Source organism: Camellia sinensis, chromosome 8, assembly GCF_055761805.1.
Source record: "Camellia sinensis isolate YWXY chromosome 8, ASM5576180v1, whole genome shotgun sequence".
NCBI classification, from domain to species: domain Eukaryota; kingdom Viridiplantae; phylum Streptophyta; class Magnoliopsida; order Ericales; family Theaceae; genus Camellia; species Camellia sinensis.
In genome coordinates, this window is record NC_138968.1 from 180,862,106 (window position 1) to 180,968,637 (window position 106,532).

General features: G+C 35.6%; 5 protein-coding genes across 7 annotated transcripts; 2 read left to right on the forward strand and 3 right to left on the reverse strand.

Annotated features, from left to right (window-relative positions):
• Positions 1–12,270: 12,270 nt before the first annotated feature.
• LOC114280399 (NAC domain-containing protein JA2L) lies at positions 12,271–14,066 on the forward strand. The gene is made up of 3 exons (XM_028222759.2): positions 12,271–12,647; positions 12,745–13,013; positions 13,112–14,066. Exons 1-3 carry the CDS (start codon positions 12,467–12,469, stop codon positions 13,706–13,708), a joined length of 1,047 nt encoding a protein of 348 aa, XP_028078560.2. The 5' UTR covers positions 12,271–12,466; the 3' UTR covers positions 13,709–14,066.
• A 41,818-nt stretch (positions 14,067–55,884) lies between these two features.
• LOC114284091 (NAC transcription factor 56) lies at positions 55,885–58,666 on the forward strand. The gene is made up of 3 exons (XM_028226960.2): positions 55,885–56,457; positions 56,904–57,217; positions 57,756–58,666. Exons 1-3 carry the CDS (start codon positions 56,280–56,282, stop codon positions 58,269–58,271), a joined length of 1,008 nt encoding a protein of 335 aa, XP_028082761.2. The 5' UTR covers positions 55,885–56,279; the 3' UTR covers positions 58,272–58,666.
• A 2,870-nt stretch (positions 58,667–61,536) lies between these two features.
• LOC114284036 (uncharacterized) lies at positions 61,537–66,307 on the reverse strand. Of its 3 annotated transcripts, none has more exons than XR_014338786.1 (8): positions 65,575–66,182; positions 64,482–64,622; positions 64,271–64,384; positions 63,999–64,172; positions 63,165–63,280; positions 62,700–62,784; positions 62,411–62,594; positions 61,537–62,012 (listed from the first exon to the last, which is right to left on the reverse strand). XR_014338786.1 is itself a non-coding variant. In XM_028226913.2 (7 exons), the coding sequence occupies exons 1-7, from the start codon at positions 66,079–66,081 to the stop codon at positions 62,589–62,591; spliced, it is 1,143 nt and encodes a 380-aa protein (XP_028082714.2). In that variant the 5' UTR covers positions 66,082–66,307; the 3' UTR covers positions 62,276–62,588. The 3 variants fall into 3 exon arrangements, 1 of the variants encoding a protein (XP_028082714.2); XR_014338785.1 differs by having other exon boundaries at positions 61,537–62,175; XM_028226913.2 differs by lacking the exon at positions 61,537–62,012 and having other exon boundaries at positions 62,276–62,594; positions 65,575–66,307.
• Positions 66,308–80,942: 14,635 nt separating this feature from the next.
• On the reverse strand, positions 80,943–81,470 carry LOC145798328 (uncharacterized). Its single transcript, XM_082885848.1, has one exon. It carries the CDS (start codon positions 81,468–81,470, stop codon positions 80,943–80,945), a length of 528 nt encoding a protein of 175 aa, XP_082741974.1.
• A 323-nt stretch (positions 81,471–81,793) lies between these two features.
• On the reverse strand, positions 81,794–82,338 carry LOC114284080 (uncharacterized). Its single transcript, XM_028226952.2, has 2 exons — positions 82,128–82,338; positions 81,794–81,987 (listed from the first exon to the last, which is right to left on the reverse strand). The coding sequence occupies exons 1-2, from the start codon at positions 82,336–82,338 to the stop codon at positions 81,794–81,796; spliced, it is 405 nt and encodes a 134-aa protein (XP_028082753.2).
• Positions 82,339–106,532: the final 24,194 nt, after the last annotated feature.

A 106,532-nucleotide genomic window follows, 5' to 3' on the forward strand; every position in this document is an offset into this window, starting at 1 on the left:
CAAAAAATTAAAATATTATTATAAGTTATTATACTACTCTCTCTCTATTTTTCTATGTATCTTTTCATAAAAATTAAAAAAACTATTAAAATAATTTATCTCCAAACGAAACCTTAATTTTCAAAAAAGTAAATTCAAAATTCACACACCAAAATCCATTATTTTATACAATGGCTTTGTTTGGGAAGTTGGTTATTTTAGCCTGTGTTTGGCAAGTGGGTTTGCAGGTTTTTTTGGCTATTTTAGCCACAAAAAATAAAATAGGCTATTTTAGCCATAACAAACAAAACATCACATCCAACCCATAATCATTACATTCTTCTCTCACAAAAAAACTCAAAAAAGTCAAAAAGCCAAAAAGCCCTTTCCAAACCAAACTTTTAAGCCCAGGCTAAAATAGTCAAAAAAGCCAAAAAGCCAAAAAGGCAACCCACTTCCCAAACCAACCCTTAATACGCTATTTATTTTTTGGGTATTTTAGTAAGCTAAAATTTTTATGTTTTAAAAGATTGTTGAATTTTTTTTAAATTAGATGTGATATTTGTAAAAAAAAAAATAATAATAATAATTATAAATTTAATATAATATTTTATTTTATTAACTATTTTAATATATTTTGGGTTTGTTTGGTTTGTTTTTGGGAAAAAATTTTGGGAAAAATTCTCTACAAATAAATTTTCAAGAGTAATCAAACCAAACAAATTTTTTCAAAAAAAATCTCAAAATTTTATTTGGTTTGCTTCTTTCCAAAATCACTCTCTCTCATACACATCAAATCAATCACTTTTTTTAAAATTCTTTCCCCAAAACAAATTTTCAAAATCATTTCTGAAAAAAGATAAACTAAGCAAGTTTTCGTACTTTTTATCTCAAAAATTACTCTACAAACACAAACCAAACAAGCCCTTTAACTTTTTATAAATTTTAACTTAAAAAATCGAATTTTGAGCTTTCCCAAACAATGCCAATATGAGATTTTAAAGTCAAAAACATGGGCACTTCGTGCACGTGTTTGGTTTGGTCATGTAAATCCGTGGATCCGCAATTTATGTACACCAAGTCCGAGGATGATAGCTACTTCCACCGCCTTGGGCTCCGATATTTTGATCCGATAATGCTACGTAGTTCAAATTTTGTGACTCAAAAGTGACTTAAATGATCAAAACGACGTCGTTTTGAGTACAGAACAACATAAAAATGGCCAAAACGACGTCGTTTTGGCCATTTGAGCCACTTTTGAGTCACAAAATTTGAGTTACGAGACATTTTCCATTTTGACCCCTCTTTTTTAGATAAATTAAAATTTTAATTTTATAATTTAAATTAAATTTTATTTTAATTTAAATAATATTAACTTCAAATTTAAACTTAGAGCATCTCCAACCCATACATCTCTATTTCTCTAATATAGAGGAACAAAATAATATTTTTTATTCAAAAAGTGAGTTTAGAGGATCTTATCACTACTACAAAAATAGTTAAATATCACACTTTGACAAAAAAAATATCTCACTTTTATTGGAAGTGTGATAAAAAAAATTAGATTGATATTTTGATCACACTTAATTTGATTGAGTGTGATAATATTCATTTTTTATGTCACTTTTCAATTAAGTGTAATTATATATATATTTTTGTAATCACACGTTCTAATTAAAGTGTGATTATATATACACTACTACTTTTTAATCACACTTTTTAAATAAGTGTGATTAGATATATATTTTTTAATCACACATTCTAATTAAAGTGTGATTATTTATATATTTTTTAATCACACCTTCTAATTAAAGTGTGATTATATATACACTACTACTTTTTAATCACACTTTTTAAATAAGTGTGATTAGATATATATTTTTTAATCACACATTCTAATTAAAGTGTGATTATTTATATATTTTTTAATCACACCTTCTAATTAAAGTGTGATTATATATACACTACTACTTTTTAATCACACTTTTTAAATAAGTGTGATTATATATATATGTTTTAATCACACATTCTAATTAAAGTGTGATTATTTATATATTTTTTAATCACATCTTCTAATTAAAGTGTGATTATATATACATTACTACTTTTTAATCACACTTTTTAAATAAGTGTAATTATATATATATATATATATATATATATTTAATCACACTCCACTACAAGAAAAAGCATCTTTGGCGACTAAAAAAGCACATTTGGTCGCTGAAAGTATAGATTTTGGCGACTAAAAAAGTATTAGTAGGCAAAGTAAAGATTTTTGGCGACTAAAAAAATTTAGTAGCCAAAAATATAGGTTTTGGCGACTAAAAATCTGTTTGGTTGCCCATATATGGCTTTTATCGACTAAAAAAATTTTAGTAGCCAAAAGTAAGGCTTTTTGGCGACTAAAAAAAAATTAGTAGCCAAAAGTGAGGTATTGGGTGACTAAAAAGATGTTTGGTCTCCAAAAGTAAGGCTTTTACTGACTAAAAAAATTTTAGTAGCCAAAAAAGAGATTTTTTGGCGACTAAAAAAAATTAAGTAGCCAAAACTGAGGCATTGGGCGACTAAAAAGATGTTTAGTAGCCAAAATTGAGGCTTTTTGTCGACTAAAAAGAAGTTTAGTCGCCAAAAGTGGTAATTTTAACCCGAGAATTAAATTTTTTAACGACCAAAAAATAATTAATAGCCAAAAGTATAGAATTGACGACTAAAATTATGTTTAGTCACCAAAAGTGATCTTTTTTTTTTCTAGTAAATAATTTATTTTTACATAAATTATGTTCAATAAAAAATAATTATCTTTGTATATATACTTTTATATTAATACGGATCTATGTACTATATAAATAATATATATTGCATACATAATCATATGGTATTTTAGAGATGTAGTGGAAAGAGTGTTGAATAAGGTTTATGGTGTGAGCAGATTGATGGTTTGAATCTCCACAAGAGCAAATGAGAAGTTAGTGAGTGTAGGGTTTTTTTTTTTTCACGAATGAGCATTTGGCGACTAAAATGTTTGATCTAAATGTTATTAATCACACTTAAAATGTGTGATCTGAATATTTTTAATCACACTTAAAAGGTGTAGTCTAAATGTTAATAATCACACTTAAAAAGTGTGATCTAAATATTTTTAATTACACTTAAAAAGTGTGATCTAAATGTTATTAATCACACTTAAAAGGTGTGATTAAAAATGACCCCTTTTAATCACACTGCCAAAAATCACACTTTAATAAAACTTAAAAAATGTGGTTAAATAACATACATCACACAAAAAAAAGTGTGATCTTTATCTGTTTTTGTAATAGGGTATTATTTATGACAACTCCAATCATACATCTCTATTTCTTCAAAAATTTGAACATTTTCTCACTTTTCTTTCAAACTTTACCCAATTTTTCTCCAAGATTTAAATTATTTTATTTAATTTTTTGTTAAATATAATTAATATTGGTCTCATTTTAAAGGTATTGTTAATATCTTTTTAATGAAACTAATTTTATAAATATTGAATATACATATTAAGTTATAAAAACAAAATTAAAGATCAAAAAAGAGTGAATAGTATTTTAGAGTGATCCTCCATTTTTTCATCCCCCTCTATATTTGGAGGATCAATTCATCATCGGGAGGAGGATATGGAGGATGGGTTGGAGTTATTTTTGGGAGAGGATCCTCCATATTTGAAGATATGGAGCATGCATTAGAGATGCTCTTAGTTTTAATTTAGTTCTTTCATTCAAATTACAAACAGTTTTTTTTCTTCTAAACATAGGATTTATCACTTTTGGAATGAAGATCACATTTTCACTTAATTTTTTGCTCCTTTCTCTATTGTCCTAAATTATATTACTTTATAAAAGGAGGAGGATTTCCTCCAATTTAGAGGAGATTGTTTGGATATGTGAAATCCATCACAGATCTCATTTTGATTGTTTGGATAATTCATTTTATTAGACACTTTGTGTATTTTATTTATAAAAAAAAAATTAATCCAGTAATTGTAACTTGTTCAATTTATCGTATTTGTTACTAAAAAATATAAACGATAATTGTATTTTTAAAAAATGAATCATATATATTTTTATAATAAAAATAATAAATTAAACAAGTTATAATTATCGGATTTACTTAATTTTTTTAAGGATGAAATACTTGATAAAATAAATTATTCGAATCATCAAAACAGAATCCATGATAAGTCCCACCAACCGAAACATCCTCCCCTCTATAAAATTGCCTATATGGACATTAATAAATCACATGAGCCAACCAAATTAAAAGAAATGGTCACTTTTGTGTTGTTATTTTACGGAACAATATAAAAATGTTTGTTAATCATTGCAGCATGGCATTACTTATTAAAACGTGTAAGGGTAGTTCAGTTGGTTGAGGGCAAGGGACCAAGGACCTATGATTATGCTCCTCACTAGGTCTCAGGTTCGAATCTCACCCCCAGCTGGCTACCAGCGGGCCACTGCGTCTTTGCTCGGTCGATAAGCTCAAGGCCCCGAGATTAATCGAGGTGCGACACTCCGAAGGGATGCTGGCCCGGACACTCGGTTATCAAAAAAAAAAAATAGCATTACTTATTAATACTTAAATTTGTTTAATTTAATACTTAAATTTGTTTAATAATGTTAATGATAATGAATTCAAACCCAAATAAAAAATCATGATAAACAATACATAACTCAGATTTATGTATTTAATTTTAGTCTGTTATATTCTTTTCTTTTCTTTTTTGTAATTGAAGCAGAAAATGTGCCAACTGCCACGTAAGGCTTGGGTCAATGACGCATGCATGCATTAACCTTCTACGAATTAAAAGTGACGTCCTTGTAACCATCATTAATTTCTTTGCACTTGGCACAGTATGAATTAGCTGGCACCTACCCCTCTCAATTCTATTCCTCCTTTAAAATATTAATCTTGGGTGAATTATACAAATACTCCATATAGTTTTAGATTTATATCATTTTAATTCTTAATTTTTTAATTATGACACATTTAATTTTAAATTTTGAATCTTATTTCAAATAAGGACAATTGAAGACATCATTAGATTTTTCAAAGGTAAAATCGTTAATTTTATAAAATATAAACTAAATTGACAAAAATAAATGTCAAACAAATATTTTTAAATTTTTAAAAATTATTTCTACCTACTAAAAATAAAATTATATAAAATTGATAAATTTTTTAGACATTTATTTTTTTTTTCACAAAATTAATTTTTATTATGTGTTTGAATGATAATCATGTAAAATTAATTTTTAAAAATTAATCATGTAATTTTTATTAATTTTTATCAATTTTACATAATTTTATCATTGGTGGATAAAAATAATTTTTTAAAAATTAAAATATTTTTTTGGGATTTATTTTTGTCAAATTAATTTATATTTTATTAAATTGACGATTTTACCCTTAAAATTAAACAATGGTATCTTCAATTGTCCTTATTTGAAACAAGATTCAAAATTCAGGATCAAATGTATCACAATTGAAAAGTTATGCACCAAAGTGACACGAGTCCCAAACTATAGGGACTGTTAGTATAATTTGCCCATTAATCTTTTATTTTATTTTTTATTATCTCAAGATATTAATTTACTTTCAAAAATTAAGAACTAAAATAATATAATTTTTCTATTTTATCCTTTCTTTTAAATTCATTAATAATACAAAAAGTATAATTATGACAATTGATATTCTCAAAAAAATATACTATCAAAGTGTAATTTTAGGAAATCAATCAGTGTGTTTGGTTTGAGTTTTTTGGATTAAATTTTTTGAAAATTGAATTTTTTGATTTTCATATTTTTTTGTTTTTAGTGAATATTTTTAAAAGTTTGAACATTTTTTTTATATTTTTTTTATATGCACCTTACTTAGATATATTTAAAAAGTAAACAATTTGTGAAAAATTATTTTAAAAAATTAATAAATACATAAAAATACAAAAAAAATGTACTGAATTCTTGTATTTTTGGTATTTAGTGAATTTTTAAAAGGTTTTTTTCACAATTACTTTATTTTTTAGGTATATTTATGTTAGGTATGTCTAAAAATTAAAAAAAATTGCTTAAAATATTTAAAAAATTTAGTAAAAACAAAAAAAACCATGGATAACAAGAAAGTAGAATTTTCTAAAAAGTGTTTTTAGAAAACTCTAATCAAGCAATATTTTTAAATTACAATAATTATACTACCAAAAAAGTTAAATTTCGAAAAAAAAACTATTTAGTGTGTTTGGTTTGAATTTTTTGGATTGAGATTTTTGAAAATTGAGTTTTTTTATTTTTGTGTTTTTTGTTTTTAGTGAATATTTTTAAAATTGAAAACATTTTTTTTTTTTACTTTTTTAGTTGCACCTTACTTAAATGTATCTATAAAATAAAAAATTTGTAAAAAAATATTCTAAAAAATTAATAAATACATAAAAATATAAAAAATATACTGAATTCTAGTTTTTTTTTTCGTATTTAGTGAATTTTTAAAAGGTTTTTTCACAAATTTTTTACTCTTTAGGTATATTTATGTTAGGTATGTCTAAAAAGTAAAAAAAAAATGCTTAAAATATTAAAAAAATTCAAAAAAAACAAAAAAAAATGGAAAACAAGAAAGTAGAATTTTTTGAAAAGTATTTTTGAAAAATTGTAACCAAGCAAAGTGATTATTTTTAGATGGATAGAGTATTTTCTTTTATAGTTGTAACAAGTGTATCGTGCTCAAGAAAAAGATAAATAAAATATAAAATTTTAATATATTTTTTCGTTAAATTTATAATATTTTTTTTACTTATTTTGTTAATAACATTTTTAGAATTTTTAATATTATTTTCAAAATACATATTTTACCCAACGTAATCAAATTTATATGATTCTAATCCGGTCTAATGATAATGATAATCAAATTATTCATATTTCTGTTCTTTTATCACACCCCCACCCCCATCAACTTCTATCTCGTCATAATCTTTTCATTACTGGCGTATATTTGACCTACGTTATTACTTCCAATTCTTTTGGTGTATATCAAAATAATAATTTGATACTGATATTCGAGGACTTTTGGGTACTTGTCAAAATCTCATCCTCACAATGAAACAAAAGTCTCACTATAACCATTCCAGTATTCGACGTGGCCATTTGACTCACCAAACTTTCTAAATTCCTAATCCTATTTCACATACCCTTTTTATTCCAATTAAACCCTCTCTCTCTCTCTCTCTCTCTCTCTCAACCCACCTTTCTCTGCTTAAGCTTACAAGCTGCCACGTCCACCAAATTCTAAAAATAAAGCTAAAATATCCAAAGTCTTGGTGAGGCCATTCATACATTGACCTAGCTAAATTAAAAAAAGAAAAGAAAAGTATATACCTTATTCTTTGGAGATTAATTATTTAATAGCTTAATATATATATATATATATATATAACACATTGATTAGTGGCAGAGCCAGAAAATCATATTAGATGGAACACTTATTAATTACAATATCAAAAAAATTTATAAAAATATTTTACACAATTTTTTACGATTGATTTTGAGATATATCAAAAAAATAATATTATTTATAACTAGTGTATCATGAACAATATTAAAAAATATAGATATAAGTCTTAAAATAAATAATATAATGATAAATTATTTTTTTATACAAAATTTGATTAAAAATTCAATATAATAGTAATATCACGTCATCATTAGTATGTATTATCACCAACTAATAATAAATAAACACATAGAGAGTGAACTTTATATGTCAAATGTAACTAACAATCTAATAAATTTTATATTTTTATAATGAGATTACTTACACTTGCATGTCAATAATAACGACATCACCGTTACATTCACAAATTTTTATAAAATTTTCATAGATAATATGGTTATAATAGTCTCTTTATTTTCAATCAAAATAATCGTTATTGTTCCCATAATTTTTAAAATGTCATTGACATTTCACTCTAATAATATTTTTATAATTTTTTTATTTAAAATATTTTTTTATATATTTGTAAAAAAAAAAAAAACTCAAAATTCAGGAGGCACCTGACCTCCTGGTTCTCCCTTCCCTTCGCCACTGACATTGGTCACGTAGTGCTCCGAATTAATGAACTAACGAAAAATTTTAGATGAGATACCTTAGAAAACCAATTTAGTGTATTTTTTAATTCATTTATCAAAAACTCCAATTATGTGTGTTATGTGGTATTCTAAAATTACTTAATTATTTAAGGGTATCTGATAGGTTACATAATAGAGATAACTAGATATACTGTATTGAACCCAAAACATTGAGTTATATTAAAAAGACTTTTATCACTTGAACAACATATATATCATAATATTAATTTTTTTATTATTTATTTTTATTCTTACTTATTTGAATTACAAACGTATCGTGTGTGTCATTTGTTAATTTTATTATTAAAAGTTGTTTTGCATATAGCTTATAAATTATTTTTTGTTTATTACAAAAAAACATGCAAAAAAAATAGAAAGATAATGGGTTGGTTTGAACTGTCCTAAAAAAGTGCACTTTTTATCTTTTTACGAAAAGATGTGTAAAAAAGTAGAGAGGTGATGTGATGGAAAAAAGATAAAAAGATGGATTATATACTCTATGCAAAACCAGTAAACTCATAAAAAGTTTTTATAGTAATAAAGTGGTTCATAACCTTTTTATTTCTTTTTTCAAATAAAATGATAATATATATATATATATATATTTTTTTATTGTTAAATAGACAAACAACCTTGATAGAGATTGGATTTATATATAGGGTAGTGATAGGGAGTTCTAAGTATAAACCTTTAAATGAAACTCTATACGGTTGGTAGTACAATAAATTTTTTTAAAAAAAAAGAAAAAAAAAAAGACAAATCATAATAAAAAAAAAATAAATTAAAACTTTTTTAGAACTCTAAAATATTTTCCCTATAGATAGCTTTCTATTTTGAGAGGGCGAGGGAGAGGTTTTTTTTCTTTTTTAAAAAAAAAAAAAAAAGAGGAAAGAGAAAGAGGTTGAGGAGTGAAAGAAAGCACCAGAGAAAAATGAGAGCAAAAATAAAGTTAAAGGGTGGGAGTTGCCAACGCGTCGACATATTAGAGACGGCGTTACTGTAGCTTTTTTGTTGCTTTCCCTTTCACGATCCCATCTCTTGAATACAACTCCGCCTAACTCAAACACCACTACTTCCAGCACTCCACGTGTTACCGCACGTGTCCTATCACCCTCCCATTTTTATTATTTTTTTAATAAATAAAAAGAATTCAGAGACCCTTCAAATGTTCAGACCTTTCTCTTTGCCGACTGAGTGTTTTTCTTATGTTAAATTTTTTTTTAAAAAATATATATATTTACATACGTTTAAAAATTAAATTTATTTTTTAAATCTAATGATATACTACTCTATTAACAAAATAAAATCAACTTATTATTCTTTAATTATTAATCAAATCATCTTATTTAAACATTATTAAATATTAAAAATAAATCTACAAAGTTGGCTTATATATCTTTTTCTTTTTCTATTTTTTGTTGAAAATTTCAGATCAAGATAAAATTTAAAAAATAATTATAATTAGTAATAAATTAATATTAATCTTTTTTAAAATTATCACTGAGGGGTGCTTGGTTATCATTTTTCAAAAACACTTTTTAGAAAATTTTACTTTCTTATTTCCCTTTTTTTTTTTTTTTTACTGAATTTTTTTAATATTTTGAGCAATTTTTTTAATTTTTGGACATGCCTAAAATAAATATACCTAAAAAGTAAAAAAAATTGAAAAAAACCTTTTAAAAATTCACTAAATACCAAAAATATATATATATAAAAAAAAACAAGAATTCAGTACATTTTTTATATTTTTATGCATTTATTAATTTTTAAAAATATTTTTCACATTTTTTTTTACTTTTTAGATACATCTAAGTAAGGTGCATCTAAAAACGTAAAAAAAAATGTTTAAAATTTTAAAAATATTTACTAAAAACAAAAAAACACGAAAACAAAAAAACTCAGTTTTCAAAAAACTTAATTCAAAAAACTCAAACCAATTCAAAAAAAAATTTGGAAAAAATTCTCTGCAAACAAATTTTCAAGAGTAATCAAACCAAACAAATTTTTAAAAAAAAAATCTCAAAATTTTGTTTGGTTACTTATTTTTCAAAATCACTCTCTCTCTTATACACATCAAATCAATCGCTTTTTTTAAAACTCTCTTCCCAAAACAATTTTTCAAAATTATTTCTGAAAAAAAAATAAACTAAACAAATTTTCATATTTTTTATCTAAAAAACTACTTTACAAACACAAACCAATCACACTTTTTTTCAACTCGCGTGAAATATGCCCTGTATACAGCTCACAAATTAAACACACACTGTTAATTGTGTGTATGACGTATTAGGAAAAGTTAATGACTCCTCATGTGATTCGAGCCAAGATCCCTAGAATTTTTCTTTTAAAAAATTTTTTAAAGTGGTGTATTGTATGGTTGAGATTTAATGACAAGTCACATTAATTTTTTAACATTAAATCTCACTCATACAATACACCACTTTAAAATACTTTAGAAAAAAAAAAAAACTTTAGATGATCCTTGGTGATATGATTCATCCTGGGCAACTTGATTAGCACATATTTTATTTTTGGTGTTTTATGACTAAGTAATTTGAATTGCTTATTTTTAGTCACAGTGTAAGAGTTATAATTAAAAAAATTAATTTAATTGATTTAATTATTCTATAACTCATCATTTTATTAATTTACTTTAACAAAGAATAGATGATTTTTTATTTTAATTATATTATCATCAGAGGTGGCTCAATTATTAAGACACATGCTAATAAAAAAAATTAAATTTTTTTTATTGTGGAAAATTTCTACTTTTCATAAGATCTCATTTTAATGTTTAATTAAAGACCTTCAAAAATCTTAAGCCAGTATTGAGCTCGTTTGGGAAGTTGAGGTTTGAGATTTTTTAACTAAAATAGTCATAAAAAAAAAAAGATTGTTTAGTCTAATAAGATAAAATATGGCATCAAACCCATAATTATTACATTCATTTTCTTATAAAAAGTCAAAAAAATTAAAAAGTCATTTTCAAACGAAATTTTTTAGTCTCAAACTAAAATAATCAAAAAGTCAATTCACTTCCTAAACAAACCCATTGTTTGTCATCATATTTTTTATGACAAATTATAAAATCATGTGACTATATTTGTTAAATTAATCTGACTACTTTATTTGGTAATTTACATGGATCAATCTGAACATAAAAGATGTGCAAAGTAATGTTGATAATAACCGCCACGGACCAAATTAGACCATTCAGTCTATTTTTGGGACAAAGATTGGAAAGAAGAATATTCGTCCCATTAGTAATAACGAAATAATATATATTACCCTAAGAAAAGTGTAGATACAATTTTTGTTTAATTTGGAAAAAAAAAAGAAGTTAACTTTAATTTGAATCCATAAAATAAATAATCAAAAACAAATTTTATATTTTAATTCATTTTAGGCCGTCAAATAATGAAAATTCAAATAAACTATGTTTGAGGGATTGACTTTTTAATTAAAATATAAAAAAAAAATCAAAATAATCAATCCCATCATACTCTTTATTTTTTTGGAGAATGCACCAATAAATCTCAAATTAATAACTTATACACTGTTTAGCCCTAAAAAATTTTTTATAGACTGAAAGGTCCCATTATAATGTTTCAAACATCAGATTAATGTTTCGAACATTAGATTTCGAACATCAGATTAATGTTTCGAACATTAGATTGATGTGCAAATGGGACTAAATGGAACATAAGAAAACTTTTAGAACTAAATGATTCAACTTTTCAAAAATTAGGACTTATGAGTAAATTTTTCTATTTTTTTTATATATCTTCTTATAAAAAATTAATTAAATAATTACTTCCCAAACACCTTCTAATATTAGACTGATTGGAAAAAAATAAATAAATAAAGAGCATGCTTTTACGAATAAAAAAGGCATCATATATTTACACATTTTAAACTTTTTACAAGGAAAAAAGGCACGTGTCATATAGGAGGGTGGTGACTCACTGCAGTGTTTTTTTGTTTTTCTCATTTCGTCACGGTTCATGCACTTGTCTCAGAGCTTCGCTGGCTTTACGACCCGAGACTTTCGGATAAGGTCGGCCGCTCGATAAGATCTGTTACTCTTTATACGTGGCACTCTCCTAACGGTGATTAACCCAACTGGGTCCCACTCTCACACAGTAAGACAATGACCAACGTGCTTATCTCTCTCCTCCGCTCTGCCTATATAAACCCCCCATCGCTCTGAAGTTTAAAAAAAAAAAAAAAAGAGAGGAAATAAAATTTAGAAAATTCATTTTTCTCTCTCTCTCTCTCTCCGCCTCATTTTCTCTCTCTAAATCTCACTCTCTCTCTCTAGAAATCATCTCCAAAAAAAAATGGGAGTTGCAGAAACCGACCTGCTTTCCCAGCTGTGCTTGCCCCCGGGTTTCCGGTTTTACCCGACTGATGAAGAGCTTCTGGTTCAGTATCTTTGCAGGAAAGTTGCAGGGTACCACTTCTCTCTCCAGATCATTGCAGAGATCGACTTGTACAAATTCGATCCATGGGTTTTACCCAGTAAGTTCTCTATCCCAATATGCATATATGTAATTTCTTAAAAATATTTGGTGTTTGACTTGTTCTAATTTTGATGGGTTTTGGTGTTTGGTTACAGGCAAAGCCATTTTCGGAGAGAAAGAATGGTATTTTTTTAGTCCACGAGATAGGAAGTACCCAAACGGGTCGAGACCGAATCGGGTTGCTGGATCAGGGTATTGGAAAGCCACTGGAACTGATAAGATTATAACTAACGAGGGACGAAGAGTTGGTATCAAGAAAGCTCTGGTTTTTTACGTAGGCAAAGCTCCGAAAGGAACAAAGACCAATTGGATCATGCATGAATATAGACTCTCCGAACCTCCCAAGAAAAATGGAAGCGCAAAGGTATCAAGACCGTTCACTCACTGCAATTTCTAGATTAAAATTAAATTTCTCGATTTTGATTATGTTTTGCTGATTCATTGGTGTGTTATGTGTTTCAGTTGGATGATTGGGTTCTGTGTCGGATCTACAAAAAAAACTCGAGTGCTCAAAAACCCATTTCAGGGGTTTCAAGCAAAGAACTTAGTCACGGTTCTTCGTCTTCATCATCGTCTCAATTCGATGACATGTTAGAGTCTTTGCCGGAGATCAACGACCGGTTCTTCACTTTGCCGCGAATGAATTCTCTGAAAACCATTCAACAAGATGAGAAATTCAATATTCAGAACTTAACTTCAGGGAATTTCGACTGGGCAAGTCTCGCCGGAGCCGTCACTTCCCTGCCGGAGCTAGTTCCCGGCGGCCAATCTCAGGCTCAAACTCAAGCTCAGGGACATTTGGGCAATAACAACAATATGTATAATGACATGTATGTCCCTTCAATCCCACCCCTCTCCCGCGTGGACTCGCCATGCGAGAGGTTCGGTGCATCTGTAGAGGAAGAGGTTCAGAGCGGACTCAGAACTCAGCACCGATTTGAGAACTCGGGGTTCTTCCAGCAGCACTCGAACGGGTTCGCTCAAAGTTTCAGTAATTCGCCTGACCCGTTCGGTATTCGGTACCCGACCCAGCAAGGAGGATTTAGGCTTCGACAGTAAAATTAAAAAAATTTGGGGGCATTTGTGTAAATATACGGAATTCTTTGGGGGCACCCTCTAGGAAACTGTAAAATACACCCACTAAATTTTTCTCGAGCATTCTTCATTGAATACAATAATTATATTGTATCTGATAAGTTATTAGGTACATAGAAGAAGGGGGTGTGGAGAGAAATTTTGTGAGTGTCCATAAGAGGTAAGTAAAAGTTGGGTGTGGGATTTCAGGGTGGGCATGGAACGCCAGAGAAGGGGCAAATGTATAACTCATTTTGATCTGGCTATTGGCATGTATTCAATGTACACAATTTACAGTTTAATTTTTAAATTGGTTAGAATTTACTTCCCACTTGGACTAAAATCTGAATTTTTTGATTCTCAAATATAGTTTGTGTACATTTTAAGTTTATTTATTATTTTGATTAAGATATTAATGGGTACCTCAGATTTTATTGATTTTCTCAAAATGGTGGTTGAAAATTCAAAATTTAAGGATTCCATGACATGTATCTAAGGGAAAATGTGAAGAGAAGCACAAAGTAGCATTAAATGGTCGGTTTGACAATCGTGAATGGTTTTTAGCAGTAGCACGTTTATATCAGAAGAAATGAGTATGTGGCATGTTTTTCAAATGTTGGTTGTTGAGTTCAAACGTGCAATTGTAATGTAACGTGCAAGGTTTTTCACACTAGGTATGGCAATTGTCTAACCTATTAATGTTGTGTTTAGTCGAGAGATTTGAGAAGAGATTTGGAAAGGGAAATAGAAAAGGTAGATGAAATATGAATAAAATATATCTAAATTTCACTTAATTTTATACACATTTTTTCTTTTTCTTTCTAAATTTCTCCCTAAATCCTTCAACCAAACACACCATAAGTGACAAATGTATGGCTGTTGATGTTTATTTATTCGGAGTGAGTCGAGCAAAACTTAATTGAGTTGAATTATTAAGAATTAATTGAGTTCGTGTCAGAATCAAGTTCAAATCAAACATAAATAGTTTAATTTAAGATTAATTTGTTATACATTTGAAAATTTCAAACTTATCTTGAATCAATTTGATTATATAAACGAGTCGAGTTTTAAAAAAATAATACTTAAATTAATATGCACATTAAATTAAAAATTGATAATGTCTAGATTAGTATAGCTTCGGCATGATTTGTGGGTGAGTCTTCGGCAGATACTAGCGTGGTGAGGCAAAATATCTCCGACGCTTAAGTTATTAGACTAAACTTAGAGATAAAATAGAAAAAGAACAATAGATTTTATGTATGATCCATCTTAAACTTCATTCCTCTTGATTTGCATAGAGAGTCTTTGTCATGGTTCATTAGTGGTGATAGTCGTCACATTCACTAGGCCTTAAACCATTTAGATTGAACTATTAAAATTCTGAGTTTTAACTAAGGACCGTGATTCATCCCCCGAAAAGGGGGGAACTCGAATCCCCCGAATTTCCATTTCAAGTAAAAAAAAAAAAAAAAAAAAAAAAAAAGAAAAGAAAAGAAAAAGAAAACAGTTTCCAGAAAAGGAAATTAGGGGGATTAGGGGGAGGGGTTTTAGGGCTCTAAATCATTTTCCATTAACTAATTATGTATATATTAATAATTCTTCATTTTTAATTGATATTTTATCCGAGTAAAGAAAATCAAAGTTATCTACTGGATATGAAATCTTAACTTCTTAAATCGGCCTCCATAGGTCAAGCCAATTTTGGTCATGTGTATATCAAAAAATAAATAAAAATTACAAATAAAATATTTAAAAAATATTATATGATTAATAATTTTCATCAAATGATCATATTACTATGAGTAATTAATACTCATCACAAACCTAGGAACATACCTTTTTGTTAGGGAGTTCACAAGTGTACAATAATATCGGCCCAATTCATTAGAGAAAAATTCTGAAATTCACTAATGTCATATCAAGACCTAACATATATTATTTAGAATTCATACCCACTTAAAAACCTAAACCTATAAGTAGAGAGCACATCTAATATATATTAAAATCCATCTCTTTTTATTTTTTTTTATCTAATATGAGACTTTACCTTTACACATGCTCTAGCAATCTTCCCTTCATGTGTGAACCAAATATCAGGTCTTACCTTGCTTCCCCTTGAGTTTTATCTATTATCAACAAGTTCATTATAGATCATATGCACTGTCCCTTAATCTTGATTTATAACTCTCCAACATCAAGTCTGCTTGAGCGCACATACTCCATTGTGAGCTACTATACTCTATTGAGAGCCACATTGTCGTGGTCTAACCTTGCTAAGTGCACCAAGAATTTTATTTGCTCCATCAACAGTTATTATGGATTTTTCTTACTCCGTCAAGAGTATGTATGTAAGCCCAAGTCCACCAACATCAATGCTTTAGGAGAATCCGATCATAGATTAATACTGGCCTAATTCATTAGGGTGAAAATTTAAAGTCCACAAATATTATATCAAGGCTCAACATACATTATTTAAAACTCATACCTATTTAAAAGTTTAAGCTTATTAATAAAGAGTCCATCCAATATATATTATAACTTATCTCTTTTATTCTTTATTCAATATAAGAATCAACCTTCACACATGCTCCAATGTTCAAATACTTTTAACCACAATGAGTGACTTTCGGACCATGTTTGTACTCTTGGACCAAACAGTATTAAACATAAACAGGCGAACATAAAAGACAAGATAAATTGTTTATTCTGCCTAATATTAATTAATTATCATTATAGAAGATACAAGATGGCTATGACTTTTCTCATACATATATATATATATATATATATATATTAACACTTGTATAGGCACCTCGATTGGTAACAAATTAAACATGTAATTGTTTCATTAAAAAATGCATGTACCTTGAATTTGTATGGTTTGAATGTATCAAAACAATGTCATTTTACTCTCAATATGACGTCGTTTAAAATGACGTCGTTTTAAGACATTCGAGTCATTCGGACCGTGAAAATTTAGATTATCAAATATTATTGTTATTTGATTACCTAATTATGAAAACTTCAAAAACAAATCAAAAATAAAAATACTTGACTTTTTAAACCTCATTGATCCGCCATTTTTGAATGCTCTTTTATTTGTTTCTTTGTAATAAATTATAATAAATCTTTCGTGCAAAAAGCAAAAGCTAAATAAAAATAATAATAATTGTAAAAGCATTGCTTCCAATTAGGGGTGCTCAGCAGATATACTAATCCATCGCATTTTGGATGGATACATGATGATGAGTGGACGGTTACAAATTGATTTTTTTTCAATTCGCCTAGTCTTGGATGGATAGCAGATTTGAGATTCCTTTGGTCATAACCGAACCACCAAATCGTGAGTACCCTTAATAATTTGTAAAATTTTATGTTTTCAATTTATTTAGATATTTTGTTTGTGTTTTCAATTAAAAAAGAATTCAAATATTCTGTTAAATATATTCTGTTGAAAAAGATTTTTCAACTTGAATATATTTTTTGAATTGAAAAAAATAAATGTATTATTTATCTATATTTTATGATTTTTAAATCTAACTCTAAAAATAATAAATAAAAAAGATGATATATACTAGTTGATTTTTGTTTTAAAAAACAGATATAGATGTAATAATACAAAGGCATACAATTTCTACTACCGCTCTGTTCATTGTTTTGATGATTTTATGTGGATGAGGCATGTTGTGATTGTAATATGTAAATGAAACATGCGGTAATTTTAATATTCTAAAATTTCAAATTTTCTTTCTTTGGATGAGACATGTAGTAATTGTAATATTTTTTTAAGTCATTGACGGCAATATTTTTTTTTTTTTTTTTAGAAGAAGTGCACAAGTTGAATTATGTTAAAAATTTATAAAATTTTAAATCACCAAACTGATTTGCATTTATTCGTCAATCTGTCAATTCGCTCAATCCACATCCGCTGAATTGATAGACGAATGCAGATTAATTTTTTCCGATCTACTAATCTGACGGACAAATAACAAATTGAAAGTTCCGTGGTCGCCCACCCAACATGCAACAATAGCATTGTCATTTACAATTTTATCAAAAGTGAGTTATATATATTTTGGAACCCATTTTAGGCTTAACAAAATAATTTCATAAACAACCCCACCTCACTTGAATAATTGAGCAAGTTGGTAAAAAAAATCAGTGCTTTTATCATTTATTTATTCAAGCGAATATGAAATTCTTCTTTTGGTTTACAAGTTTTGAAACTATTGCAGCCAATAGTTAAGAAAAAATGAAAATAATTTTTGTAATCATATAAAATTTCAAAAAAATAAAATAAAATAATTCTTATTTTTCTAATAAACAGTCAAATGTTAACAAATGTTTTTGGGCATTGTTTAATTTTAAAATTTAAAAAGTGCTTTGAAAATAATTAAAATAAAAATTTTAAAATTCAATAAAAAGTAGTATTCAGTATTTGATGAAAACTGTTTTCTTTTCTTTTATCTTGGATGCTCATAAATGCTTATCAAAAAAAAAAAAAATCTTGGATGCTCATAAACACTTGTTGGTAAGATTTTAAAACTTTCATTGAGTTTTGTTAAAACTAAATGGGCCAATTGATTCATATATTAATAGAACTTAATTAAAATTTTATAAAAGTCAAAAAGTATTTAAAATTTCCTTAAAATTATTATTTTATCAATATTTTTTAGATGTGATGGATAATACAAAATAATATACATAAACTACCCACAAGAAACATAAAATAAGGCCTTGTTTGGGGTGTACTAATAAGTACACATTTTTTATCTTTTTATTTTTTTTTTATCGTATCACCTCTTTATTTTTTTGTACATCTTTTTATAAAAAATTAAAAAATACACTTATTTAGACAATCGTAAATCACTAAATTTAAGGTAATTTTAGAATAGAAACTGTGGGTCAATTTCTATATTGGGAATGATATTCGGTAGACAAAGTATTTGCTGTTCAAGATTTACATTGACCAGTTTTTAATTCTTTGAATATTAATTTTGCACGTGACAATAATAATATTAATAATTATAACATAACTACTTTGGAGGGGCTGCGTAGTCGTCTGACATTTCCCTTGGCGGCATTTTATTGCGGCGCCCACACTAGGTTTTCATTGGATACAACTTTGTCAGATTTTGTCTTTCTTTTTAACTTCTTGGGTTGTTTAACAATCTCCCATAAGCTAGGGCTAATGATACCAAACACTTTCATCATTTTTTTTTCAATTCTTTTTTGGTTTACTGCCTAAATTAATTAATTATGTAAACAAATATTATAAAATAATGTACTAATAAACATCCAAGACAAAAATGAATGCCCTATCATAAGAGATAATTTTTGAATTGTATTAATACAGAATTAGGGTGTAAATGATAATTCTCGTATTTTAAGAATAATTATGTTTATAATTTTTATAATTTATTTCTTGTAATAATTTGATCTATATAATTTTAATTGTATTAATTTTTTTTCACTTTATTGCGTTAATTTAGTTAATTTGATAATATTCTTTAAAATTTTAGCTAGAAATCAGTAATAAGATAATTTATGCAAAACATAATAGATCATTCTAAATTAGATATCAATCTTTCAATCACTTTAAAAATAAAGATTAAAGAATAGACTGTTTGATATTTTAATTTTAGTTCAATTTTTAAAAGATTGCTATCAATTACACAAAATTAATATAATACGACAAATTTAAAAGTAAAATTAATATGATTAAAATTACAAAAACCAAACCAAAACACACACACAAAAAAGTTATAATCAGCACAAGTATAATTTGACTTTCAGTCTAAAAGAGTTGTGCTTTCTTTCTGTTTGAACTTTGAAGTAGAAAATGAAAATTAATAAAAAAAAAAATCTGGTTTTTTAGTTATTGACCATTCACAAAATGGGATCTTGTTTTCACAAGTAAACCATTTGTTTCAACAAAGTCTGTTTCACATCACACGCAAGCACTGGCATCATCAAAAAGTTTGTGTTGACGGCAATACAGGCTAGCTACTACATTTGTTACAGTAAATTGAATTTTCTATTTAATTTGCAACATGTGCTTGCTTGTAAAAGAAAATTAATCCCACCATTTTCATTTGTCTACGGGCTCCATTTGACTAGTAATAAAAAATAAAAAATAAAAAAATGTTGAAAAGTGAATAAGAACGAAAGTAAAGTGAAAGAAAATAAATAAAAAGAAAAATGTATTTTCTTGTGAACATTTGATTATAATTAAAATTTTTAAAGAAATTGATAGAGAAATTTTAAATTAAAATTATAAGCAACCCCTTTCATGAAAAGATTTAAGTTTTCTTTGTATTTTTTGCAAAAAATTTAGAACTTAGTTGCAATGTTAATATGGATTGTATTAAAAAAAATTAACTTTCTTATAATCTTCACTAATTTTTCTTTTCCCCCATTTTAAACAAACAAAGCTTTAAAAAAAATGATTGGGAAAATAATTCCCATTCACATTGTACTTGTCCTTTGCTAAACAGCAAACAAAAGAGCCGCAACTTCCTCCTAAGTTTCCTATATGATTTCCACATTCCTGGTGGTTTCCTTAAAAATTCTTAATGCTGTGTTTGGTTGGGAGATTTAAGGAGTGATTTGGAAAGAAAAAGGAAAAAAGTGTGTGAAACTATGCGAAATGTAGATATATTTTTTTCACATTTCACCTACCTTTTCCATTTTCCTTTCCAAATATCCCTCCCTCAAATCCCTCCCTCAAATCCCTCAACCAAACACAGCATAAAAGTTTCTTGGAAATGCAAAATGGGTTTACCATCCTCCCTCAAACTAATTTCGTGGAAACTACATTCATTTTATTTTCCAAGCGCATTTCAATGTGTACAACGTAAAAGAATTTTTTTTCAAAACAAATTTTGAATGTGTACAAATTTTGGTGTACAAATTTTCAATGTGTAGAAATTTTGGTTCCATCCTTCCTCAAACAAATTTGTTTCATAAATTTTGGTTGCATTTTTTTATGTGTATTTCAATGTGTACACATACATATAAAATTATTTTAAATAAATGCGGTGTGACATGTATAATGCAGGAAAATAATCTTAACTTTATCATGTTATAAAAGTATAACTTAAATAAATATATATATATATATATATATTATAATTTTATATGGTGTTAAATTATAAATAACAAGGGTAAATTATAAATACACCTTCTGAGATTTGATTAAAATACGAATTGTCCCCGGTGGTTTTGGAAATTACATTTGACCCCCGAGATTTCTAATTTCATAACAAATAACTCCTTTTATTAATAAATCATCAAATCAATTAATAGTTTTTAATTATGTTAAAAATATGTTTCAATTAATAATTTAGGTAATTTTATTATTGTATAGGAGAGCAATTATGAATTTAATTTTTTTAATTAATTCTAATAAGAGAGTATTTGTAATTTTTCAAATCACAGAAAGTAACTTGTATTTTTAACAAACCTTAAAGAGTGTATTTATAATTTATCCGAATAACAAAGTCAACACTTGACAGCAAAAATAATGATTAAACTGAAGAGCGGATTATTAACTTAAAACATTAATTTTTTGTTTGACTATGACAGTCAAGATAACGAAAAGCCCGAGTTCTCAAGGGAATTTGACCACACAAGGGTACGAAACGAACCACTAGTACCATTGTTAAACTTGGGCCTACATTGAACTTGGGCTGTGAAGTTGAGGTCTATCTGCAACTTGGGCAAGAATGATCAAGCTTATTTAGCAATTGGACAACTTGGGCCCACATTGAACATCTTTATCTTTTTTAAAATCTTCTTTTATTTTATTTTATTATTATTATTATTATTTTGGAACAATGCCTACAATGAAATTTCATCTATGTTGAAATTTTTATGAACTCCTTCAACGCTTTTTTTTTTTTTTTCCTTATTAAATTTGAGTAAAAATTTGAGTTAAAAGTTTCATCTTATATAAAGCATTCCAATGTTAAATTTTTAATTTTCATCAAATAACCAGTTGACCGAGAGGATGTTCAAACAGTCGACAGGCTTGTGTAAATTTCTCTCCATTTTTGCAAACACAAGGTTGTTTGCGAGGACAACTAGCTGATCGTTCGATGTACTGTGACGCCACAATGGTTACCTACAACAATAACGGCTACCTTTTCAATTTGATGAAATGCTCAACCCTCTCTCAATTTGATGAAAGTTTTTTCCATCATTGAGAGGGTAATTTTTGGTGAAAATTGGGCCGAGCTATGAGGTGGACTTTATGGCCCAAAGTGCGAAGGACTGGGTAAAAATGGCCAAGAAGTTACTCCGACCCAAGAGAGATAAAGTTACTCCGGCCAAAAGAGATGAAGTTACTTCGGCTCAAGAATTGTAAAGCTACTTCGGTCTGGACAACTTGGAGTTAGTCCGGTCTCCGAGTTAGTCCGGTCTTGACGTATTCTGGATAGATTGGTCAGGACCTTGCTACTCAGTAGCTCGGTCCTAGCACACCATAGTTCATACAAGGGAGAACCGAGATAAGGTGTAACGAGAGACAGAACCGAACCAATGATAGTTCGGCTTATTCTGCGGCTGTGCATAGCTATGGGTACTTCGGTCAAATGGTAGTTCGGCCGTGGTAAAAACCATCCAACTTGGTTTAAGCAGTGGGGGGGTGTAAAATGATAAGCATTATCCTTTAGGAGTATGAATCCTAGGAGGACTCTGCATGGAGGAATAAGAGTCCTATTAGGATTGGGCCACTCGAAACCTATAAAAGCTCACAAGCATCACCTTGGAGGAGGTAACATAATACAACATACAATTTCTGCTTCCTGAATACATTAAGCTTTGTCTATTTGTCAAGTTTTCTGACTTAGGCATCGGAGAGGTTTCCGGCACACACCCGCCGGCTAGCTCACGTTTGTGTTTTCAGGTGACAAAGCGACGTCGTACGGAGGAGCGTGGACTTAGTCAACAGGATTATACGAGGAGAATTATTTCTTTCCCGTACAATTGGCGCCATCTGTGGGAAAAACAGACAGGACAAAACCTCTTGATTAAACTCCTCCTCTTCAGAAACAATGGCACACATTGAAGAATTGCCGCAGTCCGCCGTCGACGGGCTAACTCCAGATGGGGGTGCAAGGCGCGAAGGATTACCTTGTGTCCCTCCCATGGCGGACTTGGAGCCCCAACGACATACCTCCATGAGGGATGCTAGGGGAAGACGGACTCACAGCCCCCGTCAATCTCATTCTCAAAGTCCCGACAGGCAAAGACGGAGGATTGACCCTCAAGCTCTGGAAGATCGCGTGAAAGAGCAAGATGAATTGATAAGAAAGATGGCGGCGGACATGGAAGCCTTGAAACGCCAGATGAAGAAAAAAGAAGTGGCGACAGGAGAGGGGCGCAAAAACAAGACACCTCCTCGCCACTCAGAAAATCGTAGTAGGAATACTATACCCTCGCAAGGAGAGAGCAGAAGCCTCAGGGCAGGCGACACTCAATCCTGGTCTCCCAGAACTCGTCACTCCAGGTCGGAGAGGACGAGATCTGAAAGGTCATACACTGAACGAAGCACATATTGGCCCTCGCATTCGCACCAAACCAGATCTAGACAGATGGAATTACCCAGATCATCCGACTTACGAACCGTGCTCGAAGAGAAAGCACGATGCAAGGAGGATGCCAAGGCAAGGGATCCACATAGAGTTTCAGCCTTACAGCGGTTGGCTCCTCGGACGCATGGAAGCGTCGAGGTTGGAATGCCAATACCTCGCCCTGCCTATGAACCGACGGACAAGGCATTAGCAAGGCTGCAGACTTCACCGTTTGTTCCAGCGATCGAAAACGCGCCCCTACCATTAGGCTTCCTTCAGCCGAAATTCACTACATATGAAGGGAAGACGGATCCCTACTCACACTTAAGCCATTTTCGCTAAGTCATGGTTGTATACCGGCGAAACGAGACCTTAATGTGCATACTCTTCCCATCAAGTCTTGGCGACCTCGGCTTGACTTGGTTCGAGAAACTTCCTGAGGGCAGCATAGCCTTTTGGGCGCAATTGGCAGAAGCGTTCGTAACAAGGTTCCGAACGAACACTAAAACCCCGGTGGAGATCGACCAGCTACTCTCCATCGATATGGGTGATAAAGAGACCCTAAGATCCTACAACAGTCGCTACTGGGAGACATTCAATCAGATTGGGGACTGCCCCACTAATCTCGCCATTTCACAGTATAAAAGAGGCCTTCCAGTCGGGAACAGACTAAGGGACTCAATCACCATGACGCCACCTCTCACCATGGAAGCCCTGATAGAAAGAGTGCATCAGCACATCAGGGTAGAAGAGGATGGCGCACGTGCCAAAGCAAAATCCAGTGCGACCGCAGTACCAGAAAAGAAAACCTCAGCCAAGGTCAACACGGTAGACCGAAGTAACAGAAACGGACGTGGCAGATGAGATAACGGAGAAGACCCCGATAAAAGATGGTTGAGAATCCGCACTGCCATAACCACGGTGTTCAAGAAACCGATATATCAGATTCTAAGCGAGATAAGAGATAAGCCTTTCGTCAAGTGGCCAGCCAAACTAGGAGAAGCCCAGAAGGACTATGACGAGAGATCACGGTGCACCTTCTACAAAGAAAAAGGACACCGCACTGAGAATTACACACCATTGAGACAACACTTGGAGGAATTGGTGGCAGCAGGCCACTTGGACAAGTACATCGAAGGAGGGACGCAACCAGCCCCCCAGGATCACAATAACCCCAACGGAATGCCAATTGACGCCCCGCTTCAAGGCGTTATCAATGTAATACATGGAGTCTTTGAACCTGAGCGTGTATGCGAGCTCAGGGGATCAATCAAGAAGGTTGAGCACTTTAGAGAGGTGTTAAGTGCCCAACCTGCCATCAAGAAGGGAAAGACAGAGGCAACAAACGTCATGTCTTTTTCGGATAAGGACCTGGATCGAATATACTGTCCTCACAATGATGCTCTGGTCGTCACTCTCCGAGTCAAGGATTTTGACATCAAGCGGATTCTGATTGACCAGGGTAGTTCATGTGAGATCATGTACTACGACACATTTAAACAACTGAAGCTACAAGACAAAGACTTGGCGCCTGCAGTATCTCCCCTAATTGGATTCAACTCCATGCTAGAGTGGCCCGTCGGCAAAATAATTCTTCCAGTCAGAGCGAAAAGCGTAACAAAACAAGTGGAGTTCTGGGTATTGAAGGTCCCCTCCACTTACAAGATCATCTTGGGCAGAACGTGGCTGCACGCCATGCGTTCGGTGGCGTCATCCTACCACCAGGTAATGCGGTTCCCCAACGACAACGGTATAATTGAAGAAGTCTATGGAGATCAGATCATGTCAAAACAATGTTTCGCCACGGTAAATGGCAGCCGCGCTGCCAAAGGATACGTTCATTCGGTGGAGGAACCTGAAAGCAATGAACTATTCGCGGACGTCGGCAAAGAGGCCGATCAAAAAGCGGTGGAGGACTTGGTGGAGGTAAAAATAGATGAGAAGAACCCGGATAAGTTCTTCTTACTTGGCTCATCGTTGTCCAGCACTGAGAGATTAGAGGTCTTGGAATTCTTGACCTCTAACATCGAAGTGTTTGCCTGGACGCCCTACGACATGCCAGGCATTGATCCAAACTTCATCAGCCACCAACTCAATGTCCACCCATCCGCCAGACCAGTCATTCAGCGCACACGCAGATCGGCACTCCACCACGCCGAAATAGTGGCGGAAGAAGTAGGCAACCTACTGGAGGCAGGTGCAATTAGAGAAGTGCACTACCCAAGATGGATCTCCAACACAGTCGTAGTGCCAAAGAAAAATGGCAAATGGCGAGTCTGCGTCGACTACAAAACAGTCAACAAAGCATGCTCAAAAGACAGCTTTCCTCTACCACGGATAGATCAACTGGTGGACCTAACGGCGGGGCACAACCGACTTAGCTTTCTGGATGCATACAGAGGCTACCACCAAATCGCCATGCATGAGCCAGACCAGGAGGTCACATCTTTTACAACTCCAAGAGGACTATACTGTTACAAGGTCATGCCCTTTGGCCTGAAGAACGCAGGGGCAACATTCCAACGGATGGTCACCAAGATGTTTGAACCATTGTTAGGCAGAACAATGGAGGCATACATCGACGACATGGTGGTCAAAAGCAAGGATGAGAATGACCATCTCAAGGACTTAGGGGAGATGTTTGAAATCTTGAAAAAACACAAGTTACGCCTCAATGCTTCCAAGTGCGCATTCGGAGTAGGATCTGGAAAATTCTTGGGCTTCCTGGTGACCAACCGAGGTATAGAAGCAGACCCCTCCCAGATCAAAGCAATCCAAGATTTGGAGAGACCCAACTCTGTGAAAGAAGTACAGCATCTCACCGGCATGGCGGCTACACTCAACCGATTTATCAGCCGGTCGTCAGACAGACTACGACCATTTTTTCATGCCTTAAAGACCAAGTTTGAGTGGGATGAAGAATGCGACCAAGCTCTGGAAAGCTTGAAGGAATATATGTCTTCCCCACCACTGCTTGTTACTCCAGTACCTGGTGAAGAACTCTTCTTATACCTAGCGGTCTCTCAGCACGCAGTTAGCGCAGTGTTGGTTCGTGCAGAAGGAATCCAACACTTGCCTATCTATTATGTCAGCAAGACGCTGCTGGGAGCCGAAACAAGGTATTTGCCACTGGAAAAACTGGCATTAGCCTTGATGATGGCCTCCAGGAAATTGGCACACTACTTTCACGCCCACACCATAATCGTCCTCACAGCTTTCCTACTAAAAGCTTTGTTTGAGAGGGCGAACTTTTCTGGACGAGTTTTGAAGTGGGCAGTAGAGTTGGGACAATTCGATATCAAGTTCCAGCCCAGAACCGCAATAAAAGCCCAATCTTTGGCAGACTTCGTCGTAGAGTTTACTCTTGGAAGTCATCATATCTGCCCAGTCGACCTAACTGACACAACCGAACTAGGGACGGAAGTTGACGCCGGAATAGCGCAACTCCTAGCAGAAGGTACTCAGTCAAACTCCAAGGCAGACCAGGCTAAGGACAACAAGGAAGAAACAAACAAAGGCTCACCAACAGTACACTCAGATGACGAAGGGCAGACAGCAAGCATGGACCTCGAAGAAAACACCATTCTTGACCCCACGACATCATCTGACCCCTCCACGTGCTGGAAGTTGTTCGTTTGAGAGATGTGAAAGCTCTTTGTGGATGGAGCATCCAACCGGCATGGTGCAGGGCTTGGCATAGTCCTCATCTCCCCAGACGGCCTGGTTGTAGAGCAAGCAATCAACCTTGGCTTCCCAGCATCAAACAACGAAGCGGAATATGAAGCACTTCTCGCAAGACTCAAATCAGCATACTACATGAAGGCTACCGAACTAATGGTTTACAGCGACTCACAGCTGGTGGTAAATCAAATTTCTGGCGACTATGAAGCGAAGGATGATAGGATGGCCAAATACCAAGAGTTGGTCAGAACAGAGATCAAGAAATTTGAAGTAGTAAGGATAGAGCAAATCGGCAGGGAGGAAAACAGCAAAGCAGACGAACTAGCAGGTTTCGCCTCCATGGCAGATACCTCCATACCCCATCCACTACTGATCGACTACCTACCTAGACCAAGCATAGAAGACCCCGAAGCAGAAGAAGTGTGTTGCACAGAACTAGGCCCCTCTTGGATGGATCCCATCATCCTGTTCTTAAAAGACGGCATCCTACCAGAAGAGAAAAAAGAAGCCAACAGAATAAGAGCGAAATCACAACGATTTTGGCTCTCCCCATCCTTGGCATTATACAAGAAGTCTTTCGCAGGACCCTACCTAAAGTGTGTACATCCCAGCAAAGTAGAAGCTTTCTTGTACGAGATACACGAAGGGGTGTGCGGAAGCCATCAAGGAGGAAGATCGCTAGCTTACAGGGCCATTTCACAAGGGTACTGGTGGCCATACATGCAGGCAGACTTTGAAAAATATGTGAAGAAGTGTGAGAAATGCCAAAAATTCGCACACCAAATATATCAACCAGCCAGAGAACTCCTACCATTAACTAGCCCATGGCCTTTCGCAATGTAGGGCTTGGACATAGTAGGACCGCTTCCAACAGCATCCGGCAACAGGAAGTTCTTTATCGCAGCAACAGACTACTTCACAAAGTGGGTGGAAGCAGAAGCATTGGCGTCAATCAAAGAAAAAGATGTGAAAAAGTTCGTTTGGCAGAATATCATCACTCGGTTTGGCATACCAAAAGCCCTAATCTCAGACAATGGCACTCAGTTCGACGGCAGAATCTTCAGAAGCTTTTGTGAAGAGTACAAAATAGAGTTCTACAATTCTACACCGCCATATCCTCAAGCAAATGGCCAAGCAGAAGCATCCAATAAAGTCGTCTTGGATGGACTTAAGAAAAGATTAGAGAAGGCAAAAGGCAAGTGGGTGGACGAACTTCCTCATGTTTTATGGGCTTACTGCACCACACCTCGACGATCAACAGGAGAGACACCATTCTCTTTAGCCTACGGAATGGAAGCAATAATCCCACTGGAAGTTGGCCTCCCCACAATTCGAAGCGAAAATTTTGATCCAGACTTAAATGGAGAAGCCATAACATTGGAACTCGACCTTGCAGAAGAAATAAGAGAAAGAGCACTGGTTCACATTGCTTCATACCAACGAGAGTTAATTAGAAAATACAACAAAAAGGTGCATCCAAGACAATTCAAAATCGGCGATTGGGTACTGCGCAAAGTAATGGGAAACACCTTGGTACCTGGAGATGGCAAGTTAGGGCCAAACTGGGAAGGTCCTTACAAGGTGGTCAGATTAGCAGGCAAAGGGGCATACCACCTAGAAGACAAGGACGTCAAAGCAATCCCTAGGCCATGGAACACGGCCAATCTCAAGTTGTTTTATTTTTAGCTTTTTCTCTTTCAAACATATGTAATTTTTTCTCTTCTCAATAAAACAATCAATTCTTTTCAGCATACGTTGTTCTCTGTAAAAGTTAGCTTTAGTAAAATTAGGAATATTGCAAACCTTTTATTCTAGGTTAGCGGGAAAAAACTAACTTAGAGGTTGGCTGGAATAAACCAATTCCTGTACTCTTCAGCCGAAGTATGAGTATGGCCGAAGAGTGGTTGGCTGGAATAAACCAACACCCTTCCTAAGCCCAGGATAAGGATCCAGGCTGCAGGACGTTTGGTCGGAATAACCAAAAAATGTTCTAAGTTAGCTGGAAAAACTAACTTAGAGGTTGGCTGGAATAAACCAACACCCTTCCTAAGCCCAGGATAAGGATCCAGGCTGCAGGACGTTTGGTCGGAATAACCAAACAATGTTCTAAGTTAGCTGGAAAAAACTAACTTAGAGGTTGGCTGGAATAAACCAACGCTTAGTACTCTTCAGCCGAAGTATGAGTATGGCTGAAGAGTGGTTGGCTGGAATAAACCAACTCTTAGTACTCTTCAGCCGAAGTATGAGTATGGCTGAAGAGTGGTTGGCTGGAATAAACCAACTCTTTGTACTCCTCAGCCGAAGTATGAGTACGGCAGAAGAGTGGTTGGCTGGAATGAACCAACTCTTGGTACTCTTCAACCGAAGTATGGGTATGGCTGAAGAGTGGTTGGCTACAAAACCAACTCATCGTACTCCTCAGTCGAAGTAATTATGTCGGCTAAGGAGTGGTTGGCTGATAAGCATAGTTTAACCATTTAAAATCGGAATAGCAGTTCGAACAATAGAAGACATTACAAGTGCAAGCACACATCAAAATCGGAATAAGAGTTGAAACAAAATTTCCATTCATTAAAAAGCAAGTACAGAGGGGCATAGCCCGGTTACAAAGACAAAAGAACAAAAAAGAGAAAAAGTGCAAAATCAAGAAAAAAGATCTTCAATTTCGGCGTCAAAGGCAGCATCGGCATCAACTTGAAGACCAGTTTCTGGCGGGAGCTCGTTTTCAGGCGCAAGAGTGGTTTCGGTCGGAACCACGGTTTCACCCGGTTGTTCAATAGTTAGATCTTTCAACATGGGCTCCGACCGAACTGCTTAATCTACATTGACAACCGGAGTATCCTCAGAGACAGAGTCTTCATCAGAGTCTGAGCCTTCAAGAAACTCCTGTTGCATGGCATTAGCATACTCCATAAGGGAGTTCGGTATGAAGTAGGCTAGAGGGTTGAAAACCTCAGTCTGGGGATCATGACCGAGCTTCTCAACGGCTCCCCTCCAGCCGCACTTAAAGAATAGCTCCTTGGTAGCTTCGCACTGTTTGACATAGGCGTCCTCTGCCTTCTTGTAGCCTCGTTTTTCGGCTCCTTTGGCGCTCTCTTTCAGCTGGTTTATCTCGGTGTCTTTCTTCTTTTCAAGCTTTACCAGCTCGCGCAAGTACTTGTCCTTCAGAGCAATGGCAGCCTTCTGCTTTTCGGCTTCGGCCGAACTAACCAATCCGGTCAGTCTGCCGATCTCACCTCGTAGCTCGGCCATTTGCTTTCTGGCCTCCTCCAGCTCGGTCGCTTTTGCCTCAGCTTCTGCCACGGCTTGCCTTGTTATTTTCCTAAGCTCCAGCACTTTCCTATGAGTGATTTGGTTTTTCTGAATGGCCTGACAAAGCAAAGATTTCCCTTTAGCCGAAGTAGAAGTTGAAAAAAGAAAGTAGACAGAAAAACGGCCGCAGTTGCTTACCAGAATCATAGATTTAGTCGAAGACCGGATGGCCTTCAGTTCGGTGCTTAACTGTTTTTAGTGGTGCTCCATGTCTTTAGGGAGACACACACTCTTGGCCAGATTGAAGGCCAGCTGGTGGTCTTTCTCAGCAACAACCGAGTCTGTATCTTGGATGTCTCGGTCGTTGAAAGTAAGTTTTGGGGCCCAGCTACCGGTAGTTCAGTCTGAAGGTTCCGGTTGGGGGCTCGGTGGCAAGCTCGGTGGAAGAGCAGGTTCTTCTTCATCAACCAAAATTTGTTCGGTTTCGGCAGTCCAGGCGCGCTTGGTTCGGCGGGAAGAGGACGACTGTTGAGAAGGGAGGGCCACAACAGCAGGCTGCGATTGGCTGGGTGGCGTTACTTCGGGCCTGGTTGTCTCGGTTAAAAGAGCCCTGACTCTGTTCTTTTTTGCCATCTCTTCTTCAGCTGTCAGTGGGATCAGTCTAATCTCGGGCAAGGATGGGTCCGGTTCTGGGGCGGCTTCAAGAAAAAAGTCAGTTACTCTGGCTTTCCGGCGACCACTGTATCGGTAGGTCGGCTCGAATTGCAGCAATTTGGCCCAACTACGTTCAGGATATCGTAGTGCGGCTCGCAAAGTTGCAAGGTTTGGATAACTGTATAAAGAGTGAAAGTGGGCAAAATCTGCGAGAAAAGACAAACTGTTAGTTCGTCTGAAACATAAAAAAGCCGAAGTAAAAAAAAATGCAAGGAAGAAGACCGAAGTTAAATTACCAGGCTTTCCTTTTTTCCAATTTATAGGTCGGCCAGGAATTTGGACTTGAAAATCCTCAAAGTTCCCAGAGACCCAGAAAAAATCGTCGTCGTTTAAGTCTTTGTCCGGTGTATATTTTATTATCTTCTCTCGGCGGCGACGTATTCTAAGGTAATAAACCCATCCATCCTCTTTTGAGCCAATGGAATATTGATGGAAGATTTCGGCCAGGCCAAGGTTTAGTCCGGCTTGACGGTTCAGTTCGGCTATTCCCATAATGATGCGATAGGAGTTAGTAGATAGTTGGGTTGGGCATAGTCTGGTTTGCCTAAGGAACTCGCAAATCAATGGCTGGACTGGAAACCGTAGTCCGGTTTCTATAATGGATAAAAGGGTGAAGGGGACGAAGCCTTCATTGTCCCAGGGAATGACCTCTTTTTCGGCCAAGACCAGATGGACGTCATCAGGTATTTGGTAGTCTTTCCTGAATTCGGCTAGGCCGCCCAGAGTATTTACTAGGTATCTATACTTCCCCATCTATCGTATAATTTGCGAATAAGTTATATCGGTGCAAAAATTGTGCTCAGTAGCTCGGTTGAGCGCACGCAGGAGTGCATGGGCAACCTAAGTCTGCAAAGTAGAAAACACAAGGGTTAAGCACAGATCATTGGACCGTGCTACAAATTAAAAGCGAGGTATCTCGGCATACTGGCTTTGGAAACAGTTTTGTTACATCGGTTCATCGTCTAGGGGCAGCTTTCTGAGTTCGGTCTAAAAAACTAAGAAAGCCGGTCCAGCCCCAAAGGCCTGAATCGGTTGAACTATGAGTTTTGTTACTTCGGTTGAGCCTCGAGGGGCAGCTTTCTGAGTTTGGTTTAGAAACTAGGAAAGCTGGCTTAGCCCCAAGGGCTTAGTTCGGTTGAAGACAAGGGTTCCTAATTTAATGCAGTCAAACTTCGTTCGGTGGGCTTATCTCGGCTAGAGTTATTCAGGAGTTGATAACCTACTGAAATTACTGATTTCTGGAGTTCTAGTTCGGTTATTATCTAAAATGATCTACCTATATATAAGACAAACAGTATCCTAGTTCGGTTGCTACATGATTTTGGATTCAAGACTAGTTTTCTACAGAATAGGTCTTACATGCATGAGTTCTGCTGATATTTTTTCAAGAAAGTTCAGAAGCAGAAACAAAAATGAACAAGCATGTTTCGCAAAAACATAGAAAGCAGAAAGAAGAAAAACAAAATAGGTTTTCTGAAGCTTACCAGGAGAAGGTGAAGCTGAAGGAGGGGAGCAACAGCACCAGCAAAGAACACGAACTCAGGGAACTCAGAGGCTGGAGAAACAGAGGCACGAAGAGAGAAGAAGATAAATAGAGAAGGTGAGTGATTCAAAAGTGAAAGGGGTGTTTGGTGAAAAAGACGAAAGGCAAAAAAGCAGGAACTGTTCAAATTTTTCGCTGTACAAGGGCGGCGTGACAGCTGCCCACAGCGTATCAGAGCCTGCCACGTGTCAATGGAAAGTGAAGCGTTACAGTCACAATGATTGAAGAGACGTTTTGACCGAACAAGCGGAACCCGGAGTAAAGTAAGCTCGGCTGGAAAGGTTAACGGGTTTTTTAGCCCGGCTTGGAAGGCTTAAAAAAGTTAGCTCGGCTGGTCACCAGAATCATGCTGAACAGATGGAATTAAGGGGCAATTGAGAGGGTAATTTTTGGTGAAAATTGGGCCGAGCTATGAGGTGGACTTTATGGCCCAAAGTGCGAAGGACTGGGTAAAAAGGGCCGAGAAGTTACTCCGGCCCAAGAGAGATAAAGTTACTCCGGCCAAAAGAGATGAAGTTACTTCGGCTCAAGAATTGTAAAGCTAATTCGGTCTGGACAACTTGGAGTTAGTCCGGTCTCCGAGTTAGTCCGGTCTTGACGTATTCTGGATAGATTGGTCAGGACCTTGCTACTCGGTAGCTCGGTCCTAGCACACCATAGTTCATACAAGGGAGAACCGAGATAAGGTGTAACAAGAGACAGAACCGAACCAATGATAGTTCGGCTTATTCTGCGGCTGTGCATAGCTATGGGTACTTCGGTCAAATGGTAGATCGGCCGTGGTAAAAACCATCCCACTTGGTTTAAGCAGTGGGGGGGGTGTAAAAGGATAAGCATTATCCTTTAGGAGTATGAATCCTAGGAGGACTTTGCATGGAGGAATAAGAGTCCTACTAGGATTGAGCCACTCGAAACCTATAAAAGCTCACAAGCATCACCTTGGAGGAGGTAACATAATACAACATACAATTTCTGCTTCCTGAATACATTAAGCTTTGTCTATTTGTCAAGTTTTCTGACTTAGGCCTCGGAGAGGTTTCCGGTACACACCCGCCGGCTAGCTCACGTTTGTGTTTTCAGGTGACAAAGCGACGTCGTACGGAGGAGTGTGGACTTAGTCAACAGGATTATACGAGGAGAATTATTTCTTTCCCGTACAATTTGATATGAGTTTGAGTTTATGGTTGAAGTAACAAAATTGTACTTATTTCATCAAATTGAGAAAGGGTACGCCTACATTACATTTGATATGAATTTGAGTTTACAGTTGAAGCAACAAAACTATACTTGTGTAAATTTCTCTCCATTTTTTCAAACACAAGGTTGTCTACGAGGACAACTGACTGGTCGTCTGGTGTACTGTAACATCACAACGGCTACCTACAACAATAATGGTTACCTTCTCAATTTGATGAAATGCTCAACCCTCTCTCAATTTGATGAAAGATTTTGGTTTCCTCATTTGATATGAGTTTGAGTTTATGGTTGCAATAGCAAAACTGTACTTATTTTATCAAATTTAAATTTGATGAAAAAAAAAAAGAAAGAATAAACGTTAGAGACGCTTTTAGACATCTCCCATTATGAACTCAAACTTATATTTAATTTAAATTTGTATAAAAATCATTCAACCACCTCAACTCTTTGACACCGACTTATATCACATTAAGTTTTACACAAATTGGTACTTAAATCAAAGGAGACTCAAATGTTTACTCAAAAATTTCATCACTATTTTGTAGTTCTCAAATTTACTACTCTCTTATCAACAAAATTTTTACTCAAATTTAAGTTTGTCCATTGAAGTGCCCATATAAAATAAAACTTTAGTCAAATTTTTACTTAGATTTGAGTAAATTTTGCAGTAAGGACTTGAGATAGCCTTATGAACTAGTTTTCAAGTTTGCTTATTTTTTAGGTTTATTTTTATTTTTGTGTGATTTTTTTAAGCATTGAATTAAACTTTTTTTACTTTTTATATGTTGGTCTAGATCAGACTATCCTTAACGTTTTATTAAAAAAATAATTTTCTCTTAAACAAAAGTTTACTAAAAACAAAAACAAAGTTTAATCTTGTAGAATTTTTTTTTTATATTTTTAAAATTGACTTTTTTGTGTTTAATATATTTTATTTTTTAAATTTTGTTACAAATTTTTGCGGATATGATCTAATGGCTTAGTATGAGTATATTCAGTGATGCTTTTTAAACAAGTTGAATCAAGACAATGACCAAGTGTTTTGTCTTCACTCTCTCTCACCTCCGAAAATTGCCAAGTGATGTTATGTGCCTCCACAAAATTATTAATACTGCATTAAGTGCACCCCATTAGTGAAAAACAACTAATTGCATATTATCTTAAATTCTGTAAAAGGAGATTCCAAACTTGACCAAGAACACCACCTTGCTTGGTATTTTTTGAGCTCTAGCTACTACTATTTGTTTGATAATCACATCTCAAACAAGGTCATGTCATGACTCATATGATGTCTACTAATTATGAAAATGAATTTCACTAATTTAAGTTAAAAGCGTGAAGCTAACGTGAGCATTGATTGGCATGAGATCATTCAAATGTAATGATATAGCCAAATTAATTAATAGCCACATATTTTGTAAAAATCAGTTGGGGTTGTTTGGCATGGACAATTATTAAGTAGTCTCAGAGTATTACTATATGACATTTCTTTTGTGGTATTGTTAACAAAAGAGAAATTGTAAAACAATTAGTCGTTTATTAAGTCTTCGTTTGAGAAGTGGGTTGGTTTTTTGATTTTTTAACTTTTTGACTTTTTTGGCTATTTTAGCCTGGGCTAAAATGCTAGGTTTGGGAATGACTTTTTGACTTTTTTGACTTTTTTTGTGAGAGAAGAGTGTAATGATTATGAGTTGGATGTGATGTTTTGTTTGTTGTGGCTAAAATAGCCTATTTTGTCTTTTGTGGCTAAAATAATCCCAAACCTCCTTGCCAAAATAGCCCCAAACCTCCTTAGTAAGTTGGGTCAAATTTTTCTTTTTTGGTAAAGTTTTCTGCTGCATATTATTAACAATTTTAATTTTTATAATTGATCATGCTTGTGAGCTTAAATGCTAGGATTCTTCAAAGGTTAATTGGGTGATTCGACGAAAACACCATGTAGGTGTTGTTTGACTTGTTACAAAATGAAGGGTCCTCTTTTTATAATGTAGATTGATCAGGAACTGGTTATTGAGGTTAGAACTAAATGAAAGATTTATCTCATATTTGATGCATTCATTGCTTGATCTAGAAAAAGGTCAATTTCACAGTTATATATACCTAATACCTCTGGAGGATGGGCCTACAGTTTTTTCACTTCACAAATTTATACAATTAGCATAATAAGGTAATTAAACAGAATCGGTTTAAATACATTATTAAACTAATGCTTGTCTCTAAATAATCCAGAAGAAAAAGAATCATGCACAAAATGCCAATAAGCCATGTTTGGTACATGAATATAATCGATCGGAATGAGTTATCCTCATGTGGGTTTCAAGTAATTTTGTGATGAAATTATCCCGCATATGCACAATAAAATGCCAATCACAAACGCAAAATAATTTTATCAAATAATCTTTATCTTGCTCCTTATCAGAAAATCCAATATGATCACATGATCATATTGTTTTTGACAAAAATGCCTTGATCCCAGATGAGAGGGTAATTTTTGGGAAAATTGGGCCGAACTTCGAGTTTGGTTTTGAGGCCCAAAACGCAGTGGACTAGGTAAAAAGGCCGTACAGAATACTCCGGCCCAGAAGGGCAAAGTTATTCCGGCCTTGGGAAGACAAAGCTACTTCGGCCCAAGGAGGCAAAATTACTCCGGCTCAAGAAGAGATCGTTACTTCAGCCCAAGGAAGAGTAAAATTACTCCGGTCTGGAGGCAATTCACAGTTAGGCCGGTCTCAGAGTTAGTCCGGTCGCAGTATGTTCTGAGAAGACCGGTGTCGGAATTAGTCCGGTCGTGACTTACATTGGTTAGGTCGGTCCGAACTTGTTACCTGGAAGTTTGATCTAAGCGCATCAAGGTCGAACAGGGCAGCCGAAGTAAAGAGTTAGAGGAGAAGACCGAGCTAAGGATAGTTCGGCCTTCTGTGGCTCGGTATAGCCAAGTTTACTTTGGTCAAAAGGAAGTTCGGCCGTAAAGAAAACCATCCCACTTGGTTTGAGCAGTGGGGGAGGGTGTAAAAGGATAAGCATTATCCTTAAGAGATTGAATCCTAGGAGGACTCTGTATGGAGAAATACAAGTCCTACTAGGATTGTGCCATATGAAACTTATAAAAGCTCACAAGCATCACCTTGGAGGAAGTAATTGAACACAATCTTTCTGAGAACTTAGAGCTTTGTCTATTTGTCAAGTTTTCTGACTTAGGCATCGGAGAGGTTTCCGGCACACACCCGCCGGCTAGCTCACGTTTGTGTTTTCAGGTGACAAAGCGACGTCGTACGGAGGAGCGTGGACTTGGTCAACAGGATTATACGAGGAGAATTATTTCCTCCCCGTACAATTGGCGCCGTCTGTGGGAAGAACAGACAAGAACAAAAACCTCTTGACTAAGCTTCTCCTTTTCTCATTCAATGGCACACATTGAAGACTTGCCGCAGTCCGCCGTCGACGGACTAACTCCAGAAGGGGGCGCAAGGCGTGAGGGATTACCTGCTGTCCCTCCCATGGCGGACTTGGAGCCCCAGCAACATAATTCCAGGAGGAGCGGCAGGGGAAGGCGGAATGGCAGCCCTCGTCACTCTCAAAGTCCCGACAGGCAAAGGAGGAGGATTGATCCTCAAGCCCTGGAAGATCGCGTAAAGGAACAAGATGAACTGATTCAGAGAATGGCGGCGGACATGGAGGCCTTGAAACGCCAGATGAAGACCAAAGATGTGGCGACAGGAGAGGGGCGCAAGCACAAGACGCCCCCTCGCCACTCAGAAAGTCATAGTAGGAATACTACACCCTCTCAAGGAGAGAGCAGAAGCCTCAGGACAGGCGACACTCACTCCTTATCTTCAAGGACTCGTCACTCCAGGTCTGAGAGGACGAGATCCGAAAGATCATACACTGAAGGAAGCACGTATTGGCCTTCACATTCACACCAAACCAGATCCAGACAAACCGAGCTACCCAGGTCATCCGACTTACGAACCGTGCTAGAAGAAAAAGCACGATGCAAGGAAGATGCCAGGGCAAGGGATCCACACCGAGTTTCGGCCTTACAACGGTTGGCTCCTCGGACGCACGGAAGCGTCGAGGTTGGAATGCCAATACCGCGACCGGCCTACGAACCAACGGACAAGGCATTGGCAAGACTACAGACCTCGCCGTTTGTCCCAGCGATCGAAAACGCACCCCTACCATCAGGCTTCCTTCAGCCGAAGTTCAATACATATGAAGGGAAGACGGACCCGTATTCACACTTGAGCCACTTTCGCCAAGTCATGGCCGTATACAGGCGAAACGAGGCCTTAATGTGCATACTTTTCCCATCAAGTCTGGGCGACCTGGGCTTGACTTGGTTCGAAAAGCTCCCAGAGGGTAGCATAGCCTCCTGGGCCCAATTGGCAGAAGCGTTCGTAACAAGGTTTCGGACAAATACTAAGACACCGGTGGAGATAGACCAGTTACTCTCCATCGACATGGGTGAAAAGGAGACCCTCAGATCTTACAACAGTCGCTACTGGGAGACATTCAACCAGATTGGAGACTGCCCCACCAATCTAGCCATTGCGCAATATAAAAGAGGCCTACCAGTAGGAAACCGATTAAGGGACTCGATCACCATGACGCCACCCCTCACCATGGAGGCCCTGATGGAAAGAGTGCATCAGCACATCAGAGTAGAAGAGGATGGCGCACGTGCTAAAGCAAGATCAAGCACGACCGCAGCACCGGAAAAGAAAACCCCTGCCAAGGTCAACACGGTTGACCGAAGTAACAAGAACGGACGTGGCAGACGAGATAACGGAGAAAACCCAGACAAAAGATGGTTGAGAATCCGCACTGCCATAACAACGGTGTTCAAAAAACCAATATATCGGATTCTGAGCGAAATCAAAGACAAGCCTTTTGCCAAATGGCCAGCCAAGCTTGGGGAAGCTCAGAAGAATTACGACGACAGATCACGGTGCACCTTCCACAAAGAAAAGGGGCACCGAACTGAGAATTGCACGCCACTAAGACAGCACTTGGAAGAATTGGTGGCAGCAGGCCACTTGGATGAATACATTGAAGGAGGAGTACAACCGGCCCCCCAAGATCATAATGACCAACCCAACAGAATGCCAAACGATGCACCACCACAAGGCGTTATCAATGTGATCCATGGAGTTTTTGAACCTGAGCGCGTATGCGAGCTCAGAGGTTCAATCAAGAAGGCTGAGCACTTTAGAGAAGTGTTAAGTACCCAACCTGCCGCCAAGAAGGGGAAGACAGAGGCAACAAATGTCATGTCCTTTTCGGATAAGGACTTAGAACGAATTTACTGCCCCCACAATGATGCCCTGGTCGTCACTCTCCGAGTCAAGGATTTTGACGTCAAGCGGATTCTGATTGACCAGGGTAGTTCATGTGAGATCATGTATTACGACACATTCAAACAACTAAAGCTGCAAGACAAAGACTTGGCACCTGCAGTTTCTCCCCTGATCGGATTCAACTCCATGCCAGAGTGGCCTGTCGGCAAAATAATCCTTCCAGTCAGAGCGGGAAGTGTATCAAAACAGGTGGAGTTCTAGGTATTAAAGGTCCCCTCCACCTACAACATCATCCTGGGCAGAACATGGCTGCATGCCATGCGTTCGGTGGCGTCGTCATACCATCAGGTAATGCGGTTCCCCAATGACGCCGGTATAATTGAAGAAGTCTATGGCGATCAGATCATGTCAAAACAGTGCTTCGCCACAGCAAATGGAAGCCGAGCTGCCAAAGGATACGTTCATTCGGTGGAAGAACCAGAGAGTAATGAACTATTCGCTGACGTCGGCAAAGAAGCTGATCAGAAAGCGGTGGAAGACTTGGTGGAGGTAAAAATAGATGAGAAGAACCCGGATAAGTTCTTCTTGCTTGGCTCATCATTGTCCAGCGCTGAGAGATTAGAGGTCATGGAATTCTTGACCTCTAATATCGAAGTGTTTGCCTGGACACCGTACGACATGCCAGGCATCGATCCAAACTTCATCAGTCACCAACTCAATGTCCACCCATCCGCCAGACCAGTCATTCAACGTACACGCAGATCGGCACTCCACCACGCCGAAATAGTGGCAGAAGAGGTGGGCAACCTGCTGGAGGCAGGAGCAATAAGGGAAGTGCACTACCCAAAATGGATCTCCAACACCGTCGTAGTGCCAAAAAAGAATGGTAAATGGCGCGTCTGCGTCGACTACAAAACAGTCAACAAGGCGTGCCCGAAAGATAGCTTCCCTCTACCAAGGATAGATCAACTGGTGGACTTAACGGCAGGACATAACCGACTTAGCTTTTTGGATGCATACAGAGGCTACCACCAGATCGCCATGCACGAACCAGACCAAGAGGTCACTTCCTTCACAACACCAAGGGGGTTATATTGCTACAAGGTCATGCCCTTTGGCCTAAAGAACGCAGGGGCGGCATTCCAAAGGATGGTCACCAAGATGTTTGAACCATTGTTAGGCAGAACAATGGAGGCGTACATCGACGACATGGTGGTCAAAAGCAAGGATGAGAATGACCATCTGAAAGACTTAGGCGAGATGTTCCAGATCCTGAAGAAACACAAGCTACGCCTCAATGCGTCCAAATGCGCATTCGGAGTTGGATCTGGCAAATTCTTGGGGTTCCTGGTGACCAACCGAGGTATAGAAGCCGACCCCTCTCAGATCAAAGCGATCCAGGAGTTGGAGAGACCAAACTCAGTTAAAGAAGTGCAGCATCTTACTGGTATGGCAGCTGCACTCAACCGGTTCATAAGCAGATCGTCGGACAGGCTACGACCGTTCTTCCAAGCTTTAAAGGCCAAGTTTGAGTGGGATGAAGAATGCGACCGAGCTCTGGAAAGCTTAAAGGAATACATGTCTTCCCCACCACTACTTGTTACTCCAGTACCTGGTGAAGAACTCTTTTTGTACCTAGCAGTCTCTCAACACGCAGTCAGCGCAGTGTTGGTTCGTGCAGAAGGAATACAACACTTGCCCATCTTTTATGTCAGCAAGACATTGTTAGGAGCCGAAACAAGGTACTTACCATTGGAGAAACTAGCATTAGCATTAATGATGGCATCCAGAAAGTTGGCGCATTACTTTCACGCCCACACCATAGTCGTCCTCACAGCCTTTCCATTAAAAGCTCTGTTTGAAAGGGCAAACTTCAGTGGGCGAATTTTGAAATGGGCAGTAGAGTTGGGACAATTCGACATCAAGTTCCAACCCAAGACCGCAATAAAGGCTCAATCTTTGGCAGACTTCGTCGCAGAGTTTACTCCTGGAAGTCATCATATCTGCCCAGTCGACCTGACTGACTCAACCGAACTAGGAACGGAAGTTGACGCCGGAATAGCGCAACCCCTAGTAGAAGGTAGTCCCTCAACCGAACTAGGGACGGAAGTTGACGCCGGAATAGTGCAACCCCTAGTAGAAGATAGTCCATCAACCGAACTAGGGACGGAAGTTGACGCCGGAATAGCGCAACCCCTAGTGGAGGGTAGTCCATCAAGCACAAAGGCAGACCATACTAAGGACAACAAGGAGGAGCCAAACAAAGGCTCACCAGCAGTTCAAACAGAGGACGAAGGGCAGACAGCCAATATGGACTTTGAAGAAATCACCATCCTTGACCCCACGGCATCGTCTGACCCTTCCACCTGCTAGAAACTATTCGTTGGGGAGATGTGGAAGCTCTTTGTGGATGGAGCATCCAACCGACACGGCGCAGGGCTTGGCATAGTCCTCATCTCTCCAGACGGTCTGGTTATAGAGCAAGCAATCAACCTTGGCTTCCCAGCATCCAACAACGAAGCAGAGTATGAGGCGCTTATCGCAGGACTCAAGTCAGCACACTTCATGAAAGCAGCCGAACTAATGGTATACAGTGACTCTCTGCTGGTGGTAAACCAAATTTCGGGCGAATACGAAGCAAAGGACGACAGAATGGCCAAGTACCAAGAGTTAGTCAGAACAGAGATCAAGAAGTTTGATGTGGTAAGGATAGAACAAATTGGCAGGGAGGAAAACAGCCGAGCGGACGAGCTAGCAGGCCTGGCCTCAATGGCAGATACATCGATCCCACATCCATTACTCATCGACTTCTTACCAAGACCAAGTATAGAAGACCCCGAAGCAGAAGAAGTATATTGCACTGAATTAGGCCCTTCATGGATGGATCCCATCATCCTGTTCCTAAAAGACGGCATCCTACCAGCAGAGAAAAAAGAAGCCAACAAAATAAGGGCAAAGTCGCAGCGATTTTGGCTATCTCCATCTTTGGCATTATACAAGAAGTCATTCTCTGGGCCTTACCTCAAGTGCGTTCATCCCAGCAAAGTAGAAGCCTTCCTATTCGAAATACATGAAGGGGTATGTGGAAGTCATCAAGGGGGAAGGTCGCTCGCTTACAGGGCTATTTCACAAGGATATTGGTGGCCATATATGCAAGCAGACTCAGAGAAATATGTGAAGAAGTGTGAAAAATGCCAGAAATTCGCGCACCAAATACATCAACCAGCAAGAGAACTCCTACCCTTAACTAGCCCATGGCCTTTCGCAATGTGGGGCTTAGACATAGTAGGACCACTTCCAACGGCACCCGGGGGCAGAAAATTCTTTCTCGCAGCAACAGACTACTTCACAAAATGGGTGGAAGCAGAAGCATTGGCATCAATCAAAGAAAAAGATGTGAAGAAGTTTGTTTGGCAAAATATTATCACTCGGTTTGGCATACCAAAAGCACTGATCTCAGACAATGGAACTCAGTTCGACGGCAGAATCTTCAGAAGCTTTTGTAAAGAATACAAGATAGAGTTCTACAATTCCACACCAGCGTATCCTCAAGCAAATGGGCAGGCTGAAGCATCAAATAAAGTCGTCTTGGATGGACTAAAGAAAAGGCTAGAGAAAGCAAAAGGCAAGTGGGCGGATGAACTTCCTCATGTTTTATGGGCTTACCGCACCACACCTCGGCGATCAACTGGAGAAACACCATTTTCCTTAGCCTATGGCATGGAAGCAGTGATCCCACTAGAAGTTGGCCTCCCCACAATTCGAAGCGAAAATTTTGATCCAGACTTAAATGGAGAAGCCATAGCCTTAGAACTCAACCTTGCAGAAGAAAGAAGAGAAAGAGCGTTGGTCCACATCGCCTCATACCAACGAGAGTTAATCAGAAAATACAGCAAAAAGGTTCATCCAAGACAATTCAAAATTGGCGATTGGGTACTGCGCAAAGTAATGGGAAACACCTTGGTCCCAGGAGACGGCAAGTTAGGCCCAAATTGGGAAGGTCCTTATAAGGTGGTTGGGCTAGCCGGCAAAGGGGCATACCACCTAGAAGACAAGGATGGCAAGGCAATCCCTAGGCCATGGAATACGGCCAATCTCAAGATATTTTACTTTTAGCTTTTATCCTTCAAACATTATGTAATTTTCTCTTCCTTCAAATAAAATGAGATTCTTTTTAGCACAGATTACTCTTTGTAAAAGTTAGCTAGACTTGAGTATATTGCAAGCATTCCATTCTAAATTAGCCCGAAAAACAAACTTAGAGGTTGGCTGGATTAAACCAACACCCTTCCTAAGCCCAGGATAAGGATCCAGGCTGCAGGACATTTGGTCGGAATAACCAAATACTCGAAGTTAGCTGGAAAAACTAACTTCAATTGTTGGCTGGAATAAACCAACACTTGTTACTCTTCAGCCGAAGTAAGTGTAAGGCTGAAGAGTGGTTGGCTGGAATAAACCAACACTTGTTACTCTTCAGCCGAAGTAAGTGTAAGGCTGAAGAGTGGTTGGCTGGAATAAACCAACACTTGTTACTCTTCAGCCGAAGTAAGTGCGAGGCTGAAGAGTGGTTGGCTGGAATAAACCAACACTTGTTACTCTTCAGCCGAAGTAAGTATGAGGCTGAAGAGTGGTTGGCTGGAATAAACCAACACTTTGTACTCCTTAGCCGAAGTAAGTGCATGACTAAGGAGTGGTCGGCTGGAATAAACCAACTCTTGTTACTCTTCAGCCGAAGTAAGTGTAAGGCTGAAGAGTGGTTGGCTGGAATAAACCAACACTTGTTACTCTTCAGCCGAAGTAAGTGCAAGGCTGAAGAGTGGTTGGCTGGAATAAACCAACACTTGTTACTCTTCAGCCGAAGTAAGTGTAAGGCTGAAGAGTGGTTGGCTGGAATAAACCAACACTTTGTACTCCTTAGCCGAAGTAAGTGCATGACTAAGGAGTGGTTGGCTGGAATAAACCAACTCTTGTTACTCTTTAGCCGAAGTAAGTGTAAGGCTGAAGAGTGGTTGGCTGGAATAAACCAACTCTTGTTACTCTTCAGCCGAAGTAAGTGCAAGGCTGAAGAGTGGTTGGCTGGAATAAACCAACTCTTGTTACTCTTCAGCCGAAGTAAGTGCAAGGCTGAAGAGTGGTTGGCTGGAATAAACCAACTCTTCTTACTCTTCAGCCGAAGTAAGTGTATGGCTGAAGAGTGGTTGGCTGGAATAAACCAACTCTTGTTACTCTTCAGCCGAAGTAAGTGCAAGGCTGAAGAGTGGTTGGCTGGAATAAACCAACACCTGTAACTCTTCAGCCGAAGTAAGTGCAAGGCTGAAGAATGGTTGGCTGGAATAAACCAACACTTGTTACACTTAATACTCCTCAGCCGAAGTAATTATGTCGGCTAAGGAGTAGTTGGCTGGTAAGTATAGTTTAACCAACCAAAAACCGAAATAACACTTGGAGTGAAAGGAAGACATTACAAACGCAAGCATACACACAATAACCGGAATAAAAGAAGTAAAATTTTCATTCAAAGAGAAGTCATTACAAGGGGGCTTAGTTCGGTTACAAAGGAGAAAAAGTAAAAAAGTCAAGAGAAAAGTTCATCAATTTCAGCGTCAAAAACCGCATCGGCATCAACTTGAAGACCGGTCTCCGGAGGGAGCTCATTCACACTAGGGTGAGCCACTTCGGCTACGGTTCCACTGGGAGGATCAACAGTTAGGTCTTCAGCAGTGGGCACCGACCGAACTGGCTGGTCCACATTTTCGGCCGGAGTATCTTCATCAGAGGCATCATCAGAGTCAGAGCCTTCCAAAAACTGTTGTTGCAGAGCAGCCGCGTACTCCGCCAGGGACTTCGGTATAAAATAATCTGGAGGGTTGAAGACCTCGGTCTGTTGATCTTGACCGAGCTTCTCCACTGCCGCCCTCCAGCCGCATTTGAAGAACAGCTCCTTTGCAGCGTCACATTGTTGGGCGTAAGCATCCTCAGCCCTCTTGAAACCTTGTTTCTCAGCCTCCTTCGCCTTCTCCTTCATTTCGGCGTCTTTCTTTCTTTCAAGCTTTACCAGCTCACGCAAGTACTTGTCCTTCAGCACAATGGCAGTCTTTTGTTTTTCGGCCTCGGCCGAACTAACCATTCCGGTCAAACGACCGACCTCACCTCGGAGTTCGGCCATTTCCTTTCTGGCCGACTCTAGTTCGGCCGATTTCGCCTCTGCCTCGGCCGCCGCTTGCCTTGTCACTTTCCTCAGCTCCAGTACTCTCCTGTGGGTGATTTGGTTCTTTTGAATGGCCTGACAAAGCAAACAACTTCCCTTTAACCGAAGAAAGAGTTGAAAAGAAAGAGAAACATAAACAGAAAAGCAACCGAAGTCACTAACCAGAATCATGGACTTAGTAGCAGACCGGATGGACTTCAGCTCGGTGGTTAACTGTTTTTGGTGATGTTCCATGTCTTTGGGCAGACACACGCTCTTGGCCAGGTTGATGGCCAACAGGTGGTCTTTCTCAGCAACGACCGAGTCTGTGTCTAGAATGTCTCGGTCGTTGAAGGTTAATTTCGGTGCCCAGCAGCCGATGGTTCGGTCGGAAGACTCCGGTTGGGGGCTCGGTGGCAAGCTCGGCTGAATAGGAGTTTCTTCATCAATCAAAACCCGTTCGGGTTCGGAAGTTCGGGCACGTTTGGTTCGGCGGGAAGAGGATGGCTGTTGGGAAGGAAGGGCGACAACAGCAGGCTGCGGTTGGCTGGAAGGCGCCACTTCGGGCCTAGCTGTCTCGGTGAGAAGGGCCCTGACTCTACTCCTTTTCGCCATCTCTTCTTCTGCGGATAAAGGGACAAGTCTTATCTCGGGCAGAGTTGGGTCCGGTTCCGGTGCCTCTTCGAGAAGGAAGTCAGTCACCTTTGCTTTTCGTCGACCGCTGTAACGGTAGGTCGGTTCGAAATTTAGAAGCTTGGCCCAATCCCTTTCTTTAACCCGAAAAGCGGCTCGCAAGACTCCGAGGTTAGGATAGCTATACAGGGAATGGAGATGGGCAAAATCTGCAAAAAAGAGAGAAGTGTTAGTTCGGCTAACAGACTAAACAACCGAGATAACTTACAAAGCATAAGACCGAAGTAAAATTACCAGGCTCCCCCATTTTCCAATTTATAGGTCGGCCAGGAATTTGAGCTTGAAAATCCTCAAAGTTCCCAGAGACCCAAAAGAAATCGTCATCGTTAAGATCTTTGTCCGGAGTGTGCTTGATTATCTTCTCTCGGCGGCGGCGAATTCTAAGGTAGTAGACCCACCCAGCATTCTTTGAGCCGATAGAGTATTGATGAAAGATCTCGGCTAGACCAAGATTCAGTCCGGTTTGGTGGTTTAATGCGGCTATCCCCATGATAATACGGTACGTATTGGTGGATAGTTGGGTGGGACATAACCTAGTCTGTCTAAGAAATTCGCAGATTAGCGGTTGGACAGGAAACCGTAGTCCGGTCTCTATTATGGATTGAAGGGTAAAAGGCACAAAGCCTTCATTGTTCTAGGGGGTAGCATCTTTTTTGGCCAGCGCCAGATGGACATCATCAGGAATCTGGTAATCTTGCCTAAATTCGGCCAGGCCACCAGGGGTTTCGACTAAATATCTATACTTACCCATTTATTGTATAATTTATGAATAAATTATTTCGGTACCGAAACTAGGCTCAGTAGCTCGGTTGAGCACACGCAGGAGTGTCTGGGCAACCTAAGTCTGCAAGGTACAAAACAAAGGGGTTAAGCACAGATCGATTGGACCGCGCTACAAATTATAAGCAAGATATACAAATCCTACTTCGGCTTAGTGGGCTGGTTCTACCTCGGCTCTTCAGAATGTTTGTTAGCACGGTTTTGAGCACATTAGACCGGTTTAACGTCTATGGGCAGCTTTCTGAGTTCGGTCTAAAAAACTAAGAAAGCTGGTCTAGTCCCAAGGCCTAAAACGGTTACAGTATGAGGAAAATTACTTCGGTTGAGCTCTTAGGGGCGGCTTTCTAAGTTTGGTTTAAGAACTAAGAAAGCCGGCTTGGCCCCAAAATCTTAGCTCGGTTATAGACCGAAGTACCTAGTTCGGTATGAGCAAGCTTGTTCGGTGATCCTATCTTGGCTAGAGTGGGTCAAAAGAAACTACTGATATTCCTACAAGTTCTAGTCCGGTTATGTTCTGAATCTATTCACATACATGACACAAACAGTATCCAAGTTCGGTCGGGACGTGATTCTGGATCAAAATCGAAATTTTTTCTCTAGGGTATATGACATATACATAGAGTTCTAATGGTTTCTCCATAAAAGTACAAAAGCGAATCAGAAATGGATAAACTGTTTGCAAAAAACATACAGAGCATGGAAAGCAAAGTACGAAAACAAAGAAAGCAAGAAGGATAGGCTTGCTTACCTGTATAAGAGAGAAGCTAGAAATGGAGGCAATGGCAGCAATGGAGGCACGAACACAGCAAACTCAAAAACTCAGGAACCAGGGGAGAAGAGAAAGTGAAGAATCGAAGGTGAGTGATTCAAGAAGGAGAAAGGCTGTTTTGTGAAAAGGGAGAGAGAAAAAAGGCGGCAAAAAGAGGCGGGAACAGTACGAAAATTCTGAAGGACGGCGTGACAGTTGGCCACAGCCTATCAGAGTTTGCCACGTGTCACGGGAATGGGAAGCGATACAGTCGCTGTGATTGAAGAGACGTTTTGACCGGACATAGTTGTACCCGAGGTAAACTTAGCTCGGCTGGAAAGGCTAAAGGGTTTTTAGCTCGGCTGAAAAAGCATGACAAACTCTAGCTCGGCCAGAAGGCTGGTAATCCCAATCATGTTGCATAGATGGAATTAAGGGGCAATTGAGAGGGTAATTTTTGGGAAAATTGGGCCGAACTTCGAGTTTGGTTTTGAGGCCCAAAACGCAGTGGACTAGGTAAAAAGGCCGTACAGAATACTCCGGCCCAGAAGGGCAAAGTTATTCCGGCCTTGGGAAGACAAAGCTACTTCGGCCCAAGGAGGCAAAATTACTCCGGCTCAAGAAGAGATCGTTACTTCAGCCCAAGGAAGAGTAAAATTACTCCGGTCTGGAGGCAATTCACAGTTAGGCCGGTCTCAGAGTTAGTCCGGTCGCAGTATGTTCTGAGAAGACCGGTGTCGGAATTAGTCCGGTCGTGACTTACATTGGTTAGGTCGGTCCGAACTTGTTACCTGGAAGTTTGATCTAAGCGCATCAAGGTCGAACAGGGCAGCCGAAGTAAAGAGTTGGAGGAGAAGACCGAGCTAAGGATAGTTCGGCCTTCTGTGGCTCGGTATAGCCAAGTTTACTTTGGTCAAAAGGAAGTTCGGCCGTAAAGAAAACCATCCCACTTGGTTTGAGCAGTGGGGGAGGGTGTAAAAGGATAAGCATTATCCTTAAGAGATTGAATCCTAGGAGGACTCTGTATGGAGAAATACAAGTCCTACTAGGATTGTGCCATATGAAACTTATAAAAGCTCACAAGCATCACTTTGGAGGAGGTAATTGAACACAATCTTTCTGAGAACTTAGAGCTTTGTCTATTTGTCAAGTTTTCTGACTTAGGCATCGGAGAGGTTTCCGGCACACACCCGCCGGCTAGCTCACGTTTGTGTTTTCAGGTGACAAAGCGACGTCGTACGGAGGAGCGTGGACTTGGTCAACAGGATTATACGAGGAGAATTATTTCCTCCCCGTACACCAGACATAAATATCTAAATTTTTTTGAGTTGTGCGTTGTGTGATGAAAATTAAATTAATGTAGTATGGAGTTCTCAGTCTCAATTGTCATTGCCTCAAGAAACACGTGTGCAAAAGCTCCATGATTATTAATTAATTAATTAATCATTGCAATCAAATAATATATTTCTCATTTCAAATGCAATTATTATAATTTTCTAAGAGATAGTGAGATTTGAATACATAATCTACTGTTTTATATCATATTAAATTGTTAATTACATTCTCATATAAATTGTTAAATTGTTGAGAGAGTTTGAGGTAGTTAGAGCATCAATATCAAACTCAATATATCTTTTTGTTAGCTGTTTTATAGCGTAAACTAATGAAAGATGTGCTCCATTAAACTCATCTAGCTGTTGACTATTTTAGTTTAACACCAAGCCAATAGATACAACTAGCTAGTGACTAAAAGATCTCCAAATAATTTTAAATAATAAAATATTTAATAATATTATAATTATTATTTTTTATTTATTATTTATTATTTGTTCTTTGTTTTTTTGGGTAAAAAATATTTTTTGCTAATGTTGTGTAAAATGAAAAACAAAAGTCCATGACCAACTTTTCAATAGTTATGTATTGAAATTATGCATAAATTTTATTATCTCATATGTTAATATTGTATTAATTTAACAGATTTTACTACTCGTATTGTTATTAATACAGTATTAACACATAAAATTATAAATAAAATATAATAGAAGAAAAACTATAGAAAAATAAAAATAATAAAAAATAATATTTTAATGAAATAAAATACACTGTTAACATAGGAGATTATAAATAAAATAATAATAAATAACATTTTAATGAAAAAAATACAGTGCTAGCACATGATATTACAAAATAAATAATAATAACAAACTACAAAAAAATATATTTTAATAAAATTGAATAAACACATGAGATTACAAATAAAATATAATAAAAAAGTGTAGAAAAAGAAAATAATAAAAAGAATGTTTTAATGAAATAGAATTTTAGAATAAAGAGTTTGATGGAATGTATATATAAAAAAGAAGCTAGCGAAAACACAAAAATAAATTTTAAGTTATAGTTTGGCTCAAATTTTGCTGAGATTGATGGGAATGCTCTTGTAGACTTTGTGCATGTGGTATATTATATGGTGCCCTCTCTAACATGGATTAAGGTTTAATTGTATCATATTAACTGTGAGGAGGTGGTTTAGAGTACTCTTTCAATCCAAACAAGCCCTTGTAGGATTTTCTCAGCTGTCACTTGAAAAAGAAATAAAATTTCGGTCGATGGTACCAGAATTAGCACTCCAACGGACAAGTTAGTTTTTGTAGAAAGATTGGTGTTTTTTGATTTCTTGAGGTCCAAGATTTTTAGCACATACCTGCTCCTTCAGCCTCCCTCCTCCTTTTATAGAGTCACTCTTCTTGATGTTTTCTCCATGCAACTTAGCCCTACATCATCACTCTATCAATGCTCATCTCCCTACTATACTTTCTCGAAAGGAGCAGTCTGGTCTCGCCTAATGGAACCATACCAATTTACTTGACATATTCGGCTCTAACGTATGGCACAAGTATCCTTAACTCGGCGTTCTTCTTTATTGTCTTTCATGTCTATTCGACCATGACTTTCAGTCCAGTGCATTTTGACATTATTCGGCTCATCTAGATGGACTTGGATGCTCTATTTGCCCGTTTTAGGTGTACCCTTTTTTCGGCTCCCACATTAACCAAGCTAATTAATTAATTATACTGATTACTTGTCTGTCACGTAATGTTAATTATGTGCAACAGACCAAACTTAAAATCTGAGTCACATGTGAAAGGGTCATGCAATTGTGACTTCCCAAAAATCTGTTACGAGACAAAGATAGAGAGGAACAAGGCCTTTATTATGGCATAATAATGGGACTTGTGTTGTGAAATTAATCGAAACTCCTAAGAAAAGATGGAAAAACAAAATTTACATGTGTTTCTGTTACATATGGATGAAAACATGTTCCAAATCAAAAGCGATATTTGTTAGATTAAAATACTTATTTTGTAAAGGACTTCTCAAAGATTATATTCACTTGTAAAGTAATAGGAAAAGTGTAATGTGGAATAATCACACCCATAGAACAAGGAGAGAATGTCTCAACTAAGGAGAAAGACAATCAATTGCGTTTAAATCATAAATTTGGTTACAGATTTTAAAATGGCGTCAAGTCTCGTGAGGATTTACTCTGAGCTTATTTTGATAATATGAACAATTTATATTGTATGATGTGTCAAGTATATCATATCTATAAAAATAAATAAATAGATAAAATTGAGAATAATTGGACATGGACAACTCTATGATCATATTTTAATTATTTTTAAACAAATCAGCAAAATCATGCAAACCATTTATTTATTTTACATAATTGCATATGTATTGGCCTAAGTTATGAAAAGATTAAGACATCTCTTTACATGTATGTATTCATACACAATAAGATTTTACCGTAGTGTAAATTAATTAAGAAGCAAAGTGGATGTGGCTTCCATTCAAGATTCAAAAAGGTGTATTTTTTTCAGTGTTCAACCAAATTCAAATGATCTGTAGGAGCTTATTAAAGCTCGAGTGGCATTATGGTTGAGGATTCATGCAATTAGCAAAGTCTACTATGTCAATAACTTTATTTTTTGAATCCCAAGGGTTGGTGTAGGCTTGAGACTTAAGAGTTTGCTCATCTCTAAGTCTCAGGTTCAAAATCTCTTAGGTGCTATTAATTCTTGTGTTGGGCCAGTCCATATGGAGCTTTGCTCTGGCTTTAAATGAGCCCTCCGCTACTGGACGGTAGGATTAGTCCCTCAGGGATTAGTCGAGGTGCGCGCAAGCTGGCTCGGATATCCTGAGTTATCAAAAAAAAAAACTTTATTTTTTGATTGGAGCAGGTCAGGCAGAGCATATAAAGGTGTGCTACTGTTGCGTTGTAGTTGTCCCTGCCTGATGTTTTGATATGTGTAGTGTTGTCTAGGATTTTATGTTGTTTGTTGAGATGTTTGTTTGTCTTTTTATTTTTGTTTCTTTTGTTTTGTTGGTTTCATACCAACAACCTTGGCTGGAAATAACATATGGCTGTGTGCATCTCTTGGTACTAATTTAGTTGGGATTAGAAAAATGCATTATGATACTTTTTACTCTTACCTCTTATTTATTGATATATATTCATATGTAATGTATGTTTTTTATCAATAAAATTTTTCCTTTTGGCGATCCAAAAAAAAAGAAAAGCATCGAAATTATGTCTGGAACTTGAATTTTGGAATAAAATTTATAGAAGAAAAAGAAATAAAAAAAAATGTGTTCACAACTCCTTTTCCTATTCTTTTTCTTTCAAAATTCAAAATCTAAAAGACAGCCTAAGGCTGTGTTTGGATTTAGAATTTGGATAAGAATTTATATAAAAATGTACTTTTTCCGTCCCAAAATGTTAGTTTCTTATTTCATTTTTTATTGTTTTAAAATATTAATCATTTTTCAAAGATCAAGGAATAAAATAATATAAATTTATTATTTTGTCCTTTTAAATTCATTAATAACATAAAAAGTATAATTATAACAATTGATATTCTCAAAAAAATATACTATCAAAGGGTAATTTTAAAAAATTAATATTTTTAAAATACAATAATTATACTATCAAAAAAAAGTTAGATTTCTCAGAAAGAACAATTATTTTGGGACGGAGGAAGTATATATAATTTTTTTTTTTTATCTTCCTTTTTAATTTTTTTACCTAAATCTTAAATCTAGAAACAATCTAAATATCTTATTATTTGTTCAAAATATAATTAAAATGTGTTCCATCACACGTGTGTTCTCCTCATTAATAAAGGGAGTTTGTTGTGGTTAATAATCAACATGAGCTGAACCATAATAATGGTATTGGGACCCCCTGGTCCATCATCAAACCAGCAATGGACCCCACCCCACCCCTAGTGTAGTTTCCCATCAAAATTTTAGCCCCTGGAAATTGAATCAGGATCCCATGGCCACACCAAACGGTTCCCACGGCCAAGGCCACAAGAATGGTAATTTTTTCTTTCTTTTTCTTTGGAAGATTTTTCAATAACTTTTTTTTTTCTATTAAGACTTCTTGTCTTGATCATGGAAGACAATAGAACCCAATGCATACCTATACTGATAGATTTCCAAGCCATATGATCTCATCAGTTATCACTTTCAAATTTATAATGTAAAGTGCGTTGATATTTCATTGTTTCTTTCTTTCTTGGTTGGTGGGTACGTCTCGATTTGTGAAGCTCTGGTAGACCGGAAGATGTTTTTGGAATTAATGAGTGTTTTGCATAATAAGACCCAAGCCTCCCCCACCTAAACCATGGCCAGTCTGATGAATTGAGAAGTGAATTGACAATTTGAGAAGTGCAATAAAAGTTGGATATCAGCAATTAATTATGAGATTAAAGACTTAAGAGCTATAATTGAGAATCATGAAATAAGTACGGAATAAACTTTTTTTTCACCTACACGCATACCATTGTGACATTTTTTCTCAAATTTATTGTATTTCTTGACCATAATACTTAAGAGTTGGGGAGTCTCACACAAAAGTCGAAGTCTCCTATTTTATAGGGATAAGCTCTCCTTTTATATTTCATCTCTGAATAATACTAAGAGTCATATCATGAAATACATCATGAAGATTTTTCATCCCTTGATTAGTGCATGGTGTTTTATTCTTGGTGTAATCTAAAGGTGGAGAATCTTTCATGATATTTTTTTCATGATTCGTAGCATTACTCTTTATCTCTCCATACCTTTTTTGTGGCCTTCAATTTAGACTTATTTTGATGATTCAATCATCTACTTCATAGATTTCACAGTGAAGATTATACATACAGAAAATTAGATTCATCGGACAATTATAAACACAAACAAATCACGTTTTGTTTTACAAAGTGAATGGTTTAAGTTTACAATTCTATTTGCTATTCATTTTATAAAATAAAATGTGATTTGTTCTTATATTTATAGATCTCTGATGAAATTAATTATGAAAACTTATAAAGTAGACGGTTTGGATCATCAATATGAGTCTAGTTTTGAGCTCACAAAAAAATTTTGGATGAATTTAAAGAGATGCAAATATGAAGATGACCTGGATTCTATTTTATAAGACATTAATCTCATTTCTTACCACGTTAGAGAACTGATTGATCGATCAATATAACAATTAACCGACAAGAATAGTCCTCTCCCTATTCATAATCATCCAATCTTTAATAAAACAAAATTAAATCTAATTTTTTTTACACTACATCAAAACCTTCGGTCATAGCAAGGGGTTAGGAGAGTGATGATGATGAAAAGGGTTCAACCTTTGCCCCCTATCGAAGGTTGGGGCTGATTGGTGGTGTGGACAAGGGTCACTGTTTGTTTTGATTTATTTTTTTTCATGTTTATATTGTAGTAGTTTTGTAGGGCATTATCATAACAAAAGCGTGACATCTGAAGGTAAAAACGTTTTTGTTTCCGACCGACCCCAACAAGAGACTTATCTGCGTCTATATCAATTTTTGCTTTTTGTTTTTTTTTTTGGTGGACTGGGTGTATGATGTGGTCTTGCAATATGGCCCACACATATTTGTCCAACACGTGTCACCATTTGAAGAAATTAGGAATAACACGTTTCGACCAATGAGCGGCGCAAGTATCAGTTGTTGGGTGTTTGAGAAATTGTCATTTTATTAAGTTATTTTAATTTTTGATTATTTTGGATGGTGTTTGATTATCATGTTTGGCTAAATAATTACAAAAAGATTAAAAAAAAAAAAGTCAAAAAATCACAAAAAGACAAAAAAAATCACTATTCCAAAGTTAAAAAGCCAAAAAAAACCAATCAAGAATACCAAACGAACAAAAAAGTCCCAGGATAAAAAAGTCAAAAAGCCAACTAAAAAAGTCAATGCCAAACGAAGGCTTAGTAAGTTAAAATTTTTGTACTTAAGAAGATAATTGAATTTTTTTGTAATTAGATGAAATATTTATAAGAAAAAAATGAAATGATGATAAATTTAATGTGATATTTTATTTTATTAACTATTTTCGTCTTTTTCTTTTTTTTATGGATTTTAATAAAAAAATGCCGAAAACCCACCTGCCAAACAGGGCTGGTAAACGTCATCTGCAGGCGCTAATCACCTGAAGTCGCCCTTCATCTACTTTCCTTTCAACCACCAACTATCACATGGGCCCACCTTTTTTTTTTTATTCTTTTTCAACAAGGGTGTTGAATCCACTTATGCACACCTGTTTAATTTCTTTTCAGGTGCCTCATGAAACAATTAGGGGTAACGGAAGTGCAACACATTTTTTGGGAAGCAAATGAGTGTGCCGATTTATTGCCTAAGGAGCGCAGCTCAAAGAATGAAGGCCTTTTCATTTATTTTATTTTGTCCAATTTTATTATCGGTGGTATTACATACATCAATTAATATACACATTAGTGTACTCACTAGTGTTATGATATCATTAATAACCCTATTTATTATACAAATTATAAATACCCAAACCTTTAAAATTATGCCAATCACTAGTTGGTACACTAGTATGTACATTAATTAATACATATAACATTATTCTTTTATTATAGGAAAATGATATAACGATGCTTTAAGGGCTTTGTATCCCAAACTTCTATTTGACTCTGTTTAAGCTTTATACTATCCTTCTATTACTCAAAAAATATATATATATATATATATATATATATATATCCTCTCTGGTAGAAGACAGGTCATCCATGCATAATTAAAAAATTCATAATAAATTATTTTCTCGCTGCCTAACTTTAAAAATCAAGTCATAAACAATTGTGTAAAGAGTACACTCACTAACCACTCAAAACAATCCTCAAGATTACATGGCCCTACTTTTAAAAATTGGAGGCGGTTGTTTTATTTTCACAATTATTTTATGGAACATATTAGTAATTTATAATTTATTTTGTAAGAAATATTTTATTTTTTCTTTTAAAAAGAAGAATTTTACAAATCACCTGTCAATATGCGTTAATTAGGGTTCAAATAATAACATAAAAAATTAGAATTTTAATACATATTACATATATTTTTATATATTTTAATACACCATAAATATATATCAATCTTAACCAAGAGTCATTAGACGGTGGTGGTTAGTCCTTCCTTACAAAGAAAGCCTGTATATGCATTTTGTAAAATATCCACATGCTCAATCGTAGTACTATGGTCAAATGCAAATGACTAATCAGCCCTCGCATGCTTTAATGTGGAATGAATTGGATTGGACACACCAAGAGTCATACACAAATTAGATTGTAGTGAATAAATTGGTGGTCTATCACATGACTCTACGATAATCTCATAGTCCCTCCCACATAACCATCAACAACCATATTAAAAGATGACTTTTTCACCTATATTCATGAACTGTAACATTGCTCTTTTGTCATCAAAATTTTCAGACTCCATAAACTTTCAACACAGCATATTTCAAATTTGATCATCAACTCTCTCAATTAATTAGTTATCCGAATCCATGGACAGCACCGATTCGTCGGCCTCGCAGCCGCAACTCCCACCGGGCTTCCGGTTCCACCCAACCGACGAAGAGCTGGTGGTTCACTACCTCAAGAAGAAAGCCGCCTCCGCTCTTCTTCCCGTGTCAATCATAGCTGAAATTGATCTTTACAAATTTGATCCATGGGAGCTCCCAGGTATCATTCATACATACATACACAGAATTTCCCTATATTATATGAGTTTGAGGTGCAGTTTGATAAGGGTGTCTTTAAACCGTACCTCAAATTCAATATATGGTTAATATTTTCATGACAGAAATAACAACTGTTGTACATGTACATGCACATGCACTAAATTCAATCACATATTCATAAAATATGTGAATTTTATTTTTGGTGAGAAAATTGAGTCGGATGTTATAATCAAATTGTATACACTTAAAATTCGTAGTAAATTTTTTTCCCACGATTTATATCGTCAAATCAATTTCTTGTTTCACTACCATACTAGAAATACTAATAAATATATTAATTATAAAGCATTCATCACAATTTTATATATAAAAACTACGTAATTTTTTTTTCTTATTCTATATAAATTGGGTTGGTATGACTATATAGATATGTAATTTTTTTTTCAGCTAAGGCTGTGTTTGGGGAACAAGAGTGGTATTTTTTCACTCCTCGGGAGAGGAAGTACCCGAACGGAGTGAGGCCAAACCGGGCGGCAACTTCTGGGTATTGGAAAGCAACCGGAACCGACAAGCCTGTGCTCAGCTCCGGCTCCAGTGGGAGTCAGAAGATTGGTGTCAAGAAAGCACTTGTTTTCTACGGTGGAAAGCCTCCTAAAGGTGTCAAAACCAATTGGATCATGCACGAGTATCGCCTATCAGACAACAAATCCATTTCCAAGCCACCGGGTTGTGACCCGACCCACAAGAAAGCCTCCCTAAGGGTAATTAATTAATTTTCACAACTTTCACAATTTTGATTAAATTAGGAGAAAATATGCATGTTATTGGGGAAAATTGTTCAATACTCTTAGAATATTATTGTGAAATGTGCATGTAGTATTTCTGATTAATGAGATTGTATAAAAGATGAATGAGGTCGACCTTATCTCTTACTCAACTGATTATTAAAGTGGATCAAGTTGTCTCAGTTCATCCTATTACTAATATTTTTATTAGTTTAAAAATACCACATCAACATGTTGATTTGATTTTCTAGAGACATGTTTGATTCTCATGGAGTATGGGATTGAATTGTTAAGTAAGTGAGACTCGCAAATGATGTCCGATTTGATAATATAGTGAATTAAACCCACAAAAAAATAGAATAATTAATACCAACGGAAGTAGGTGTTAATAATCGTGTACAAACTTATCCCCACCAACTCAGTTAGACAATCAATAAAACAATTACTCTTCATTTAGGCATGAGCTTTTTAAGGATGACTAATTTTTAAAAAAAAATTAATTTTTTTTGGTTAGCTTGACGATTGGGTGTTATGTCGAATCTACAAGAAGAACAGCCCACTGAGACCAGTGGATCATGAAAGGTATGATTCCATGGGCGATATGTATGCAACAATGCCAGCTTCAACGCCGGTAAGCCAACAGAACCCAAAACAGCAAGCTATAAAAGCATATGGCGCATTGCTTGAAAATGAGCATAACATGTTTGAAGGGATAGTGGGCAATGGTGGTATCAACATCAACAACAACAGTGAATACATCTCTCAGTTGCCCACTTCAAGCTCAAATCCACCGCTTCCAATGTCTAAACGCACACTCACTTCGCTGTACTGGAACCAAGATAGTGAAACTGGCTCTGACTCGTCCAAGAGGTTCGCTAGCGATGAAGGCACAATAAAGACACATGAAAACATGAATGCTATTGCCACTATGCTCAGTCAGCTTCCACAATCACCGTTGTTGGGGTCTATTGCAGATGGGGGCTTTCGACAACAGTATCAACTCCACGGCTTGAATTGGTACTCTAATTAATTGGATCGGTTAATCGGGAGGTGGGTATGATAATACACATTAATTATCTAATGAGTATTGAAAAATGTTATATATAAACAGATTTTTTACGGAATTCTTATTTCTAGTGATATGAAAATTTCTTAAGAAATCTGTTTATGTATTGCATTATTGTTCATGAATACAGTCCTTAGATTGATGGAATTGATATGTGTTGGTAGCTAGGGAACGCATGAACACATTTTAGATAGCCTATAGTTTATGGAAATGTGTAATTACTAACTAGCTCTTCAACTTTAGGTGAGGCCATCATATGTATCTACAAGGACAGTTTTATATAGAAAGTACATTCATATTGTATAAGGTAGTGTTGATGTAGAAAAATAAAAAATAAAAATTATACTATTTTATTTTTATTGCTGCACATTTTAACAAAGAGAGATTGTGTATGGTTTTGTTTGTACTTTGTGTTGTGTGAATCTTCATATTGTCAAGCAAAACTTGGAAATTTTTTTTTTTTTTCTCCCCCCAACTGTATCTCCAGATGGGTCATAAACAATGAACAAGGATAAACTTAGCCATTAAGCTGTAGGGTTTGAAAGCAACCTCGAAAAAATTGTTTTGGAAGATATATCAATCACCAAAAAGCTTTAAGATGATACATCTTTGTCTTTGAAGATGCGTAAATAGTCGCTTTTGCAATTGTTTACGTTTTCCGTTTATCTATAGTTAAAGATAAATTGACCATGGAAAAAGAAATTAGCCACTGTTTCTTCATACACACCTTGATTTTTTAACTCCAAATTATCTTTGGTTTATCACAAAAGTTGAAGTTGAAGACATTTGGGTGTGGGTGTCATTTTCTTTCACCATCTGATAAGACATTTCATGGGTATGTAAATTCCATGACCTAACTCACAAATGTCCTTTCTGAAAATTGATTGTGTATTTATGGGTATTATTTATCTTTTTACAACTTTTTTTTATGTATCATGAATATAAAATCACGAATATAGTCACTAAAATATAAATTGAGTGGAACTCATTTCACTTTCAAAAAATAAACAATATTAGTGACAATATTCGAGACAGCATTTTCGTTGTATCTAGCTTTTCTAGTATTTTTTAAAGTTGATGTGGGCTCTTATAATTAGAGAAAGGTCTCATGTGATCTGTTTAATTTATAAAAACATTAGGGGCAATTCTTGACTCTTGAGCAAATTCACTATTATCAAAAGGAATTATTATCTTAAAACCATAGAAATTGTGCTCATGTGTTGTTTACAGTGTCTTGAGTTACATGATCATGTAAGCCTTTATATTTGGGATAAATTTCATTTGGCTTTGTCATTTCTAAGAACAGTAAAGGTAATGCCCTAAGAACATGGAATAGGACTCTCGAACCATTCATTATTAAAATAATGAAAAAAAATATCATTATCATAAAATCACAAGAATTTTAATATCTTCAATTAAATATCTTTGGGAGGAAAGAGTACAAATATATATTTGGTAGCACTAATTAATTAGTGCTTAATTTTGTTATAGAAGTCGACAAGATTAAGAGTGGTAACAATACTATCCTTTACCTTGTGGAGAAAACTTTTTAAAAAGCCTACAGAAGCTTCTTAATCAATTTTATGCATATAAATATCAATACGTGTATGTATGGGAAGATACATAAATACACATACACACTCGTAAATTATAATATAAAAACAAACATATATAAAATGATGGCATGGAGACCTTATCAAACATGATTGCATAGGGGAATTATTTACAAGTTGATGATAAAAATCATCATAGAGATTTTGATTTTTCATTTCAAATAATTGATCAACATTGGACTTAGTACCATTCAGCCCACAATCTACTAAGTGATTTAAAATGGGCCGAGTCTCAAACATGAGATACAATTTTCAAAGCCCATTGGATCAACTGGGCCGACTCTGCCCTGCGCGCACAATCCAATTTTCAAAAATGATTGGCGCACGATCCAAACAATCATTGAAAATAGTATTTCCAACCCTACTCTACTTATGATATAAAGAGAATGAATTAAAAAATGAAATTTAATAATTGGGACCATTATTGTTGTATTTTTGTTTTTATTTTTTGAATAACGCAATCTCAATTATTTTTCTAAAAAATAAAAAAAAAAAACCTTGTGTTTTTTTATTTTCTTGTCTTTTGTGTGTCTATGATCCGTTTATAATCAAAATAAAAAATAAAATATCAAGTGCAAACTTACCAAGAAGTTTGATATATAGGGGGTGGATATACAAAAATAATGCTATATAAATTAATAAATTTGAGGATAAATTATAATTTATTTAAATTACAAATTACCCTATGTGATTTTAAAAATTACATTATGCCCCCTAAAGTTACTAATTTTATAACAAATAGGTCGTTTTATTAATAAATCATCAAGTTAATTAGCAGTTTTTAATAATATTAAAATTTTATTTCAATTAATAATTCAGATTATTTTATTATTGTATAGGTGAACAGTTAGAAATTTTACTTTTTCCATTAATTCTGTTAAATAATAAATTCTGATAAGGAGTATTTCGAATTTTCCAAACCGCAGAGAGCAATTCATATTTTAAGTAAACCTCAGGAGGTGTATTTATAATTTACCCTAAATTTTATAAATTTTGATTACTTAGAATTTGTTTGGCATCTAGTTAAAAAAATTCACATTTTTTTTCCATTTTTTTTAGTTTTTTTTTTTTTTTTTTTCAAATGTGTCAATTTTTTACTTTTGCAGTTCGTCTAGTATAGAAGAATTTTAAAAAAAAAAAATCACTTAAGATAAAAACAAAAAAACATAAAGCCAAAAATCCTTTTCTTTTCTTTTTTTGTCTTTAGTGTATATATATATATATATATATTTATTTTTTTTTATATAAAAGCCCACTATAAAAACAAATCTCAACCGACCCTTACTAACATAACACTTATCACACCATTGAAGTGAATAATCTTGTATTAGATTCTAAAATTTTAATATTATTGTATAATATATTAATTAATAAATTTTTTTTATAAGAATTGTTAATTATGGTATACAGTATTTTCCATCTAGATGTTTAATACTTGGCTGGCAACAACTCTCCTCTAGATGACCGGTCATTAAATTTGACAAAGTTGTGGGCAAGTCAAAATTTAACAGCCAATATTCACCAAGTCATACACACTTTGGTCAGGTCAACTACTCTTTCAAGCCAAACCTTGCTGAATTCTGACTATAGAACCAGTCTTCCACCACACACAAACATACATCCTCACACACGCAAACATGGATTAATAAATATATGCAATACACATACCTAATTGTTAAGCAGAAACAACTCATCAGAGTGACCATTCCATCATTTCATACCAAGATGATTCAGAAAATGAACAGCAATCCAGAGAAACATACCTTAGAGAGGCTTCAAGTTCCGGCAAGACCACCATCGACCACCACCAGACACAGGACAGCCGCCAGTCAGGGTTTCCGGAGCAATTGCGTGGCGTCATCATCTCCTAGGCCTCAGCAGCGGATTTGCACACGCTCATCATCATACAGTTCTAGGTCAGTCAGACGTGGCCATCCTGAGTTTCCAGTACCAAGAAGTAATTTTAGAAGGCAATGCGCGGATAAAGAGATTCTGAAGAGGGCTTTGACACCGCCAGTTCATAGACGCAGCCGTCGGTGGTGGGATTTCCAGCCGACACCGAGCCGGCTCTGTAATATGTCCATGGCTTAGACTGCATATCCATTTGAGTTTTGTCTTACACAATGCGAGCGTGAGTGATTGTAAATTTGCAAAATTTTCCTTTTTGATGATGATTGATGAGTGAATTCACTTAATCTATACAGTTATGATTTAGTTCTTCTTTTCATTTTGCCAAGCCAGTTATGCAATGAAATCTGTAAAAAAAAAAAAAAAAAAAAAAAAAAAAAGTTTTACTCGGTGGCATATTTGAGATTTTATCAAGGAAAATCAATCATATCATGGGTCAAAAAGACAAAAGAAAGATAATAACTATACATTTTCTATGATGGAACGGAAATTATCATCTTTACATTTCTTAGTATAAGAGTCTGAAACTAGTAACATTTTACCTAAAAAAATCATACAGAGAAAAAAGGAAGGTAGGTTTACATAAGATACAGGTGCGAATCCACAGGGATGCGAGTATAGCTACGACCAGCCTCTCTAGCCATCACCCCACAGCAACCCCTGTTGCAAGCCAAGGTCCATGATGACGAATGATCTTATCTTTCAGCATTTGGACATAAATAGACTGACTCCTCTTCAAAATTTTCTTCCAACTTCTAGTTTACTCCTAACAAGAGAAACCCAAAAAACCAGAAGAGACACAGAAGAAGATGAGAATCTATAGTGCAGCTCTCAGTACCTATATGCACTGTAATTTAGTTGCTTGGCTTACCTCAGGAGGACTTATTGATGGGGAATCAGAATTTGCCTCCGCTGGTGTGTCGGATATTCTTTGTTCTGATTTCTCGTTTGAGTAACTAGCAGATGAGAATGTCAACCAATGTTAGAAATCAATCAGATGTTAAACCAAAAATGGTTCAAGTGGTCCTCAAAAAGATTTCTCGGGCTAAAAATTAGCTTACTACGACAACTTAGAAAATTGCATGCCAATATAACCCTCATAGACTAGGAGAATAATGAACCCATTTCAGTTTCTCGCAACTAATTAGGCTCACCAGAATTCTATCAGAATGAGTTTATACAAACTTCACGAGCTAGAAATCAAGCATTCATCAATTTTATTTCTAAGCAGTATCAATTGTAAGATCAGATAATCGAGGACTCTATCAATGCAACCGAGTATATATGATTTCTTTGAAAGAGAACTGTAGTAATCACGATCCAGATTTGTACTTACGTTGACAGTATTGTCACCCAAATGAGCTCTACACAGTCAACCCAAAGAAGCCTCTGTTCCACAGGGATGACGCCATAGGTAATCAGATGAGCAAATGGCCAAAGTTTCCACCCTGCCTGAGAAGAATCCCCAATTCAATAACATTGTTAGATGTATAACAATTCAAAACAACCTTTAAATTTTCATACGAAAAATGAAAACCGTAAACCCATCTAAGCATTCGTTACATTACATGCATTTGAACATATAAATGTCTCTTTATCTTTGTCACAATTACCCAAAATTCACATTAGTCCCTAAAGCTGAATCAACTCCAAGAAGATAAAAATAGCTTGACTTCAAATTAAGCAGTGTGGTTCATATAGGTAATAAAAACTGTTGTTTTTTAACCCCATATGTGAAAGTAATTGACTAAGATAGGACAAGTGGCAATACTTTTCCTTTGGGCAAGATTCAAGGTCTCTGTAGAACACAATAACTCCTTTAAAACCTTCTATCCATTCCAAATAAGAGTTGGTTCAAACAAACTTTTATGCAGCTAAGCAAGTTTCAAAATCTCAATTTAGAACCATGGATTAGATATCAGGTTAAAATACAACATAATCAAACACATTATACAGTGGCACAGGTAACACGCAATACAAAATATACTCGCCACTAAAGCAACTGATGTTTTTCAAACAAAATGCAGTTCCGAGTATGAGGTTCAATAAAATTTGGAGTGCTAAAAGAGTATCAAAATCCACTGAAATGAAGTCCAAAAAAAGCAGGCTTTAACTAGAGAATAACTGGTAATTGAAAAGAAAGATACATAGAAAGAGAAGGTCTTCTTACAGTCAACATAGGCAAGAATGTTGACTTCAATTCCTTAAAAATACTGACTGGCGATTCAAAGCGCAAGAATCCTAAAACTATATAGTAGATGCTGTTCCAAGTAGCAGACCAGAGAGTTTGATCAAAGACTACTTTAGCAGGAACCACCCACCAATCTTGAAAAGGAAAAAGTCCCTGAAAATCAGGAATTGTTATTTTCGTAATCCACAACTATATATCAAATTACAAGTCAGAACAGTCCAATGGTAAATAAATCATGGCATCATAATTACCTCACAAAACTGGTAATAATAATGAGAAAGGGATCCATGCAGAGTAAAGCCGACAAGGCCTGATCTGAACATGCGCGCTCGGTCAAATTCAAAAAGAGGTTTTCCTTCATAGCACTGCAAATTTATTGGACACAAATTGAGTCAATGGCTATTAAAGATTTAGAACCAACAAATCTTGCAGCTCATGGTGACTTCAAAATCACCAACTAACCTGTGCAATCCAATCCCCTACAGAGTAAACCACTCCACTAATCACCATTTTTGCTAAAACAGGGTTTGTTTTCAGGGCTTCCTCGTATGCGATCCAGTTGTGTTGAGGTGCAAATCTCAATATCTCATATATGGTCCATCCCTAAGACAAATATAAATGAGTTTGTGCACATAGGATGCTTTAATAACTGTTACAAAGCTCCTAGATAGTTACTAGAGTCCAGAAACACATTTAAAAATAAACTTAAACACATACATACAACACGTTGTGTTAGAGAAGGAAATTCGCAAATATTTAAACACAAGGGCATAGATGCATGTATTTGTGAGCATACCTAACTGGTGCATATATAATTGAACTTATCTTTCGTTTTCTTTGAACTTACCTTTTTATTTGATTTTTTTGAAAATATATGCTCACCACAATGTAAACAAGTCACCGAGAAGCAACACATCACCAAAAATTAAAACGTTTGAGGAACTACTCTATTTGAATTCTAGATATATCTTTTCACATTTTAATGTAATCCAAGTGAGCTCATTTTAAGTAGTTAATGTGATTAAGGAAACTCCCCAACTTCAAACCAGAAGTTTGTAGGCCATTTCTTACATCCTTAACCGCATTCAAATGAGCATAACCCACATTTACTTTTTTTCATTTTTTTTTTCCCTAATCTTTCCAAACGCTAAGGTGAAAAACCACTATCCTTTATTTTTTTTAATTATTCTCTCCTACCTAATCCTTTATATTCTCTCTCTCCTGGTTGCCAAGAGAAGAAACCAACTAATATTATACACAATAAAGTACAGTCCTTGAAAAGAAAACTAACTACAAGCCTCGGCAATCTCCTAGCTATACACATACTCATGTTTGTGAATTTGATATTAAATATCATATAGCAACATAGAGATCGTAAATACAACTATAGCAATAGAAAACAAAACAAAATCAAGAAGAAAAAAAAACAAGAAGGGGACTTTCATAACAGTGCATCAACAAAAGCCCAAGAAAAACAAAATAAAAAACAAAGTGAAGAGATACAGAATTTCAAATAACAAACACAACTCAGTAAAAACTCAATGCCAATACTCACATGCCAATAGTCTTGGTCGATGGTGAGCAACTTATTGATGGCAAAAGTGCCAGCAGCGAGAACAATAGCTGCATTAATGGCTCTATCAATCAAATGCTTAAATTCCTCCTCCTTACTCTTCCCCTCAATTCCAACTGAAGTACTCGCCGACGAAGAAAACCCTTGAATTTCACCAGCCCCTTCAAACGACAACCTTCCTTCTTTCCCGAACCCACCAACCACCACCTGATTCACGATCTCTTCTCCTTCAATTTCCCTTTCTGTTCTGTTCACAACTCCGTCCTGTTGGTCCGTAGAGTCACTGCTCTGAACTGGGATTACATCGAGCTCCTTTGACACCGACCCAACCACGACCCATTCCCTCTGTTTGGTTCTGGAGAAAATCTGGGTGAGGGAAGGTCTGAAGCTGCGGAGAGAAGACCCGGAGAGACCCTTTACGGTGGGTTTGGTTTTGGGTGTGGAGAGAGAGAGGACTCCATGGAGTGTGATGCTGTTCACGGAGGCCATTTTTGGGAGGAGCGGAGCGAGTTATTCGCGATTGATCGACCTGGTTTCTCCGAGTCAAAACAGTGAGGAGAGAGAGGGATTATATACGAGAGAGGTTAGTGATTGGGTGATCAAAGTGTGGCTTACGTGTAATTTGTTGATACCAGACACGTGTTCTTTTGACTGTCCAGGTTCTTATCTAGACAGCATGGATGGATGCAAATACATGGGAAGATAATGAAGGGCCCCCCGTTTTTGTGGCCCAAGGATCCTTTAGAATGATCTGGTGAACTGATTTTCCAGAGTGATTTTTTAAGAGATTTTTGGTGAAAAGTTCTTTTCGTTGAGTTTATTTTGTGTGAAGTTTACGGAGTAAAATAATGATTCTAAAAATTATTCAATTAAAAATATATCATGAATTGATTGAAATGTCCTTCCATATAAGTGGAGAAATATGAAACAATTCCATCGTTTCTCTCCCATCACTTTGTTTCATTGATTTAAAACTATCCTTTGAATATCATCATTCGAAAACTCTAGTATCGATTGAAAACCCTTCTCCGAGTCTCATTACTCTTGCTCTCTAGAGCTACTTTGTCTTTCTACCCCTGCAACGTTACAGGTTCGTCGCTTGTGCTCAAATCGAACTCTACATTACGCTTTACTCTCTCTCTTGGACACACATTTTGCAGGTGATTTTTTCCCATTTTTTCTAGTTTTTCGATATTATGAAGTCTGTCTGGGTTTGTTTTCATTTTGTAAGAGGTGCATGAGATTACGTTGGCATGGTATGGGGTTGGATTGTAAGGCTACTAAGATTTTTTATTTTTATTTTTTATTGTTGCATTAGGGTGAGTAGAGTTTGGGTTTGTGGGTTACACTAAGGATCATCTGTTCTAAAATTTTTATTATTATCTTAAAATACTTTAAACTACTAAATCATGTGAGAATATTAAGATTTAAAAATTTTGAAAAGTAATTTAGGTATTTCAAAATGGTATATGCAGTTTCGCTTCAATTTCGTTGCTTTGATTTCTGTAGTATTTTGGTCCTGCAATTTCAATACTTTCAATTTCACTTGCTTCATGAATTTTTCAAAATAAAATTTTACTTCCAGCCAGAGTAAAATTTTACTTCCAACCAGAGTAAAATTTTACTTACAATGAGAGTAAAGTTTTACTTATAAACAAAGTAAAATTTTACTTTAACTCTAGTATTTGCTCCTTACATAAATGTGTATACATATATGTATATATATATATATATATATATGTATCTATTTATGTATGTGAATGTGATTGTAGTTTCATCATTTCTCTGCTTTCGATTTTAATGTGAATTATATATGTTAATTTCAAAACTGTGTTGCGTATAGTCAAAATTGGGACGAGGTTTTCTTGATTCTTGGTTCTATAAATTTTGTATGTATTTTTTGTTTATTTCCTAGGATATATTGTTCAGAGTAAAATTTTACTTCCAATCAGAGTAAAATTTTACTTTCAATAAGAGTAAAGTTTTAAGCCAAACAGAGTAAAACTTTACTGTCTCATTACAATACTTGTGCATTTTCTTTAGTGCTTATTTATTTTGTCACTTTGTTGTTTAAAGTAAAATGTTATACTATTGATATAGGGAAACTTTTTACTGTTTTAAAATGGTTGTTACAAGAAGCAAATGTGGTGATGATGATGATGATGATTTTGAAGTTCTACCAACGGCTATACAAAAGAAGAAAGTCCCTAAAAAAAAAAAAAGCAAAAGTAGTAAAAAAGTTTAATCCAATGCTAGTTATGATGAAGGCTGTAATAAAGCAATCCAATACCTTCAACAACAAAACCTTCGAAATTGAATATTGTACATGCAGTACGGGAGAGGGAGAACTATGTGAAACAATATAGGTCAAATGTTGTTTCATTGATAAACCTAATGCGAGACACGAGGTTCACTAAAAGACATATTACTACCCTCGAGAGAACACTTTTTGGGATGTTGTTTAAATCTTTTTGGAAGAAAGAAGATGTGGTGTTAAAGAAGTTCAAGAAAGTTGATGATAATGTCATGGATACGATCAAATCTTATGACTTTCATGCAAAGGGATTTAAGCTTGGGGGAAAAACGTGTGACATACGGAACAGTGATGTTCCTTTGATTTTTGGGATAAAATCGGGAACGAAAAAAGTAGACATCTCATATGAGAAGAAACAAGAATCACTTTTTGTGCATAGAAGATTTCGTAAGATGTCAAGAATATCCGTAAAGGGTTTGCAAGAGGCATTAGGAGATGCATTGGAAGGCACAACAACAGTTGATATTGAGGACGTTGGACGAATAATGTTTTTATTTGTTGTGACAACTTTGCTATTACCAACAACTGGTCTAACAATTGGATGGGCATTTGTCGCCCTTGTAGAAAATTTGGAAATTATGAATTCATATGCATAGTCGGCTGCAGTTGCATCTACGTTGACTACTTCAATCCATTCTTCATTAGGAAGTCCTGAAAATGTAACTGGATGTATACTTCTTCTTTTGGTAAGTAAATTGAACTACTTGAAATATTACGCAATCTATCTTTAGAGAATTAACTAATTTCGATTTTTTATTTTATAGTACTGGTTATGCGAGTATACTACCCTCATTCAACCTCAAGAAAAAAATTTATGTCCAAGGTTCCTTCAATGGGACTTATCAACGTTGAGGAAAAAGCTAATGAAGAGGTCATTTCAAACACTAAAGCCCGAAGAGGTACCATTTTTCCAAACTCAACCTTGCTGGTTCACTTTGCTTAAAATTATACTTATATAATAAAATCTTACTCTTGAACAGAGTAAAAGCTTACTTAAAATTGGAATAAAAGTTTACTTACAATCAGAGTAAACTTTTACTTTGCAATAGAGTAAAATTTTACTTACTCTTGAACAGAGTAAAAGTTTACTTACAATCAAAGTAAATTTTACTTACTCTTGAACAGAGTAAAAGTTTACTTAAAATTAGAGTAAAAGTTTACTTACAATCAGAGTAAAATTTTACTTACTCTTCAATAGAGTAAAAGTTTACTTTAAATCAGAGCAAAAGTTTGCTTACAATTAGAGTAAAATTTTATTTACTCTTAAACAGAGTAAAAGTTTACTTAAAATTAGAGTAAAAATTTACTTACAATCAGAGTAAACTTTTACTTTGAAACAAAGTAAAATTTTACTTTGGTGGTTAAAGTTTGTTTCATTGCTGACTTCTTTTCTTTTTCTATTTTTCAAATGCAAGTAAATCACGATGAACTGAAGCTCATTTCCAGAGAAGAAATGGATCTCATTCGCAATGATGAGGAAGAAAATGCATTGGACATGGAGGAAATTTTGGAGACTAAAGAAGATGAAGATCATGTAGCTGAAGCTTTAGGAAATGATCAACCATTGAAAGACTTCGTTGGTCTTGGGAAATTAGAACGAGTTCAAAAAGAAAACAAGAGGCTAAGGGAAACAATGCAAAAAATACAAGAGGATCAAGAGGCAAAAACAAAAGAAATGATGGAAAAAATGAGCAACACAGAGAAAGAAATGGAGAAACTGAGAAAGGAGTTTGAAGTACTCGAATCTGAAAATAAATAGTTGGTTGAACAGATTGAAGAAAATGCAGTTCATGCGGTTACCCAAGCTTTTGCTTCTAAATAAATGCCACATGCTAAAGGAGTAGAATAAGAGCAAAACTTTAGGATTCAAACTACATTGAAAGAAACACCTATAGTCATAGAGCCATTGCAAACATCCATGGTCAAGAAAATCAAAATCAAGGCGAGGAAGAAAAAAGAGATGTCTGATTTTGAATGTAAGCCAAGAGAGGCAAAGAAAAAAAAAAGACCATAAAACAAGCAATTGAAGTGATATCAAATGAAGTGTTTTGTGTTGAAAACTTGCCTGTAAGCCAACCAAAGCCAGTTGAAAGGGTTTTGTTTTCAGATAAGGCTGCAATATGCAAATTGCTTGATGAAAATGAAGTGTCTACTGAACTAGATTTACAATTTGGAAACCACAGAGTAAAACATTTTTAATTTTATCAAACAACAAATTTTTACTGTTATCAAATTGCAACGTGTTAATCAACATTTTTTTTACCTTATGACTAGTGTAATCATATGGTCCGGCACAAGAAATAGAGTATATGTTACATTGCATAACGTGGATGCAATTCTGAGAGATGATGATACGGCAAATAATGTAAGTGGCCATACAATTTTCAATGACTAGTGTTCACTTCAATAACAAAAAATAGTTCACTTTATTAACATATATTTAATTGATTTTTGTTTTTGTAGGTCATTGGCATCTTTGTAGAAATGCTTCAGATTGAGCAACAAGCAAAAAAGCCAGAAAGGAATAAGTCATTCTTTTTCTCAAGTCTTTGTTAGTTAAGCCATCAATTTGTATTTAGTTTGAATTGATAAAATTTTACTGTGGTTTAGTGTAACATTGTACTATATTTTAGAGTTAATTTTTACTATTTGGTTTGCCAAAGATTGACAACTCCTACAGTATGTCATCAACATAACTTGAGACATGACACTCTTATATGATTAAATGCAGTCACTAGTGAAATGGGGTTATGGAGATTTGAGAAATCATTTAATTGACGAAGTTCTTGAGCAAGATTTGAGTGGATACAGATACCTTCACTTTTGCATGAACTCCAATGGGAACAAGAAGGAAAAAAAACCTACCACTGGACACTTCTTGTATTTGACATTGAATTTGATGAGTGGAGACATTACAATTCTTTAAGGCCAAGAGACAACAGAGAAGATCCTTACCTTAAGGACGAAAAAAGATTGTAAGTGTTTTGCATCATATTGACCGTAATTTTTTGTTGTGTTTTATTCTTGTATTTAATCGTGACCAAACAATTATACAATGATGTTAGATAACATATGTGGAGAACAAGTTGGCCAACAAAACAAAAAGAGGTAGAAGAAAGTTTGCAAACTTGGTTTCGGTGAAAGATAGTCCATAACAACGTCCAACATCATAAGTATTTCACGGTACTATTACATGCTTGAATTGTTAGTTTTCAAATTTGACTAAATCTAACAAGATCTTGATTTTTATTAACAGTGTTGATTGCACAATTATTGTATGTTATATCATACGCCAAATCATAAGAGATGAACCTATTGCAAATTCTATGGAAGAGAATGAAGTTAACAACTTCCGAGCATCAATAGTGTATCAATTTTTGAATGATTATCCAAAAGCATGGACTGAGGAACAATTCAACCTAAAAAAAAATGGGCAAGAGTTAAGACCTCAAGGATGACAATATGGACAACTTTTGGGGAACTACTGTGAATGATGTATGTGATTTCGATTTTTGTAAATGAAAGAATGGTGAAAAAGTAATTGTAAATGAAAGAATACTAAAAGAGTATTAGATAGTACATGCTATGTCTATTGTTCTAGTAAATTTTACTGTGGTTTGGTGATTAATACATTATTATAGCAAGATATTATTTTGACTAGGAATGAATGTTGTTATGGATAGAATACAATGATACGGGTTATACTTGTGTATCTTTGATGATATATGTAGTTGTGTTGTTAGATTATTTTTGCACAAAGATTGCATGATGATTATTAGGAGAGTTTGTGTATTGTGGTAAATTTTGGTGCGGGTTAGAAATGTTTTTCTAAGGGGCTAACATACTGTTTGAAATGAAGTAAAATTTTACTCTGAAATAAAATAAAATTTTACTCTGCATAAAAGTAAAATTTTACTTTACTCTGAAATATGGGTAAATTGTTGCACTCTGAATCTAAAAGTAATATTTTACTCTACATAAAAGTAAACTCTGAAATAAGAATAAAATGTTACACTCTGAATCTAAGAGTAAAATGTTACACCCTGAATTTAAAAGTAAAATTTTATTCTGTATAAAAGTAAAATTTTACTCTGAATAAGAGTAAAATGTTATACTTTGAATCTAAAAGTAAAATTTTACTTTGTAAAACGAGTAAAATATTAGACTCTGCACAAAAATAAAATTTTACTCTGAAAAGTGAGTAAAATGTTACACTTTGAATCTAAAAGTCAAATTTTAATCTGTACAAAAGTAAAATTTTACTTTGTATAAAAATAAAATTTTACTTTGAAAAACGATTAAAATGTTAGACTCTGAATCTAAAAGTAAAATGTTACTCTACACAAAAGTAAAATTTTACCCTCTATAAAAGTAAAATTTTACTCTGAAATAAGGTAAAATTTTAATCTAAAAATAACATTTTACTCTGAAATAAAGTAAAATTAATGAGTTATTGCTAAAGTTTTCTTCTGCTTAATTCTTCTCTTTTAATCTCTATGCAATTAAATTACAGTCTCCTTATTCTTGTTAAACTTATCTCTTGTATTCCACTTTGTTAGTAGCCACCCATCTTTCGTCCCAATCCAGTGTAAGTCCTTAGGTGTAGGCAGTCGAAAGATATAGGGGTTCCCGAAAAGGGTATGAGTGACCACACAGTATGAGAAAACATGATAAGTTATAATTGAATTTTGAAAAATTGTATTTAATTTTATTGATCTAAAATGAGTCGATTATTCATAAGTAACTCTTCAGTTAGCTCTCGGTCTACAACTTTGACCTCCATACTTAATACAGACTTAGTATTAAATGAAGAAGAACATGAATACCAAGATGTAAAAATTGATTTAAGTTGGAATATCCGTAAAGTCAAAACTAAAAAAATCTATAAAACTAGTTTTTTACAATCTACTTTTAATGTTAATTTACAAGTCAAAACAGTTGAACAAGTTTATGCTTTAAGTAAACCACGGGAAACTTGCCAATTATTATCTAAAGACGCAATCAGAAAACATCTCAAAACTGGTCATAATTTTATCCATTTAGGATTAATTCAGGTAAGAATAAACCCATTGACCCAACAAGGTAAAAATACTTATGTTCTTTTGTGTCTAAGAGATGCTCGATTTATTAATTATAATGCCAGTGTAATGGGTATAATGGAATCAGGCCTTCATAAAGGTTCTGTCCATTTTAATTGCTTCTCTGATTTCGCTTTAAGTTTACGTGATCCTCATATATTAAAAGCTTTAGCATTGAATATTCAATTATTTGTTGAATTTACTAATATGTTAGAAAGTGTTCACAATATTGCTTTAATTTACCGAATCTATTATAAGTGTATTAAAATTAATTTAAAAGTTCAAGCTTTAACCAAAAGTCTAAAGGATAAAACTTTATTAATTCAGGGCAGTACAACTGCAACCAATATTACTGTTCCAAAAATGATTCAATGGAAAGATATTAATCTTCTTGATGATTGGGTTACTGTCAATGAAAATTATTCCCAAAATCAACATTCTTCTACTAGTCAAGATATTCAAGATATTCAACAATTTAATGATGGTTCTGTTCATATCAGATTTAACCGACTTTCTAGTCAATCCTCACGTCATAGTACCTCTAGTTTACCTACCGATACTGATGAAGGTGAAATTTTTAATATCCCTTTATTTACTAGAAAAGACAAAAAACTTCATCTAAATGAATCCTCTTCCTACACACACAGCAAGATGAAAGGAATAGATAATTCCTCTACATCTCAGATTAGTAAACCAGTTTACTCTACGCATACACATCTTCAAGATGAAGATACTGTTTCACAAGATTCACTTACTCAAATTTATTTTGAAGTAGTTCCTCCTGTTAATCCACAATTATTAACTCTCAGTAAACCTTTTACTTCAAATCTTAACAAACTACATGATGAATTTAAATCCAAGGCAAATACATTAAAAAGACAAAAATATAGGAATACTCATGATACAAACACAACAATCCAAAATTACTAAAAAATGGTATAAATTTATGTTAGAAATCAATACTGACATTAACTTCTTTGATTATTTAGAAAATTATTACCAAAAAGTAAATGTCATCACAAAAACTAAATGGAAGACTTCTCCCACTACTACTGTCTCAGCTAGTCACCCTCCTCTAGAAAATATAATTGTAGAACATAAAGGTACTCTTGTGAATGCTTCTCATTTTAAACTTCCTAGTGATGAATCTGAAACTAAAAAAGTCATTGAACAAAATAATTACACCAATCAATGTTTAAAAACTATTGGTAAGCAACTAAATAAAATTGAAAACACACTTGAAGACTATTCTACCACTCATACTGCTATAAATAAATCATTAGATAAACCTCTTATTAATCTTCCCAATAATCGAAAACGATTAAGCTTAGCTACCCAAGACCATACCACTGTTGATGCTATTGAAAATATATTTAACCAATTATCTACATCCACCAGTAAAGGAACATCATCTACTACTAAAGGAATTACTATCTTAACACAACAGCCTCCATTAGAAATTCCTAGTCACTCTGATACATCTAGTGACAATGAAATCAATCATTTAGCCCAACAATTTCAACCCTCTCATCTAAACAAAATTACACATACTAAAATCAATCCTACCACCCTCACAAAAAATTGATATACTAAACCTACACCACCTGATCTCTAATTTGAAGAAACTAATGTTAGCAATCAATTTTCTATTTCTGCTAAAAAATTATATGAATGGAATATAGATGGTCTTATTGAACATCAAATTCTTCAAAAACTTAATCACTTGTCTATGGTTTCCAACAATTATCTTACTAATTATCCTGATTATACTCAACCTGAAATAGTTATTTTAATCACTACTGGATTTACTGGTATCCTCAAATATTTGTGGGACAAATATCTTACTCCTGACCAAAGAGAATCTATTCAATATGTTGTTCAAACGAATGATGAAGGATTTCCAATCTTTGATGAAGAAGTAGGATCTACAATACCTGATGGTATTAACACTTTAATATATACCATAGTTAAACATTTTATAGGAACACCCACTAATATTCATTCTTGTATTCATGATCAACTTGGTAACTTGACCTGTCTTACTTTAAGTGATTTTAGATGATATAAAGATGTTTTTACATCTAGAGTCATACTAAGAGATGATTGCACTAAGTCATTTTGAAAAGAAAAATTTATTAATGGTCTACCTAGCATTTTTGCTCATAAGATTAGAGATGTCCTTAGTCAACCTACTAGTATTATAGACTATGATAATTTAACTTATGGTGATATTATTAGTACGATTCAAAAAGAATGCTTAAAAATGTGTATTAATTTAAAATTTAGTCAAAAAGCTGCTAAAGATAAACATAAAGCTAAATATGAATTAGGAAATTTCTGTGAATAATATGGTCTACCTCCTGTAGCTCATTCAAGACAAAAAAAATACTAAAAATAAAAACAAAAAATCTTCTTACACATATTCCCACAAAGGCCAAAAGAAATATTATCCTTCTAAATCTACTGATAAATATTATTCTAACCCTAAAAAGAAATATCATAAGAAATCCAAAAAAAAATCCAAATCTACTCCCAATGTTACTTGTTAGAACTGTGGGGAAAAGGAACATTATTCTAATAAATGTAAAGTAAAAGAAAAACTTAATGCTAAACTAAATCAATTACAAATTACTGAAGACAATCAACAACAAATATTTGATATATTTAAGTTAAACATCTCTCCACATCAATCCCCTGTTCAATCTAGTAATACATTTGACAATAATATTTCCTCTAGTGACACTTCCACTTATTATTCTCCTACTGATAGCACTGATAATGAAATTGAATTAGGATGTAATGACACTTGTTGTAAAACAATTAATGTTCTTAGTAAATCTCAACAAGAAGAAACTGCTCTTATTGAATTAATTGCTAAATTAGAAAACCCTGATTTACAAAGGCAATATACTAATAAGTTAAAATCCTTATTGACAAATAAAGATAAAAAAGCCCAAACATGATAAACCAATCATTAGTTTAAATAAAACTTTAGACCGATTTAAAAAAGAGAAACATAAAGAAATTACTTTACAAGATTTACAAAATGAAATTAATCAGATTAAATTAACCATTCAAGAATTAAAAACTAAGGACAAATCTTTAGAATAAGAAATTGCTATCTTACGAATCAACAAAACTCTTAATGATTTTCAAAATCAATCTGCTAATGAATCAGAAGCTGAATCTGAATCTAGATCTGAACTTGATCCTGACAAAGTCGTCTTTGATAATCATATTACTCCACATAATAGTGATCAAGATAATAAACGTCTTAATATAATTCACCAAATTCATATTCAAAAATGGCATTCAAAAATCAAACTAGCCATTAACGATTTTGAAAAAGAAGTTATTGCATTAATTGATACTGGTACTGATTTAAATTGCATCCAAGAAGGAATAATTCCAACCAAATATTATCATAAATCTACTGAACAATTAAGTTCTGCTAATGGAAATCAAATGCATATTAACTATAAGCTACCTAAAGTTCATATTTGTCAAGATAATGTTTGTTTTAAAACATTTTTTGTTTTAGTAAGAAATTTAACTGATAAAGTTATTTTAGACACACCGTTTATCTTTTTATTATATCATTTTACTACTACTAATAAAGGAATAACTACACAAGCTTTTGGTCACACAGTTACTTTTAAATTTGTGTCTCCTCCTGAGATCAAAGAATTAAATCAATTAAAAGAATGTTCTATTTCTCAATCAATCAATCGATTAACCAAACACCTTAAATTCCTTAAAGAAGAAATAAAGTATAAAAGAGTTGAACCTCAATTAACTGATCCTCTTTTAATCTCTAAAATTGACAACTTTAAAAATCAATTAGAAAATACTGTTTGCTTTACTTTACATATTGCCATTTGGCATAGGAAAAAGCACGTAGTTACACTCCCATATATTAAAAATTTTAATGAACGATAAATACCTACTAAATCTTGACCTATTCAAATAAACCATGAATTAGTTAAAATGTGCAAAAAAGAAATTAATGAACTATTAAAAAAAAATATTATCAGTTATAGTAAGTCACCATGGTCTTATCTTACTTTTTATGTTAATAAAAATGTTGAACTTGAACGCGACGTTCCTTGACTGATTATCAATTATAAACCATTAAACAAAGTTTTAGAATGGATTAGATACCCAATTCCAAACAAAAAAGATTTAATTAAAAGGCTTAGTCAAGTTGTCATTTTTAGTAAATTTGATTTAAAAAGTGGATTTTGGCAAATTCAAATTCACCCTAATGATCGATATAAAACTGCTTTTACTACTCCTTTTGGTCATTACGAATGGAATGTCATGCCCTTTGAATTAAAAAATGCTCCTAGTGAATTTCAAAACATAATGAATGAAATTTTCAATCCCTTTGGTCATTTTTCAATTGTCTACATAGATGATATCCTCATTTTCTCAAGGTCAATTGATGAACATTGGAAGCATCTTAATTCTTTTTTCCATCTTATTAAGTACAATGGATTAGTCATTTCTGCCTCCAAAATTAAACTATTTCAAACTAAAGTTCGATTTTTAGGATACGATATTCACCAAGTACTATTCTTCCCATTAGTCGCTCTATTGAATTTGCTTCTAAATTTCCTGATGAAATCCTAAATAAAAATCAGTTACAACGATTTTTAGGTTCTTTAAATTACATTGCTGAATTTTATAAAGACTTTAGGAAAACTTGTCAACCCCTTTTTTGATAAGTTAAAAGATAATCCTCCTCATTGGTCTTCTCTTCATATTTCTATCGTTTAATAAGTCAAAAAATATGTCAAGACTTTGCCTTGTCTTGGTATTCCTGCTGAAAATGCTTTCAAAATTATTCAAACTGATGCTTCTGATATTGGTTATGGTGGTATTCTGCTTCAGAAACTCACTCATCGGTTATCTGAACAAATTGTCCGTTTCTATTCTGGTGTTTGGAATAAAGCACAGAAAAATTACAGTACTATTAAATAAAAAATTTTATCTATTGTTTTATGTATTAGTAAATTTCAAGATGATATTTTAAATCAAAAAATTTTATTACGTGTTGACTGTAAAAGTACTAAATATGTTTTAGAAAAAGATGTTCAAAACATTGGTAGTAAACATATTTTTGCCCGATAGTAATCTATTTTAAGTATTTTTGATTTCGATATTGAATATCTACCTGGTAGTCAAAATTCTATTCTTGACTTTCTTATCCAAGAATTTTTACAAAGGGGATAGAGAATGGCAACTCCTTTTATTTCCTACCATAAATTTCAAGTCACCCATTACAAAGCCCTTATTTATCACACTGCTTATCGTATTGCTTGCCTCAAATTCGCCAAAAAGACTACTAAACGTGCTCAATACATTCAGTTTCATTAAATTGCCAGTCCCAGACATTTACTTGCTCACTATACTAATTGTCTTCATTATCACATAGACAAATTAGATATCCTTAGTGGATGCTAAATCCTGTTCGTTTCTTTTACACATGTCTAGACAGAAACCTTCGAGACCTTCCAGCAAAGCCCTTGTGCCAGCTAGTCAACCTACTGTTATTCCTTCCATTGATATGGTCAATCGTTACCAAGTTCTTGGTAATATTCCTAAACCTAGTTACATTTATGCTCTTGCTTCAGATCCCTTTGCTTCAGCCTCCAGGTCACTTACTCCATATCCACCAAATCCAGTAAATACTTCTCGTTCCAATTACATTAAGTTTCAGTCAACCAATTTATTTTTCAAAGAGCCTACTCACAAGAACAAACATGATGTTCTTGATCTAGTTACAAGTTATTTCTCTCCAGGATGGCATTTTGTTTCTCTCCATCCTAATAAGTCAATTTCTTTTGACAAAGATATTTTCTTTCATCACAAGTCAATTGCTATTAAACCAATTTATGATCTAGTCCTCACTAGTAAAATTGTTTACCATTCACTTTACATTCATAACATTATCTCTCTTGATGAATGGGGACTTCCTTTCCTCCTTCGTGATTTACCTTATCATTCTATTCAATATAGTTATTATGACTATATGGATGCATGGTTTAAAGTTTTCTTATATCAAAATGAGTCATACAGTCACTTCTGTTTCCTCAAATTTGATCAACAATTCAAATAAGTTATTCCTACATGGTTCCTTAGATGGTGGTCTCATTATGGTGCCATACTTGAGATTTTCCCACCAGTCCTAATGGAACAAGTCAACTATTTTTCCTCTATTTACAACTTCAGTCAACACCAGAAACAGTTTCCTTCTCTGCTCATTTTTATATCCAAATACAAAGTTCCTTGGATATTTAAATAGCAATATGCAATTGATAACAACATAGTAATCCGGCAACATTTTGTTAAATGGTGGGATAATTTCAAAGTTCCACGCATTATTGAACAAGTCCAGCTTGAATTCCCAGTCAGTGTTCATGCTCCTACTGTGGTCATGGTTAAAGCTCAACAGAACCCGACTGCTTCAGTCACTCAAGAAAGCCATCTTCCTCCGGTCAATCTTGGAAGTCCTAATGATCTACCATCAAGTTCTTCCGAGCCCAAGTCATCCAAGTCCAAGACAGTCAAGACAGATGAATCAAAGCCCAAGTCAGAAAAATCCAAGTCAACTCAGTCAAGACCCAAAGTTAAGCCTGGATCATCCAATGATAAGCTACTTCAAATGGCCCGCCTACCGATGGATCAAGCTCAGTCACAAATAAATGATGAACCCTCTGATGATGAGTCTCCTGAACTGGCCAAAAAGTCCAATTCATCCAGTTCATCCAGTTCAACTGCAGAATCAACCAGTTATGATCCTTATGGGACCCAGTTCCAAGATGCTCAAGACCCATATGCCTGATATAGTCATTGGATTTTATATAGCTATATTGATCAGCTTCAATCAATACTCTCCTTTTGAGAAAAGCTGTTGATTTATATATCAATATTGATTCCCTCAGTCACATGCCTCTACCAAAAGCAATAAATAGTGAAAAAGTCAGATTTACTATTCACTATTCATCAATCAGACAAAGTCACTATAGTCAAAAGCATCCATCAACTTTAGTCTTTCACCGAAAGTTGCAGCTGGCTCCCATGTGCTTCTTTCAGTCAGATTCTATCACAAGGCTCACAGTAAACTCCTTTTGCTTATAAAAGAGCCTCTTCAGTTATTGGAAGGCAGAGTTTAAAAAAAAAAAAAAAAAATTAAGAGTTCCAGCACCTCAAACTCTGTAGTTTAATATTCTAAAAATTCATTTTCAAGTTATGTATTTTGAAGAAGTATTTGCTTCATTTCAGTAAACAATTGTAAGTCATTATTTCATACTATTTAAATTGATATTACTTAAATTAATTATTATATGTTCTTCTATATGTGCTGCTTCTGCCTCTTTTGGTATCAAAGCCAAGTTGTTAGTATGAATGAGTTATTGCTAAAGTTATCTTCTGATTAAATTTTACTCTGAAATAAAATAAAATTTTATTGTGAAACCACAAGCTCATTACACCCATAGACAACCATTCAACAACATAATAAATTTGTACTTCGAAAGGCAGTAAAGTTTTACTTTCATGTGAATAAAGGCAATGTTTTACTCTGAAAAAAGTAAAATTTTACTCTGCAATAAAGTAAAAGCTTACTCTGAAATACTGAAAAATTTTACTTTGAAAGCACAGGCTGAGCACAGCCATTTCAAACCTTCACACCTACTGAACAAACTCCATTATAAGTTCATTTACATGAAACTTATTCAACCACGTTAAAACAATATATTAAAATGTCGAACTCAACCACAAAGCAAATCAGAAACTTGAGCAGACAACCATTCAAGAACATAGTAAAAATGTCTTTTATTGCAATGTCTACTTACAAATCTAATCTAAAAGACTATACTATTATTGTTATGGACTATTTATTGCAGAAGAACTACATTATTTTCATACTTCTATTCCAAAATCAATAATGTCTTTCACGACAATGTCTCCTTGCAAGTCTTCCTATTATGACCGTACTTCTTGCATCTACCATACCGTACTCGTCTTATCTTCTCACCCCTAGATGGAATCCTACTTTTCCTTGGCCCACCAGGTGGTTTCTTACAAATTGGAGGAAGGACAACAAGATCATCCATATCTACAAGAGGTTTTTCAACAATGGGTATTGGATAAATGGACTCAGCATAGCAAGCTTTGAACTTGCTAGTGTAATAAAATGGTTCCATATGTGCATACAAATCACCTCTACTCTTTTGGATAGCGGTCGCCGCGTGAGCACAAAGAAATCTATTCAATTGCCATTGGTAACATGAGCAAGTTCTATTCAAGAGGTCAACGCTAACCGATGGCTGGGATTGAACCTCAAAAACATGATCACTTGAATGCCTAACCAACCAAGTTCTTCCACTTTCAAGAGCTTTTACTAATGTTGAATCCATCTCCGGACAAAGAAAAGTATTCCATTTCTTAGCTTGTTCTCTCATTCTTGACATCAAATCCATGATCTTCAACCTAATTAAATTAATAATCTTCGTAGTAGGCAAATGACGAGCTTGACGGATCCATGAATTGAAAGACTTTGCCACATTCGAGTGCATTTCACCGTATTTTTGTCCTTTAAAATATGCATTAGTCCACTTGTGATAGGGCAAATTTGATAGAAACCTACGAACTATCCATTTTTTCTCATCTTGTAATTATTTCAAGCACTGATTAAAATATCCTACTGTCGGAGCATAAGCACATGAAGAAAACAAAAAAATAATTCTACTCTTGAAAGTATTGCTGAAACTTGGACCGGAGAACCTATCCCTCAAATTGGCCTTCAAGTGTTGGAGATAAAATAGTGGTAAGCAGTAGGTAAAACCTTGGGTAAAGCCTCTAAAAGTCCTGCGTTCCGATCAGATATGAAGGTAATTAGTTTTTCATCCAACAATATATTCGACAAATGCATAAAAAAACATTCCCAACTGTCTATAGTCTCCGTATCGACAATTGCCATTGCAAGAAGGAAAAAACCTAAAAAATAACATTTTACAATTAGTAAGTATATTAAATGAAAAGGACAAATGTAGTAGATTTTTACTCTAAATAACAGTAACATGTTACTCTGAAAATAAGTAACTTGTTACTTTTGAATAAACTATAGTAATATCTACCTTGATCCCCATCCTTCACTGTAGTTATTAACAAGGTATCCTTATATTTCCCCTTCAGAAAAGTTCTATCGATAAACAATAGAGGACGACAATGCTTAAACCCTTGAATGGAAGCATTAAATACAACAAAAAACCTCTTGAACCGTCCACTTTGATGGTTAGAGTCAAGACGCAAATAGTTACCAAGATTTGTGCTCATCACAATATCCATCTACCATCGAATCTCATCATAAGACATAGAAAAATCTCTAAAAGTAGTAGTCCTAGGTTTCTCCACTCCCAACCAAGCATGATTGTACATAATGGTGAGCCCGTATTGATCTGTAAATTGGCGCACAACACCAATTGGACAAGTTTGGGGATTCCCACGAACTTCATTAACAATCAAACTTGCAACCAAATTTGAACTCATCCTTGAGTTTTTAGAAGTACGAACTGCAGCTCCACAAGTATGCTTATCATGTAGAGTCCTAATGTAGAAAAAATTATTAGCACTTTCTAGAGATACATGTACTCTCCATAAACAAGCTTTGGATTCCCGCATTGAACACACAGTAGTGACCCGACACTTCTTATTCTTCACATACACAAACTCAAATCCTATCTCAATGGCATATTTACATAATGCAGTCCGGAAATCTTTTGCACCTCTAATAAATCTTTGACCTACATGAGTAATTCCATTTACCCATCCACAAAACAACAAAGTCCTTTCTTCATATTGACAAAACATAGGGAGTAAATCCATTTCATCATCAGTAATGTTAGATCCACTAGCATCCCCTGATTCTCTAACTCCATGTTTGTCGTTTGAAATGCCCATTTCAGTAATAGTCACATCAACCCAGTCAACACCAAGGGGATAAACAAGCGACAACATATTCTAAAAATCAGAATCATCATCAATTATGCATTGCGAATGTCTGGGTAAACAGTATGATAACAGTATGAAACCACTACTATCAAACTTCCTCAATTTACAACTTAAGAAATCAGTTAAATCCTTCAACGTGCAGTTTGACACAACCTTTAACACAATGGTACGATCGCCATACTTGTATAACAACATAAGAGGTAGAACCATTTTACAAATCTGCAATCAATTAACAGTAAAAATTTACTGTCAATCAAAGTAAAGTTTTACTGTCACTATCAAAATAAAATTTTACTATCACTATCAAAGTAAATTTTTATTGTCACTACAAGTCCAAAAGTCAATTTGTGTTTATTTTGAATTGATAAAATTTTACTGTGGTTTGGTGTAACATTGTATTATATTTTAGAGTTAATTTTTACTATTTGGTTTGCCAAAGATTGACAACTTATACAGTGTGTCACCAACACAACTTGAGACATGAATCTAAAAGTAAAATTTTACTCTGAAATGAGAGTAAAATGTTACAAAAATAATCTAAAAGTAAAATTTTATTCTGCATAAAAGTAAAATTTTACTCTGAAATAAGAATAAAATGTTACACTCTAAATCAAAGAGTAAAATGTTATACCTTGAATTTAAAAGTAAAATTTTACTCTATATAAAAGTAAAATTTTACTCTGTATAAAAATAAAATTTTACATTGAAAAACGAGTAAAATGTTAGACTCTGCACAAAAGTAAAATTTTACTTTGAAAAACGAGTAAAATGTTACACTCTGAATCTAAAAGTAAAATTTTACTATGAAAAACGAGTAAAATGTTAGACTCTGAATCTAAAAGTAAAATGTTACTCTGCACAAAAATAAACAATTTTACTCTAGATAAAATTTTAATCTAAAAGTAACATTTTACTCTAAAATAAAGTAAAATTTTACTGTAAAACCACATGCTCATCGCACACATAGACAACCATTCAACAATATAGTAAATTTATACTTTATAGAAATGGTATTATTTGTAGACAATTAACTTGTTTGGTGCAATTTTTTGCTAGTTAAAAATTGATAATTAAAACGCATAAGCTAAAAGAACATATCTCCCACATCTTCTCAATAATCAAAATTTTTGCTTATCTAAACTATTTTTACCTAAGCAAAAGTTGCAACAAACATGATCAACGTCAGCGGAGGCAGTGTTTGTGTCGACTGAAGTGTTTGGCAATGACCACCTCTTGACAGTAAATTTTACTGCCATTCTAACATCAGAGTAAAATTTTACTCTCATTCTAAACAGAGCACGTACCAGAGTAAAATTTTACTCTAATTCTTTCAAATAAAAAATAGAGCAATAGAACCAGAGTAAAATTTTACTTTCATTCTCTGAAACAAAAAACAGAGCAATAGAACCAGAGTAAAATTTTACTCTGATTCTGTCAAATGAAATCAGATCAAACACAAGAAAAATAAATCAAAAAACAAACAAACAAACAAACAAAAACAAAAAAAATTAATCAACAAATCAACATACCTAAAACCTCTAAAACTCGATCAACAATCACAAATCTCAATGAAACTCTCGTTTAATTGAGAGTGTTGATCGTCGGAGGTGAGATCGTCTATTGTTGACCAAGTGAGAGATCTTTGGCCGCGAGATCTTCAGATTTGGAGATCGTCTTCATCGATTTCGTTCATGATTTCGTTCCTGCGAGATCTTCAGCTCAGATTTCAAATATTTCAAATGTATGATACGTACATATAGAAGGGCAATATTGTGATAAAAAAAATAAAAATTATAAAATGTCCTTATTAAGGTAGGCATTTTCTACTCAGGGACTTTTTGAAAGAGCATTGATTAGGTTATCCTTTACCCTAATAAAAAGGCCCAAAAGGGGGGTTTCACAAAAAATTCCATCTTTTAAGGCTCGACACGTGCTTTGTTAATAAAATTAAAGGTTGAGATTACTTTGGTGAGAAAAAAAAAATCGTTTTCTCCTCTCATTCTCTGTCTCCGTGCTCATTGGTAGGAGCTTTAGAGATTGAATAAGATGATCCAAAGTCTTGGGGTTTCAAAATTCATCAATTTGGGTAAGATTTTATCAAAATTAGTTTTTCTCAACGAATGTTGTTTGGTTTATTTGTGAATATTTGTTGGGATTGTTTGGTCAGTGAATTTGACAATCTCGATCGATTCAAGGAAATTCGATAATGGGTTTTGGTGAGTTTTTGATTTTCTGAGATGGGTCAAAGAGATTTTTTGTTTTTGTGGTAAGGTTGCGGATGAGTGAATTGGTCAAGGATGATTTGGAGAGTTTGAAAGATTTTTGGGTTATATTTACGTATGATTTCTCTAGGGAGTAGGGATGGAAAGAAGGGGTTAAGTCTAGGGTACGATGGTGGTGTAGAGACAAAAGAGACTGAGCTTGAAGAATGCGAGACTCACTCTTACCAAAACAATGATTATTCAACCATTGACCTTGATGTTGCTCTCTTTTACTTTAGGGTTTTGCTTTAGCAAATGTAAGAAAAAAAGAGCACTACTGTAGGGAGAGATAGAGTGACCTCCTCTCAAAATGTGTGGAGAAAAACAGAGAAAGAAAAAATTAGAGAGAGAAGATGAGAGAAAGAAAAGCTTTGAGAGTTTTAGGCAGAGTTAGGTGGCTATAAGCTACCATGTATCATGTATTAAGGAGAAGAAGAAGAGAGGAGAATGGGAGGGGAGTGGCAAGGTGGGGTCGTCAGGAGGGAAGAAGAATGTGTCAGAGATGGAGAATTACTCTGGTGGCTGTGTGTTCTCTCTCTCTCTCTCTCTCTCTCTCTCTGTTTCTCTTTTCACATTTTTTTTTTTAAATTTCCTCCACCAAAATGACATCGTTTTGGTGAGGGATTGATCTCAACCCTTGGTTCATTAGTGTGACAGGTGTCGCGTCCTCATAATTCATTGTAGGAAATCACTCTAGCATTTCACTTTAGAGGATCTTAACACGTTTTTGGGAACCCCCACCACACCTAATACATTGTGTTTGGTCAATTTTTTATTTTTTATTTTTTGTTTTTTCCCTCTTATCTCTAGTTGACATGTGTCTGTGGGGGTTATGGGGTATAAAAAAAAAAGGGTCTATATCATTTTTGGGAAAATAATTTACAAATAAATTTTTGAGAAAATATTAAAAAATATTTTGAAGTTAGTGATAAATTTTATAAATATTAAAATATAAAATCATAAATATATATATTTTTAAATTTGTAATTAAATTTTGAAAAAATCACTAGCCTGTTATTTTTTTTCTAAATTTTGTAGACAAATTCATAGTGATGTTAATTGGGTTTGGCTTCCCTCCAGTCCGATTGGAGGGTACTGTTGAATTCGCGGGGGTCCACTACAGGTCCCGTTTTAATAATTCGAACCGTTCAATGTGTAGAATTCATTGAGTACTATATGCCTATAAAAATTCGCGTTTATTGGATATCGATAATTATGTGACCAAATTAATTTTGTACATATAAAAAAAAATATATGGTGAAAAAATAAACGGTTAACAGAAATTTGATCTGATGAAATAGTTATTGATATCCGATCAACGTGATTTTTTACAAGCATATAGTACTCGACGAATTCTACATATTAAATGATTCAGATTATCGAAACAGGACCTATGGTTGGCCTTCACGAACCCAACAATACCCTCTAATCCGATCTAGGACCGGAGGGAAGCCATTTCCATGTTAATTTTAGGGAGACTTATTAGAAAATCATTTTTTAAGTGTTTGTATCCCAATTAGTCCATAAGATATTCTTGTATTCTAATAAGTCCTATTATTTGAACATTTGATGTATCAAATCCTAATTATCATATTTAAGGTATTTATGGACATTTCTACCCTTATAAATATTTTTGAACAATTAGCAATTTGGTGATGTGAACATTCATATTTTACAATGTGAATATTCACATTAACGTGTGAATGTTAACATTGACGTGTTAACATTCGCATTGACGATGTGAATATTCACATCATAGAATATTCACACTGTAAATGTGAATACTGTTAGGGATATTTTGGTGATTATGTTACCTATAGAACTTATTGGAATTTAAGAAAATAAGGATTTTTATTGATAAATCCATTTTAGAGTTGTTATAACCCATTAGGTCCACAGAGGATTATTTTAACCTGATTAGTCCCATATACTTTTCTTTTTATTCCATGAGATCCATTTTACTAATTTTATATTTTTAACTAGACTATTATGCATTTATATATATATATATATATACACACATACCACATTGCCTCTTTTTTCATTTATTCTATTTTGGTAGTTTCTATCTTCACGCTTTTGATTATCATTCTAATTCAGATGGATACGTTTCTATTTTGCATGCTCATTTCAAGGCTTTGATGTGCTAGGGTTTAATTGTTGCTGTTGTAGTATGGTTCGGTGATTTTCGAGTGAAGACGACGGATTGGACAGTGTTCGATTGTGACATTTTCTGGAGTATAACTAGTTGAAATCAGTTGTTTTCGAGTTACAGGACGAGTGTAGGATTGCATGATTAAGGTTAGTATCATTTTGGTTATGAATACATGTTCAGTTTATGTTTTGATTTCTATGATGGATGAGATGCTCTGTTTTTTGATTGATATGAATCGGATGCTTGTGTTGTTCAATTATATGCATTTTACATGGTCTTGTGGAGGAGAGGTCATTCAGATTATGTGAATAATGTGGATGTTCTCATTTACTTTGATGTTTGCTTAATGAGACTCTGTGTGGGCGAGATAATTCAGAGTATATATAACAATGTGAATGTTCACATCTTGTTAATATGAAGTTATGGAGGGTTATTTGCATGTTGTGTACTGTCACCTTATTGTGGTGGTGTGATTTTGATATTGTAAAATGTTTTATGTTGTGTAAAGATGGTGGTAATAGTTTTCATTAAGGATTTAGCACTTGAACTGTACACATAGGCATTTAATTTTGCACAATGTGAATTTTCATATCGTTTGGATTATTGTTGACTGTTGTATTGTTTTGTTTTTATAGGAGATGGATACCTTTATGATGTTAGTGTGCACATATAGTTGCAGTATAACTATAATAAATGTTGCCCGCGCATTGTGTTATTCGCGTTTGGTGGAGTGTTTGTGTGAAAAATGGGGTGAGTTGTCTGCTGGTTCTATTTCATTGTTCTATCGGCTACCTAGGATTAATAGATGTGATTTGGACAATGAGGAAGAATTTTAGGATATGTCATTGCTTGCTAAATCAATGGGGGTACAATATGTAGAAGTTGTCGTTGAGTTAAAAAGTGATGTTGGTCAGTCGAGTAGCTCTGTGTCGCTGCGTATGGGGAGTGAGGAAGAAATTGATGCACTACGGAGATTTTGCCACCATAAAGAGAATGTGTTGTTGTCATCCCCATGGGCAATGGTTTTACTCATGCGGGACAACGGTTTGTTGGAGGTGTACAAGAATTTCATGATGTATGTAAGTATGCCATCTGTCACGACCCCAAACCACCCCTAGTAGTTTGGTGCCGTGATGGCCAGTAATCCGTAATTACCGAAGGCCAACTTTCAAAAGTTTAACACAATCACAGTATAGATATAAGGAGCTCACAAATGCGGAAGCAATAAATCAAAACACAAGTGGTCCATAAGAGCAGTGCATAAGTCCAATGAAATGGCATACATCTTTACAACTTGAATACAACAAAGCAAAATACGTATTACATCCTGATCAAAAGGCTTCTCGAGCCGACACATACAAAATGACAGTGAATACAAGCCAAGAAGCATGATTTTCAAGATTCGCCGACATAAAAGAAATGACATCGCCGACGTGAATACAAACAAAACTGATAAAATCATGGATCCAAAACAAGCTTTCAAAAACACATTCTAGGCGTCGCCGACGTCCTGCTCATCACCTACATATATATAGAGAGGGTGAGCTTGGATACTCAGTGAATGGTACTAGTAATAAAGGTTTTGCATGAATATAGCCGAAGTCTTTCAAAACAAAACATGTCAAAACCATACGAATATTAGCCGAGATCTTTTCAAAGCAAAACACATCAAAACTTTATCAAAACAAGAGATGAACCGTATTCATCTATCAAGTCTTACAAGTCTCAAGGGATTCTCACTGGCATCGGCAAAACACGAATCAAGTTTTCCGAACAAACAAGTCCACGCGGTAAACCGTCAGTGGCAAAACAAAGACTGCACGATCCGTAATCGATTAGCCAAAGGTACTGCGAAAGTTTATAGTCCTCCAGCACAAGGGACTTGTGTTACTTAAGCCCGTAGCTCTTTTTAACACGATGGTCTTGTGTTACTTAGGGCCGTAGCCCACTTTAACACGATAGTCTTGTGTTACTTAGGCCCGTAGCCCGCTTTAACACGATAGTCTTTCCAAGAAAGGACCGTATCCTTTTATACTTAGTACTGCGAAATTTTAGAGTCCTCCAGCACAAGGGACTTTTTATGCTTGGTACTGCGAAAGTTTAGAGTCCTCCAGCACAATGGACTTTTTATACTTGGTACTGCGAAAGTTTAGAGTCCTCCAGTACAAGGGACTTTTCAAGGATGACATCAAAACAAAGCTTATACTTGATACATCAAAACAGAGCTATTCATTCATGCTCAACAAATACTTTCGTCAAAACAAAGCAAAGCAAGATTTATCAAAACAGTATAACATAGCTTTATTAAAAATACCACTCACATACATCTCCTCGGGTGTAGGCTCAAAGCAAAGATCAAGGACCTACAATCACATGGCAATCACATTCTCAAAACAACCTTTATATGCATGCAAATGATCTCGGCATTCTCATCAAATCCAAGTCAATAACAAAGCAAAACATGTTGGGAGTTTAAACACTGCTCCCGTCTCATGAAAATACACTGGGTACCAACCAGGTCTTTGCTGAGGTCCCACATCTCCTTGCCGAGGTGTGGTCCCGATGGCCTCATTCAAAACAAAGTCGGGAAAAACCTGGGTTTCCCTTTGAAGAACATGAAGAATATGATCATGAGGGAGATGAATGCAAGATCATAACTTGTTACAAAAATCTGAGATTTCATGCCATGAGTTCAAAACATGGACCTGGGTACCCATACAAGAAGGTCATGCAAGAACAAACACAAAAACATGGTTTTTGCTCCAAACTTAGGATCAAAACGAGACTTTCTTCAAGAACACATGAATACTATCTTTCTCTCCCGAAACCAACTTCAAATCGATGCATGATATGCAAAACAAATTCGATCATGCAATGTAGCTAGATGACCAATAACAACAACCAGAGTAGATCAAGATTCTTACCTCAAAACTCGAATCCAACGGTTCAAACCTCGAAGATCAAGCTTGGAAAATCTATTCTCACTCAAGAACTTCTCCTCCTTTCTCTAGAGCTTCTCTCTCTAAAGGCAAAGATTTGAGACAAAATGATTTGTTTCTAGGTCTGCCGGCTGTCTTAACAATCAGCTCGGACATGTGGCGCTACCGGGTTAGTTCAACTCAAAAGGTGATTGATTGATAAGACAAGTCTATGACAAAGCGTACACAGCAAGCTAAGGCAAGACACATCGGCAAGTAATGACATCGGATAAAGTCAAAGCTTCGGCAACAGGGTAACAAAGACATCGGCTAGGGAGGACGACACTTGACTAAGCTGTGCCACACCTTGGCCGGGGTGTGCCATACCTACCCAAGGACAAGGATCACTATGTGCAAAATATCTCGGCAAACCTGCCCGGGGTGAAGATGGAGGTCGACCAAGTGGTTCCAAAACAGTTCTAAGTACAAAGGTTCAGAGGTGAACTAAGCTCAAGATGACCTTGGCTACACCATGCAAGGAACAAAATCACGCAAGCATTACTTAACAAAACAAGGCAAGACAAAACTTGCAAAACAACATAACAAAACAAGATCATGCATGGATGTATATAAGTATAGCAAGAGTAAGGTGAGGGTTGCTACAGTCTACCCCCCTTAAAGAAGTTTGGTCCCCAAACTTAAATTACCTTGCTCTATAAACAACTCCGGATAACGGATTCTCACATCCTCTTCCTTTTCCCACGTGGCTTCTTTGCCATAATGCTCCTTCCATTCGACCTTTACCATTGGTATCGATTTGTTTCTCAACTGCCTCACTTGCCTGTCAATAATCCTCATTGGTTTCTCCTTGTAGCCCAAATCCTCATTAACCGTAATCCCAGAATGATCAATTATATGTAGTGGATCTCGGATGTACTTCCTCAACATAGAAACATGAAACACATTGTGGACTTGGCTTAAATCTGGCTGCAAAGCAAGTCTGTAGGCAACGGAGTTAACCTTGTCAAGAATTTCAAATGGCCCAATATAACGAGGTGCTAACTTACCTTTCTTCCCAAATCTGGAAACTCCTTTCATTGGTGAAACTTTCAGGAATACATGATCCCTAACTTCAAATTCTAACTCATTCCTTCTCTGGTCGGCGTAGCTCTTTTGTCGGCTCTAGGCAGTTTTAATCCTCTGTTGGATAAGTTTAATCTTTTCTGTTGTTACTTGAATCAATTCGGGACCAAGCAGAGCTCTATCTCCAATTTCGGTCCAACATATCGGCGACCTACACTTCCTCCCGTACAAAGCTTCATACAGCGCCATGCCAATGCTAGCTTGATAACTGTTGTTGTAAGCGAATTCCACTAAGGGAAAATGCGCTCCCCAACTTCCTAGGAAGTCCAATACACAAAGTCTAAGCATATCTTCAAGTGTCTGAATTGTCCTCTCTGTCTGCCCATCCGTCTGGGGATGAAAAGTTGTACTAAATCTCAACTTGGCTCCGAAAGCCCTCTATAGACTCTGCCAAAATCTAGAAACAAATTTAGGATCTTGGTCTAACACAATTGACATCGGCACTCCATGAAGTCTAACAATCTCGTTCACATATAACAAGGCAAGTTGATCAGCGTTGAAGGTAGTCTTAACAGGTAAAAAGTGTGCTGACTTAGTTAATCTATCAACAACAACCCAAATCGAATCCATACCCTTCGGTGTCTTCGGCAAACCAATCACAAAATCCATGGAGATGTGTTCCCATTTCCACTCAGGAATCGGCAAAGGTTGAAGAAGTCCCGCCGGTCTTTGATGTTCTGCTTTCACTTGTTGACAATGCAAACACTGAGACACGAATTCGGCTATTTCTCTTTTCATATTTGGCCACCAAAACGTCTGTTTTACATCCTGATACATCTTAGTGTTCCCTGGATGAACAGCAAACTTGGAACCGTGAGCTTCCTGCAAAATTCTCCTTTTCAACTCTGGGATGTCGGCCACGCATAACCTTTCTTCAAACTTGAGCACTTGATTTTCGATGGTATATCCTGATCTCGGCTTTGTGACAATCTCCTCGGCTATCTTCTTGAAGAATTTATCCTCCAACTATCTTGTCCTTACCTCATCAACAATAGTTGGCTCCACTACTATCATGGTCAAACACGCCAAATTTCCATCTGTCTTCCTGCTCAAAGCGTCGGCCACGCTGTTAGCTTTACCTGGGTGATATTGAATTTGCATATCATAGTCTTTCAACAACTCAAGCCACCTTCTCTGTCTCAAATTCAATTCTTTCTGAGTGAACAGGTACTTTAAACTCTTGTGATCCGTAAAAACCTGACAAGAAGCTCCATACAAGTAGTGACGCCAAATCTTTAAAGCAAATACCACGGCCGCTAATTCTAAATCATGGGTAGGATAGTTCTTCTCATGGGGTTTCAACTGACGAGATGCATATGCTATGACCTTACCCTTTTGCATCAATACACAACCCAAACCCTTATGCGATGCATCACTATAGATATGAAACTCTTCATTACCTGATGGAAGTATGAGTACTGGTGCTGTAACTAACCTCGTCTTCAGTTCCTGGAAAGCTGACTCCCGATCTTTAGTCCATTCATACAGTGTTCCCTTCTTAGTCAATTGCGTCAATGGAATTGCAATCCTTGAGAAATCCTTCACAAACTTCCTGTAGTAACCTGCCAAGCCCAGAAAACTACGAATCTCGGACACATTAGTCGGCCTCGGCCAATTCGCTACGGCTTCAATTTTGCTAGGATCAACCGAGATACCCTCTTCGTTAATCACATGACCCAAGAATGAGATAGTAGGAAGCCAAAACTCACACTTGTTAAACTTAGCATACAATTTCCGGTCTCTCAAAATCTGTGAGGCAAGTCTCAAATGATTTTCATGTTCAGCTTTACTCTTGGAATAGATCAATATATCATCAATGAAGACAACTACAAACTCATCTAAATATGGCTTGAAGACTCTGTTCATTAAATCCATAAATGCAGCAGGGGCATTGGTCACTCCAAAAGGCATTACTAAAAACTCGCAGTGGCCATATCTTGTCCGAAAAGTAGTCTTCTCAACATCTTCGGCTTTAACTTTAAGTTGGTGGTAACCAGACCTAAGGTCAATCTTAGAAAAGACTTGCGCTCTTTGTAACTGGTCGAGCAAATCATCAATCCTAGGTAATGGGTACTTGTTCTTAATGGTGACCTTATTAAGTTCTCTGTAATCAATACAAAGACGGAGTGCGCCATCTTTTTTCTTTACAAATAAAACAGGTGCTCCCCATGGTGAAATGCTCGGTCTAATAAACCCCTTATCCAACAATTCTTGTAATTGCAGTTTCAATTCCCTAAGTTCAGCTGGGGCCATCCTATAGGGTGTTTTGGAGATTGGCTGGGTTCCCGGCGTGATATCAACAGTAAACTCTATCTCTCTATCGGCTAAATGGCCAGGCAATTCGTTCGGGAAGACGTCGGGGAATTCACTAACAACTGGGATGTCGGCTAAATTAACACTCCCATTCTGATCACTCAGTATACTACACAAGTAGCCTCGGCACCCTTTCTGAATTAACTTACAAGCTTTAATTGACGAAATCAAGTAAGGCGGGGGCACTACCCTTTTACCCTGGAAAATAACCTCGGCTAGGTTTGGGGGTCTCAGTGTGACACTTTTCGAAACACAATTAATAGATGCATGATTTGCGACTAACCAATCCATTCCCAGTATAACATCAAAATGAGTAATGTCCAAAGGCATTAAATCTACTAACAGTTCAGCATTCTTAATCATAACAACACATGCTCTATAAATGGATGCAACAATCATAGATCTCCCAGATGGAGTAGACACAGATAACACATAATCAAGGGGCTCTAGTTCTCTATTAATTTTCTCGGCAAACTTAGTAGACACAAACGAATGTGTAGAACCCGAATCAATCAACACATAGGCATTTTGGGAGCAAATTAGGAGTGTACCTGACACCACTGTCTCAGCATTCTAAGTGTCCCCTGGTACTAGTGCAAATACTCTGCCCTGTCTCATCTGTCCTTTTCCAACATTACCTTTCTGGACGGAACCCGAGGTATTCTCACCTTTCTTGTTGTTATCAGCCTTGGTCTTAGGGCAATCTTTCACATAAAGGCCCATTTCGCCACATTCATAACAAGCTCCAGATGTCCGACGACAGACCCCGAAATGTTGCTTCCCACAATCCGAACACGTCGGTTTAGCATTACCTTCCTGCCTTAGGTTGCCAGCACTACCCATGTTCGTCTTCTTCTTGGTGCCCAGCTGTGCTCGGCGATTGTCATAGTGCTGTCTCTTTCGCTGGTTCTCCCCCGAGCTCTGGTATCGATTCAGGTTAGCTTCGGCTTGAATGGCTTTGTCCAACACTTCGGCGTAAGTCGGCATATTGTGCAGGTTAACCCGGTCTTGAATCGGTCCGTGAAGCCCACTCTCGAACTTCCTGGCCTTCATGTATTCATCGTTGGCCATGTGAGGTGCAAACCTCTCCAATTCGATAAAAGCGCGGTCGTATTCCGCCATTGTTCGGTTACCTTGCGTCAAAATCTGAAATTCGGTAGCCTTGCGGTTTCGAACGCTTAGGGGAAAGTGTTTGTTGTAGAACAACTCTAAGAATCGAGTCCAGGTCAGATCTGGATTATTTTCTCAAACCATCATCCACCATCTGCGAGCGTCATCATCTAACGTGAATGCTGCCAACGTCACCTTCTGGGCATCGGTGCTAGGGAAGATCTCGAACAATTTTTTCATTTCCAAAACCCACACCTCAGCCTTCATTGGCTCTATACCCCCAGAGAATCTCAGTGGTTTCATTTTCTTAAACTCCCTGATCAAAGCTATCGTGCCATCCCCATATAAGGCTGGCTGCGGAGGAACTTGCGGCACTAGATGAGGTGGAGGCGGAACCACATTTCGGCCGTTGGTCTGCTCGGCCTGAGTCGACGTAGCACTAGCGTACTGCTGTCTGGTTTGCCTCAACTCGTGGGCCAAACCTTCAACTAATCTTTCCAGTCTGTCCAATCTGTCTTCGGGCTGATTCCGGCCAATTGGAGGTCTACCTCTCCTCATGATGCTATGAGCATGCAAAGTGTGACTTTAAAACAAATAAGCAAATGACCACGTAGGCAAGTAACAAAAAGGTATGTCAAGACAATGCACACCTCGTTCAATTAGCAAGCACCATGATGCAATCCTAACATCTTTCTAAGGGAAATCCTATGCTCTGTAGGACTCAAAGTGTGTGAATAACGTACTATAGGGAACGCGTGCTCTGATACCATTCTGTCACGACCCTAAACCGCTCCTAGTAGTTTGGTGCCGTGATGGCCAGTAATCCGTAATTACTGAAGGCCAACTTTCAAAAGTTTAACACAATCAGAGTATAGATATAGGAGGCTCACAAATGCGGAAGCAATAAATCAAAACACAAGTGGTCCATAAGAGCAGTGCATAAGTCCAATGAAATGGCATACATCTTTACAACTTGAATACAACAAAGCAAAATACGTATTACATCCTGATCAAAAGGCTTCTCGAGCCGACATATACAAAATGACAGTGAATACAAGCCAAGAAGCATGATTTTCAAGATTCGCCGACATAAAAGAAATGACATCGCCGACGTGAATACAAACAAAGCCGACAAAATCATGGATCCAAAACAAGCTTTCAAAAACACATTCTAGGCGTCGCCGACGTCCTGCTCATCACCTACATATATATAGAGAGGGTGAGCTTGGATACTCAGTGAATGGTACTAGTAATAAAGGTTTTGCATGAATATAGCCGAAGTCTTTCAAAACAAAACATGCCAAAACCATACGAATATTAGCCGAGATCTTTTCAAAGCAAAACACATCAAAACTTTATCAAAACAAGAGATGAACTGTATTCATCTATCAAGTCTTACAAGTCTCAAGGGATTCTCACTGGCATCGGCAAAACACGAATCAAGTTTTCCGAACAAACAAGTCCACGCGGTAAACTGTCAGTGGCAAAACAAAGACTGCACGATCCGTAATCGATTAGCCAAAGGTACTGCGAAAGTTTATAGTCCTCTAGCACAAGGGACTTGTGTTACTTAAGCCCGTAGCTCTTTTTAACACGATGGTCTTGTGTTACTTAGGGCCGTAGCCCGCTTTAACACGATAGTCTTGTGTTACTTAGGCCCGTAGCCCGCTTTAACACGATAGTCTTTCCAAGAAAGGACCGTATCCTTTTATACTTAGTACTGCGAAATTTTAGAGTCCTCCAGCACAAGGGACTTTTTATGCTTGGTACTGCGAAAGTTTAGAGTCCTCCAGCACAATGGACTTTTTATACTTGGTACTGCGAAAGTTTAGAGTCCTCCAGTACAAGGGACTTTTCAAGGATGACATCAAAACAAAGCTTATACTTGATACATCAAAACAGAGCTATTCATTCATGCTCAACAAATACTTTCGTCAAAACAAAGCAAAGCAAGATTTATCAAAACAGTATAACATAGCTTTATTAAAAATACCACTCACATACATCTCCTCGGGTGTAGGCTCAAAGCAAAGATCAAGGACCTACAATCACATGGCAATCACATTCTCAAAACAAGCTTTATATGCATGTAAATGATCTCGACATTCTCACCAAATCCAAGTCAATAACAAAGCAAAACATGTTGGAAGTTTAAACACTGCTCCCGTCTCATGAAAATACACTGGGTACCAACCAGGTCTTTGCCGAGGTCCCACACCTCCTTGCCGAGGTGTGGTCCCGATGGCCTCATTCAAAACAAAGTCGGGAAAAACCTGGGTTTCCCTTTGAAGAACATGAAGAATATGATCATGAGGGAGATGAATGCAAGATCATAACTTGTTACAAAAATCTGAGATTTCATGCCACGAGTTCAAAACATGGACCTGGGTACCCATACAAGAAGGCCATGCAAGAACAAACACAAAAACATGGTTTTTGCTCCAAACTTTCGGATCAAAACGAGACTTTCTTCAAGAACACATGAATACTATCTTTCTCTCCCGAAACCAACTTCAAATCGATGCATGATATGCAAAACAAATTCGATCATGCAATGCAGCTAGATGACCAATAACAACAACCAGAGTAGATCAAGATTCTTACCTCAAAACTCGAATCCAACGGTTCAAACCTCGAAGATCAAGCTTGGAAAATCTATTCTCACTCAAGAACTTCTCCTCCTTTCTCTAGAGCTTCTCTCTCTAAAGGCAAAGATTTGAGACAAAATGATTTGTTTCTAGGTCTGCCGGCTGTCTTAACAATCAGCTCGGACACGTGACGCTACCGGGTTGGTTCAACTCAAAAGGTGATTGATTGATAAGACAAGTCTATGACAAAGCGTACACAGTAAGCTAAGGCAAGACACATCGAAAAGTAATGACATCGGATAAAGTCAAAGCTTCGGCAACAGGGTAACAAAGACATCGGCTAGGGAGGACGACACTTGACTAAGCTGTGCCACACCTTGGCCGGGGTGTGCCACACCTCGGTCTAGGCCATACCTGCCCAAGGACAAGGATCACTATGTGCAAAATATCTCGGCAAACCTGCCCGGGGTGAAGATGGAGGTCGACCAAGTGGTTCCAAAACAATTCTAAGTACAAAGGTTCAGAGGTGAACTAAGCTCAAGATGACCTCGGCTACACCAAGCAAGGAACAAAATCACGCAAGCAATACTTAACAAAACAAGGCAAGACAAAACTTGCAAAACAACATAACAAGACAAGATCATGCATGGATGTATATAAGTATGGCAAGAGTAAGGTGAGGGTTGCTACACCATCCAATGTGGGTTTCAATTTACTTATGTCAAAAACGAGACAACACGGGTTACTGCGGTGTATGTGATGCGCGAGGAGAGAAGCTGCTTGTGGGCTATACATTGTAGAGCATAACGAGCAAATGGTTTTTTCTACATCAAAAGGTTCAATGATGTGCATAGTTGTGGTACGGATGTCCGAACATCAAAAAATCCAAGATTTAGTTTTGATTTAGTGTCCAGTACTATATCTGAAATTGTGAAGAACAAGCCGTTGACTCAGCCGTGTGAGGTGGTGACTATTTTGAAGAGGGATTATGGGCTAGATGTGAGTTATTAATGGAGATCACTCATTATCGTTTGACCAGCTGCGGTGGTATTCGGATGCTATGATGCGTTACAATTTGGGAAATTATGTCAATATTGACTATGATGCGAGTAGTCAATATTGACTATGATGCGAGTAGTCAACAGTTTTGTCGTTTCTTTGTATCATTTGCTGCATATATTTCTGGATTCAATTCCTGCCGGCCTTTATTATTCCTGGATAGAACATTCCTCAAAGGAAAGTACAAAGGTCAACTACTTGTGGTAATGGCAACAGATGGAAATAATGGTTAGTATTTTTTGTAGCTGTTTATTCATGTAAATATTCACATTGAGCGGCATAGTGTGGACATATAACAGAGGATTACACAGTGTGTTTCACATTTACACTGGTGTCAATGTTTACATCAATACACATTAATGTGAACAATAACATAATATGACTGATTGAGAAATTAACAGTAATGTGAACATTCATATTATTATACACTGGTGTGAATGTTTATACTAGTGTCTACTAATGTGAATTTATCCATTAATGAACAGTAATGTGAATGTTCACATCATTAATGTTTACAAAATCAAATCCAAAAACAACAATAGTAATAGAGCAATGTAAATATAAACATTCACATGACCTGTTTCCTTTATATTGTTTTTGTAAACTACTTGTGTTACTATTCACATTGGAATATTGTAAACAGTTATGTTAATGGTATTGTGTTGTAGGTCTATTTCCTGTTGCATTTGCTATTGTTGATTCAGAGACCATGACCAATTGGTCATAGTTCTTGCATGAACTTGGCAAGGTTGTTGATGGTAAGCGTCAAATTACTTTTATTTCGTACCGTAATCTTGATATGTTAGAAACGATGCCGAAGGTGTTCCTATCTGCTCACCACGATTATTGCTTCCAACATTTGAAGAACAACTTAAGAGACCGGATAAAGGGAATTGATAATGGATTTAGGAACCACCTCGTTAATAGTTTGGGTGACTATGCTTACAAGTCAACTATGGTAGGATTCCATGAAAAGCTTGAGAAATTAAAAGTGGAAGGTAAGCAACGAGCACATAATTTTTTCAAGGACTTGGCACCTGAGCATTGGGCGAATTCATACTTCAGGTAATAGTAGTTTCCTAATGTATTCCATTTGTCAAGTTTAGAATGGTAGCGATGGGAATTTTTAGTTATGTTTTGTGGCGATATGAAATTCATATTCAGTTTTAAAGAAATTAAATTCAATATTGTACAATGTTTGTGATGTTGTTAAAGGGTATGCGTTATGGGGAGATGACATCCAATATGGTAGAGTCATTTAATAATTGGATTAAAGAAGCACGCAATCTTTCTATCACTCAAATGGTGGACACAATTCGTACTCAGTTGATGCGGCAAATGTCTACACGATGTGACCATGCAAACAAGTGGAATGAGCTTATTTGTCCTATATTCGAAACAATGCTTCTTGATTCGTTCAACGACAGCAGGTCTTGGTAAGTTAACAAAGCCAATGAGGATATGTTTGAAGTTCATTCGATACCATCTGTTACGATTGATATTGCAAGGTGTACGTGTTCTTGCTTCGAATGACAAATTAACGGATTCCCATGTAACCATGTTGTTATTACTATTCAAAAGAGCTGCTACAATCTCAATGATTGTGTAGAATATTACTTTCATGTAGAGACATATCGTGCAGCCTATTCGGGGTGCCAAATTTCCTATACCATCGGTGGAAAAGCCACATTTTGATCCCATGGACTTCACTATATACCCATCAACTGTGAAAAGACCACCCGGAAGGCCGAAAAAGAATAGAATCCCATTAAGGGGCTAGAAACTGAAGTAAATAAAGTGCAGGAGATGTGATAAGTTGAGAAGCCACAATCGGAAATCATGCAAGGAGCCGATATAAGGTGTACATTTTTTCATTTCAACATTGTGTTTTACATGTGATTCTTATATTGATTTTTGAAATAAGATTGTATTATGTTGGCAAACAGTGTGTTGCAATAAGATTACGTTGCGTTGGCAAACATAATAATGCATTGGCAAACCTAATAATGTATTATTATTTGATTTGTGCTTTTGTTTTTAGGTAGCAAACTGACATTTTTGTTGGTGTGTTAAGGATGAATACATGATGTGAACATTCACACTTGTATAAGATAATTACATTATGTGAATAATTGCACATGGGTTGAACTTTTTAACATTATTGTGGTGTGAATATTCGCTTTCTTGTTACTATTAACTGCATCAAAGTAGATGACCTGAACATTTACATCAATGTAACCATTCACATCATCAAATCAGAAGATGTGAATATTCAGATATGTATTACAAAATGTAATTGCGAGTGTTTGTTGCTAGCAAAAATAAGATGTTCTTGTGTATATTATGATGCATGCATGGGCATGGTGTGAATATTGTCATCATTCCTGCCATTCACATCATCAAATTATTAGCTGTGAATATTGACTTATGTGTTAAGACATATTATATTCACACTTGTCATATTGTGTTACAATAACATTTTAATCAATATTCACATTCATATAGTAGGGCTTTTAAACATAAGAATGTGTATGATCTTTCCGTGATGTGAAAATTCACATCATGTCGTGTGTCAAAAAAAAAAAAAAAATACAATCTCAATGTGCATGATTAACACGAAATAGGCCTCAAAATGCATATACATATATTGAATGAAAAATAGTAGTACAAGTAGTGATATAGAATTGATTTACAATCAAGCTAATTTGCTCTAATATGTCAAATCTATTGACACTAAATTGTCTTAAATGTGGATAACAATTTCGGGTAACAGTGATAGGTGGACACCCCCACCAATAGGTTTGCACATTGCACTGTCTTTCTGTGATTCAGAAAAAGGTGTACTAATGAGTCTCTTATTTGACATCATTCAAAGCGATTTACGCTGTCAACAATTTCCTCATGGTATACATGTGCCCTCATGATGTAACACACTGCCAGCCCGCAGTTCACCTTGAAAATGCAAAGTTGTTGTTGTTAGATTTTGAAATTTAAGTGTATATAATGGTTGTGAAAGATGTGTACAAATTTATTTTAGGCTTACGAATCTGATACTTGCTGAGGACAAACGTCTACTAATATGATTGGTTGTGATGGATTTTTGCTTGATAATTTGGTCCATAGTGGTGATGATGGTCTGATGTTGCGCACCACAGCCTCGATGTAATCCTTTTGCCATGGGGGAAACAATGAAATTTCATATTAGGCACAAAGGAACATAGTACATACGTCCAAGTTCAAATATTACACATCATGACAAGTATTATATGTATCAGCCACTTACCACTATTTGTGCTTTGTCAATATATGGGTCACGGGTCATATATGCTGGGCCTTGGTCGTAGCGAGTTATAATGCCTCCATAGATTGTCTTTGACGTTGCACACAACAATCATCCAGTGAAAGTTGTGGTGTATTGGGAAGAAGAAGTATCTCTGGCCTTGATAGTCATTGATATGTACATCAATCAGTTTATTTCTCTTGTGGGGGGTACTCTTGCATGACTTTCTGCACACAATGGGCATACAATGATATACCAAGTATTTATATCAATGGTTACTGTGAAAGATGTGAATGTTCACATCTGTTAATTTGTCAAACATTCCTATAATGTATTACAGATGTAAATGTTCACACCTGTTAATTTCTCAAACTTTCCAGTACATGAATGTTCACTGTGAATGATGTGAATGTTCATATTTGTCAATGTAAATGTTCACACCTGTCATATTACGTTGTTGTTAACATTCACATCTATCTAGCATTTAAGTTAACAATATATACATAAAATATTGAAATGAACATTCATATCTATTGAACATGCAAATCAAATACTGTTCATGTGAACATTCTCATCAATATCAAACATAAACAAACCAAAAGTGTAGTTGTTACCAAACATGTGCTTGTAAAGATGAATGCCGAATCCTCCAAAGTTGGGTTGACCAGCTCTTGTAGTTTAAGTAGAATTTCACCATATGCATCTATCACCTGTACAAACAATGGGGTGACAGTATATTATTTCTAGTGTCTTTACAGTGTGCGTGTTTTGTACACATTTACGAGTGTCATACATTGTTGTGTATTCATTCTTCCTTGATGATGCGTATGATGTCATCAAAATACACGTTTCTAATCTTTGAGTCCCCTCACCACACAAGCAACCTATGCATTGTGATTACAGAAAATGTAAATGTTAACATTGCACAATTATAAAATGATCTAATCTATTAAGTACATATGTAAAGCTTAACATCATCATAAAAATAAATTCAATCTGAATATGTATGATCACTTACTCATTACCACCGTTCTTGTACAAATTTTAGACCTTCTGCTTGTTAAGTTTGCTCATGTTGGCCCAAACCTTCAGTTTGTTGGTCAATGTTAACTTCTTATACTTTGTTGTTGCTTTTTCTATGGATGTTTGTCTAAATCTTGTACAATTTGGATTGCATGGGATTACTTTTCATCTCCATCTTTCCCTTTCTTTCGACCAGGCAAATCGGGATATTGAAACTCATCCAAGCGATGCTTTTTCTTTAGCTTCTACTTGATGCGCTTTACCCTAGATGGTGGGTTGAGAATGTGTTCCAGTGCTGCAATGAGATGCTTCTTAAGGTTGTCATGAGCCTTTTGTGTTTCAATTTACGTGATAATGTGGACGGACTGATCATCGTAAAGGTCTTGAAGAATTGTTTTTTCACATTCCAGGTTGATGACCAATTTTGTCAACCGCTGAATTTCTGTATCTTTCCACTCCATGCAATTCTTGATGTCTATGTCCATATTAGATAAGCCCAATTGATCGAATAATTTGGCTTCAAGGACAACGATCACCCTTGCCCTCAACTCCCACGATTCTTCCAACTGTTTGTATTTTGCTTCTCATTGTCGTACGAGACCCCAAGCTTTTTTGGTTTTCTTTTATAAGTACATCCATAGTGTCCTGTTCACGTAGTTATGCTATGATGATATCTCTCTCAGCATTGGGGTTGTTAAAGTTGGTGTTGATGTCATCTTTAACATCATTTAGGTCCATTACATCGCCAGAAATTCCATTACTGTTGTCACTGCCTTGATTGTCTTTGTTTTCATCGTCATTGCTTTCATCATGTTTTGTTGGTGCACTCGACAAAACCTCATATTTAGACTCCACATTCGCTTTGGTATGATGGTACATCTTTGCTTCAGTTGGGAATACCATTAGCTCACCGCCATATGCTTAGAGTTGGAAACATTATATTAGTTACATAATTCCTCGTCTCACTATGTGAATGGGCACAACATTTTTTGTTGTACTTTTATCCCATTTAAACCAAGCTTCGCCAAAGATATGGACTTCATGTTGGTATTAAGGTTATGAGGTCTCATTTCACACACCGTAGAATGGCATTAGGTTTGTGGGGTTGTAAGATAGTTGTGTGCTCACATAACCAGTACTGAAACAAATAACAAACATCAGTAATGTGAATGTTCACATCAATAAACACTGATGTGAATGTTTACACCAGTGTCTACTAATGTGTGTTTATCCATTACTGAATAATAATGTGAATGTTCACATCATTGATGTCAATTTCCACACCATTACCTAGTAATGTATGTTCCACATTTGTTTTGGTGCTAACATGAGCAAAACACTAGTATCAATGTTTACGTCAATACATATTGATGTGAACAGCAACATAACATGATTGATTGAGAAATTAACAGTAATGTGAACATTCACATTATTATACACTGATATGAATGTTTACATCAGTGTCAACTAATGTCAGTTTATCCATTAATGAACAGTAATGTGAATGTTCACATCATTGATGTCAACTTCCATACCATTGCCTAGTAATATGTGTTTCACATTTGTTTTGGTACTAACATGAGCAAAACACTGGTGTCAATGTTTATATCAATATACATTGATGTGAATGTTCCTAAGATTCCACACTGTCGTGAACATTCACATCAGTGTATACTTATGCCAACCTTGCCACCAGTGCATACCAATGTGTATGTCACATTTGTTTTGTTAACAATATGAGTGGACAGACCTCGTGAATGTTCATATTAAATATAGAATAAGATTTATGAAATTTACCATTAACAACATAACACATCCGGTGGCTCGTCCTGGTTTTATCCAGTTTTGGCCCACTGACCCCATCAGGGTTGCCCAGATGCTCTTAGCCCAGTCATACTTGATCATGTTGTCTAATGGGTCCATATATGAATAGAATGCCCATCTAATTGTTTCTCCGGATGTGGAAAAGAATAGTTTGACGCATGCATACATGCAAACTAATCTTGCAACCTCTTCATTGTCTTGTTTCTTTGAACCCTTTAATGCTTCGTTCAGAATTTCACATATTTTTGCTGCGCTTAACCGACTGACATCCTTGCACATCCGGTGTATGATGCCGGCCGTTGGTTTTGCACTATAAGAGATGTCCATTGGCTTGGTGTCCCAGTCTATCCCAAAAATAAGTGATACATCACTTCTAAAAAACTGAATGCTCTTGTCCCCGATGTAAAACCTCCCACTGGATGACTTGAATGTCTGCACTATACGTACAATGACATTATCGTATTTCATTCAATGGTTGAGGTCGACATCATTACTGATCAAACAATCAAATAAGGGTCAAAATGGTGTTTTCCTAAAGCATTTCAATTGACCATTTGTAAATTTTGTAGCCTTCAATAGTTTCACCAATCCAGTGATATTTGATGGGTAGTTGACCTTTTTCATGTTCATTTGTTCGGGACTAGTTGTTTAATCGGGTTTGCCTTTGCCACGGGATTCTTCTCTCTTTCTTTTGCCATCAAATTTATGGGGAAGACCTGTTTGTTCAAATACAAACCAATTTAATATTACTATTCACAAATGAATAGTGATAATATGCGTAAATTATTATATGCCATGTGAATAATGGGATGGTGATAGTGAAATAGTATGTGAATAGCTGATGCAAATGTTCACGTGAAGAGGTGATAACGTATGACAAACCAACATTCACATGAAGAGGTGAGAACAGTCACACATTACAATTATTAAACTAACACGATGTATATACGATGTTAATCTTCACATCATTACACTTATATGTTTGACTGTGAATGTTCACAGCTAAATATATGGTGTAAATATTCAATGTGAATGTGACAATGTGAATATTAACATTATATTCACAATGTGAATATTAAAATTATGTTTAGAATGTTACAATGTGAATATTAACATTATGTTCAGAATATACATATTGACATTGATATTAATCAATAACAAGTGAAAGAATATGATGTTATTATTTACAATATTTCTACAAGAATGCACATGTAACCAAAACAGGGTTGGCACTCATCCATAGTTTGGACTGTAATTATTTCATGACCATCAACAACCAACAACACCAACAAGTCTGACATTGATGTCACAATTTGAATATTTACTCACTAATTGATCTAATGTGTGTTTATTCATTACTGAACAGTAATGTGAATGTTCACATCATTGATGTCAACTTCCACACCATTGCCTAGTAATGTGTGTTCCACATTTGTATTGGTGCTAACATGAGTAAAACCCTGGTGTCAATGTTTACATCAATACACATCGATGCGAACAACAACATAATATGACTGATTGAGAAATTAACAGTAATATGAACATTCACATTATTATACACTGATGTGAATGTTTACACCAGTGTCTACTAATGTGAGTTTATCTATTAATGAACAGTAATGTGAATGTTCACATCATTGATGTTTACAAAATCAAATCCAAACACAACAATAGTAATACAACAATGTAAATATATACATCGGTGATTACATTATGTTATTATTGGCTGAAAAACAGAGGGTGGAACCAACAACACCGAATAACACCAACAAGTCTGACATTGATATCACAATATGAATATTTACATCATATTCCATAACATTTTTGGGTGAAGATTGGGGGTTTTATGGACATCAA

Excerpts from the sequence above, each read along its gene's own strand:
- LOC114284036 (XM_028226913.2), bottom strand. The coding sequence starts at position 66,081 with ATGGCCTCCGTGAACAGCATCACACTCCATGGAGTCCTCTCTCTCTCC. Across the intron at positions 64,385-64,481 it reads TAGGGGATTGGATTGCACAG|TGCTATGAAGGAAAACCTCT; the intron begins GTTAGTTGGTGA and ends ATAAATTTGCAG. Across the intron at positions 62,785-63,164 it reads TGGGTGACAATACTGTCAAC|TTACTCAAACGAGAAATCAG; the intron begins GTAAGTACAAAT and ends CTCATCTGCTAG.
- LOC114284091 (XM_028226960.2), top strand. The coding sequence starts at position 56,280 with ATGGACAGCACCGATTCGTCGGCCTCGCAGCCGCAACTCCCACCGGGC. Across the intron at positions 56,458-56,903 it reads TGATCCATGGGAGCTCCCAG|CTAAGGCTGTGTTTGGGGAA; the intron begins GTATCATTCATA and ends TTTTTTTTTCAG. Across the intron at positions 57,218-57,755 it reads ACAAGAAAGCCTCCCTAAGG|CTTGACGATTGGGTGTTATG; the intron begins GTAATTAATTAA and ends TTTTTTGGTTAG.
- LOC114280399 (XM_028222759.2), top strand. The coding sequence starts at position 12,467 with ATGGGAGTTGCAGAAACCGACCTGCTTTCCCAGCTGTGCTTGCCCCCG. Across the intron at positions 12,648-12,744 it reads CGATCCATGGGTTTTACCCA|GCAAAGCCATTTTCGGAGAG; the intron begins GTAAGTTCTCTA and ends GTTTGGTTACAG. Across the intron at positions 13,014-13,111 it reads AGAAAAATGGAAGCGCAAAG|TTGGATGATTGGGTTCTGTG; the intron begins GTATCAAGACCG and ends TATGTGTTTCAG.
- LOC114284080 (XM_028226952.2), bottom strand. The coding sequence starts at position 82,338 with ATGGATATTGTGATGAGCACAAATCTTGGTAACTATTTGCGTCTTGAC. Across the intron at positions 81,988-82,127 it reads AGTGAAGGATGGGGATCAAG|GTTTTTTCCTTCTTGCAATG; the intron begins GTAGATATTACT and ends GTTATTTTTTAG.
- LOC145798328 (XM_082885848.1), bottom strand. The coding sequence starts at position 81,470 with ATGGATTTGATGTCAAGAATGAGAGAACAAGCTAAGAAATGGAATACT.